This window comes from Sinohyriopsis cumingii, chromosome 1, assembly GCF_028554795.1.
Source record: "Sinohyriopsis cumingii isolate HCF-2022 chromosome 1, ASM2855479v2, whole genome shotgun sequence".
Classification (NCBI taxonomy): domain Eukaryota; kingdom Metazoa; phylum Mollusca; class Bivalvia; order Unionida; family Unionidae; genus Sinohyriopsis; species Sinohyriopsis cumingii.
Window position 1 is genome coordinate 162,148,038 of NC_142961.1, and position 144,179 is coordinate 162,292,216.

The window sequence follows — 144,179 nt, forward strand, 5'->3', positions numbered from 1 at the left end:
CTGGGACAGACAGAAGATGACACGCTTGTCTGGGACAAATAATAGATGATACTCTTGTCTGATACAAACAGTAGATGACACGTGTATCTGGGACAAACAATGCAAGTGATGGTTATCAGAGAAATGGCGATGACAAAATATTTGAAGTTAGGAAAAGGGAAAGAATGATAAATACTACTTTTGTACACTCAGAAGGCAAGCAGAGAATACATCAATGTACAAAAGAGATAATAATTATTATATACATACATACATACATACATACATACTTACATACATACACACACACACGCATGCATGCATGCATACATACATATATGCATACATACATACATACATACATATATACATACATACATACATACATACATACATACATACTCATACATACATACATACATACATCATATATACATACATACATACATACATACATACATACATACATACATACATACATACATACATACATACTGGAACGAAAGGATAAAAAGAGATAATAATTATTACATACACACATACATGCATACATACATACATACATACAGACACACACATACATCATAAATACATACATACATACATACAGACACACACATACATCATAAATACATACAGACAGACAGACAGACAGACAGACACACACACACACACACATACATACATACATACATACATACATACATACATACATACATACATACATACATACTGGAACGAAAAGATAAAAAGAGAAAACAATGAATTGTCATTCTTAACAACATTTATTTAAAAATACAGCAAATCATGCGTAAAACAAAAGCCTATTTCATGCATCAGTTATTTTATTAAATTACAATCTCATTTATGGTGATAACTGGATCTGAAGATAACTTGGTTTGAGACTAATCCTTGATAGAAAATAAACTTTTTCAATACTTTTGAGTCAAATGATTCTCGAGTCATATTAATCACTTAAATACGAAGGTCATGAAAGACAACAACACGATATATATATTGTTATGTATATTTGATTTAATTATGTCTGATTTAATATATATTTATTTCAATTTAATTGTTTGTCAGTTGTTTGTTTTTTATTACATGATTTTTAATGTAAATTTATTCACTAGAGATGATACTTTTCAGAAAATAATTTGACCTTCACTGTTAGTTTATAAGCACCAGGTGTTTATCTAAATCCTGACCTTGTTTCAAAATTTTTAGCAACCACGTAAACAAGTTATATCTTTGTTTTAAAATGATTGGTTGCTGTCGAGTCATGATGGGACTTCGTGATTAAGATGTAAACAATCGTTTGTTATTTCTTAGAGTAAAAGGATTGGTTTTCGTCAGGGCCACACTGGGTGGACGTGATCTTTAACAAGTTCCTGATTTCTATAGGCTTCTAGAACATGATCACGTTATAACCTATGTTTTGGAGAATTATTCACAGTAGAAGCTGGGCTGTTACACTGGAAGTTGTATGTTGTGCTCTTTGGAGTTATTTCAAATTATTTGGATTCAATAGATTCAATATTTTTTTCCTGGAAAATGCATGTGCTCATGTGAGATTCTTAATTAAAGACAGTTCTTATAAGAAATTTATTTAAATTTCCAAAACCCGGAGTAATAATTCTTAAGTACTACAAATTGCAGCATACGTCATCGTCTTCCATTTTGGATTCTCCGTCGGGATTCGAACTTGAAATCATTTTGTTACTAGGACTACTAAAATTTTATTCTTGGATTATTCTTGGATTATTTTTGGATTAGATTCTATAAAACCGTAAGTTCATATTTTTCCATTTTTACAGAATTTTTTCCAGGGAAATAAATTAGTGTATTTTTTCAAAGCTTTTTGTTTTCACTTTTTCTTGTGTTAGTGTTTGTTCGAGCCTAAACACGTGAGATAAGAATATTATTTTTCAAGAAATCAGTTATGTCAAAAATAAAGGCCTTCGGAATGACCACTTTAGATTCCTTCATATGAAAACGTCTGATACAAATGCTTTTCACACTTACTTAATATATTGTCCTTTATTTTAAGTGTCGTGTTTAACAAGGAGTTCATTTTTCACATAACACATTTATGTCGCATTGAATGTTCACCATGCAGGTAGTGTTACCTATGGGAGACAAAATATATAGAACACGCTAACTTTGTAATGATACCCATGCTAACTTTATGATGGTATTCATGCTAATTTTGTGATGGTATTCATGCTAACTTTATAATGGTATTCATGCTAACTTTGTGATGATATTCATGCTAACGTTGTGATGGTATTCATGCTAACTTTTATGATGGTATTCATTTCATGCTAACATTATGATGGTATTCATGCTAACTGTGTGATGATACCCATGCTAACTTTGTGATAGTACTCAGGGATGTAGAATATATCCTAAAACTTGTACGAATACAATGTGGAACATAGCTGGGGTTAATGTCCAAGCACGTGTAGATAAGGACACAAGACAGGTAAAAGTACTCGAAAACCTGTCCGAATCAAGAAAGCGAATAACTAACAAAAAATTACATGTTTTTTATCGATATATGGCCGACGGTAAATTGTCCATGTTCTATTTTATAGTAGGGTTCTTTTTCTTTTCTTCAGTTGATACTTTTTCATCAATAACGGAGTACATACTTGGCATATCGCTAATTAGTTATGATTTTCCATTAAGATATAATGACAGTTGTATCCGAATACCAGACAAGTGCCGTGTTAACATTGTACCTTAGACTGATCGCTGTTGGCCTCTAAATAAACAGCAAAGTAATGTATGCGAGTCTATATTTTCTTTGACTTCTGACTGTATACCTAATTAGATTGACGACAGAGTTATGTTCTGTGGAAAACCACAGGAATAAGAAAAACCAGCAGAAGCTATAAAATATTTAAACAAATTATATAGGTCTGGGTGATGAAATGTTTTGGTACATTTACCTTACCACTAAGATCTCTAAACAGCTGCAGGCCTCCAATATAGTTCCAAATTACTGCTAAAATAAGATGAGAAAGGTATCAGGGGTTGAAACTATCACTCTGTTTTATTGCAAAGACAAATTATCAGGTTTGTGGTCCTTTAAATAATGTATTCATTCAAGTAAATTTTCTGGGAAAGTATACATACCCTCTGACGTTGCACTTATCCACGTATTCTCTTTGATTTCTACTCCTCCGTCTTGCTGATTCTCTGTACCCGATGTCAAGCAGGAAGATTTTTACTAAATACTCATTTTGAGTTTATTAGTATGGACGATGTAGTATATCTGGGTATTCGCTTCGCTTTGGGTTTTGGTTTGATGTTTTATGACACAGAAACACAAATAGAAATCAAACCCTCGCTCTCTCGGTCGCGAGTCTGGTACGCGTAACAGCGATAGGCTGTGTCGCCTCTTCGTCTACGTGACACAAAATATAGATATACACGCGTATAATTTCAAAGAGGTCACCATTGAAGTTTAAACTAAATATTTCGAACGATCTTTTGTACAATATTTTAATTTTCATATAATTAGCGAATCCTCATAACTGAAATAATCATGTCAATCATGTTATTTATTTTGTAAAACAGACGAATTTCATTAAAATGTTGACTACGCAGGCAGATGTCGGTTGATACTGAAGATGTACAATTAATATAAAAGAATAAAATTATTATTAATTGATTGTATTCATGCTATATAATACAATTAATTGCCTATATATCTAACCACTAGATATGTGTGTTCGTCTGAAGAGCTCAGTACAGCGGGCATGATTTACGCGATGACCGGAAAACAGACTGGCTAGGGGCTCATTAGAATTTCAAATAAGCAATAATTGTCTGAGTTTGGGGATTCGTCAATTTGTAAATTCGCATACCCCAGACAGCATCATATGAAATTAATCGCACCTAAAACTACAAATGTCCGTTAAATACAAGCACAAATTCATCATAAAGACTAGGTGAAGCTCAGGGTAAATTAATTGATAGTTTGCAAATGTTCGCTTGATGTAGCTTTATAAGTCTCCGTTACTTACCTATGATTATCACCTGAAGCACCAAGGAAAGACGAGTTTTCATTGTCACTGTTGCTTGTTGACCATTAGTATCGTGTCAAAAGATATCTAACAGCTGTATGTCCCGCGAGTACACAGGGCAATGAACCTCACGAGAATATCTCTGACAGCTCGCAAACATTGTTTCTCTTGTCCAAATGTAGCCATATTTCTTGCCACAAATGGCTTTTGGCAAATAATGTACGCAGCAGTACATTATTGTATATAGGGAATTATAAAGAGTATGCAGATTTCGAAAACGTCCTCTTCGTTGGTGCATTGAAATAAAGAAAATGTACATTTGTGTCTAAAAGATTCGATATTCAAGAGGAAAAAAAGGCATTTTTATAACCGTTACGCGCAATCAAATATACAATTAAACTTGACTCCACACATGGCACCTTGTGGCAAATGAGGAATATAAGACAATACATAATAAATACATATGCATGTGTATAACAAGATAGTAATTATAGTCCTCCAATAAATGGATCAAATAGTGCACACAGAACCTATTGAGAGAAAAAAATTGTTCGAGGTACAAAGCGTGTTATTACAATATTAAAAGGCAATGCCTAAAAATCACAGTGTTGTATAACTTAAATTCATACCAGTTTATAATAAATATTTTCCATCAGCACATATTTTATTACCCAGAATAGTTCTACCCATCATCAGACTCTTCTGCGAACGATTTTCATTGAAAGAATTTAAGTCAAACGACATGTTCAGTGCTGTCAAACGACGTGATCAAGGCTGTCAAAAAGACGCAGTTTGTTATGCACATATACATGCCAAAAGTCATTTAGATCAATCTCTCGTCATAGTTGCCGATTATCTACTTAGATACGACACGTGTCTAATTTTAATGTTACGACGTCTATTTTTATATTTCAAGCAATAACAAAAGCATTAAGTTAATGGAGGTATGGAGGCCTTGAATTATCCCCCTTTCTCTAATGAAAGGCATATTGTTACAGGCTAACTAATAATGGCGTATGTTGTTTGGTAGCAGAAATAAATTTACTGACTCGAAATAAAATATCACAAAACACATACATTGACAGAATTTTCTCCAGCACGCCTTGTTGAAAATGGCAGTTTGGGTTGTCTTAGACAGAAGAAACAGCCAAACCGTCTAACATCCGGGCAACAGTGGCAGCAAATCGTCTGCAAGGTAGATTTATCGCAATGGGTCTTTTGGCAAACATTTCGTGCATCATAGCAGTATAACCTGATACACCTAAATGTGCTGTGTTCAGGGTAATCGGTATGGTATATCTGTATTTGTGCTTAGAAAACACACCTATTTAGGAAACCAAAACACCACAAAAAATCCGCTTACACAGAGATAACATGTAGGATATTGTTGCATAAATACAAGGTGGCAATGGTTTTCTTATCGTTACATCCCAAACAAATTACTATTATCTGTCTAGCCACAATCAGTGAAAAATGATGGTAAAATAATGGTAATTGTACAAAGAAGATTGCCTGTGTTTACTCCAGACAATCCATTAATAGCATGGGCATGAACGGCTTTTGGGGTGGCAAGTGGGACGACTGCCCCAGGCCCCGCTCTTGAGTGGGGCGCGCGTTTCAGGCCTAAGGTCGTCGTTATGAGTTTGTCAAGCAATTCGCGTCTTTATGTTATTTGAAAAAATGACAATAATAATCAGTTTATTAGGTAAAAGGCATTGTCGTCATGTTATTATTTCGATTTTTGAAAAAACGTTGTCCACAAACAGGAAATTTTGTTATGAATAATGAAAAAAACTAAATTCGTGCGCCAAATCGCGAAAGTTGATCTAGTCTAGACATAATCAGTGTTTGCAGTAGCATACCGATCGAGATACCGATACTCTGGCCACGCGCGGTCATGGTCGGTAATAGGCTCCGCGTACTCCTAACGCCGCCTCTAAGCATGGGGAACTTACATCTGTACCTTTTGATGCTAAATAGAAGTGAATAAGATAGTTTCAGGTTACGCATGTATTATTTTTTAACTTCAACATGTTATCTTACCAACATCTTCGCAAACCGCATGCGAAAATCCGCTACTATCAGTTCTCTCACCCGTGGCTGACTGCTATAATATATCCTCGTTTCTAATGGATATTCATAAACCTGCTTGACCAATCATTGCGAGCCGGAGTAAAATGTTATAGGAAAGTTGACCGAATATGACCTTTTAAGTTGATTTAATGAGTCTATAAAGTTTTATCTTCCAAGCACTTTCACTTACTGTTCGATACAAGCACATTGTTTACGTGTAAGAGCTTGTTTTATTGTATTGTTGATGCATTTGTGTTTATTTATGTTCGGGAGAAACGAACAAATCTTGTTGTGAGCAGTCACGGGTGAAAACGGAACTTAGCTGCTTTCGCCCGTGGATTTCGACTATGTCTGACCCAAAGATGCGGTGGTTTGTTTATTGAGATTTGAAGCTTTTATCGGTATTGTTACGAGATCTGTTAAGAACACGTACCTGCGAAATGAAGATTCTTTGTCTTTGCAGAGGCGGATTTTTATAAATCGCACCAATATACCATTCTAAAATATATTTTTGATGCCTCTGGTTTTTATTTAAAAAAATAATCTGTAAGGATGTGTTCATTACGCTTCTGAATGAAATTAAAAAAAGCAATTAATAATATGGTAACTAATTTTAATAGGATTCTCAAAGTTTCACTGAAAACGAAAATATTTGTGATATTTGAAAACCCAAAAGATAATTTAAACTCAGACAAGAACGGTTATCTACATGCAAATCACTTTAAATCTCATGCGGCTAATTTGACTTGTTTATATTTTCATTTACTCCATTGTCTTATATTGAGAAGAAAATCGTTTTAATTCCTTCTATTCTATTGGTGCGTTTCTGAGCAAAAGCCAGCCTCGAGCATTCATAAGTCAAACTTTGTTAAGATATGATCTCCGAAAACATCTGATAATGTACTTTTAACCGGGAAGGGGGTGGAGATGCTATGCAATATTTTTGACAGGGTTATGAAGCCGTGGATCTCTGAAAAGTCACCCTGGTCACATACCACAGTCAATTTAATTTCCAATAATAGTGCATATTCATGTACTTGTTAGTAGACAAGATACCGATATAAAAAATTACATCAGGAAATTGTTGTCAATATAATGTTGTTATATATGTCTTACGTTGTATATCCAATCAATGTCTGTGTGGATCCAATTAATTTATTTAAATAAGATATGTCTTGAAAGTATAATCATAACTGTGCAATATAATAAAGTTTCAAAGATTAGGACTCAGTCATTTATCTAGGGACACAGTTGTGTACTTAGAATGTATTGTAAAAATACTTTTTGATCTACTGCTAAGCGTCAAAGTTTGATCCAATCCCAAGATACCAGATTTTAAAAAGTTCTTCTCCCCACCCCCGCTTTTATTCCTTCGCTAGCAAAACGGTAAAGTGAAAGATAAGTTCATTAATTAAGAAACTTATTTAAACTATAGTCCCCAAAGTGATGTTGTTCATGTTGTAGTTGTTGCTCTTATTGTTGAATAAATAAAGGGCAATGAAATAAATTGTCTTCTCTTTCCGTCTTTCTATAAGATTTTTTGTACAAATTTGAAAATTGAATTGCGGTAGTTATATTAATCTGACAATAAAGAGAATATCTTTATTTAATTTAGCCTAATGTCAAATACATTTGGTAAAACGGAGTTGAATGTGTTTTACATCTTTTGGTGTTTTAATTTTTAACAATATTTATCGTTATAGTTTAAAATATACATATATTTCAACATATACTTCTATGCATCAATTACTATTAGAAGGTTATTTGAAAAGTGTGTTTCAAAAACATCTTGCATTTCTTGACCATTAGTATTATTCCATGTTCCCAACAATCTTGTTTTAGACGGGGACACTCAACGGGGTTCCAATTGACTGATGTTTGATGTATACAAAGTCCGGTCTTTCAATGTCATGCGCATCTTGGATTATCTTTTGATAGTAAAGGACAGTAAGCCGTACATTCATATAACAGAGATAACCAATAAGAAAGGCAAAATAGTACTGTCAGCCAAAGATTTAAATTTAAATGAGAAAATATTCGGAAATAATCTTTTTTGGGTTAAGTGGACCTGATTTACAATACGCTGACACTTTCTGACAATTTTAAGCAGAATTTTACTTTTAAAATGTAAGAAACAGAAAATGCAAATTGTAGCAAGGCGTTTTTGTTAATTGTGCCACAAAATTTGCCTCAGCTAAAATATGTCTCGAAGGAACTCGATGGGAAACTTTAGCTAGCATACGCTATCAAGCATGAAATAGTAACTTTCTTCCAAATGATTAACAATATTGCCCAGTGACATTTCCCTGTAGTAGCTCATAACAGTTTTGGAAGCGAAATAACCCATTGTCCATCAGTAAATATCAATAAATTGCAGGTTCCACTTTGTAGAACATATCTGAACCAGCGTACCTTAATACCAATCGCTGTGAGAGAATGACATCTACTCTCTGACAAGATTAGATCGTGTTCTTTCCCAAGCATGATCAATCGTTATTTAAATATAGAATTAAACAAGGTTTGTACAAGTGTATAAAAAAATACCCTCGCTAAACCCACATCCTTCATTGTAGACTCACAATGGGACGGATTTCACATGGTTATAATCTTTATTCGAATGAATTTTAAAAAAAATCATTTGTCACATGATTAATGTGTTATTTACTTTAATATACACATATCATAATTGTCCTTTGTGTAATACGTATAACACTTCATGATGCCACTAATAACGCCATGACATTATAGAAGGCAAAGGCCGAGGCATCCGAACGTATTTTAAATTCATTTAACCTCGCTATTCTGCGTACTAGTTAAATAAAATAAAAACAATATTTAAAAAAATCAAGTAATAAAAAGAATCTTCTATTTATGATGACTGTAAATTAAATTTATGAAAATCGTTAAATAATTTCACTTTACAAGGTTCGCGAAACAATAGAAAGTATGCATCTCATTTCATGAATTTTTTTTTAGACGAGCACTCATGTAAGATGCCCTGATGTTTTACATGAATTTGTGATCCGTCTGAGACCCTACTTCATTATACTTTTTCTTCAACAAGTATACTGCTTTGGGAATTAATACAGTTAATGCAATAGACCATAATGGTAATTTGCACTACTGTCTACAGAGAAAAACAAGGCAATTGATCGATGCAACATAAGTATTAAGAAATGCCTTGTTTAATCTGATGATAACAAGAGAACTCGTATTCTGATAGCATTCTTCTTATCGATTATTGACTTTAATATTTTGTATTGTATCCATTTAAGGTAATTTTTTAAAATTTTGTCAAAAATATATTTCTGTGTAACAATAGGTATGTATATTTATATGTAGATACAGTTTAATATGATAATATTCTTTATCTGGCTAGATTTCAGTGATGATTTGATTATTTTTGTGCATAATACCGTTTACATTTCTTACAATAAATATTGTTTAAAGAAACTTATTGTTAGGTATCTTGCAGCATGAAAGAATTACTGGTAGATAGATAGATAGATAAATATTGTCTCTGACTTGAAGTATAGTGCTGGAATAAAAGAAACTTTAGAAGAGGCATAATCACGACAATCAGGAGGGAGGTTTACTGGAGCTCTTTGACATCACCGAACAGCAAAGGTAGGTGTGTGTGTGTGTGTGTGTGTGTGTGTGAGAGAGAGAGAGAGAGAGAGAGAGAGGGATTCACAATTCAGTCATAAAACCATCCAACCTTACACATGATAATACAGGATGATACAACATTTCTCCATGTTCACCAATCAAATCAAATGTCTCATTTTTGTGTTGTGTAGATAATATTCTTTCCTCATTCAGTTTAAATAATTCCAGTAGCAAAACAATCACTGAAAGATAAAATATATCAAAACATCATTATTGGAATTCCTGAGATTTGGGTATATGTTGTTTTTTCTACTGAATACTCATAAAAATACATATATCCAGATAAGCGGGCGCATTATGCGACGGCAAAAATTGGGCATGTGCGGTTAACAGTTGGTCTCTTATAAGCGTGTTCATACAGTAATGAAAAATTATGTATTTGGTTGTATTCAGGTGATGTGGTTCTACTCGCTGTCTGTGAGACTCGTCTGTAAATTAAGAATAATAATTGATATTTTTGTCGTGATTGATAATAAAAACAAAACGACTAAGGTAGTTCATTTTAGACATGCAACGAGGCGTTCAGCGTTTTCTTTTTTAAGTGTGATGTTCTTAGTATTGACATTATTAGGAAATATGTTTATATACACCAACTGAATTTGAACTGCATAAGGTAATGGCAGAGACTGCTTTATAGTCAGCAAATATGGTTCGTTGACTTCTTATTGTCAAATTTAACTCTTTTGGAGGTAAGCAATATAATCTATGTGATAATTTTGTGTCTGTGTGTGTGTGATATTTGGATTTTTAGCGTAGCTTTAACAATTTTTGAGTCATATCGCTACGATGTCTGCAGTATGGCAGTTTATAGTGATGTCTAGCACATGTAGCATCATGCCTCACATTATCCTGACATCAGGCCGAGCGTCAAGCGAGGCAGCTGTTAGTACGATTTTTGTAAGTCTTTGGTATGACTCGGCCGGGGATCGAACCCACGACCTCTCGCATCTGAGGCGGACGCTCTGAACACTAGATCACCGGAGCGGTCGTGATAATTTTGTTTGGCTGGTCTAAATAGTTTGTTCTGCCATACGATTCGATACTTTTTCTTACTCATGGTCTAAAAATTTTGATCTGCCATACGATTCCATGCTTTTTCGTATTCTTGGTCTAAATAGTGTGATCTGTCATATGATTAGTACTCATGGTCTAAAATGTTTGATCTGTCATACGATTAGTACTCATGGTCTAAATAGTGTGATCTGTCATATGATTAGTACTCATGGTCTAAAAAGTTTGATCTGTCATACGATTAGTACTCATGGTCTAAATAGTGTGATCTGTCATATGATTAGTACTCATGGTCTAAATAGTGTGATCTGTCATACGATTCGTACTCATGGTCTAAAAGGTTTGATCTGTCATATGATTAGTACTCATGGTCTAAAAGGTTTGATCTGTCATATGATTAGTACTCATGGTCTAAAAAGTTTGATCTGTCATATGATTAGTACTCATGGTCTAATCTTTTAAAATCTGTAAAATCAAGTGAAGAAATTAATCTCATATCCAGAACAAAAAGAAGTTATTGTCAGAGAGAAGGGGAGTAATTCATTCCTTACGGTAGATTACCTTCCTTTCCTAACCTTTTCTTTGCTCAAAATTGTTCTAAACTTTGTGATTCTAAAATGTTATTCTATATTTCTTAACTATTTGGTCACCTTTTACAAGAACTGAAAGTTTTTTTTCACATCGGAGAAGTTCCATTTTTCAAATGTATGAAAATCTAGGCCTCATTTGCTGCATATTTTCTTATAAGACTTAATTTTCAGTAGTACGTGATAATTTTAAATGAACAAAATAAACCTGAACTACAAGAAAAAGCAAAGCAAGAAAGAGGAAATGATTGATTTAAAGGAAGAGTATTGGGGGTGGGGTAGGACGATAGGTGTCGAACCACATTTTCCAGTTATTACAATAAATATTCTGTGACAAACTTAGAAAACCGTCAATTTTGATCAGAATAAGCCTTTCCAGATCAAAATTCAAATTTAAAAAAAATCCAGTAGTAAAATTCCTGGACCGACCCATTATGTAATAAGATAAGAAAAATATTTACATTCACTTTACTATCTCACAAATAGCTGAGTACTATTTGTTAAAGATATTTTGAAAAGTGTCATGATTTAAGTTCTTTTTAAACTCTAGCGTGACGAGTTTGACTCTCAAAAATAAAAGTAAAAAATATTTACATTGAATTTATGACATTTGAAATACTTCTTTTTGAATCCAATTATAATAATACCCCTTTCACGGAAAGTTTTTCATGCAACTATATTTCAGTTGCATGTCACGCCAGCGTGAAAGGTACCTGAATATAATAAATCATTTTCGCAAAATATAAAATTGAGCTGAACATTGAATAAATCTATGAAATGTCTGTATTAATTTTCACTATAACCTTCCTTCGGGATTCATTTCATAGGGTATTGCTAGTAGAAATTTGGATTCTATATTTTAAAAAATTGTAGCCTAAAGGCATAGTTACAGTTATAATAAAATGTACATGATTCTATTGATAACAAATCACCTGAATTAACAAAACTCACGATACGAGGGATTTGTTCGCATCGGCTGATTACCTCAGAACACAGCTTTATGTTACTGAAACCACTACCAAACACGTGACTAGGCCCTACTGTCACATCTCAACTCTGAGTAAAATGTCAGCTGAAAATGTTGCATGCTGGTCATTTCGAAATAACGAATACATTATTGTATCGAACTTAGGTTTTGAAACAACCTGCTCAATACAAAGCCCAACTCACACATAATTTCAGCTTACAAAAGTTTCACAGAATGTCGATTGTTAGTTATCATTTATACTTGCTTATAAGTTGGATCAAATTTCGTAAGCAAAGATCCTGGTCTGCCGTAGCATAATGCGTCTGCAGATCAGGGTCTATATTGTTTGTTCTACTAATTACTCCTAACAAACTGCACAGAGACAGATTCGACGGCGCATTATGCGCCGGTATATCTAGCTATGTGCAGTTTGCAATTGACTCGTCTTATAAGCGAGTACAGAGACATATCTACTCAAGTTGAGGTGTTTTATGAAAGCTGAGTAGGTGATCAGCACATATAAAAGGGCAGCGCCTCTCTGATATCACTCACTGACTACTGGAGTACACCTAATTCTCGCATGCGATTTACCTGTGGCCAGCCTGTAAGTTACCTGTTGATATACGCCATGGTGATTATGACTGACGATATGAAAATTGTCCAGTGCTGTATTGTTGGAGATGGCATGGTAGGGAAAACTTGCCTTGCTTTGAACATTATGCACCAAAATTCACCCAAGGATTATACCGCAACTGTCTTGGATCATTATGCTAGTAAGTCAACACTCAAAATTATATAACTGCATTGCATGATGTACTAAAGGCAAAAATCTTTTTAGTTAATATCTATAATTTTTATTCTAAATTCGTCCGCATTCATCAGTTACAAAAGGTAAAATCCAAACTTTATGTAGAAGGAAACATTTTGATGACGAGAGTTTTCTTGTTGTTCATTCTCTATATACAAAGCTATGTACACTAGATTTTCAGTCTGAATAATAAATCATATGTGCAGTGAATTAATAAGGACTTAAGCGGCTTAAAAGATTTACTAAATCAAAATTTACTTTATTGTGATTATCTCAGTTCCGGTGCGTCTAACGACCAGATTCACGTATATTATAAAGATGTTGTTAGCCAAGAAATATTCAGTATTTCATGTCCTGATCAACTACTAAATGCTGAAAATGTGATATTCTAAATATATTTTATTTGCTAATATTTTTAAATTATACTTATGTCCGTCCATTCTTGAAAGTCAATTGTATTTATTTTCGAATGAAAGATTCCCATTTAATGATAGCAAATATCGAGTAAGCTTGGCAAACTATGTGGAATGGAAAGTCCACAAACCTAGATCGGTGTCCCTTACACAGAAATCGTAGAATTGGGCTGGTTTTGTGCTGATCACGTGTATATGTCACATGCCTGACTCCCGAAGCCAGGGGTAACCGCGACCAGGATACTTACTCTTCAGTGTCCACTGAAAGTGAACAAATTCTTGTCGAGTGTATCGACTTCCACCCAGTCGGACAGAATTCATAAAAAGAAAAACATAAATGTGTAGGATCAGAGAAAATATTGGACTTTTCGAAGGAATTCAGTTTGCCAAATTTGAATATTCATTGCGTATTTAATCTCTTGTGCATCGACATTGCACATAAATTCCAAATTTAACCATTCCTTGACGAGTTGTAAAAGAAATTAAAAATCCTTGTTAACACATTAACCCCTAGCGACGAGTTAACGTGGCAGGAGGTAGTAGCCTACTGCCGAGCTCTGTAGCATCATGGTCATGCATGATACACTAAAGTGGGTGGTATTATAGAAAGGTAAACAGATGTAGCTCTACAATGATACCAAATAATCTGGAATTTCTAGTTGCACTACAAAATAGAGAGGGAAAAAACCTCATATTTTAGACCTGATTTTTTTCTACCCAAAATTCGCCCGTCGTCGGAATCCGATTTTCTGTCCGGATTTTATACTTTTTGGTCTCAGATCTAAGGCAAACGGGTATGAACTGCAAACAGACAGACAAACCTTTGCAAAAAGTAGGATAAGATGGGGATTTGGAATAAAGAGTGGTCTCGATACAAAAATAATTGCTCCGTTTAGCAACAAAAAACACAACAAAAAAACTCCCACTTTTACCCTTCTACTCATGCGCGAGCCAAATAGCCAATGAAAAACGATGTTTCTAACACAACTAGGCAATATGCTATTGAAAGATCACCTGGGATTTGGTGTTTTCGGATCTTTTCAGAAAAAGCTTTCAAAATATGTTTACTACTCGAATTTCAGGCGAAAACGACAAAAACCTCCAGGGGTTAACGTGTTCATCGGCATTATATTCAATATTGTGCTAACGTTCCGTTAAACACTAACAAGCATATTCCTCCACGCTTAGCTGTAAAGTTAGTTTTGGAGGCTTCTTTAATACAAAATGAATTAACTTCACACAAAATACACTTAGTTGTCATTCTATCAATATGCCATGGTAACTTGTATTGCTTTCCCTTTACGTTTACAGGCAGCATAAAAGTGTCGGGCGACGAGTACCGCCTCCACATCTATGATTCGGCTGGTCAGCACGACTACGAGCGTCTGAGAGCATGCACTTACAAGGACAGCGAGATATATGTCGTCTGCTACTCTGTGGTTGACCGCGAATCTTTAGAATCAGTCAAACAGTTCTGGATTCCTGAAATCAAGAGGCACATGGACTGGAAAAAGCCGATCATCCTTATTGGTACTCAAACGGACCTGAGACAGACTTCGGATTCTGAGATATTCACGACTGTATCTACAGAGGAGGGAAGTATTCTTGCCAAGGATATTGGTGCCGTACTTTTCATGGAATGCACGTGCCAAAACCAAAATTCTGTGAAAAGAGTATTTGAAAGCGTAGTTACGTCCGCATTGAAATTCAGGAAGAAGAATAAATCTGCTCTTGTTAATAAAATATTTCGAAGGTTAACTTGACTTCATGATGTTGTTTCGGAACTTGACGTTTTTATCATCTCAAAGGATCCATATGCCTCACATTTGCTCTGGATGAGACAGTGCCCAGCCCGGGCCCCTCTGAGCCAGTATGAAGTTTTGGCAATGAGGCATCATTGTTTCTGTATCCAGTACAAATAAGCCGTGGAGGAACATTTTGTGTGTACATTGAAAGCGATTGACAGCTAGCATTGTTCTACACTAAAAGTTCTTTTTATTTAGTACAACAATGAATGAATAACTGATGTACTTTAACACATCCAGAAATAGCTCAGTTTAGTAAACAGTAGTTTCTAGACTCTAAATCAGATGACTAGCTTACATGACAGGTAGGAAACACGTTTCATAAGCCTTCTTTTTTTTTCTCCTTTTTGTTTGTACACCACAACTGACGCCGAATAGAACCCGGACCGTCGTTATTGCCGTATTTGCAGAATATGGCTTGTTCACATAGACAAGACTAGTGAAAATATACAGTATCGTGTTTAAGTGGTTAGTGTGCTAAATTAGCGAACTGAAGGACGTCGGTTGTAATCTTACTATCGCATCAGCTCCAGTCAGCTGCTATTGCGTATCTCTGAAAAAATGCACTTAATTACTGTATCTTAATTACTGTGTATTGCAATATTGTAAAACAAAACAAAAAAAACTTTGCTCATAAACAAACTATGACCACGCCATGTAAGTTTAAAGGTGACCAAGGAAATTTTTTCATGTGATTGGAAATAATTGTATGTGTAAGCTGTGACTATATGTACATGGTTATACAGACATGACTTGGGATACAGCCAATGTTAATCACGAGAAACAGGAAGGCATGTTTCCAAGTCAAATAGTTTGTTTTATGAGTGTGTGTTATTTGGATTTATAATGTAGCTTCAACAATTTTTTTAGTCATATCGCTACGATGTCTGCAGTGTGGCAGTTTATAGCGATGTCTAGCACTGGGGCATCATGCCGCAGACATGCAGCGCGATGTCTCACCCAGTCACATCCTGACACCAGGCCGACCAGTCCTAACACTAACCTCTTAATCCTGGGCGCCAAGCGAAGCAGCTGTAAATACCATTTTTGTAAGTTTTTGGTATGACTCGGCCTGGGATCGAACCCACGACCTCCCGCATCCGAGGCGGACGCTCTAACCACTAGGCCACCGGAACGGTTTTGCTATATGAATGTTGGCGGATGAAGACTTATGGCTGGCTTAAAATCGTCGTATTCACGAATGAAATAAAAAAATGTAGATTCGATATTCTTATATAGGTTTGTCATTCAGGGTTTGATGAAAACATTATTCCATATGTTGCAAACGTTTTGTACATTGTAAAATTAACAATTATACATTTATTGATTGTATAAGTTTACACTAAATTTGCTTTTCGTGTAGCCTGTCTTAATTTTCGAAATATAAATGTGTATGCGAACTTAAGAATGGTTTAGATTTCATTGCAATATTTTGCTCTCTCTCTCTCTCTCTCTCTCTCTCTCTCTCTCTCTCATACACACACACACACAGCGATATTCTTTACGCAAATTTGCATAATCGTCAGTATATATTGCAAATATTGAATGATATACAGATGAGATGGAACAGCTCGCTATCTGGCATATTTCTGGTGAATACAACTGGGATCTTACAGATTTGTTTGCTTTATCTTTCGTTCTTATCTGGTCTTTTTTATTTATGTTTTGTTTCTAAAGCTATGAAGTATGCATTGACGATCACCGTTTGACATGTATGATGCACGCTAACACACAAAGCTTTCTTTTCTCAAATTATCCATGACCTTAGTTGACTAAAGAAATTACATTAACTCAATGTGATAACATTAAAGGATGAAATAGAACCCTCAAGGATAGCTAGATTAGGAGAGGACACGGTTAGAAATGGTTTGGAGTTGTTAATCTTTTCTAAATGCTTTCAACAACCCAACACACCACGAACAGCAAATCCTTCACAGTACATTGTACGTTTTCAAACAAAATGTTTCGTAATAAAAAGGTGTTGCTATAACGAAGTACTTATTTCTTAGTGCTCTACACAAAAGATCATCTCATAGACGATAAACTTGAATATTTCCGGATATTAAGTTGGATCGCTATAAGCCGTATTCAAATTAAACAGAGCATTCATTCTTTATGAACAGAAATTAGAATGTGTTCGTTGCTAGTGTACTCCACGTTATTTACATATGCTTGGGGCCCCGATAGAGCGTTCACCATTCGCGAAATTCTAAATTAAAATCTGGGATTGTTATGGTTGGAAAACGGTGTATTAACCAAGTATACGTGTACGTAATTTGATCAAAGGTTGCGTCATAATATAACTGTATATCTATTTTCATAGCTATTAACCAATCAAAGTATACAAAGTATAGTCTTCTTTAAAGCGTAGTTAATATATTGTCAAGGACAATCTTATTCGAGTTAATGTGTTGTTCGAGTTAATGTGTTGTCAAAGACAAGCCTATTCGAGTTAACGTATGGTCAAAGACAAGCCTATTCGAGTTTTAGCCGTTTCTTGTTTAAATTCCCCGTTTATTAGTTTTTCATCTAGGCAAAGTATTTCTTGCATTTATTGCATTGTTTAACTTGGTATTAAATGTATTTCCTGGTACCCATACAAGAAAAGTTCCAGTGATTTACATAGCGTTAACTTTTGTTATGCATTGTAACTTCATCTGAATCGTTTAAATTTCATGAGAAATATATATACACAGCATAAGAATGCCCTTTTGAATGTAAGAAATATGCATTATTTTATTGAAAATGAGAATTTTCTATTTGTTAGTAAAATGTACAGTTTCAAAAAGGAACGGTCTCAGCAAACGCGGGGCCCGATTTGGGTCATTTTGGCTGGGTTATGCGCGGGGCCCCCTTTTGAGTACGGCATTGGAAATAAACTTTTAAACAAGTTTTATATGACAGTGAACTTAAAATTTTATTCCATCGCTTTAAAATTACTCTCTCTCTCTCTCTCTCTCTCTCTCTCTCTCTCTCTCTTCGTGCAGGCTTGTTGTATATATATATATATATATATATATATATATATATATATATATATATATATATAGCGCGGGGCCTGATTGAGACAAATCGGTCCAGTCGGCTAAGGCCGGCCCTAGTTTAAAATGTACCTTTAATCAAAACGATGGTTTGTTCATAAATAATTTGTTTTGAACAAGATGGATGCTGGTCGCATTACGTCGTTCTTATCCTCTCACGTCAGTCTTGTTTTATTCAAAACTTAAATACGATTCTAAATTGGTTGTACACACCTGTTATACCCCCCTCTCTCTCTCTCTCTCAAACACACACACACCACACACGTACACACACAGTCGCATACGCAGAAACCCAACCGACGTGGAGCAGCACAATCTACACAAACTACTGACGATATATATATATATATATATATATATATATATATATATATATATATATATATATATATATATATATATATATATATATATATATATATATATATATATATATATATATATATATATATATATATATATATATATATATATATATATATATATATATATATATATATATATATACATATGACTAGACGATTCAACTTCCTATGACTAATGGAAGGGTAAACTAAGGTTCACTGAATCTCATGCCCCTCTGGCCATACTCCCACACATTTTTGTATGCTAAACTGATATTGTGTCCGTGAATTTACGCCCAACTTTTATATTTCCTCTCGAACAGAGGCCAATGGTGTTTACAAAGTAGAATACAATAGGGACTTTCGTAGCATTAGAGGTCGTTCACCTTCATCATACCACTTATTCCATATTATTTGGGAATAAAACGTGTCAACATCTGTTATCAGCAATGGCGTACTTGAATCTAACAGCTTATAAAGATTTTTAGAACTAAACATTTACCACTGACGTTTGAAAATAAATTTTTGCCCCCAACTCCATCTCTCTCTCTCTCTCTCTCTCTCTCTCTCTCTCTCTCTCTCTCTCTCTCACACACACACACACACACACACACACACACACGCACACACACACACACACACGCACACATATACAGAGAGGGCGATGCAATTAATCTTCAGCATCACGGGCAAACATTGTCATACGCATATAATTAGGGGCCCCGAAAGGATGTTTACCTCTCGCGAAATTCTAAATTAAAATCGGGGTTTGTTATGGTTGGAAAGCAGTGTACTAACCAAATAGACGTGTACGTATATCTATTTTCATAGCTATTAACCAGTCAAAGTATACAAAGTATAGTCTTCGTCAAAGCGTAGTTAATGTATTGTCAAGGACAAGCCTATTCGAGTTAATGTATTGTCAAGGACAAGCCTATTCGAGTTAATGTATTCTCGAGGACAAGTCTATTCGAGTTAATGTATTGTCAAGGACAAGCCTATTCGAGTTAAAGTATTGTCAAGGACAAGCCTATTCGAGTTAATGTATTGTCAAGGACAAGCCTATTCGAATTTTTGCCGTTTCTTGTTTAAATTCCCAGATTATTAATTTTTTCATCTAGGCAAAGTTTTCTTTGCTTTTAAACATGATATTAAATGTATTTCATGTTACCCATACAAGTGAAGTTCCGGTGATATACACATTGTTAGCTTTTTTCAGCATTGTAGCATCGTCTGAATCGTTTAAATTTCAAGCGAAATGTATATATTTACCTAATACTGACGCAGCATTAAGAAAACCATATGAACATAACAATCATACATTTTTTTAAATGAGCAGTTTCAAAGGTTAGTAAAATGTACTGTTTAAAATGTACCTTTAATTCAAATCAACGGTTTGTACACAAATAATTAGTTTGAAAAAGATGTTTGCTGAGCACAGTACATCATTCTAACGCCCTCGTGTCATTCTTGTTTGTGTGCAACAAAATTACGATTCTAAATTGGCTGTGTACACGCCGAGGAGCACAATTTACACAAACTACTGAAGAAACATAAATATTTTTATTGTATGACTAGACGTTTCAACTTCCTATGATTAATGGAGGGGTGAACTAAGGCTCACAGAATCTCCTGCCCCTCCGGATCCCCCCCCCCCCCATTTGTGTATGGTTAGCTGATATTGTGCCGGTGAATTTAAGAGCCAACTTTTATATTTCCTCTCTATACACAGATGGCCAAGGTTGTTTACAAAGTAGAATACCCATGTAGCATTAGAGGCCCTTCATCTTCAGCACACCACTTATTCCATATTATTTGCCAATAAAACGTTTCCACAGCTGTTTTCAGCAGTGGCGTACTTGAACACAACAGCTTATATAGATTTTTAAAGCTAAACATTTACGACTGACATTTGCAAATAAATCTCTGCGTCCTCTCTCTTTCTCGTTTTGTACATTGTAAAATTAACAATTATACATTTATTGATTGTACAAGTTTACACTAAATTTGCTTTTTGTGAAGCCTGTCTAAAATATCTAACAATGTTTTTCGATCCCGTTCACTTAAGTAGACAAACGTGATTCATGCTGGAACATAACGCATAACCTTAATATCATATCAAAACTAATTTAATAGCAACCATAAATAAGGCACCTGCTAGTACAAGTCATTGGTATGATTCGGCTGGGGTTCGAACCTGCGACTTCCTGCATCTGAGGCGGACGCAATAATCACTAGTCCATCGGAGAGGTCGCATTTAACTTTCATATACGAAAAATATTGTCAGAATGCAAAATACCATTATGTGATGAACAATCTTTACCACAACCAATCCTGATTTTAAGCAAAATAACATAATCTGCCATAATTTAAATTTTACCCCTAAAAATGATTTTAGATATCTTAATGGGGATAATAAGTACTTGATTGATAATGGCTAGAAGAGCATATTACTGTATGTCAGAACGTTATATAATCTATACCAGATACTAACGTTGTAGAACCTATACCAGCTACTAACGTCGTAGAACCTAAACAAGATACTAACGTTGTAGAACCTATCCCAGCTACAAACATTATAGAATCTATACCGGATCACGTAAATGATACTTTAAAAAGTAAGTATACTAACGGAGCTGAAGTAGTTGAATGCTGCAGACAAAATGATCACCTGAAGAAATATACTCAATGATAAGACTGATTTAAAAAAAATAGAATGGACTCACGATTTCTATAAGATTTACATAAGACGGAAAGTCTATATTAAATCAAAATGCATTGTATTTATGTAATATGTATTTTAGGTTCGAAAGTACAAGTCTATTTGCACTGTATTAAGGCATTGTAAAAGAGGTAGAGAATTAAATCGATGTTATTAACATTTTATATAAAATTATTGTGTAAATTTGTTGAATGTTCAATAGTGTGCGGTCCATTAATTTGATAAGTTTCAAAATATCTCCTTTCCTTTGCCTTAGTTTTGGCATCTCTGCATTACTGATATAATTTGGTTTTATTTATCTCTTTGTCATACGTTTTAAAGCCGATTTAATTTCTTCTATTTTTTAAATTTGCAAAACATTTTAGTTGTTTATCTTATTGTTTATTTAATAATATTTTATATAATAATCTGTTTACATTTCCTTCTTGAGAAAAATCTTCTAAATTTCTTTTCAGTTTATAGGTTTTATTATTAAGATAGATAATTTAATCGTTGACATCATCATGTGTGTCTCGTACCTGTTGTATCATTATACTTTTGTATCGGTTGACTAATTGCAAATGTTGGCTCTAATGGTTCATTTGTTTTAAAATATTTGCATCTCTACATTTTCGGGAACTTTTAATTTCACGGTTTGCAAACAATTATATCCTTCATTCAATGTAAGGACCTTAAGTTATCACTTCCTCATTTTGTGTAACTATATAGTTAGGTGCTTACATTTTATTTTGTTGTCATTCCTTTAGAAAATGTTATTATTTTTTCCTTTATTCATGCCAATACGATGTTCTGTCTCTGATGCGTACGTGAGGCCCAATTAATCTAGATTTTTACTCACAAGAATTTGGAAAGTGAACATAACCGAATCAAGAAAACATACATTTTTTAAATGTAGGATCAGCTAACATATCAAAGCCATTGTCAGGTGAAATTATACCATGAGTGACTTTCCTGATGAGTCCATTCTTCCAGTTTAAAGGAATTGTAGACATTATTTTAAAAATAGCACATAACAACACACGAGAGAAGTTAACTTCCTAGATTTAAATCATTTAGTTTTTTTATTATTTCTTTCTGCACTGAGTACAAGTTTAATAATATCGAATCATGTTCATTTCTAAACAAATATGAAAGGAGAGTGAGCTAAGGGGAGAAAAGTGCGCCAACCGCTAGTTATTGAACAAGTTCTTGAAGAATAAAACAAAGACATCTTAAAGAATGCTTACTATACGTGTACTAGATGTTATGCACTCGACACATTTGCCCCTTTAACGATTGGTGTAAGAACTGTCGTTATAACTATTATGTATATATATTTTATAATTTTCAGACCTACTTTTATTGGATATCATATGTCTTGTATTTGACCAGTGAAACTCTGTTTTTCCTTGTGTTTGTATCAACAAAACAAAAACCGAATGCACAAGGGACATAACCTATGTCTAGATTAATTCTATGGAGAGAGCAGAGCGTTTATCTGATTTAATGTTTATCACATAGTCTATATAATTACAAACATGTGTGCAGTTTAATATTTTTGATATTACAACTCGTTATCAAATCACTTTATGTGATTCTGGATGCTCCAAATAGGCCCAAAATATTCTTCTGCATTGTTCTCTTTACTGGTTAGCTGCGATTGCAGAAACATTTGCTTTGCCTTGTCTTATGGGACGTTTTCTTTTTACTAATACTGTGAACATTCTGGCGGTCATTATTCGAATCGATTACTAAAAAGGAATTGGGAGTAAAAGCTCATGTCTTTTTGAATATGGCGAACTTGCCCCCTCAGGTGCTCGTTACGCCTAGTATAGCATATATTGCACTGAAAAATGGCGTAAAATCCCAAGACAAGAACAACAACAAGAAGTAAAGCTAAGGGTGTTGTTGAGATGAAGCGGGTGTGGGGGTGGGTGAGTTATATATCTGTAACACGGAGTCGACTCAATATACAAGCGTGGTTTAAATATTGTCTTGTAGAAATAAATAAACTCACCTTTGTTCACAGCAGAATATGGGACATAAACCGGCCTCCCAACTGACAGAACTTCATCCAACCACTACATATTTACGCAGTATATATGTGAAACAGTTCCGACTAAATATCAAATTTTTTTATGTCTTCTGTAGTCTATTGTTCCAAATCAAATAATGCAGATATTCGGTCACAAATAAATTACAGTAAATTTCTTCATCCAGTAATCCTCCTTTCACATGCATATCACAACGATGTAATAACTATATATATATATATATATATATATATATATATATATATATATATATATATATATATATATATATATATATATATATATATATATATATATATATATATATATATATATATATATATATATATATATATATATATATATATATATATATATATATATATATATATATATATATATATATATATATATATATATGACGTATGATATGAATGTTGGATCATCAATGCTATCGTTCTTGAGGCACAACCTCTAGACCTTGACTTTGACCTTGAGGATTCAATGGCATTCATCATAATCCGACAAAGAACTAAATTTAAAGACCTAAGTTCGTTATTGGTCTATATTAATTTATTTTTCAGGTTTTTTTCCTTCTGTATATATGCATTTTTAGTGTCAATGTATTTTTATGCTTTGTTTTTCATCTGGGTTATGGTATGTGAAAATGAACCCAGTACGTAATCGGCTACCGTCAACGAAAGTTTTGATATGGATTGATACAAGTTTAAAAAGTGGGACAAAATTCCTCTCATCTTTAAATTAAAAACTGAAGTTATTTCATTTCGTTAAAATACCTCTTATCGTTTGTTTTTCCTCATTGCAACAAAATGACAATTACCAGCCAATTTTCTTTGTTTTCAGTTACATATTTTATTTATAAGGTCACCTATCCATAAAGGACAATATTGTCTGGCTCCTTGAGTGTCCCTTATACAGAGGTTTCATTTATGTACAGCCAGTAAGAATATAATTTGACCATTGTGGCATGTTTAGTGTCATAATGGGCACACAATACACGCACATGCATATATAGTAAAACTTATCAAATCCGACCCACTGAAGAATCTCCTCAAGGCCGAAAATGATTTGGATTCACTCATTTTTCCTTCTTTAATATCATCATTTTTGCCCAGAAACCCCCTCCCCCAACCCCTGACCTCTGAATACCGCAACGAATTTCGATCCCAAATGTCAACTTTACGCTAACAAATTTAACAGAAACACATTTGAACGATGGAAATGTATTTTAGCTGCTAATTACCTGACACACAATGAAACTTATTATGAAGGTTAGCAAGTACAGATCTATGAGACAAAGGCAAATGTCCCAAGGGATACGAGGTTAAAACAGTGCTTGACACGCGCTCCAAACAGATTACAGCTGACAATAGTCTAACTTGAAGTCTCTGTACTATAAAAGGAGCCATCATAGATAAGGTACTTAAGTGAGAATATGATAAAACGTATCTCATTACCAGGTACTTCAATGTTTCTTGTGATGAGAATTGTATTTCCATGTCGAACCATTGTACCTATTCACGTTACAGGATGTGATTTTCGCTGGGGATGTATGTTGGTCAGCTAATTATGCATTAAATACACGTATTTTAAAAAATAAAACTTAACAGAAACTAACAGTTTTCTTAATTTTGTGCATTCTTAAACACACATTCGTATGTTCTCTCCCTCCCTCTCTCTCTCTCTCTCTCTCTCTCTCTCTCTCTCTCTCTCTCTCTCTCTCTCTCATCACATAAGCGCTTGGAAAAGGCATTCTTCACTTTTTCACATCTGCGAAGACCTCGGTAATTAAAAACAGAAATTATTTTACGTCCTGAGGGTTTACAGATTTGAGGGCTTATGCTATCTATGGTTGTGAATTTATTTGTGTGTGTTATATGTGTGTGGATGTATTTGTGTGTGGGTTATTGTATGTGTGCGTGTGTTATATGTGTGTGGATATAAGTGTGTGTGTGTGTGTGTGTGTGTGTGTGTGTGTGTGTGTGTGTGTACAGGTCCGACAAGAGGGGGAGGGGGCAACCATGGATATATCCCAGGGGTCCGGTCCCGTAAGGAGGTTAGGGCCGAACAACACTTTAATTGTATAAAAGAATTTTTTTGTTTGAACAAGGACTATGCGAGGCCCGGGTGTTCCTTACCCCAGGGCTCGTGATCGCTCTCTACGGTCCTGTGTTGATGTATATGTGTGTGTATGTTTGTGGTTGTATATGTGGGTCTGTGTTTGTATGGATGTATCTCTGTGTATATGTATTTAATGCGGTATTCTATTTTATTGCTTTTATTTACAGCACATGAGACTGGGTTACAAGTTCTCACAATTTAGCAATAGCCTTTACCCATAGCATTTAAGTACACGAAATGTAGCGAGGAATAAATAGCATGTATTTCTACTTATGCTTAAGTCGGTAACATAGCGCACTGATGCAAATGAATAGCGATAGTGACAGATTTATCATACTAGAAAAGTTAATACATACTAAGTGTAAAGAAACTAATTTAAAGAAGAGAAATGAAAAGGGGGTGGGTGGAGATACAACGATTCCGTGACAGGTGTTGGACGTTGATTATGTGTAGTTTGTCTTCGACGATTATTGAAATTTTTTGTATCTTTAATATAAGTCTGGAAGATTTGAAAAGGCTGGTGTTTAGGTCTTTTGCATTGATGACAATTAGATTATCCTGGCGGCAACATTCATAATTAATTGAGGACTTACATCATTATGCAAAAGATTCAAAAGATTCAAAAAATCTTGAAGCTTAAAAATCAGTTACACGCTGCATGGACTGCAGCAGAAAAGAGAGGACCGTTCATGCAAAATGCATAATTGAATTGATTTCTGACCTTCTCATCTTCATGAGTCTTGCAAAATAAGAAGTTTGATTCATTGAATCAGTCTTTAAAAAGTATAACTAATTCTAAGAAATAAATTGCAAAGCTTTATTTTAACCATTGTTTACAAATATTTTCAAAGCAAAGAGTATGGTGAAAAGAATACACAAGTAGTTCGTTTCTGGTTAAATGGACAAAAGTTTTAGTTTTCTGTGTCATATAGTTTAACTAATCGAAATGCTTGCTACAATGGCTTGGTAAAAATGTCCAGTTATAAGCATCGTAACAAATCAAAGTCTGCACAAACACAGGAAGAACTCGCCTACAGCTACTACACAGATTAACACATCAAACTCTACACAAACACAGGAAGAACTCGTCTTTAGCTGCTACACACATTTACATCTTGGTATATTGTGAACAAAATTCATATGTTGCTTTGATCATCGAATATATCATCATTAACAGCAAAACGGCAGAAAAATACAATGACATATATTAAAATGTCATCTTTATAGTACAGTTATCAATTATACAATACTTATGATAGTCTTCCATGTATATATGTCGTGGGAACGTACTACAAAAAGAAGTTATCCAGGGTGGTGATAGGTAATTAGGAAGGTAGGTCAGTGGGCATGCTAACTAAACAGACATCGTTTGTGTACAGAAAGTGATGAACACTGTATGCCCATTTAGTATGATAACATCTTATTACATCAAAGAAGTTTACTTTTTCCGAAGTTAATATCATACTCCCGTGTCTTTGTGTTGTGGAACGTTGGTTTTCCTATAAATTTAAGGGCACTGACGAGTTCATCCGCCGAAAATACGTCCGAACCGTATTCCACTTCTCTATAACGATGACTGGTGGGGCGCTGGTATGAGAAGTTGACGGTTCTTGCGAATGAATCTCCTCGTGCGGGAACATAGGAACTCTCAAGTAGTTTCTGCCGAATGTACTGCGGATCTAGACTTTTCTGGAACAATGTTGACGTTGTGTCGTTACAAACATGTAAACTTATCTCGCTCCTACCTTTCACGTGATCTTCATATTTCTTCTTGGTCTGCACAGCTTGGATTGCTTTAGGTTTGAATATCATGCCTCTGTCTTCTTGACTACCTTTCTTTAATGCTTCAGGCGTGGATGTGCCGACAGGATCTTCAGGACGTTCGAGTCGAAGTCCAAACTTTCCATCGTAAAATTTTGGGACTCCTTGTACCAGAGGCATCATTGTGTATTCGTCTCGGGGGTAGTAGTCAACCATATTCGGAGTGTAAGGTGGGTCTGGAACTCTCGTCTGGAAGCTCCAACCCTGCGGTCGAGGAATTTTTGCTAGGGCCCGTTTAGTCTCCTCTTCATTCGACGTCTCAGTGCTGGAAGTCAATGCTGATTTTTCTTTTGTTTTAAAACGCACAAACCTCTTTCCTTTGACATTTCTCTCCTTCACTGACATTTTCTAAGGTCACGTTGAGAATAAAGATACTGAATACCACCATAATCTCAATCTGAGTCTGGTAAAATTCACTTCCACCTGGCGGCCATTTAGTTGTATCGTCTTTAAATTAAAGATCCATACACAGCCCTTGTAACAGATATCTATACTTTGGACAATAGAAGCAATGAAGATTACAAATCGGAACAGCGAATCTTCAGCGAATGAAATAATGGAGAACATTCTTTTGCATAAACAATATATATATATGACATCATAGCAAGAAAATAACTGTGTGAATTATATCGCAAATAGAAGTTTTAAAAAAAAGTCAAACGATAACTTATTTCTGAAGTAATTATATTTATTTTAGTCGGGTGAAGATACTGCTAGAAGTATCAAAGGGTAATTAGTATTTTATGTCCATTCAAAACAGGTGTCACTTTCGTCAGTCACTGTGAGTGTATCAAATAGCATAGCTGTATTACTTACCTCGTCCTGTTTTTAATGTTCAGACATAAGAAAGAGGCCGACTGGTCTAAGGAGCTCACATTAATAAATCACTCACTTCTCACCTCTGTTTGCATGAGATCGAGTCTCGTTCTCGGTCAGCATGGTTATGTGAGAAAGCTTGCCAGTAGCTTCTAACTCGGCAAATAATTGCAGACTTGCGACTTTTACATAATCATATACGGTATGAAGCCAGATATTCAAAAACAGCCATGTAATACCTTTACAGTAAGACAGTGTATTGCTAAAAAACGAAACATAGTCATGCTTATGGGATTTCTTGAACTGGCATCTACACTGTTCTCGTCACACATCTACACTGTTTCCCTCGCACATCTACACTGTGCTCGTGACACGTCTACACTGTAATTGTCACATATCTTCACTGTTTTTCTCGCACATCTACACTGTGTTCGTGACACGTCTACACTATTATTGTCACATATCTACACTGTTTTCATCGCACATCTACACTGTGCTCGTGACACGTCTACACTGTTATTGTCACATATCTACACTGTTATTGTCACATACTCACACTGTTATTGTCACATGTCTACAATGCGCGTATCACGCAAATATAAAGTACTATACTGTTTATGTTTTTGGAAAGAAGTTTGGGAGGGGGACTGAATGGAATTTAAAAGTGTGCATAAATTATTTACTCAGATCGTACTCTGCAATCAAAAAGTAGGGTCAGAAATACTGTTTGTACCAGATCATGAAAGAATTTCTGGATTTTTTTCACAACTTGCATATACACTACACCACGTAAATCTAATATTGTACAAACTGAGCTGTCTGCAACAGTTTGTTAAGGCTGAACCTTTTACGTATCAGATACGAGATGTTGAGTCTAATCGATCACTGATATCGATATAGAATAATTTTCATCCGTCCTTCCATCGATTCACACATATGAGTGTGCAATTTTCGTAAACCTATAACTTTGTTTCTACAATGTAACGTTTGACGGAGATTATTCCATATTTCACATCCATTGCTTAGTGTAATTATAAACACTTTTTAAATAACATTTTATGGATATAATTGAATTGAGTCCATATAAATGGATGCCCTTATATCTTAGAGCTTATAAGAGGAGTCTGTACTTTTTGGTATCAATCCCTAGTTCGATCAATTGGTGATCAGTTACCACTTATCATATTCCAGGATGACTTTCCGACAATGCATATGCCATTATTTTATCTCATAGTGTTAAGATCCCTGCTTGAGTTAAAGTTCTTGTCTTATTACTAAATATTATCACGCAAGATTTGTAATAATACTTTCATATTTCCATTGATGAGGTAGCAATGTACAATATAACTGACGAAACACTACATTTGTAGGAAACTAAGATCATCAGGAAACGTATCACAGCTACAGTTCAGTCAGCCAGTAAACTTTACAAATTTATTATGCATTCATCAGTGAATACAAAGTATAAAAATGTAGGTAGCTCTCCGCCCTGTCTTATCGTCACTTTATTTTTTTGTGGTAAAATTCTGCCCTGTCTTACCCCCACTTCATATTTTTTGTGGTACAATTCTACCCTGTTTTACCCTCACTTCATAATTTTTGTATTAAAATTCTGCCCTGTCTTACCCCTACTTCATATTTTTGTGGTACAATTCTGCCCTGCCTTACCCCACTTCATATTTGTTGTATTAAAAGTCTGCCCTGTCTTATCCCTCTTCATATTTCTTGTGGTACAATTCTGCCCTGTTATTACACCACTTGTTACGTGGCGGTGCTTTGCTTTGGTTATCGTTATCTAGATGATGATAGACCAGGGTGTTATTGTCCTCATCCAGTAACTAATAAGACAAAGTAAGAAAATAATGGCCGGAATAGCAAAGATCTGAACAGACATATATAACAGAACAACACGAGACTCCGCATGTAAAATATAACCATTTAATCAATTACATAAACAAAATGAAACTGAACATGGTATTTGAATGATACACCTTCTCATACTTTTCATACACCTTCTCTTAGAAATAAAGTTATTAAATTTATAAGAAATGCATAACATGGCTGATTCCTGCCAATTCAACGTTTGTGACAGGCTTCAGTCGCCGTATTTTTTTTCCCTTTCTCTCTATCTCTCCAGCATCCTTTCGAGTCATCAAACGTAGCTGGACTGTCTGCTCTCCCACTGCATGGCATATGCATGGAGCTATTGTTTCCTTTGTGCCTTCTCGAGACTCGCTCTTTTCTATGCAGCCGAATCTCTTTGTTCGTTGAAGTTCAGTGTCCTTCAACTTCCAAGCATCTGTCCCTTGTAAAATTCAACGAAACTATACTTGTTTTCTCCCGGAGTCAACTTCTTGCCTTCCCGCAGAAACTTAGACTGACTAAACATTTAATGGAGAATACTTAAAGCATTGAATTTCGTCTGGGAAACACAACCCCTTATTTAGCTTAGCCAATCACAATTACATTTTTCTAACAGCCGAAAACTAAGTCACGAATATCCAGGTTAAAGTAATACCTCATATTTCCACGCTTTCTTAATAACTATATCTGGAAAATCTCATTATTTCCAATGGGACAAATTTGTTGCAGGATTATTCCAACCCAGACATTTTCCCGCTACTTAACCCACATTAACCTGGCTTCGTCTATGTCTCTAACCGTTATCTCAATTAAACAATCAATCATGTCTCAGCAGGAGCATCAAACCCATCGTAGTCTAGCGATTATTGCTGGCCTGGCCCATATGTCAATGTTAAATGTCACGTGTCACACCAACCGCGACAAGATTCACTCAGTTATGATTTGCCATCTTTCGTAAAGTACTTTGTTACAGCTGTCATACCCTCAGTTTGTAATTGTTGCGATGCAGCTCTGCCCTATCTTACTCCAACTTCATATTAGATGTGACTCAACTCCACCCTATCTTACCCCCACCTCATATTTGTTGCGGGCATTGTAATGCTGAAATTTGCATAGCTTTTCAAGATTATTCCATATTTCATACCAATAGGTTAGTGTTGTTATCGTTACTTTTTATATTACATTTTAAAGATGTAATTGGCCAACTATAATAATGTCAATGCACTGAAAATGTTGTTTCCTACCTGTCTTTTAAAAAAATAATATCACATTTTGCAGCATGTTGAAGTCCTTGAATTGCTGCATTTTGAAAATAGTCTATACCTACAGCGAATTTTTTCCTGCGCGGCTTTATACTGGATATTAGAGGGATATTGACTGCTATAAGGTTCACTGTTGGGTATCAATCAGTCGATAGTAGGGGATAGAGTAGGAGGTACTGAATCTAACTGTATCAGACAAGATGTAATAAAACAACACTCATATGTATATTTCATGGAATAATGAATAATATGCTAATTAGTCTCATTGTAAAGCCAGTTAACACTGTCAGGTGGTCAATTAGGTGCTTATTATTATGCTTCACTTGTCAATAAAAACAGCAGGTAGTTTTTGTGTCGAACACCCAATGAGCTAACACTAAAGAGACTTTTCTAAACGAAACCCATATAGACTAAAGGAAAGGTACAGCTCCCCCTAACGTGAAAACGTCCTTTCTCTCCAACGTGGAAACGTCCTTTAAGTTTTGTGTGTCATATGACTGAATTTTTTCTGTATAGGTTTTGGTAAAAAATTAGCCGTGGAGTTAAGCAAGGAGAAGTTCACTCTCCAGGCCCTTTTTATGAAGATATTAAAATAAAATTGCATTGTAGTGGACAGACCAGATTAACCCTTGAACAGATATTCATTTTGCTTTTTCTTTCTGTATATGGTATAATTCTGTTTTCAAAAGCTGCAGAAACACTGCATAATCTTGAATAATATTACAACGAAAATAGGAATAGAGACTAAATATACCTAAAACAAAACGTTGTTGCACTTAGAAATGGAAGACTTTAATTACATTTCGAAAATGGTGGGACGGAGGATATTTATAGGTTACTGCATTTGTATGAGAAAATACGAACGAGTGGGAATGAAGTATCCATCCGATAAAACGAGTTTTCTCCATACAAATGAAGTAACCCATCTACCAAAGACTTAATTATAAAACATACACTACACGAAACAAAGTAATTGAATTTATGCTGTATTCCAAAAAAATACACGATCGTAGATTCATAATATACAATAACAATATTTATGCGCACATAGCACTTCCCAGCACTCGACATCAGTTTTAAACAGAAACATCGTGTTGGTCGACTTAAAATTGAATGGAGTCATATTCATATTGTGAACGAATGCGCATTTCAACAGCTTTTCCAGTTGGTCCAGAATGATTGTTTTTTTTTGTGTGTGTGTGGTAGATTCTACTAAGTTCCACTGATTATGGACTGGATTTTTTAGCTGTGTCAGTTCCATACAAAATACATTTGTCTGTGATTTGAGCAGGAAGGAATGTGTCTTGACTCAGCTGCATGTGTGTTTCTTTTCTGTCATTGAATGTTTGGAATCATAACGTGGGAGAAATATGAACCTTTTCAATTGTAGTTATCAAAACGATGCTAAAGAACATAACGTTCATTTCCGATTAAATGCAGTAAGGACAATATTATTGCAGTTGGAAATGTAGTCGAAATTAAAGTGCAAGCTTTAGAAGCCTTGATGTATCTCACGTAATTCGGATTTGCTGAACTAAGAAAGTATATTTTTGAGAAAATTCAAGATGCAAAAATTTAAGTATATTTTTGACATTCTTATTACCAGCTAAAGAAGACTTGTTTATGCTTGGTCACTTGCATGCTCTTTGCAGGAACCACAGTTATGTTATGACCTGACCTGTATGGTGTCTATCGCTAGCCTAAATCCAAAAACATTGTCTCAAGAAAGTTAACGTGGAAAATTTGCAAAGCAGCTGGTGTGTAGTAGTCCATTCAGTCAGCAGAAATAAGAATTTTTCGTCATCTTGGCTTATCGTATCTGATAGATATGCGATAGCCCTTGCGCTCAGTATGCCTGTCTATGCTATTTATGTAACCCGGAGATCACTGGTCATAGTCTGCACCATTCCATTAACGAAAAGATACCAACCGTTCTCCTAAATAACTGTTTAAATGATCAGAATGGTATATTCAGCACTGTGTCTCTCACGTTTGTTGAAGACTTCGCGAATATCGTGTTCATTCATTTGATTGTTTGAAAGTTTCATTTGTGACTCAGTAAACTCCTCCATTGTTCCCGTTATCATCTCTACTTTCAAATAGACGAAATAGATGCATTAGTTCATCCACAAATATAATACTCTAATATCTACAGCGCCTACTACATGATTGCACATTGTTTGTTTACATAGTTGTTTCTATTGTACTATGCTATTTGTAGGCACACGTGTCTTGCACGTGCGTGCGATATTAAGGTGTTCAGTGTCGTAAAATACTGGACGATTCTGGCAGTGTAAAGTTAACAGGGAAAAGTGGAGTAGTGTTGTTGTTGTTGTTGTTGTTCTAGGGTTTAACGCCATTTTTCAGCACAAGATAGGCTTTACATGGCGGCCAGTATAACTGGTGGAGGAAGGACCCTGGAAAACCCAAGGAAGAACCACCGATCCACGAGAAGCCACTGGCAGGCTTTCCCACGTAACCACGCTAGCCGGGCCTTGGACTCGAACCCACGCAGACGAAAAATGGAGTATATATATATATGCATAAGCTACTAGAAAAATATTTGCAAAACATTCAAGCAATTATTCTATAGCGGAGGAAAAATGCTAACTCATGCAATGATCAACGATAAAGATGATTTCAAAGAAATGAAAGAGAGTGGTGTTGGTAAGTCCATACAGATTACGCAGTAGGAAAGACGGCAGTTAGAATGACGTGATATGCACTTGGTAGCAGATTTCGAAATGTATCAAGTATTTAGCATTCTCTTGAAATAGCAAAGCTGAGTTATGATGCTTGAAGCATGCGACATTTTTATTACTATATGCAGGTCAGGGGCTTGTTGAATGCTTGCTTGAAAGAAAGATTTGCCGTCGCAGACATTTCTGCCACAGTAAAGGTTATCGAACAGTATAGATGCTTTCCGGTTGTTGCATCGTTCTAGTGTGGGTCACCGTTTGAAGTGGTGGTGGTGGTGTTGGGCCACATCTTTAGCCCTATTAAATAAGACATTTACCTTGTCATTAGTTTGCAAGACCTGTTCTATGCGACACAGTAACAGGAGCGTATTTCCGCGAGACTATTTTTTACAAATTGTTCTCAGTGCGTTTATTCGTTCTAACGACAAGAAAGTAATTCATTCAAAATTGTTCTCTTTAGTGTGCGCAACGGTAGCGAATGAGTACAACGATGGCGGAGTAAACAGAACAATAATATTTAGTATCATTGAGACATTTTGGCTATTTAAAAAACAACGACTGAGAACCTAATATAAAATATCCTATAAGAGTTTGTCGAAAAGCGACCCTGATGTTGAAATTTCCAAAACATCTCTCCACGAGACAAGCGCACCGCTATCAGAACAAAAATACCGCAATACATTTTTAAAACAGATATCTGGAAAATACCAAATTTGGTCAACGTATTCAATACTGTAAATGAAACAATTACACAATGATGCTGGTGTGTTGAAGATGAATTTGAACTCGTTCTTTTCATATCTGCTTATCACATTATCACATATACAGTGACTGATTCACGCCATTTTTGGAAGGAATGTACTATTAATATCCCTAGTTTTACTTGCACGTCAGAGCTGGGATTCAACCAATCATACATGGCTCCCTGACTCATTTGAATAGGTGCTGAGTCAGTTTTTACCCTTTTGGCCATTTACTTTGATAGTGAACAAAACCTTTCTCACCTGCTAAATATTTCTTGCTAATAACACGTTGAAATGTATTTACAAGATTTACAGAGATTAATTTTGAAAAGTTCTCTGATACATGAATTTTAGAATTTTGACTTTAAATTTAGGGTAGGACCCGAATAAACCAAATATGTTTACTGGCGAAAGCAAAGGTCTTGTCCTGTGTCAGCATGTAAAAAATATAGGTCATTTTTTTCATATTAATAAGTTCTGGGTCATTTTTTTTCTTCATATTAATAAGTTTTTTTCACGATGTTCACAGCCTGTTAAATAACCATTTATTAGGATAAGTTTTAATCAGAGATTATACGTAACCAACATTATCGTGTTAATTTAATTGCGGGGTTTTCTCGTGTGTGTTTTGATAACTGGGGCTCAGTTTTTCATTCAATAAAAATAAATCTTTCATTGATGAATATAGAAAGGTCCAAGAACCTCCAATAAAAAACAAAATGGATTTGAAATAGAAACAAAAAATTTTCACTGCTGTAATAACCGGTATTGTTTCGACTTTTACAAATATTCTGCAGAATAATTTTAGACACAATTCGATGCAACATTTTAATATTTTATGCCTGATATGATGAGTTGTTGTTGTAGGGTTTAACGCCATTTTTCAGCACACGATAGGCTATACATGGCGGCCAGTATTAATGGTGGAGGAAGAACCCGGGAAAACCCCGAAAGAACCACCGACCCACGAGAAGCTACTGGCAAGCTTTCTCACATACCCACATCGGCTGAATCTGAGACTCGAACCCACAGACAGAGGTGAGATGGCAGTGATTCGTAACGGAGAGCGCTTTAGACCACTCGGCCACTCGGGGCCCCCTTGATATGATGAGAGAGTGGGAGCAAAATTTATACAACATACGATATGACGTATGAATATTAGGGGTGAAGTGTTTAAGAGCTAAAAACAGAAGAGTTTCGAATATTTATTTATTTAGTTTAGTTTTATTTATTTATTACATAATTATTTATTTATTTTAAATTTGCTACTGACATTTGCCATATTTGCCAGGAACAGGGGTTCTACCGAATGCTGGGTGCCTTGAGCAATTGGGTTTCTAATTAAACCATGCCGTGTTTGATGAGTTTAATGTATAATTTAGATGAATTCTAATGTAAGGTCATCGTGATGATATGATGTCGAAGAACTATCTTTTTCTAAACGCCCGAACTTACCATGTTGGAAGTTCCTTTTACGATGTAAATATAATTTTGTCACAGCTTGTAACAATTTTGTTTTTAAAATGCTGATCTTAAATGTAATGTTCATACTGAAAGACAAACAATATTGCATGTACACATAATACACATGCACATTTGTGATACTGTTTGTAAGAGTTGCCTCCCATATTGCACTAACTTCTCTACGTAGCATTTGAAAAGAAAATCACGTATACAGCATAGGGGATTCGGTTATGAAACATCTTTAATATGTTATAACAAAATATAATAATAATGTTGTACTTTTTCTCTTGCTTCTTCTTACAGAATAGCAACAGTAGGGCTAATGCCTAAGACGTATGATATTTTTTAATCTGCTTTGTTTTAAGTTTTAAATTCAAGTACCAAACGGAACTGGTAAATTAAATCCCAAATATTCCCAAAATAATAAAAATGCTATAGTGTTGTTTCCTTCTCAAATTTGCTATGTTCAAAAATCAAACAAAAAAAAATATAAAAAGAACAATATTCCACCGTTTCATGCTATTCGGGGTAAACCTGTAAACACGAAACATGTAGCTTATGCAAAACATATAATGGATTATTTGGAGAAAAAAATCACAATACAAATGTTGAAAAAGAAATATAAAGAATACATCGTTAGTTACCATGATAAATTATTCTTTCAATTACATAGATATTTCTACTTTTTCATTTATTACCATTAAGGAATACAAATGTTTTGTTTCATCAAACGCTGAATAAGTCTATTTTGATACACCTATCATTGTAGTCATCATTGTTACACATTAAGCTTTTGACTGTGTCAGTATTTGTGAGTATCACGGTAGGAATGTATTCCTTCAATTGTGGGATTTTAAAAATGACGGCTTTTAGCATACAATAAAAAGAAAAGCACACAATGGCTATAGAAACACTAAGCTACTAGAAAAACTAAACTTGCTATTTCTTAAAAGCTAAGGAAAATTTTAACTCATGCAATTATCAATTTTTTAAATATTGTAAAAGTCAAAAGAACAACTTCCGGTTGGGGTGGGGAGCTGGTAAGTTGAAACGAACTACATGGCGAACATACAAACAGTTAAGAGTGAAAGACTACACGATGAAGAAGAGTACAGTTACGAGAGAACCAGTTTTGATTTTGATTTTGTGGGCTTTGATGCCAATTTTTAAGCACATGAGAGGCTGGCTATACATGGTGGCCAGACTAGTTGGTGGAGGAACAACACGGGAAGACCCCGGGAAGAACCACACACGGAAGCTTCTGGCAAGCTTTCCCATATACCCTCGTTGATCTAGCCGAGACTCGAACTCAAGACGACAGAGGTAAGATTTGTGAGTGATATATAACGGAGAGTGCATTAGACCACTCGGACACCCGATACCCCATTGGAATGAAACATATTACGTGGTGAACAATATCGACATGTATGAGTTATAATGAAATGACGTGTACCTGATATCAGATTCAATATGTATCCAGCGTATCGCATCATCTTGAAATTGGCAAATCCAGATTATGAAACTTGACGCATGTGTGCTTGATCGTTTTATTTCAATATCTAGATCAGTGTCTTTTAAATGTCCGTGCATGTAAACGAAATCTCCTGACCTGACATTTTCTGCTTCAGTCAGGATTATCGAACGGTTGTTCCATCATTTTAGTATGGGCCCACACTGTTAACACTCGAGTATCAGGTCACACATTTTACCTGATCAAACACTTTTACATGGTCGTGATTTGGCAGATCAGTCTCCTTGAGGTTCTGCAATTCACACTCAGGCGTTAACCCAATGTAAATATTACTATACATTCTTTTGACGATTAGGTGATTAAATTCGTGATCGGAGATGTTACCAACATTTCCACAGTTGGCGAGGTTTTTAGAAAATTGGGTTAATCCCTGGAGCATCTTTAAGTGTGACAATTCTCGGTTCGCGAACAAATTTTCACGGTGTATTTATTTGCCGTAAGAGAATAGCACAGTTTGCTAGTTCTGGGGCTAACGAATGTGCTGCGGTAGTGAATGTGAACAAAGATAGTGGAGCAAGCATATTTGTGTGAGTTTCACATCATTTTTCAGTACATGATAGGCTATATATAACGGTCGGTATATTCGGTGGAGAAGAGCTCTGGAAAACTCCGGGAAAGTCATCGACCGAACAAGAAACTACTAGCATGCTTTCACACACACACACACACACACACACACACACACACACACACACACACACACAGAGTCTACTCGAACACACCATGACTAATGTAAGGTGTGGGCAATCTCTAAAAGCGAGCGCCTTAGACCACTTGGCCACATGCCCCCACCCACCCCCCGGCAAAGCGAGCAGAACAAATAAAAAGCTGAGTAAACGAATTATGTCATAGTCCTATGTAACTCATATGTTAACATTATGAAGGTTGTTTTCCTCACATCTCTATTTTCTTTTTGCCTAAGTTCATAGTCAGTTAAATGAAATGAAGTCAGACATTTATTAAAATAAGTTTTATTCTGAAATCAAAAGTACCGTCTTAATTTAATAGCGGTGATGCCTCAACCGGACAACCGGACCCTACAATAACTGTTTTGAGAGATTTAGAAAAACCCGAAGACATCTTAAAAGATTCAACTTATTTGACATTTGAAAAGAAAAAGAAGAAAACAAACAAGTTTGACACTGTTTTTGCCCGCGTTTGTTTTTATATAACTTTTACAGCAAGCGGAAGGTCAAATATTGTGATAAAAGATGGGTTCTCATATATTTAAATGTGCTTCAATGAACACCAATCATGACTGAAATGCGTGTATTTATAATAATTCTAAAACTATTCTGGGCACCACTTTATCATTTTCTATATAATAGGATGAAAGAGCGGAAAAATTAAAACGACAGTATGATGTATTGTGCAAGAGAAATGACAGGAGTAAACAGATAGTAAAATTGAGAGGTTGGACTGTTTGGTTTTGTTGTTTTTCGTTTGCTTTTTTAAATACATTTTGTGCTAGTACCTACCCTCCGTGCCAGGAAGAGGCTCTACCGCACGCTGGGTACCCTGGTCTGTTATATTTGTATTTAAACAAAGCCATTTTTGATGACTTTAATGATTAATCGATTCTAATTTAAAGTCACAGCATGTTGATTATAGGACGCTGAAGATCGATCTTTTTAATATTTGTACAAAACCCGAACGAAATCCATGCTACCAGTCTCGTGCAATAACCTGTTATAACAAGAAGATTTATTTTTGAATTTTTAGTTTTTTAAAATTCTTAAATGTGATGTTCATCATGAAAGTCAGATATTATGAAAGTCAGATAATATTGTGTTTCATGTATTGTCTGAACACGTACAATTTTTTGAACTCTTGGTAAGAGTTGTCTCCCATGATTATTGTGCGAGATCTAGCAATAGAAATTTTTTCCATGTAATACATAAGCTATCTGACGTCTTTGTTATAAAATTTAATAATGGTGTTGTCTCCTCTCTCTCTCTCTCTCTCTCTCTCTCTCTCTCTCTCTCTCTCTCTCCTCGTGCAGGCTTGTCGAGGGATATAATGTTTAAAAATTGTATGAAAATATCGGGAACCAGTCTAGAAATGGGTGAACCCAAAATAGAGTATATATCGGTCTGGAGAGCCATGATTTGTTAATGATGAAAAGTAACATTTTAGTATAAAAAATCTTTTGAGAGATTATCCTATTTGTAAGAAGAAGAAAAAAAAAGCTAATGTTCCAGTGATGGAATTTCTGTCCTTTAACAGACTTGACTTTGGAACACTCCTTGCTGAAATTAGCGACTGATTGTCTAGGTGCAGAATCGATAATACACTTTAAAAAAAATAGACTTAAAATGCCGCGAGTCATGTGGTTTTCTTTTCAGAGAAACCTGCAGCAAGGATGGGTCTATACTGACAAATGTAGGTTTGATCATGAGCATTTAGAAATGTAAAGTTATTGAAGTTTTAATATCACGGTGTTTCCATATGTTTACTATGGGAGCTTAGTTAGTGGTTCTTTCTCGCATATCCGACGAGACTATAACATCCCTTCCACTATACTTTTTTATATAAGGAATTCCATTAAATGTTTCCAGCAAGATTTAGTTCCCTTGAGTTCTCTTGTTTTTAAAAGAGGAATACCGTTCTTACATAACACCAGATTCTGTTTAAAAATTGTTTGTTTTATTGCTGTGAAAAGATTTTCCTCCTCATTTTATTGAACTTTGATAATAGTGATTTAATTTATTTATGTTTGAGCAAATTTTAAAGTCGATCACTGTTGTGCTTTTTAGTATTTTTATTTTAGGGGTGTGGGTTTTTTTCTTCATAGGCTTTTCCATTTAAAGCTCTTTGTATGAAGTACTTTGTTACTCTAGTGTGCTTGACGCAGTTTTCAGCACATGATGGGTTATTATGCATGGTATCCATTATAACTGGTGGAGGAAGAATCCGGGAAAACCACCGACCCATGGGAATCTACTGGAAAGCTTTCTTAGATACCTACATAGGCCGAGCCCGAGACTCGAACTCACGTGAACATAGACGAGGCGGTAGTGATCGGTAAAAACGATATGACACCACAAACGAAAACAATGTTTTTGCCCACATTAAAATTAGAGCAAATATTTCATATATACGTAACGGACATGTTGAGTCCGTCCAGTTCTGCAGAATAGACATTCAAAATAAGTTGGAAGATATGTTGCCATGCTCATTTTGTCGTAAGATTCTACAATCCAAAGTACTTACTTAATTTAGTAACTAATTATTAAATTAATTAACTAATACAATTGAGGATGAATTGTGAGATCTAAGGCATCTTCTTCCATCAAACATGAATGGAGCCAAATCTACTTAGTAAAGTTGGTAACATTATTTTAGGCATATTTGTCAACTGATATATGAAAGGCATTTTTTGTTTAAAAATTTGCCAAAGTGATGAAAAGAAATATATAGCTACGCAACTGAGATTGATGCAGTTGGTTCTCAAGGTAGATCAATTCTCCCTTATAGGATGCTACAGAAATTGACGCAGGTGGCTCTCAGGGTAGATCTATTCTCCCTTATAGGATGCTACAGAAATTGACGCAGGTGGCTCTCAGGGTAGATCTATTCTCCCTTATAGGATGCTGCAGAAATTGACCCAGGTGGCTCTCAGGTCGATATATTCTCCCTTATAGAATGCTACAGAAATTGACGCAGGTGGCTCTCAAGGTAGCTCTATTTTCCCTTTCAGGATGCAATAGAAATCGACGCAGTTGGCTCTCAGGCTAAATCTATTCTCCCTTATAGGATGCAACAAAACTTGACGCAGGTGGCTCACTATGCAAATGTTCTCTAACAGAACGAACATATATCAGCTAATTTCACGAAGATCCCAGATTTTACTTGAAACCTGAAATGAACATAAACCTAGATACAACTTCAGGCTGATAAGCCATATCTTTTGCGTACATATTTGTATTTTAATTAACTTTAATTAATTTTCTGTATCTTATACTATATTTTGTTTCTTTTCACTTTATTTCCGTTGTACGCAATTTTGACCATGATTTTTGAATTAATTTGTTAATGTTGTTCTTATTTGTTCATATGTTATAAGTCGTCAAACATTATATCTACAGTTTTAAAGCATAGGACGGATACACCAGTTTTATTTTGGCTATTATATTCTTTTTGTGAGAGATAAACTGACTGATATTGAATAAACTTCACCACATGTTGTCTATAAAAGAGATATTGTTAGACTTTATTGTGTTTACTGCCTGCTGTCTCACAAAAATAGCGATACGTATTTACCTTGCATTGAATTTTCTGTTCATGTTACAAACAACAACCTCAAGTTTATACAATTATGGCGACGCTGGGCATGTGCTTTTGACCTCAATGCATCGGCAATACAGTTTTATATATATATATATATATATATATATATATATATATATATATATATATATATATATATATATATATATATATATATATATATATATATATATATATATATATATATATATATATATATATATATATATATATTGCCGATCTTATCGATATCTAACTTTGGCTATATTCTGCCTATCTGATATTCTTTTTTCTATTTTAACAGTCTTCTTTTACTGAAATTAACCCAGTTTACTTCACTAGGAAAGAAAATAGACGTACAACACAACTAAACATACTCCAAGAAGAAAACTGATACTGTTATTTTGGAAATATTCATCTCTTCTCAGTGGTTTAGAACAGAAGGTACAATATTTTCGAGACAGAACATATCTTCAGCCTTGTTATCGGGCGATCTGAACTTGTTCCTCTTGTATCTACTTTTTCATCCGGAAAGGTATCAGGCACTCGTATCTACGTCATAAAGCTGTTAATTGTTTGTCTTAGGGGTTTGGGGTAAGGTCTGCTCTGTGCCAGAGAAAATGTTTATTAACTATGTTATTGTTACTGACATGATTATAATATTCGTCATTTGACTGGAACATATTTACTTCTAGTCATATGACTACGTGCATTTAGATTACTTATTCGTGTTGCCAATGATATTTTTGTATATTTAATGGCGATGCTGGACATACACGATATAGCCTTGAGAAACATGTTGCTCTCTCAATGCAAGGTCCACTGTTGACGGCCCTGAAAAGGATTGAAACCTATACGAACTTAATCCTACGTGACATGGCGTAGTATATTTGCGTCAGTAAAGAAGAAGACCTTTTTGTAAATAACATTATATTGTTTTTCAATCTTTACTCATAAAAGATGAATAGAATCAGCATACATATTTAATCATATAGCACAGTAAACGAAGCTCATTATTTTGTTCATTGAAGGAATTAGAGACGTCCTGGTTTCTACACATCTGAGAATGCAAACATATATCATTTCAAGAAAAATCAACATCGGAATGGCAGGAAACCGGGATTGTCAACTTTTTGACAAATAAGTGCAAAAGTGAATCCAAGTTCTTAATTTTGCATCACCTAGCAATTTTCTAGACTGTATAGACAAAAAAGACAAAAAAAAATATCATACCTATTAACTATAATAGAAGAACTTGCTTTCCGCTTTTTTCTTGTCATAATTTCATTATTTTAAATAAAAATCGCAGAATTTTTTTTTTTAATTAATGATACAATTTAATTAACTCAGAATGCATAACACTTTGTTAAAACTGAATAAAAATAATATCTATTTCAAGTTTTATTGATTATTTTGCTTGTATTAAATATTTCCAGTGCGCATGACTTCTTTTTTCCTTTTCTTTTTGTTGTTTTTATTTATTTATTTGTTTGCATTAAATCTTGGTCATTTTGAACGTAAAACTTTCTCGCTTAACGTTTACTCTCTTATACTGCTCTATTAGAAAATGATTTGCATCCATTGTGGTGATTTCTTCAATAAACATGGATTATATCCCTTCCGAAATGGGGGCCCCGAGTGGCCGAGTGGTCTAAAGCGCTCTTCGTTACGGATCACTGCCATCTCACCTCTGTCTGCGGCGGTTCGAGTCTAAGATTCAGCCAATGTGGGTATGTGAGAAAGCTTGCCAGTAGCTTCTCGTGGGTCGGTGGTTCTTTCTGGGGTTTTCTCTGGTTCTTCCTCCACCATTAATACTGGCCGCCATGTATAGCCTATCATGTGCTGCAAAATGGCGTTAAACCCCACAACAACAACAACAACAACTTCCGAAATGACAGTCTACAAAAAGTCCATGTTTGCGTCGTATGACCATTGGTATCAATATTTACTTATCTTAAGAAATTTGATAGAGTAAACGGAAAGATGCTGCCACGAGAGAGAGAGAGAGAGAGAAGAGAGAGAGAGAGAGAGAGAGAGAGAGAGACTATATGTGTACGGTGTGTGTGTTAAGTGTATTGTCAGAATGTTAACACATCAACATTTTTTTTTAAACTGGTCATATGAAGGATGTGCGGGACCTGTGTTACATTTGGCTCTGTGCACTCACATGATAAATTAGCTTTTCAAACCTGTTATATCCTTTAATTATGTGTTGATTTTGTTTCTTTTTTTCTTAATTATAATCACACACACACACACACACACACACACACACACACACACACTTCGGTGTGGAGGAAATCATACTATGAATACACTTATTAGTTTCAATAAACACATGGCACATGCACTCTACAATGTGACTGTTATCTAAGAATGATTGTGAAAGGAAAGAACTTTGTTATATAACAAATTCTGATTTCCTTACGTTAATTCATAACACGAATTAATGGAAATTTTAATTTTAAAGATACAAACTTATTAATTTCTGTGCATGAGTGTCATCGTTCGGGTCTTTATAACAGCTTGACACAGACATCACTGCAGGGCTGTTCTAATGAGTACCGGTGAAAAACATATTCTTTCGTCAACATGATTGTATAGATGTTTCAGAGGTTTTCCTTTGTATACGCTCTCTTATTTCTTTGCGATGTAATAACGAATTAGCTGGATATTGTGACACAAAAAATTAATATGATCCAGAAAAAAGAGACTGAATCTTTCAAAGAAACAAGAGTTAATACCTAGATAACATTTGCATTATTCAGTAATATTTATCCAAAAATTGAAAGCAATAAATATATCTATATGATAATGTAAATAAGCCATCTGTACTCGATTGTAGGACGATACCAACTGAAATCAAAAAGATACTGATCTGTGGTAGCATAATGCGCATGTAGATCAAGGTCTATGTTGTTTGTTTTACTGATTACTCTTAATAAACTGAACATGTCCAAATCTGGGTCTGCGCAGTGAGCAGTAGAGCTCGTGTTAAAAGTGAGTACATACGGTTCTCACATGTGTCACAATTCCAACTGTAAAATGCAGACTCAGATCTGCCGTTGTATATTACAGGTTGTTAGGAGTAATCAGTACAACCGTCGTATTATTCAATAAACGATCATGGTCCGTTTTGTGTGCAGCTGAACCCTACTTACAATCTTGCACATTATATCAGAGGCCAATCGTAGAATTTTTTCTGATTTTCTCACTTTCAGGTAGACGGATTCTTTCTTGGTATTTTGTTTGCTTTTGGCGCATAGCATCACAGGAAAGTTATATTGTTTCAGTGCATTTAGAGTGAGATGCTTGCAGAGATACATACCAAGGTAGCCGAAATGTGCTTAGCTGAAGGTAAGATTAGACTTCACATCCATCAGGTGGAGAGTCAGGTACGCTAATCACTGACCCAGATAGTAACAAGAATGCACGCGACAAAACTTGTTAATGAGGACGAGAAAAAAAATCTTTTAAGTTGAACGAGACAATAGTTAATAAATAAGAAAGTTTTTTGTCGCCTTTTGAATGCAGAGAACGTCACGTACTTAAAAATGATGTTCTCCATGTGACCAGCATGTCTTGAAGTTTGGCAAAGTTAATTCGTACCTAACTTAGATTTCTCCTTTTTGATATTAATATTTTATTGGTGGAAAAAGACCAAACCATCAGAATTTACTTGATTATTTTCTCGTGTGTCACCTACAATATTTGCCGTCACTGAAACTTTACTGTGTATATTAATGAAATTACAAAATCATTTGCCAACCAGTGAGAATCGTCCCATAATTAGACTCACATTAACGATTCGTTTTCTTTGCAAGTGATGCATTGTTAATGCACATACATAGCTTGCAATGAAAGGACTACATGCAATGAAAGGAATAAATGCAATGAAAGGAATAAATGCAATGAAAGAATAATAGGAGGAGGAAGTGGAGGGATACCATCCTAATTTGCATGCATAGGTAATTGTCATGAGTTTATCACTTGTTAAGAATGACTAACTTTTTGCTTCTTCAATTTATTTACAAATTCAAATGACACAGAGATGAATAAATATGTATTTTATAAGAGCTTTAAGATAAAGCTATGCATAATTTATCACACACACACACACCCCTTAAAAACAATAGATCATTTTAAGATTTATAACTTTTGATGCGGAAATGCAGTCAAGAATGTTCTATAGAGGGCAAATGTTCCTCTGAAATTTCTAAAAAAAACTTTATGAAGTGTTCTAAGGACGGGTTCCGTTAATTCTTTCTAAGTGAAGAACACTTTTGTATCAGAGTACACGCCCATCCCTTACTAGGTCACATATGACCGGGTGCATAACAGTAGCTGGTCTTTAACGTGTCTGTTCACGCTGTTATAGACCCAATGCCAGTGAAGCATAAACTAATCTCTAAATTATTACCTAGCTAAATTTTAATTTGCACGAAAAAGAGGGAGAAATGAGAGATTTTTGAAAATTGAATGTAAATCCATCTTTAGTCATCAGGAGCAGAAGAAAAGCTAAGATTAATTAAGAGACTTGATGATTCATTCTTCCGCTCTGTTTGTCATCCAGCTGAGTTAATGAGAATGGTCCTGGATGTTTTAGAAAGTTATTGCTCAAAAATGTCGTTTGTATCGTTTGAACCGTTGGAACAAATCGCATCAGATACTCTCAAGGGTTATAGATTCCTGTTATTTGGAATGCGGTAACCGTTGTACCTGTGAACATTAGCTGCCCTAAGACCTGCAAAAATGACACCTGATACGGTACTTGGAACCGTGTGCATATATAATGCCATGATAACACGCTTGCTATGTAACTCTATGGTCAAGGGTTGGAAGAGAGTAGTACAAAGGTTCGTGATGGCTCACCCACGGTCAACGGCAACTTTTGTGTTCTGCGCATTAAGAAACAGCAAACTAGCAAGTAAGCAGATAAGGACGCTTTGAGTCGTTACACTTTGTTGCCATTGTTCTTCAACATTACTGTATTGAATAGTGTTTAACAGTTTAAATAAATATACATAGCGATAGATAGTTAAATAGAATTAGATGAGTCGTCCCCGACAAGAAACGTGCCGGATTCGCATACGAAGGACAATCGTATTTTATTGGTCCAGGGAGAAAGTGCAGTTTTGTACCATTTCAACAAGACGATATGATTACGGTCGTATTGGTATGGGCGGCGAAGAGAGTTTTGCAGCTGGATAGGATTGATGGGTGGAGACTGGTACTATATAAAACGATAGATAGGATTGTACTGGGAGGGCAGATGTGTAGGTTCCAAAGCATGCCCGTTGGTTGAATCCTAGTTTGAATCCTTGTTTGTTGATTCGTTCGTTGGCCACAAAGTAGACATTTTACACAACAAATTGTCTATGTAAAGAAACAGACAAGCCTCGAATGATTCATATTTTATTTCCTTCTTTTCCATCTCTCTTCATTATAGGTCAATATGGTGTATTGTGATTCAAAACAATTCAAATAAACATCATGAAGGAACAATTTGGAAATTTACAGAATATTTTTAGAAGTACGTAAGCATTTAGAACCATAAGCAAACTGAGGTTCAATATCATATATATATATATATATATATATATATATATATATATATATATATATATATATATATATATATATATATATATATATATATATATATATATATATACGAGAGAAAGTCATTTCAAATCTGATTTACTTCGAAGGTGGTTGCCTGAAATCGACACTATGTAAAATTCTTCATTTGAACCTAATATATCAAAACGTCGCTACAGCTGTTTTATAGCAGGCATTTTCAGTTAAAACAACGACCTTATTTAACTGTAACATCTAAATATCTAAAGTGTCTAAACTGCATGCAATTCTTTGAACCTACGAAATAATAACATGATAAATTTAGGAAAAGGTGTAAATATCCCAAAATTAAAATCTTTCAGGTCTAAGCATAAAAATCTGATAGAACGCTTGAACTTAAAAATCTCAAAGATAGTTACACGAACTGCATTAACTTGACAAAACTAATGATTATACCCATCAGATATATTTTGAGGAATTTTTCGTACTTTTCGGTTGTGTGCGCTTTTGATTTCAAAAAACTTACGTTGATTTAAATAATAATTTAGGATCATTTAGTCTTTATTTATATGTATTACAATATTTTGAGGAACATGATGTTTGTCCGGCGAAAGCAAAAGTTTTGGTCAATCAGGGTTCAAATAACATTGAGGCTATACAGTATTTCATTTAAGACCATCTCTAAATATAAAAAGTAAAATAAACCTTGAATATTTCAAAAATCTGCTTGAAATCTGTTTTATGGTACGTTAGAAATCAAAGAAATACGTCTTCCGTTCGAATTCTATTCACAAAACATGTGACATCTTTAATATATATATATATATATATATATATATATATATATATATATATATATATATATATATATATATATATATATATATATATAAAGCAGTTAAGGCAGTTAAGTTCACCTTGCGTCGATGTTCTTCTGCTGTACATGTTTCCATACAAAGCCTGAAAAAAAAAGAAATCTAATAATAATGATGATGAAATACACTCTCACAAGCAAAGAACTGTCTGTAAATATCGGGGGGGGGGGCTTCGTTCCTCCTACACCAACAACAAGGTGCAGATCAAGAACTGTGCATAAGTAACAGAAGAAGAAGAAGAACGCTAATAAAATGAAAAGAAAAGAAAGCACTTAGTCCGTGGATCCGCGGAAGTTCTTGACTGATTCATAATTTTAAAATGGTAAGGAAGATACGGAGGTTGTTTTTTATTTCGACATATGCAAATCCTTTTTCTGTTAAGTCATAATCAGAATCTAGTAAAAGTCCATTTATAAAAGCAGATTCATGATGGCAGCATGTGGAAACAATAACCGGAAATCATTTGCATCGACCAAATGTCAAATCTAACTGGCGCAGCACACAGCACAGTATCGAAAGTTTTGCATATGGCGAAGGATACTTATTTTCAAAATAACAGCAATCCCGTGAACATATGAAAACCGTCTGACATCAACTTTACAAACTGTACAAAGCTTTTAGATTTCAAACTTAATATATATTCTCAGTGGTATCAGCTCCTTGTCAAGATGATCGGAAATATTGACCACGGTTTTCCAGATTTACGGATTGGCCTAGACACTATAAACCAGTGCTGTCCATCCTTTTTGACACCATGGGCCACTGAAAAATGTTTTTCGTGAAGCAGAGGGCCGCAGCAGAAAACTGAAAAGCAACGACTATATAGCTGCTCGAGCTCTGGCGGGCCATTTAAAATCAGACAGCGGGCATCATGCGGCCGGCAGGCCGCTGGTTGGACAGCACTGCTGTAAACGATGGCCTTCCGTGTGCTCAAAACAACGTAACATCTTTAATGCAAAGACTTTCAATGCACAATATCAGAAATGAGATCAAGCCTCTTGATTTTCTTAGAAAATGTCGAAAACTGTTACTAATGCCTGCAGTGACATTGTTTCCAAACGAGTCTTGAGACATAATCAGCGAACGTTTATGCAGTCTCTAGTACACTCCGAGTCATTGTGTAATGAATATGCAAAGTCTTATAGTCTATGTTTTCAACCTTCTACCCCAACATAATGGTATGTTCAATTTACGAATTCTAATGAATTCTCTACACCGCTGAAAAGACAACGAAGATTTATATCCAAGGATTAATCTGATGAGGACGTTTGATGCAGTGCCACTGAAAACTGATGGCATGCATTTCTAGGATCTAATAATTTCAAACGTCCTGAACGAATGTAGAACAATAATAATTTTTTATAAAAAAAAAATTGAAAACCCCGATTCGCGGCCATAGTAACCATGCGCAGGGTTATTGATCTATCTGGCATTACACCACCGTTGAGTTTTACAATGTATCATCGATTTTATCTTATTCACCAGTGATATAAGGGACAATAAAATTCCAAGCATTTTCATCGGTTTGTTTGAAAATATTACCTCTAGTTTAAAATCACTGGACAAAATATTTGCTTACTGGTCGTCCAGTAATTTTAGACACTTTTGGACTTACAAAAAGTTACCTACTCCACTTTTAATTATCTGGTAGGCTGGATCAAAAATCAATCTCAGTTCATACTGAAACAAATTCCCTTCTCCAGCTCTCGAGCTACAGAACTAAGTTAAACGATCTAAGGAAGCTTAAAAGTGCCATTTTTTGTTCAAATACACGGTCACTAATAACTACAACTGTCCTATATACATTAACTGGTTTGAGAAGATACCGTTTTGGCTCGTGTTTAATTCGAGTCCCATTGTAAATAACATATTATTTATTCGAATAATTACTCCTATCAACTTCTGAGACCCATATCTGGCAGCGCATTATGTGATGACAAATCTGGGTATCTATGGCTTGAAGTTGGTCTGGTTATATAAGCTAGTATATATGGTAAATTTCGATGCTCAGGAAACCGCATCTACTCTCTAAATGAATGATAGCCACGAAGAGAACTAAGACCTGATAATTGCTTCAACAGCGGCCAAAGATACCATACTGGTATTCATCGAAGAGAGAAGCTATTTTCATAGGAACTAACAGCTTTTTCTTTGAGATATAATCATTATTGAATCAATGACAAGTTCTTTGCCAAACGGTTAGGAAAAATGTAAACGTACGATTAATTGAACAAATCTTTCAAAACTGATTACCCATCGTAGGCACAGACTACAGTGAATAAGGTGTCATGACTTGATGTAGTCACAACCCATTAGGAAAATAATCATTTATTTTATTAGTTTTTAACGCAAATGCAATACAGTATCAATAAATTCAAACGTTGCGCAATTGTATTGAGCTTTCCCTACTTGTATATATATATATATATATATATATATATATATATATATATATATATATATATATATATATATATATATATATATATATATATATATATATATATATTGTTGTTGTTGTTGTATGGTTTAACGCCATTTCTCAGCACTAGAGAGGCTATACATGGCGGCCAGTATAACTGGTGGAGGAGGAACCCTGGAAAACCCAGAGAAGAACCACCGACCCACGAGAAGCTACTGGCAGGCTTTCCCACTTACCCACGCTAGACGAGCCTTGGACTCGAACCCACGCAGACATATATATATATAAGTTATGACACAGCAAATGTTTATTTTGCTAGCAAGTTAAAAATTTGCTTCATACAATCAACGTCAGACAAGGACATCATAAACTCATAAACCAAGTCCTGGTTCATTCTATTGTCAAATATAAATAGCCAGTGTCTGTACAGAATACTGTTTTTATTGCCTCCGCGGAATACGTTGTTGTCCAGTTGTCTGAAATGTCACCCGAGAAACCATAACGTTACTTGAAAAATACCAGATCAACGTCTTGAAGAGACAGCGATGATTTGTTAGTGTAAGCATGCTTTGACATGATGTAAACATCGCACATTCCTTTTCTCAGTGTCTGTCTCCGTCTGTCTCTCCATTTCGATGTAGAATAGCTACAGAATTGTCAGTGTCAACGATCGGTGTATATCGAATACAAAAATTCATGCTTAAATATCACGTGAGATGAATTGTATATTTGTAATACCCTTCCACCTGGCGGGTTTTCTGCTCAAAGGTGGTGCTTAGCTAGACCATTTGTTTTGGCAATTATATATTGACCTATCATTCCCCTCGTCGCGTATACAACAACAAAGAATATGGTTACGTATATTCAATAAAAACACTCGTCATGAAATAATGGAGTGATTTTTTCCCATATCAAGGTTGCCTGAAATACTAACAAATCATTAAAATAATTGGTTTGAAATGCACGATTTCTTTTCTTGTCAAAAATGTCGTACACTCCTGTGTATCCGCGTATAGGCAGCTACGCGCCTGCAAATAGTTAATCGAAGTACCATGCTTATATTAATCAACCACCAATTTTAAGGGGGCAAGTACCTATCCAAAAACAACAATTTTATGGGGAAATGTCCTATGCAAAGGCACCAATTTTATGGTGCATGGTCCTATCCAAAAACACCAATTTTATGGGGCAGAGTCCTATGTAAAAACACAAATTTTATGAGGCAGGGACCTATCCAAGAATACCAATTTTATGGGGCATGGTCCTATCCAAAAACACCAATTTTATGGGACATAGTCCTATCCAAAAACACTAATTTTATGGGGTATGTTCCTATCCAAAAATATCAATTTTATGGGAAATGGTCTTATTCAAAAACATCAATTTTATGGGGCATGGTCCTATCCAAAAACATCAATTTCATGGGCATGGTCCTATCAAAAACATATCCTCGTAATGCAGACTGACAGTCCTGTTCTCGATATTAAAATGTAGGATGGGATCAAATTATAGTAAAAGAAGTAGTTTTAATATCAAAAACTAAAATCTCTCTCTCTCTCTCTCTCTCTCTCTCTCTCTCTCTCTCCCATTGACATGTATGACTCCTAAGGAATTTGTGTAACTGTCTAAGGAATTAAATGTGAATGTGGGGTCATAGGGATGAAACAAATTTATAGCTGTATATACACAACTTACAAGGTCAATTTCCATGTTGCTGTCACTCAGTGTCCAACAGATAATAGAACTGAACACAAATATGTTGTCCTTGGCCCGAAACATATAAGCTTCAGAATGTGTTATAAATATCTGTGTTTGGGTATCACTCACAAGCCATACACAGACACGTTCTCATCCGCAATAAGCTTTAGAAGACGTTTTCGTTTTAAAACATAAATTAGTTTATGTTTCCTTTTTGTAAACAATCCAAGACCTCAACTACCTTAAATAATTTTTTCTCTCCGCTTTTTAAATGAGCCTATGCATGTAAGAACGCCAAGCATTGTGAGGATGGTCACAACTGGTAAAGATGCATACATAGGAGACTAGAAAGTGACGTAATACAAAAAAGACGTCGTTACATACCAAAAAAGATACCAAAACAGAGCTTAATTGACCCAAAATTGGGGAATATGGAATGATGATCTAACGCAGAGTAAACAAGAAAACATATTACTTGATGAGGTTACCGAAAAGCACCACAAAAAAATCAGAATCAACTCAAATAGTTCACTAAAATAAAATCTCCTGAGCACAGAAGAGAGTGTACGCAGTCAGTTTTATAGGAACAATACTCTGATCTATTATGATTTTAAAAACATTATTTTGATATCTCTAAAGGAAATTATGTTTTCCTACAATATCTTGTATAAGATTCGTTTTCCTAGCAGAATTTTCTGGAGGGTAATAAACACAATGTGGATGAAATTTTGTGAATGCTAACGTTCCTGATCTCCAAGATGGGTAGCGGTGGAACTGAGTCTGTGTTAGAGACTAATGCAACAACAGTTAACAGTAGCCACTTAGCCCATTAGCCTAAGGAGAAAACAAAATTCTTAAAGTCAAAGGGTATACTTTAAAAGTACAGCAATAATATTCAGACCTCTTGCTGAGAATATAAAGTTTCAAAACACAGATAAATACTATAGATGAGCTATCTGTCCGGATTCCATCGAGGAGATACGTCATGTCATTGTCCTGATCAAAGCAGGGGATCTTTTAACTTGACGTAACAATAGATCTAGTCAAAGACAATACCGCCGAGGAGGTCCTAAACAGCGACGTATCTCCTGTTGTTTTAAATGGTGTTACCTTCGTGTCAAAATGTACTCTGGTAGAATGGAGACTACTCTCATAAAGCTCATCATGTCGACTTTATAATTATCCCAGGTCATTATACGACTGAATCAAGACGAGCATTATGTCATCGGTATTTGGCTTTCTGATAGTGATTTTATCATAATGACTCTTAACCTGCTGTGAATTAAAGAAAGAAACAAATACACAGGGTATAAATAAAAGAAAGAAACAAAACCACCTATGTAAACCAAACAATTCTTACCGTGTCATTTGTGATGGTTTTCTTGTATTTATACTTATTTCGCAGTCATGAGATGTTATTTTATTTTAAGGATAAACATTTCAATATCAGCCTTGTTGTATGTTCTTTCTTTATTCCACACTTTAAGGGAGATTTTGCCAACTCATATTTATTTTTTATAGTTATCTCCAAGAATATTGAACCAAACGCTTACTGCCTGAACTCAAAACATTTTTCTTCTTTTCTTTGGTGAGGGTGAGATGTTGTATATATATAAAGAACCGATGAGAAATTATGAAAGCGGCCTTGATTTGACGGCAACCACCACAAGATCCAGGCGTCCAGGAATGAAAACATGTTGCTACCCCAACTCAGACTAAACCAAACACTTAATACATATATTTGAACAGTGTTATATTACTTACCATTAAAATGTCAGATGCTTTATTTCGGTCCGAGTTCGAGTGTTATATTTTTGTATGTTGTTTTTGGCCAGATCAAGAATAATTTTTGTTAGTATCTGAACAAATCATTACGTTCTTTTTCGTTATTTGGCTAATACAGGAGTTTTTTGTATTGCTGAAAGGAAAAATGCGAATTCTTTACAATAGCCAACCACAAAGCAGCTACGTGATACCAACTAGTGATCGCGGCAGGGGAGCTTCTCTGTTCTAATCAGGCATCGAAAACACAGCACTGCACAAAAACAAAAGCAATGAATGGGTCTGACAGTGCCAATTCTCTCCCTCGGTCTGATAAATTTATATGCTGATCAAACGCAACTAATTAGTTGGCAAATAATTGTACAGCTCTGAGACATATCCTGCCGTTGATATATGGGTAACCCAAACACGATTATTTTGCTAAAGACCGAATACACAGAAAAAATTAGAAATGCCGAAACAAGAACCAGCAGTAAATATGCCATAAAACACGCATTATCCAGAATGCTTTAGAAACTCTGCCATTTGTACGATAAGATCCATGCACTCATGTCTAAATCATGAATTGCGGACATCGTCATGTAGTAAGCCAAATTAAGACTACGGATATGACCAGTAACATATCATTCTTCCTCCACTGAAATATCAAAGGATATAGGTTTTGCAAAAGATTAACTAGATCCATATCGTTTATGGCAAGGGAGAAAAAAAACTTACAAGATATCTCTCTTCTTATCTATTTATATATTACCACACGGAAGAAGCAATATCCTCTAGAGTGACCTACATTACTTGGGCAGATTTCTTGCTGCCATTAGGACACGAGAAGTGGCTATATTTGCAGGTGTCGCACAGCAGAGAGTGCAGCTTTAGAAATTTAATAATTTAAGTTATATTTTTATGCATTTGCAGATAGATGCCTCCCGAAAAAGTCTAGCGGTCGATATTCTACCCATTTTACCTGGACGATGGGCAACCTAGCAGTTTCTTTTATATTCTACCACCAAAACTGGCCATTCTGAATAAGGCACACTGAAGTAAAATCAGCTTATACGTTACAAATATAGATACTAACAGAAAGCCTGGTTTGCGTTCTGTTTATGTGTGAATCTTTTGAAACAGTATCTTGAGATTCGATGAATTTATTTCAACTTCCAAACACCATATAAACTCAACGGTAAATATGTCAGCATTCCATAAATATGGCCGCTGATTACGTTATACGGGAACTACAATTGAGAATGCAATGCGTTTCTAGGCACATTTTGATTAAACAATTAAATTATGCCCAATTTAGAGTCCTACGACAGATTCAGTCACAGAAAAAATACATGAGCACAGGCTTCAAAATTTAAGAATGGGGCAGAGTATATCGGGGTTGTTGTTGTTGTTGTAGGGTTTAACGCCATTTTTCAGCACACAATAGGCTATACATGGCGGCCAGTATTAATAGCGGAGGAAGAACCCGGGAAATCCCCGGAAAGAACCACCGACCCTCGAGAAGCTACTGGCAAGCTTTCCCGCATACCCACATTGGCCGAATCCGAGACTCGAACCCATGCAGACAGAGGTGAGATGGCAGTGATCCGTAACGGAGAGCGCTTTAGACCACTCGGCTACTCGGGGCCCCTTATATCAGGGTATGCAAGCTATGGTGTGGCGGTCAAGTGGACGCATTGAAACCACTTTCCCTCTATACACTAGGGTATAGGCCTGCTCTGAAGTCATCCATAGACATTTAATTAATTAAGTCTTACTCGCGTGCTGCTCTAATATTTTATTGATCAATCAGTCTTATTAGACAGACATAAGCATTACGTGATTTGAGAGAAAAAAAAACAACAAAATCTACCTTTTAAATCTAACGCAGACATTTAGAACCTGACAGATGTTGTGTTGCATCTGACACCAGCAATATATTGGGCAGGAATATCGATCTATTATCCATGTTTAGTGGAATGATGCACGCTGTGTCATCTAACTTGAATAATATATAAACGTACTAACAAAGCAGATGCATTTATATTAAAAAAAGAGCTGTATTTGTGATTGGTTACTGTAAAGTCCACACGAAAAATACATATACAACCAAAATTGAATAGACTTGGGTATAATGCACCTAGTGTCACCTTGACTTTCAGATGTCTGATACAAAGCTACTATATTAAATATGTAACTAGATTTTTAAAACAACTGACCACGGCGTTTGACAACAGTAGATATTCTCTAAAATTGCTCTGTTTCTATGGTCACGTGTTCTGGATTCCTGCATCAAAACCATGGTTTCATCCATGTGAAAAGTATTTCATTGCAATCGGATCGATCAGTATTCATCGGATCCGAACCTACAATTTAGCACCAACACGACCGAGAGCCTCGATCGATGCTGCTTTTGTATCTAACTTTATTATTGAAAGTGACAGCAACAAATTTTTTCATGCACTTTATAATTGTAAGTATTACCTTGAACATAAAAGCAATCATAGAAAGGGACTGATCCGGTGACCTAGTGGTTAGAGCGTCCGCCTCGGTTGTGGGAGGTCGTGGGTTCGAACACCGGCCACGTCATACCAAAGCTAAAAATGGCGCTAATAGCTGCCTCGCTTGACGTTAAGCATTAAGAGGTTAGTGCTAGGACTGGTCGGCCTGGTGTCAGGATAATGTGACTGGGTCGGACATCATACTACATGTATGAGGCATGACGCCCCAGTGCTAGACATCACTATAAACTGCCACACTGCTGACATCGTAACGATATGACGGAAAAATTGTTAAAGCTACGTTAAAATCCAAATCACTCATACACACTCCATCAAAGGAGTTTGATTGGAGGCGAAGAGATAATTCATAAATATAAACTAAACTAAACCGGGCGGATGTAGCCCAGTATGTGATGTGTTCAGACACCCCAAACTTCATATGGGGTTGGTGGATTTTCTTGAAGCAGACATTTGCTTTGGATGAGAATGAACATATGAACATGCTTTCATCTGTATTGGTGCTTCCGTACTATTTATGTATAATGTCTCTCTGTCTCTCTGTCTCTCTCTCTCTATATATATATATGCAATAAACTGACAGCGAATAGTGCGTAACTAGTATCTGGCTAGCCTGAGCGCTTTCGATTATTTAATGAATCTTTTTCAAAGGCAAATACAAAGACATAGACTAGATAAAGAAATAAAAGAGAAAAACGGTTATGTTTGCGAATTTTTATATTGCTGTTTTTACAGGAATTCAACTTTTTAACTCTATTGTCTGTCAGCTAGTTTATTTCAGATTGTTGCTGATACTGGAAAATATTTGTATTGAACTAGAAATTGATGAGCCATAACGACATCTGTTATTTTATGTAAATTTATGTAAGTGCAGATTATATTCCAGATATTTCATTGTTATAGTAGTCATAGGCTATTGTGTAGCTTTTCAGGTTCTCTGATTACGAAGGCAACGCAAAGCGCTAAACAATCAAAACGCGATGACCTACTAAAATATGGAAAGAAGGCAATGCTAATAGGATACCGTTTATCCTGACCTACCATCCAGACAACCACAAAGTAAGTAAAATCATCCGGAAACACTGGCTCATCGTGGAATCGTCGGACGCACAAAAGTTAATCCTCCCTAACAAACCTTTAGTAGCCTACCGGAGACCAAAAAACCTCAAGGACATCCTAGTCAGGGCGAAGCTAATGCTAATCACTAATCAAGACCACCCTAGTCAATCTGGCCAAAGTGGTGATAAAAGGTCCAAAACCTGTCAACATATGATATAGACCAGGACATTTTCTAGCACAGTGACTAGAGAAAAATTAAACCTACATGGTTCAAACAAAGCGTGCAAAACAGAGAATGTCATTTATCTCATCACATGTAAGATCTGTAGCCTTTAGTATGTCGGAGAAACTGAAAAGCCACACAAAAGGACCAACCTTCATAGATTTGATTGGATGACAAAGTAGCTGTACAGAAGCCCGGTCGCAGATCACTTCATCTCCCCTGGCCACACGTTAAGTGATATAACACTTATTGCAATTGCTCACAACCCCAACTGGAGTCCCCAAACCAGGAAAGAAAAGGAGTCTTACTGGATACGCCTCCTTGGAACATTGAACCAAGCGGTTTTAACCAAGAAGACTAGAAAAAGACAACCATGCACAAATAAAATTATCATTTGCATCCGACACATTTTCTTTTAAATAATTCTCTAAATTTGCTTAATAGTCTATGACTACTATAACAATAAAAAATCCGGAATATAATCTGCAATTACATACATTTACATAAAATAACAGATGTCGTTATGGTTCATCAATTTCAAAGTCAATACAAATATTTTCCAGTATCAGCAACAAGCTGAAATAAACTAGCTGACACATAATACAGTTAAAAGGTTGAATTCCTGTTTTTAAAAAACAGCCATGTAAAGTTTCGCAAACATAGCCGTTTTTCTGTTTTATTTGTTTTTGTATTTGCCTTTGAAAAAGACTCATTAAAGAGTCGAAAGCGCTCAGGCTAGCTAGATACTAGTTTTGCACTGTTCGTTGTCAGTTTATTGCATTTATCTTAATAAATCACTGACACACGTGATCCCTTGCTGGATCCAGTGCACTTGAAAAGATTTTTATTCGCCATATGATTTGCATTCTTTATATATATATATATATATATATATATATATATATATATATATATATATATATATATATATATATATATATATATATATATATATATATATATATATATATATATATATATATATATATATATATATATATATTGTAATAGGGATTTTCACATCTTTGGAGCACTGCTATCCCGCAATATCGTTGCTTCACTCTCAAGACAACCGTTGCAGCACTTTTCTTTATTTGAACTGATGTAACAGGTAGTTTTCCTTTTTTAATGGATATAAACAATTATTGTATCTTGCGGGCGATTACAGAGGTATTTTCGTGTGTGGAAAAAAATATTTAAGTCTTGTTTGTAGTTGATATCAAGATGTAACACTATGATATAATTGATCATAACTATATGGATGTTGAAGTCAAATGTACAAGACTTAACAAAGAACGATCGGCTGGCATTTTGACTGACTTTTTTCAAGGTAATAAATGCAGGTATTAATCTTTTCATTTCTTTATTTTCCTATAATGCAGTAATATTCAAACAGTAAACAGCACCTTATCGATTTTTTTCTTAACTCTAAAGTGGGACTCGGAGTACAAACAGTCAAAATATTTAAAGAGACACGAGACTTTACATTTCGTCCAACATCACGAAGAAAACAAACCTTTTGCCTCCCATTAGTCGCTAAAAATGTTCTGCAAATATTTACCTACTTAATCTTCCTAGGTAGCAAATATTTAATATTCTTTAATCTAAGTTGTTCTTGAACATGAAACAAAAGAAGCAAAATAAAACAACATTCCTGATGAACAGTTCTGTAATACTTATATGAAAATATATACTCATCTCTTCTCACACATGCATTCTTAATCAACAACGATGTGAATTTAGACCCATAATAGTTTTAACATAACATTTCAGAGCCAAGAAAAAATACTGAGTTAACCATACTGACATTATTACAAGACGCTTTACAGTCATAAGCAATTACAGATTTCCATTCAGTTAAAATAAAAAGATGTAGAACACGATATTTTAAAAATACCAACCTGACATGTAACTTAGAGTCAATGATAAATCCAGCTCGAAAATTACAAACCTGAATACTGTAAACAAATATGCATAAATTATTTACATTCTTCTGAAGCTGAGTAAGATTCCGGATTAGATCTTCCAAATTGTTTTTTAAAATACATATTAAACACGACATATGGCGTCAAAATTGCACCCCACATGCTAATCATTATCTAGCGAGCAGGGACAACTGAATGAAAATGTCTTGGCGATGTTTTTTTTTTTTTTTAAATGCTGGAGTGGAAACCTACACAACTCCCACCTCTCGTAAGATTCGGCCGTGTAAACAATAATTCAGTCACAACCATTATACATAAGATGTCAGAAGATTCACCAAGGGTATATATCGCTTCATACACGCGTTGTTCTTCATATGGGTTTTTTTCTGCATGTTTCCGTTTTGTCTTCAACAATGTCAGTGTCAATGAGCAAAAACAAAGGCTCGCAAGAGGTCCAAGAGATATCTATATGTGCCGATTTGGGGGATCTGAGGCGACGGAGCAGAAAGTGACTTTATTGTCCCGAAATATATCTCTTCCACTGCAAGACCACCACCGATTTGTTGCACGTTGTGCGAAAAGGTTCCTCCAGAAGGGCATAGACAATAATAGTTAAACCAATTAATATTCCTCAATGGGTCTCAAAAATATTTCTTGAAACTGGAAATGCTACAACACTGTTTGAAAATATCATCTGAAATCTGCTATTGTTGGTGTCGGTTTAGCTGGACATAGACCACGTACCTTTAACGGAAGTGGTATAATGTATGGGATTTTTTAAAATCTAACTAAACATTATTATTATTATTATTATTATTGGGAATACGTCGAAGTATTACCTTGATCCTGAAATGGAATATCCTACAAAGGAATTAGTCTGAACAAGCCAGGAAGGCAAGGTGATAATTCATGAATATAAACTAAACTAAACTAATTGTAACTCGAAAAACAATGCATAATGAAGCTAGGTAAAAGTAGATATATATATTGCAATGGCGATTTTGAGAACATTGGAACACTACTATCTCGCACTACCATTGCGCCACTCATATCTCGCACTACCATTGCGCCACTCACATGACACCCGTCGCAACACTTGTCTTTATTTGAACGCATGTGCTGGGTAATTTTCTTTTACAGTGGATATAAAATAAATGTTGTATTTTTCGAAGAGAATACAGAGATCTTTTCTTGTGTGGAAAAAAGCCTTCAAGTTTCGTGTTTAGTAGGTATTAATATACAAACACTATGGAACAATTGATAAAATATATGGATGTTGAAGTCAAATGTACAAGACTTTAACAAAGAACGATCGGCTTGCATTTTGATTGACTTTTTTTTCAAGTCAATAAATGAAAGGATAAATTCTTTCATTCATTTATTTTTCTATAATACAGTAATATTCAAACAGTGAACAACACCTTATCGATTTTGTTTTTAACACTAAAGTGAGACTTTAGAGTAGAAACAGTCGAAATATTTACAGACACATGAGACTAGGTTTCGTTCATTAACACGAAGAAAACAAAACTTTTACGCTGTTCGTTCGCTAAAATGTTATATAAATAGTATTGACCCACTCAATCTTTCTCGTTAGCAATTATTTCGCATCATTTATTCTAAGTTGTTCTTGAACATGAAACTAAAGAATCCAGATAAATAGTTGTGTAATGCATGCATGAAAAGACATAATCATCTTGTATCACGCATGCGTTCTTAATAAGAACGATGTGCATTTAGACCCTTAATTGTTTTAGCATCAAATATCAGGACCAAGAAAAATTACTGAGTTAACCATACTGACATTATTACAAGATGCTTTAGAGTCATAAGCATATGCAGATTTCCATTCAATTAAAATAAAAAGATGTTGAACACGATATTTTAAAAATACCCACCTTACATGTAACTTAGAGTCAATGATATATCCAACTTGAAAATTACACACTTGAACACTGTAAACAAATTTGTATAAATTATTCACAATTTTGGGGAAAAGAGTAAAATTCCGGAATCGATTTTCCATTTTTTTTATAAAAAAAACAATACATAGATAACACAGCACTTGGGGTAAACAACTGTACCACACATGCGAATCCATGTCTAGCAAGCACGTAAAACTGAATGAAGAAGTCTTGGTGATGTTTCTTTTTGAATGCTGGAGTGGATACCCCCCGTAAGATTTGGCCCTGGAAATATAAATTTAGTCACGATAACTGAGCACAAAAATATCAGAAGATTCACCCAGGGTATATCTCATTTCATACACGCGTTGTTCTTCACATGGGTTCTCTATGTATATTTTTGTTTGTCTTCGACAACGTCAGTGTGAATGAGCAAAAACAAAGGCTCACAAGAGGTCCGGGAGATAACTATGCATAGTGTGTGTATTCGGTTTGGGGGATCTGAGGCGACGGAGCAGAAAGTGACTTTATTGTCCTGAAATATATCTCTTCCACTGCTAGACCACCAGATATTTGTTGCAAGTTGTGGGAAAAGATACCTCCAGGCGGGCATTGGAAACAATAGCGAAAATAAATAATATTCTACAAAGGGTCTCGAAAATGTTTCTTAACTCTGAAAATATTACGTTTCTTAAAAAAATGTAATCCGAATTATTCTGGTTTTTGTGTCTGGTTAATTGGACGATCTCCACCTATTTTTAAGCCAAAGTGGTATCATGTATGGGATTTTTTTTAATTTATTTTTTTTGTCAAACTGAACATTATTATTATTATTATTATTATTATTATTGAGAATCCTTCGAAATATCTTATATACTGTTTTAATACGGTATTTTCGCTAGATTATAATCTAAGTATATAGACCATCGCATTCCAAAAGAGAAGTTCGGTTGACTACTGGCATGGAATGTTCCTATATGATGCTTTTGATACAAGGTTTCATTTTCCTAACTAGTTTGATGTGTTTGAGAAACACATTCTTCCCCGGATGGGAACGCAATGTTTATATAAATAACAACAAGAAAGCAAAATAAAATGTTAGCATCATATTTTTACCTCTCCAAACGGGTGGCAAATTCGAAGAAACTGGACATAATTTATATGTTTGATGTAAATTTATATGTTTGATATAAATTTATATGTTTGATATACTGTGTGAGTAAACTTACCTGATTAGTTTATAGATTTTGTGTTTTGAAAACAGCATAAAACGCAAAGCAGTGGCTAAAGATTACACAGACTGAAGCAAACAATTAATAGAAACCTTAATTTGATGAAATTAGGACACATGCATGCTTCAAACGTGTACCTGTAAGATATTTTCAAAATTTGTTGTCTTCGGGTAATGTTTAAATAAGCAAAGAAATTAATAAATATAGAACGAGAGACAGCGTCCATTTTATTTGGTTAAGAAGTAAGAGAAGCAGGAAAGAAATGCATTTTATTCAAGAATTAAACCTATTACGAATATCTGACCTTTTTGAAAAACGTTTGCTTGAAACCATTAATGTTCGCGCATTTAATTTTGAATAAGGCATACATGACCATCTCTCTCTTGAATTACTGCTGAATGTGAAATCTGGTAAGAACAATAGTGATATTCAAAGCAACACAAATTTATCAAACTGACCATATGGCTCAAGGCCAAACATAGTTTGAGCTATGTTCTGCCCCTACCCTCTCAATTACCAAAAGAGGGAAAAAACATATCGGATCATTTCAGGACCAAGTGATGTGCAGCTCTCGAACACCCTCTGGTAAAGACCAGCAGTTTGTCACTTGAATTGCCCACTTGGGTCTGATGACGTCAATAGCGTCAAGAATAATGTAATTTATTTTTATCCGTTGTCAGCTGAGTCGTCGCTCTCCCCACTCTCATTTATCTTTGCTTGTTTACCTCATGTTAACTTTCGTGAGTTGTTTTGCCGGCTGTCGTTATTTTTACAGCGTAACATTTAGTGAAAAATGTATGCGAACTTTGTCTTTTTAGCTACCAATTTCTTGTCATGCGATCGTTGAAAATACAATAAAATAAACGAATTCCACCCTTCGATACTCCAAGTTTTCCAAAATGAATAAGACATTATCAGACTAAAGCTTCATATTTAAAAAAGTTAATATATGAAATCTTTTCAACTCTTCTTCAAATACCAAGAGTATTGTTGCAAGTTGTTGCCAATGCTACCTCCATAAAGGCATGGAAAAAATACTTATGCTAAGTAACTGTCCTGAAGAGGTCTCGAAAAAATTTCTTAAAATTGAAATGTTACAAAACGTTTTGAAACATATTAACTGAATTCTAATAGTTCTGGTTTCAGGTTAATTGGACGCAGTGCGGCTTCAGTTCCAAAGATAAATGCTAACAGAAAAGGGATTAAATGAAGGAGTGGATGGTCTATTCATTCACAAAGTTATTTAAACGCTAGATCAAGTCAAACCTTTCTGAAATATTTACTCGGAAAAGATTTCTGTACCCCAAATATTGTACAACTAAGTCAACGGGAAAACAATCGATACATTTTGAAACATTAGGATAGTAATGGGACATGAAATGAACTAAATGTCTTGTAAGTCCCTTGGTGGCTATCAGGTGAAAGTGCCAATAATCCTTATCCAAAATAAGTCACAAATACCCGATCTGGGAGATCAGAACTCGCAGTGGGGGCCCACTACAAAGAGAGATTAACTTCACACTCGTTGCTTTCTCTGCTTGTCTCCAAGACCATGACTATAAATACGAGAACCCACTCTCAGGTAAAATCAGTCATTTGTCGACTGCTACCTGAACGACACTTCAGCGCTATTAACGTTAAAGTCTGCCTAACTGCAACAATGGTTGTCAAAGTTGAGGAAAAGAAAAGTGTACAGTGTACTTTGGTTGGTGATGCCATGATTGGCAAGAGCACCATGGCTCAGTCCTTCATGGACGAACAGCATCCACAGGGATATGTAGCCACAGTCTTTGATAGCTATGCAGGTAATTATCTTTTTACTTTATTTGCATGTCTATCTTTTTACAACGAAAATATAGAAATAAAATGTTTTCCCACCTTTTGCTTACTCTGGAAGAAGCTTACTATTAAAAATACGCATTACAGGTAAATGTTTTAGCGACAATAAATTGGAAACGTAAAAGTTTTAGCACTCTATTTCAGTCTGTTGAATTCATTTTGATTCATCAACAAAACCTTATGTTATTTTATATTTGTCATTTCAGGAGCCCACGAATTGGCTGGAGACAAGTTTGGCATTACCATCATGGACTCTGCTGGTCAACATGATTATGAAAATATGCGAGCCGGAACATACAAAGAAAGCGAGGTCCTTGTTCTTTGCTACTCCTGCGTCGACCGGGATTCGTTTGACAGCATACAAGATTTCTGGGTGCCTGAGATGAAACATTACATGAAAAAGAGAAAACCAGTCATCCTTGTGGCAACTCAAACCGACCTGAGAGAGAATAGCAAAAGGACCTCTGATGTTTGTGTCAGCAACGAAGAGGGCGTTACCCTTGCCCATCAAATTGGCGCTGAGAGCTTCCTAGAGTGTACCTCCATGGATTCAAATACGGTTAAAGATGTGTTTGAGACTGTGATAACATCTGCTCTTAGATATCGCAAGAAGAAGAGCAACATTGTTCAAAGGATCTTTGGAAAATGAACTGACCTTGATTAGCTTACTCAATCGCCATTGAGTCTGGACACTATCCATGTTCATCATCCTTGATGAAAAAGAGCTTCGGTGAGCCATATGGTGGCCCTGTTGTTGAAGCAATTCCAGAAACTGGATGTGGCTGTTGGGAATAGATTTGGTTTGGTGACCGGACATCGACGGTGTTCTGGTGATGTTACCACGTTTACGATGTGATGGAGATATTGTTACCGTGATGATATCTCAAACAAATATGACTGTTATAGCCTCAATTTAATGTGAGATTGTAAAGTACTGGCAAATAACTAATATCCTTTCAGAGACTCATCAGACATTGTAGTAAATCTTTTGGATTTACATTACGTTCCTATGCCTATGATTTTCTTTTTATATATCTTAGAATAAATTATAGCGGCGATTTTATTAATAATTACACGATAAGCAATAATTTTCGATCTAAATCGGACAATGATGAAAATGTTGTTTTGATTACTTGGAATACATCTTTAAATCTTTAGTTTATTTTTAACCCATTCGAAGAAACCAATAAAAATGTGAAATAGAAATACCTTTTCTTTTCGTCAATTCTTTTATTTGTTATAAAATGGCCTTTCTTATGTAATTCATTGCCTAATATGACAAGGAGCCACACAGATTCAAATGCATCCAGCGCTTCACTGCATAATACGTTACGTTCAAATTAGGAGCCCCGAGTGGCCGAGTAGTCTAAAGCGCTCTCCTTTGAGGTTCACTGCCATCTCAACTCTGCGTGGGTTCGAGTCTCGGATTCGGCCAATATGCGAATGTGAGAAAGCTTGCCAGTAGCTTCTCGTTGGTCGATGGTTCTTTCCGGGGTTTTCCAGGGTTCTTTCTCCATATAGCCTATCGTGTGCTGCAAAATGGCGTTAAACCCTACAACAACAACAACTACGATCAAATTACATTTTAGAAAACCTTCTAAATCACATAGACCGATTCGATAACAACTCTCTGTATCTTGCTCTACGTTTCTCTCTCCCTCTGTTATCTCACTCATGCATACAAAAGTACCCACTTCACAATCATGTAGGAATCTCAACACAATATCCCCTGCTTTCTCTCTTCACAGCTCCAACTCTTTCGGCAAAGTCGAAACACGATGGTGGACAGAAATGCACACATACATACCCTACGCACGCACACGCACTTTATACCAACCTCACTTTCTGCCTACCGATCTAAGTACCTACCTGCATACATACATACATACATACATACATACATACATACATACATACATACATACATACATACATGCATGCATGCATGCATACATACATACATACATACATACATACATATATACATACATATATACATAGATACATACATCATACATACATACATACATACATACATACATGCATGCATGCATGCATACATACATACATACATACATACATGCATACATTCATGCATACATACATACATACATACATACATACATGCATGCATGCATACATACATACATACATACATACATACATACATACATACATACATACATATCCACTTTCGTGTGCATATGACTATCCGCATCCATTCTTTCCCTGGTACCATTTTTTTGTACCTGCTAAATGATTAAACATTATGAACGTATGGGTCGCTCTCGCAAGAAAATAAAAGAAACAAAATTTGTATATGTATATATATATATGTATGTATATATATAGATGTATATATATATATATATATATATATATATATATATATATATATATATATATATATATATATATATATATATATATATATATATATATATATATATATATGTATGTATGTATGTATGTATGTATGTATGTATGTATATATATATATATATATATATATATATATATATATATATATATATATATATATATATATATATATATATATATATATATATATATATATATATATATATATATATATATATATATATATGATTAATTCCAAAAATACTCCAAACAGTACGCAAAGTGCTATAACTAGATTCTACAGGAGAATGCTTGATAATACACTGTACTAACATAATTTTTGTAAATGGTATTAAATAGCATTATTATACAAGCTAAACAAAATTTGATTCGTATTTAACGGTGATTCGAACACGGGTCTTAGAAATCTGAAATGACTGTGTACAGATGAGAAAAAATTACTAGTTCGACATGCGGATGTGTCTGCTACGCACGGAGACCTATACCACTGACTCAGTGATATCATATTTGGGTGATGTGTGCATAGTCGAGATGATATAGGGATTGCTGCTTTCAGACAATTCGATGGGTGCCGTTTACCCACGGACCCCAGGATCGAATTTATGTACATCTAATTTGCATAGACAGCTTCTGTGATAATAAAGTTCTCTCTTTCTCTCTGTCTTTCACCCAGGCGCACATATTTTACCATCAAGAAGAAATCTCATCCCTAATGTCCGCTGCTTTCTGTCTTCACGCTTAATCTACTTCACCTTTTCTGCAAAGCGAAAGCAAAGTTTTGTTCAAAAATACACATACATACACATAATTTGCAAACTCAGCTACTGATAACAATGGGCATTTCTCCTTCATCTTAACGCGTTTTTAGTATTTGGTAATTTGTTTTCAATAGAATTATGAAGGAAAAAATGCCTTTATTTTTAACATGATTTTTCAAATTTTCTTTATTTAATACAAGAGTATGAAACATGTATCTTGCACACAAAAAATAGTCGATTCAGTTTCCATGGAAATAAAGAGCAATTAGAATTCCCAAGAATTACTTATAAAACACACCCAAGAAAAACTCCACAATATGTCCTTACTTGCTAAAATAAACTTTACACTTTGCGCGTCCTAAGTTTGTTTTGTATATTTAATAAAACATGTCAAACAAAACCTTTACAAAAAAAATGCAATGTTCTCCTAGCACTCTGAAAATAATACCTCACAAGGAGACTTATATTTCACAGCGGTGGCCCTCCACTACGATATACTTAGTTACACGCTCGCAGTTTTCTTGGACGAAATTCAACAACCTATGGAGTATAAATACAGGCACAACATGTAAGGGAAATCAGTCATTTCTCGACCACTAGCCGAACGACACTTCAGTACTAGGAACGTTGAAGCCTACCTATCTGTAACAATGGTTGTCAAAGTTGAGGAGAAGAAAAGTGTGCAGTGCACATTGGTTGGTGATGCCATGATTGGCAAAAGCACTATGGCCCAGTCCTTCATGGACGAACAGCACCCACAGGGATATGTAGCCACAGTCTTCGATAGCTATGCAGGTAATTATCTTTTACTTTATTTCCAAGTCTAAAGAGTTAAACAAATATACAGAAATGAAATCCGTCTTCATCTTTTACTTATTCTGGAGGAGGTTCACTTTCGAAAATATACAATAAATCTTTCTAGTAAAAAGTTATTTCAGTCTTTTAAATTGATTTTGATTCATCAACAAAAACTTATGCCATTTTGTCTTTGTCATTTCAGGAGCCCACGAATTGGCTGGAGACAAGTTTGGCATTACCATCATGGACTCTGCTGGTCAACATGATTATGAAAATATGCGAGCCGGAACATACAAAGAAAGCGAGGTCCTTGTTCTTTGCTACTCCTGCGTCGACCGGAATTCGTTTGACAGCATCCAAGATTTCTGGGTGCCCGAGATGAAGCATTACATGAGAAAAAGAAAACCTGTCATCCTTGTGGCAACTCAAACCGACCTGAGAGAGAATGACAAAAATATCTCTGATGCTTGTGTCAGCGACGAAGAGGGCGTTACCCTTGCCCATCAAATTGGCGCTGAGAGCTTCCTAGAGTGTACCTCCATGGATTCCAAAACAGTTACAGATGTTTTTGAGACTGTGATAACATCTGCTCTTAGATATCGCAAGAAGAAGAGCAACATTGTTCAAAGGATCTTTGGAAAATGAACTGACCTTGATTAGCTGACTCAATCGCCATTGAGTCTGGACACTATCCATGTTCATCATCATTGATGAAAAAGAGCTTCGGTGAGCCTTATGGTGGTCCTGTTGTTGGAGCAATTCCAGAAACTGGATGTGGCTGTTGGGAATAGATTTGGTTTGGTGACCGGACATCGACGGTGTACTGGTGATGTTGCCACGTTTACGATGTGGCGGAGATATTGTTACCGTGATGATATCTCAAACAAATATGACTGTTATAGCCTCAATTTAATGTGAGATTGTAAAGTACTGGCAAATAACTAATATACTGTCAGAGACTCGTCAGACATTGTAGTAAATCTTTTGGATTTATATTTCGTGCCTATGCATATGATTTCCTTTTTATATATGTTAGAATACATTATAGCAGCGATTTTACTAATAATTGAATGATAAGCAATAATTTCCGATCTAAATCGGACAATGATGAAAATGTTGTCCTTTAATTGTCTTTGTGTAGTTCTTGGCCTCCTTGGTTTATCTTTATTCGATTTGTAGGACAAAATAAAAATGTGAAATATAAATACCTTTGCGTTTCGCCGATTCTTTTATTGGTTACAAAATTGTCTTTGTTAAGTAATTGTCTACATTGAGAATCAAACATATGGAAATAAATGCATACAGTTCTTTACAGCATAATCCGTTGCGTTCAAATTGCTTTCAATGACAGCTAATTCGCTTTGACTGCTTCCGTGATAGTGCCGTTTCTAGCTCTATCTACCATATCGCTCTCCCTCTCTATCACACACACACACACACAGACACAAACACAGACACACACACAAAACACAGAGAGAGAGAGAAATAAAACACAGACATCATAATCATGCAGATATTTCAACACAATATTCCTTTCTTTCTGTCTGCCTTCATGTTTAAACCGACCCAACTCTTTCGGCCAAGTGGAAACACGATGGAAGACAGAAATACACACATAGATAGACCCATGCACACGCATCTACCTACCAACCTCTTTGCTTACTTACATACGTATCACCTACCTATCTACGTACCTACATACATACGTACCTACCTACGTACATACATACATACATACGCACGCACGCACGTACGTACGTATGCACTTGCATGCATGCATGCATACATACATACATACATACATACATACCCGCTTTCGTGTGCATATTACTATTCGCATCCATTCATTTTCTAGTGTCTTTTCTCCATTGCCGATTCATCATACAGTAAAAACGTATGAGCCGCTTTCGAATGAAAATAAAAGAAACAAAATTTCATTCCTGGTTAGGAAAAGTAAACAGAATAATATTATGTATTCATTCTGGGCACATTCGTCCAAACACTCTCCATTATATGCACAGGATTACAAATATACACAAAACTGAAAGGAAAGGGCTATATATGGATTCTATAGGAGAATGATTGACAATACTAACATAATTAATATAAATACCAATTAATTCAATTATCATACAACTTAGAGAATTTGAATTCTTACTCTATCGAGATTCGATCCCGGGTCTTTGGAATCCGGAATGACTGTGTACAGATGAGCATTAATTGCTAGGTCAAAATGTGATTGTTTCTGCTACGCATGAACGCATATAACTCCGACAATGTGACATCATATTTTGGTGATGTGGGCATGATCGAGATGGTATAGGGGTTGCTTCTTGCAGACACGGCGATGGTTGCCGTTTGCCCAAGGACCCCGGGTTTGAATCTCTGTAGAATACGACTGAAAATTTTCTAAACTGTAGTATGATAATATAAATATTCTTTTAATATCGTTTTGTCTAGAATCACGTATTTTGCCAATATCTTTTTGCTATCTCAACAACTGATAAAAACAAATGCTTCTACTTCATCCTAATGCGTTCTTAGTACTTGCGAATTTATTTCTTCGATAGAGTTATGAACGGAACGAAATTATTTTATTTTTCAAAAAACGATTTTTCATAATTTCTTTATATCTATAACGGTCTTGCTACAAAGTAAGATTACTAAAGTCTAGAGTAGGAAACTTTCATCTTGTATTCAATTAAACATTCGTTACAGTTTCTATTAGCCGAGAGATAATAGATTTTAAAATATAATTTGTGCTATACACCGTAAACGTTGCTTTGAAAGTCAAGAGCATCAGCCTTTATGAAACACACCAAATAAATATTCCACAATATGTCATTACTTCCTAAAATAAACTTTGCCATTTGCGTTTCCTAAGTTTATTTTGTATATTTAATAAAACATGTCAAACAAAACCTTTACAAAGAAATGCAATGTTCTCCTAGCATTCTGAAAATAATACCACACCAGGAGACCTATATTTCACAGCGGTGGCCCTCCACTACGATATATTTAGTTACACGCTCGCAATTTTCTTGGACGAAATTCAACAACCTATGGAGTATAAATACAGGCACAACATGTAGGGGAAAACAGTCATTTCTCGACTACTAGCCGAACGACACTTCAGTACTAAGAACGTTGAAGCCTACCTATCTGTAACAATGGTTGTCAAAGTTGAGGAGAAGAAAAGTGTGCAGTGCACATTGGTTGGTGATGCCATGATTGGCAAAAGCACTATGGCCCAGTCCTTCATGGACGAACAGCACCCACAGGGATATGTAGCCACAGTCTTCGATAGCTATGCAGGTAATTATCTTTTAGCTTTATTTCCAAGTCTAAAGAGTTAAACAAATATACAGAAATGAAATCTGTCTTCATCTATTACTTATTCTGGAGGAAGTTCACTTTCGAAAATACACAATAAATCTTTCTAGTTAAAAGTTATTTCAGTCTTTTAAATTGATTTTGATTCATCAACAAAAACTTATGCCATTTTGTCTTTATCATTTCAGGAGCCCACGAATTGGCTGGAGACAAGTTTGGCATTACCATCATGGACTCTGCTGGTCAACATGATTATGAAAATATGCGAGCCGGAACATACAAAGAAAGCGAGGTCCTTGTTCTTTGCTACTCCTGCGTCGACCGGAATTCGTTTGACAGCATCCAAGATTTCTGGGTGCCCGAGATGAAGCATTACATGAGAAAAAGAAAACCAGTCATCCTTGTGGCAACTCAAACCGACCTGAGAGAGAATAGCAAAAAGATCTCTGATGCTTGTGTCAGCAACGAAGAGGGCGTTACCCTTGCCCATCAAATTGGTGCTGAGAGCTTCCTAGAGTGTACCTCCATGGATTCCAAAACAGTTACAAATGTGTTTGAGACTGTGATAACATCTGCTCTTAGATATCGCAAGAGGAAGGGCAACATTGTTCAAAGGATCTTTGGAAAATGAACTGACCTTGATTAACTGACTCAATCGCCATTGAGTTTGGACTATATCCATTTTCATCATCATTGATGAAAAAGAGCCTCGGTGAGCCATATGGTGGCCCTGTTGTTGGAGCAATTCCAGAAACTGGATGTGGCTGTTGGGAATAGATTTGTTTTGGTGACCGGACATCGACGGTGTTCTGGTGATGTTGCCACGTTTACGATGTGGCGGAGATATTGTTACCGTGATGATATCTCAAACAAATATGACTGTTATAGTCTCAATTTAATGTGAGATTATAAAGCACTGGCAAAGAAAACTAATATACTGTCAGAGACTCGTCAGACATTGTAGTAAATCTTTTGGATTTACATTACGTGCCTATGCCTATGATTTTCTTTTCATATATGTTAGAATACATTATAGCAGCAATTTTACTAATAATTGAATGATAAGCAACAATGTTCGATTTAAATCGGACAATGATGAAAATGTTGTTCCTTTCATTGTCTTTGTGTAGTTCTTGGCCTCCTTGGTTTATCTTTAATCGATTAGTAGGACAAAATAAAAATGTGAAATAGAAATACCTTTGCGTTTCGTCGATTCTCTTATTGGTTACAAAATTGCCTTTCTTATTTAATTGCCTACATTGAGAAGCAAACATGTGGAAATAAATGCATACAGTTCTTTACAGCATATTACGTTACGCTCAAATTGCTTTCAATAACAGCTAATTCGTTTTGACAGCTTCCGTGATAGTACCGTTTCATGCTGTATCTGCCATATCGCTCTCCCTCTCTATCACACACACACACACACACAGGGACACACACAGACACACACACACACACACACACACACACACACACAGACAGACAGAGAAATAAAACACAGACATCATAATCATGTAGAAATTTAAACAAAATATTCCTTTCTTTCTGTCTGTCTTCATGTTTAAACCGCCCCAACTCTTTCGGCAAAGTGGAAAGACGATGGAAGACAGAAGTGCACACCTACGTGCACGCATGCATCCGCACCTACCTACCAACCTCTTTGCTTACGTACATATGTATCACCTGCCTACATACATACATACATACATGCATACATGTTGTTGTTGTTGTTGTGGAGTTTAACGCCATTTTTCAGCACACGATGGGCTATACATGGCGGCCAGTATTAACGGTAGAGGAAGAACCCGGGAAAACCCCGGAAAGAACCACCGACCCACGAGAAGCTACTGGCAAGCTTTCTCACATACCAACATTGGCTGAATCCGAGACTCGAACCGGCGTAGACAGAGGTGAGATGGCAGTGATCCGTAACGGAGAGCGCTTTAGACCACTCGGCCACTCGGGGCCCCACATACCTACCTACCTACCTACATACATAAATGCCCGCTTTCGTGTGCATATGACTATTCGCATCCATTCATTTTCTATTGTCTTTTTTCCATTGCTGATTCATTATACAGTAAAAACGTATGAATCGCTTTCGAATGAAAATAAAAGAAACAAAATTTCATTCCTGGTTGAGAAAAGTAAACAAAATAATATTATCTATTCATTCTGCGCTGACTCATCCAAACGCTGTCCATTATATGCACAGGATTACAAATATACACAAAACTGAACGGAAAGGGTAATATATGGATTCTACAGGAGAATGATTGATAATATTAACATAATCATTATAAATACCTATTAATAGAATTATCATACAACTTAGAGAATTTGAATTCCTACTCTATCGAGATTCCATCCCGGGTCTTATGAATCCGGAATGACTGTGTACAGATGATAATTAGTTAATAGGTCAACATGTGATTGTGTCTGCTATGCGTGAATGTATATAATTCTGACACTTTGACATCATATTTTAGTGATGTGGGCATGATCGAGATGGCACAGGGGTTTCTTCTTACAGACACGACGATGGTTGCCATTTACCCACGGACCCCCGGTTCCAATCTCTGTACAGTACGATTGAAAATTCTCTAAACTGTAGTATATATATATATATAATCTTTTAATATCGTTTGGTCTAGAATCATGTATTTTGCCAATATATATTTGCTATCTCAGCGACTGATAAAAGCAAATGTTTCTAATTCATCTTAATACGTTCTTAGTACTTGCAAATTTGTTTCTTCAACAGAGTTATGACGGGAACGAAATTATTTTATTTTTCAAAAAACGATTTTTCATAATTTCTTTATATCTATAACGGTATTGCTACAAAGTAAGATTACTACAGTCTAGAGTAGGAAACTTTCATCTTGTATTCAACTAAACAGTCGTTACAGCTTCTATTCGCCGAGAGATAATAGATTTTGAAATTTAATTTGTGCTATATACCGTAAACGCTGTTTTGTAAGTCAAGAACATCAGCCTTTATGAAGCACACCAAATAAACATTCCACAATATGTCATTACTTCCTAAAATAAACTTTGCCATTTGCGCGTCCTAAGTTTGTTTTGTATATTTAATTAAACATGTCAAGCAAAACCTTTACAAAGAAATGCAATGTTCTCCAAGCACTCTGAAAATAATACCTCACCAGGAGACCTATATTTCACAGCGGTGGCCCTCCACTACGATATATTTAGTCACACGCTCGCAGTTTTCTTGGACGAAATTCAACAACCTAAGGAGTATAAATACAGGCACAACATGTATGGGGAAATCAGTCATTTATCGACTACTAGCCGAACGACACTTCAGTACTAAGAACGTTTAAGCCTACCTGTCTGCAATAATGGTTGTCAAAGTTGAGGAGAAGAAAAGTGTGCAGTGCACATTGGTTGGTGATGCCATGATTGGCAAAAGCACTATGGCCCAGTCCTTCATGGACGAACAGCACCCACAGGGATATGTAGCCACAGTCTTCGATAGCTATGCAGGTAATTATCTTTTTGCTTTACTTGCATGTCTAAAGAGTTAAACAAATATATAGAAATAAATCTGTCTTCATCTTTTACTTATTCTGGAGGAAGTTCACTTTCAAAAATACACAATAAATCTTTCTAGTTAAAAGTTATTTCAGTCTTTTAAATTGATTTTGATTCATCAACAAAATCTTATGCCATTTTGTCTTTGTCATTTCAGGAGCCCACGAATTGGCTGGAGACAAGTTTGGCATTACCATCATGGACTCTGCTGGTCAACATGATTATGAAAATATGCGAGCCGGAACATACAAAGAAAGCGAGGTCCTTGTTCTTTGCTACTCCTGCGTCGACCGGAATTCGTTTGACAGCATCCAAGATTTCTGGGTGCCCGAGATGAAGCATTACATGAGAAAAAGAAAACCAGTCATCCTTGTGGCAACTCAAACCGACCTGAGAGAGAATAGCAAAAAGATCTCTGATGTTTGTGTCAGCGACGAAGAGGGCGTTACCCTTGCTCATCAAATTGGTGCTGAGAGCTTCCTAGAGTGTACCTCCATGGATTCCAAAACAGTTACAGATGTGTTTGAGACTGTGATAACATCTGCTCTTAGATATCGCAAGAGGAAGGGCAACATTGTTCAAAGGATCTTTGGAAAATGAACTGACCTTGATTAACTGACTCAATCGCCATTGAGTCTGGACACTATCCATGTTCATCATCATTGATGAAAAAGAGCTTCGGTGAGCCATATGGTGGTCCTGTTGTTGGAGCAATTCCAGAAACTGGATGTGGCTGTTGGGAATAGATTTGTTTTGGTGACCGGACATCAACGGTGTTCTGGTGATGTTGCCACGTTTACGATGTGATGGAGATATTGTTACCGTGATGATATCTCAAACAAATATGACTGTTATAGTCTCAATTTAATGTGAGATTATAAAGTACGGGCAAATAAACTAATATACTGTCAGAGACTCGTCAGACATTGTAGTAAATCTTTTGAATTTACATTTCGTACATATGCATATGATTTCCTTTTTATATATGTTAGAATACATTATAGCAGCGATTTTACTAATAATTGAATGATAAGCAATAATTTTCTATCTAAATCGGACAATGATGAAAATGTTGTCTTTTGATTGTTTTTGTGTAGTTCTTGGTCTCATTGGTTTATCTTTAACCTATTAGTAGGACAAAATAAAAATGTGAAATAGAAATACCTTTGCGTTTCGTCGATTCTCTTATTGGTTACAAAATTGCCTTTCTTATTTAATTGCCTACATTGAGAAGCAAACATGTGGAAATAAATGCATACAGTTCTTTACAGCATATTACGTTACGCTCAAATTGCTTTCAATAACAGCTAATTCGTTTTGACAGCTTCCGTGATAGTACCGTTTCATGCTGTATCTGCCATATCGCTCTCCCTCTCTATCACACACACACAGACACACACACACACACACACACACACACACAAAACAAAACACAGACATCATAATCATGTAGAAATTTCAACAAAATATTCCTTTCTTTCTGTCTTTCTTCATGTTTAAACCGCCCCAACTCTTTCGGCCAAGTGGAAACACGATGGAAAACAGAAATGCACACATTTGTCGACTCATGCACACGCATCTACCTACCAACCTCTTTGCTTACGTACATACGTATCACCTACCTACCTACGTACATACATGCATACATACATGCCTGCTTTCGTGTGCATATGACTATTCGCATCCATTCATTTTCGAGTGTCTTTTTTCCATTGCTGATTCATTATGCAGCGAAGACGTATGAGTCGCTTTCGAATGAAAACAACAGAAACAAAATTGCATTCGTGGTTGGGAAAAGTAAACAAAATAATATTATGTATTCATTCTGCGTTGACTCATCCAAACGCTGTCCATTATATGCACAGGATTACAAATATACACAAAACTGAACGGAAAGGGCTATATATGGATTCTACAGGAGAATGATTGATAATACTAACATAATTATTATAAATACCAATTAATAGAATTATCATACAACTTAGAGAATTCGAATTCGTCCTCCAAGGAGATTCGATCCCGGGTCTTAGGAGTCCGGAATGATTGTGTACAGATGAGAATTAATTACTAGGTTGATATGTGATTGTTTCTGCTACGCATGAATTCATATACCTCCGACACTGTGACCTCATATTTTGGTGATGTGGGCATGATCGAGATGGTATAGGGGTTGCTTCTTTCAGACACGGAGATGGTTGCCGTTTACCCACATACATCGGGTTCGAATCTCTGTAGAGTACGATTTAAAATTCTCTAACCTGTAGTATGATTATGTATTTTGCCAATATCTATTTGCTATCTCAGCAACTGATAAAAGCAAATGTTTATGCTTCTTCTTGGGATATGAAGTGGAGGAAATTATTTTATTTTTCAAAAAAACGATTTTTATTAAAATTTCTCTATTCCTATAAGGATATTTTTACAATGTAAAATTCCTACTGACTTGAGTAGGAAACTTTCATCTTGCATTCGATTAAACAGTCGTTACAGTTTCTATTCGCCGAGAGATAATAGATTTTAAAAAAAATTTTGTGCTGTATACCGTAATCGCTATTTTGAAAGTCAAAAGCATTAGCCCTTATGAAGCACACCAAATAAACATTTCGCAATTTGTCACTACTTCCTAAAAAATAAACTTTACCATTTGCGCGTCCTAAATATGTTTTGTAATTTCATTAAAACATTTCAAACAAAACCTTTACAAAGAATTACGAGGTTCTGCTTGCATTCTGAAAACAATACCTCACCAGGAGACCTACAATTCACAGCGGTGGCCCTCCACTACGATATATTTCGTTACACGCTCGAAGTTTTTTTTGGACGAAATTCAACAACTTAGGGAATATATATACAGGCACAGGGGAAATCACTATCACTAAGCGGTCACTGGTGCGGTACTATCTTTAAAAAAAATGGCACAGAATATATCTCCAAAAATCCGTCAAGACGACAATTCATTAACCTTTTGGGAAGGGAGTCAAAAAAAAAAATGTAAACTAAGGTGCCTTCCTAGTGAGCAGGCTTTTCCTTGACAGAACCTTCCTCCTAGCCACTGCCGGACATTACATTAATACACGTGCATAGCACATAATAAATACATGAATGGAGAGGCACTTTTACCTCTCTTCATGAACAATTAATTAACCTTCCACATGGAAATAAAAACCTAGGTGAGCCGATGTGACGTCATAGTGGCGACCAATCGCTACTGGCGTCACATACTGCTTGGTTGACACCAAGCGCAGTTAATGAAGACTGAATTGCTACCTTTAACTCGAGTGTGTGCTGGGTCTATCCCAACTCGAGTATAGCCTTACATTCAGGTCGCTAGGGTCTATGAAGCCATTGATATTGAACCAAGACCTGACGGCTCAAATTACGTAGTGCCTTTAATGCACAGTAATGCCTGGGGGATGAGGCTCTAATTCCTTCCCCATGGATCAATTAAATAGTCCGCTTATGGATATTAACCAGACTTACATGCCCGTATGGGCGAAAACGTCTATAATTTAAATGATGATGATAAAGGTAATCAGTCATTTCTCGACTACTAGCCGAACGAAACTTCAGTACTAAGAACGTTGAAGCCTACCTATCTGTAACAATGGTTGTCAAAGTTGAGGAGAAGAAAAGTGTGCAGTGCACATTGGTTGGTGGTGCCATGATTGGCAAAAGCACTATGGCCCAGTCCTTCATGGACAAACAGCACCCACAGGGATATGTAGCCACAGTTTTCGATAGCTATGCAGGTAATTATCTTTTTGCTTTATTTCCAAGTCTAAAGAGTTAAACAAATATACAGAAATGAAATCTGACTTCATCTATTACTTATTCTGGAAGAAGTTCACTTTCGAATATACACAATAAACTAGTTATTTCAGTCTGTTGAATTCATTCTGATTCATCAACAACACCTTATGTTATTTTATTTTTGTCATTTTAGGAGCCCACGAATTGGCTGGAGACAAGTTTGGCATTACCATCATGGACTCTGCTGGTCAACATGATTATGAAAATATGCGAGCCGGAACATACAAAGAAAGCGAGGTCCTTGTTCTTTGCTACTCCTGCGTCGACCGGAATTCGTTTGACAGCATCAAAAATTTCTGGGTGCCTGAGATGAAGCATTTCATGAGAAAAAGAAAACCAGTCATCCTTGTGGCAACTCAAACCGACCTGAGAGAGAATAACAAAAAGATCTCTGATGCTTGTGTCAACGACGAAGAGGGCGTTACCCTTGCCCATCAAATTGGTGCTGAGAGCTTCCAAGAGTGTACCTCCATGGATTCCAAAACAGTTACAGATGTCTTTGAGACTGTGATAACATCTGCTCTTAGATATCGCAAGCGGAAGGGCAACATTGTTCAAAGGATCTTTGGAAAATGAACTGACCTTGATTAACTGACTCAATCGCCATTGAGTCTGGACACTATCCATGTTCATCATCATTGATAAAAAAGAGCTTCGGTGAGCCATATGGTGGTCCTGTTGTTGGAGCAATTCCAGAAACTGGATGTGGCTGTTGGGAATAGATTTGGTTTGGTGACCGGACATCGACGGTGTTCTTTCGATGTTGCCACGTTTACGATGTGGCGGAGATATTGTTACCGTGATGAAATCTCAAACAAATATGACCTACATTCTACAAATAATATCAGACGGCGAAGTACTGGCAATAAAATATAGTTTTATATAGTTTTATAATTTACCATTAAACGTTTTCTATAGACAGCTTTCATTATGCTCTCTCTCTCTCTCTCTCTTACTTCCTCACGCCACACAATCGTATATGAATCTCAACACACTGACTTTCCTTTCTGCACTTCTTTACCTGCAAACCGCTCCACAGGGACCCACACAAAAATACATACATACATACACACATAAATACAACATACAAACACACACATACAAACATATACATACATACATTGGCAAGTGCGTAAGTAAAGTACTGCAGGCGCGAGAATGTTGAGTTAACCAGATATACACTACTGCATTTCGCATAATGCGACTAATGGCGGTGATTCAATAGTTAGCGTGTAGAACTCGCGATCAAAAGAGTGGGGGTTCGAATCCTACCGTCAAATGACTCCATGTCAGCTAATGTGGTGTGTCCTTGGCCAAGGAACTTTCCTCCAATTTCCTCGGCTCTAAGTAACACAATTGTACCGTAAACACAAAACCAGGCAAGTGCGTATATAAGTACATGGATACATATTTAGGTCCCAAAGATAAAACCATACATGAGAAAGAGAAATCCTGTCATCCTCGTTGCCCAACACAGTCTGGACCGACAGTTTGGTGTGCACCTCGATGGATCCAAATATCTGTGAAAAAAAGTTTTGAGACTGTAATAATATCTGCCTTCAAGTACCGGAAGAGAAAGGCGACTTTTGTTCAAAGGATGTTTGTAACATGAACTAGCTCTGGTGAACTGACTCATCGCTATTGGGTCTTGAGAGCGCCTGTATGTATCGTATGTGATACAATCAACTAACTGACTGCTGCTTTGAAGTAATGACTGAGGAGCTGCTTGAGGTCTCTGCACCAGCTGATGAGGCATTGTGGAATTAGCATACCTGAGATCCACAGTGTTCTGGCCATTTTGCCAGATGTGGGCTGGTATCATTGGTAGTATTTATCGCATCACTTGAAACAATTGCATATCTTGTAAAACAATTCCATCTGCAATACAAAATATAATAAAAACTTTGTTTAAAAACCATACTTATTCAAAGACAATTAAATCCTTTCACAATGTACATTAAAAACTGATTATGTTAAAGTTTGTCAACTGCCAGTCATATGTTCAATAATTAACAGTGACGAAACATCCCGATGATTGACTTCGTTTGATCTTTTTACGGTACAGCAATGCTGATACAATGGAGCAAATTTATTTGCTCAAGGACACACCAGATTACAATGTTAGTATTTGATCACACACATATTATGACTAATAAGTAAAAATCAGTAAAACGAAAAAACATCGATCTTGTAGCCACATTATGTGACGGTAAGTCACAGTCTGTGTTGTTTGCAGTTCGATTCGACTTGTACACGAGTATACATGCTAGGAGATACTTCTAATTTCAAGACCTCTGAACGGTTTGTAACAAGCAGTTATCAATCACGAATTGACCCTTTAGTACACATCTCTAAGAAATATCAAATTAAATATCAATAATGTGTATATTTTATATCTAACACAAAGATAACTCTAAACTAGACATCCAGCTACAACGAGAAAGTGCAACAAATTAAGAAGAGGACCTTTTGTGGAATATTGATATCATGTCACAATCTTGTCCTGTTTATTATGTCACAGAATTGTGTTTATCATGTCACAGTCTTCTGTTTATCATGTCACAGACTTGTGGTGTTTACCATGTCACAGTCTTTTAGTGTGTATCATGTCACAGTCTAGTGTTGTTTATTGCAAATTGTGCCGAAGTAGCCATCGAATTATTGGTTATACTGGTATTTTATAATTATGTCCTTTAATAAAACCAATTTGGCAGCCAGTCTATTAGTGTTCTTCTTGCTGGCAGCTAGAAGACAAATAAAACTGAATCAACACGAAAGGGTAGAACACACTCAGCTAACGATGTAGTGTAGTGTGCGTGCGTGCGTGCGTGCGTGTGTGTGTGTGTGTGTGTGTGTGTGTGTGTGTGTGTGTGTGTGTAAAAGAGAGAGAGCGATTAATTACGTCAGTTGAATAAAAGAGGTGGTCAATAATTATTTTAAAAAGTTTCTTTAGAAACGACTAAAGCTATAGCCAATCGCATAAGCTCATTCAGACCAGAGAAAGTGAATCAAATCGAGTAAAATTATTCCAAATAATAGAATCCTGAAGTGACACTTTGAAATTCTGCAATACAAGCCCATTTGAAATTTAAACACGCCTTTTATTCACCCTTATGCATCGTATGTGATACAATTAACTAACTGACTGCTGTGTTATGGTCAAGACCGAGGAGTTGTGTGATGTCTCAGCACCAGCTGATAAGACATGGTGGATTCTGAAGATCTGATATGGACGGTGTTCTGGCGATGTTGCCAGATGTTGGGCAGGCATCATTGCCGTAGTGACGTTTCAAAGTACAATGTCTCCTTGAACTGGTATCACTACGGTATCAAATGTTTTTCCATAGACCTCCGTGCTAATGTTTGTGAAATAAATTTACATTCTATCCTACCTCAGCATGTGTGTCACACACTGTCAATGAGAACAATGTTAGATTGTGAATTTGACCAGGACAAAACCAGGTACTCCACTGCATTTAAGAGAGATAACTCAGATGGAACTAAACACGGGTAAGAGTTATCCAGCTACAACATATACATTTCAATGATGTGTATGACGTTTTTTTTTAAATCATAAACAATACAAAATAAGATCTAGATATAAATTAACGTAATCTCATGTGTTGCCAAGAGACGCAGCATTTTTTCAAGCCTGATAGAAACATAATGTACTAATCACGGCTAAATATGTTGTTTATTTCTGAATATAATGTTCCCCACACCAACTAACTGTATATGTATCGCCTATCTTAAAACGCGAAATAGTGTGTGTGTGTGTGTGTGTGCGTGTGTGTGTGTGTGTTTTTTGGATTTTTAACGTAACTTTAACAATTTTTCAGTCATATCGCTACGATGTCTGCAGTGTGACAGGTTTATTATAGTGATGTCTAGCACTGTGGCATCATGCCGCAGACATTATCCTGACACCAGGTGGACCAGTCCTAACACTAACCTCTTAATGCTGAGCGCCATGCGAGAAAGCTGTTGGTACCATTTTTGTAAGTCTTTGGTATGACTCAGCCGGGGATCGAACCCACAACTTCCCGTATCCGAGGCGGACGTTCTAACCACTAAGCCACCGGAGCAGTCGAAGTATCTTGTGAAAATTCCATCTACGATAAACAGCGTAATATTAAGGCTTGTTTCAAAGCCAGAATTTACTGAAAGACAATAATATCCTATCAATAGAATTTGACTGTTCAAGATTGTCAACTGCCAGTCACATGTTCAACAATTAACAGTCACCTAATACTCCGATGATTGGTTTCGTTTGATGATTTACAGCACAGCAGCATGGGTACGTTATTTAGTGATAATGCAATGGAGTTAATTGTTTTAGTCCAAAGATATACTACAGTGTTAGGATTCGAATCCGCACACCTTTTTTTGCATGTCCAGCATGCAAACAAATGAGCTACCTCGGCTCATTGATATCTCAATGAACATGTACATTATAAGTGAACATGTACATTATAAGTGACAGACTACAAACAAACAACTGAGTAACGTTACACTTTATAAATTTAGAGTTAAAAGTATGTGACCAAAATATTCAGAAAATGTTATAAATACTGCTGCATGTATATTGATTTATTAATGGGCAATAAAGTTTGATTGATTTAGTCCACTGATCTTGCTCTTTTTCCATTTTTATCGTAAAGTCGTAGATCTCTCCTCTCTCTCCCTCTCTCTCTCAATTTAGTTAATTAAAGTTTAAGAAAATTTTTATTAGGCACGTTTTATACGAATTTTCCCACATTCCGTAATTTCAATTAAATACGCAAGTCTACTTTTCAAACAGATACACATGTTCAGGGCTCTCTCTCTCTCTCACACACACACGCACACGCACGCACACACACACACACACGCACACGCACACACACACACACACACTATACCAAAACTATGCATGCAACGAGGCTAACATGAATACCATAAACGAGACCAGCAAAAACGCCATGTCCACCACTATGTGCATTGTCTCTTAAACACTTCTACATGTCAGTGGCGTTGCAACAGCCCAAGCAACTGCTGCAACTTTATTGGGACGGGAACCCAGAATAACATTTTCCCGACAGGGGAGGGAGGGCAGAATATTGTGCAACATCACTGCTGTTAGTAATTACCATCACGGTTGCTTTATATTAAAATTTCCACAGCCCTGATTTAGGGGACGAAACGAAAGTGCTGTTCAGACAGATACATCGCAGGAATTTTAACATAACGTATTCGCTCTGCTTAAATAAATTCTTGTAGGCCTATATTTAGAAAATAAGAAGTAGGTTGCATCATTTGTAGTGAAACCAGTTCATGAAATACATCAAACATGCATATGCGACCATTGGTCTGAACTTCTCAAAGAATTAGGGTAAGTTTACAGAATAATCTCTACCGTCGAAAGTGTTCCCGACAACTTATGTTTCCCATGGTATGAATTGACGTCACCAAGTTGCAAAGCACTTGTTGCCCTCTGACCTTGCATATTACATGATGCAACATCCATTATGTTAAGCCAATGAAAGAAAAAAAAACTTATTTAATAAGAAAATGTGATGATAATGTTGTTGTTGTTGTACTGTTTAACGCAATTTTCAGCACACGATAGGCTATACATGGCGGCCAGTATTAATGGTGGAGGAAGAACCCTGGAAAACGCCGGAAAGAACCACCGACCCACGAGAAGCTACTGGCAAGCTTTCTCACATACCGACATTGGCTGAATCCGAGACTCGAACCCACGCAGGCAGAGGTGAGATGACAGTGATCCGTAACGGAGAGCGCTTTAGACCACTCGGCCACTCGGGGCCCCCGGTGATAATAATGACCATGACGATGATAATGTCAACAATGGATAGAGAGAGAAAAATTCAAGGAATAATTATAGGGTATGAAAAGACGAATAGTGATCGAGTGGGAAAAGTAAGGGACATAGATATTATTAGAGGACATTTAAATATTTTCTTCCAGTAGTTATATCAAAATCTTCATTTTAATATTTATTTTAGATACCTGTAAGGACTTCCATTGTATTCAGTACATTCCGCTCTGACACGTGTAATTCCTGCAATAAAATTCTAATAACATTTCGGCTGATAACGTTTAAATACTTTTATTTAAAGGAAAGAGTCTCCGTTACGTTGTAGTACTGATGCGGTAGGTTTGTAATAACCCCAAAAGGGATGAATGTATTAAATGTTGTCAGTGGACATTGTCCATTTTTCTCTTTCGTCCACCTTTAGACATGCTTGTTTTCGTTTTTGTCTGATTGTTTGCTGGTTTACAATGTCGCATATTTTGGATTTAAAAACAATCTTTCAATCTAGTGTACCATCTGTTCAAAGTGACATGTCTGTGTCAATAATGTTTAGAAATTAGAAAAATGAGTTAGAATGAAAACGTGTACAGAATATTGGAAGTATTTAATTACAATAATCTAATATAAATAAGCTTAATGAATGTTATTAGTTATACGAACGTTTTCTGCATGAGTTTGTTTAAAAACGTTTACTTATTGTTTGACACAGATCATTAGAGTTATGCATGAGACGGTCTCGTAAAAATTAGTAAACTAAATTTAAAAATATGTAGTTATTATTATTATTATTTTTAATTATTATTAGTGTGGTTGTTATTGTTCTTGTTGTTGCTCTTGCTGTTTTTGTCATTTGTGTTGGTGGTGTTGCTGCCACTACTCCTAATAATAACCATATTAATGAAAATGAAGATTTAATAATTATAAAAGCAGTTTAAATGTGTTAATATGTTAAAGGTATACAGTTATATTTGAATCACGTGAAGTTTTAAATGCACATGTTCACATGTTAACAATGCGTTTGTTTGTAGTATAAAAAAGAAGTAAACTCTTAAAATGAGTCTGTACGATAACAACTATTTCACTATAAACTTTGCTTAGATATGTCAGTCAAGTCGCGGCACTGAATTCTGCGTTGCTTACATCAAGAACAAACTAAGACTTTAATTTTGTTTACAGTTTGATGGAAGTTTCCAATAAGACGAAACTCATCCTGGTCCTCTTATTGTGACAGTAGTTTTTCTGTTAAGGTTGTTTATATTAGAATTACCCATACCTATCTTAATATCAGTCGTTAAAGGAATCTACTTTAGTTGTGTTAATAATTGAGAGGATTTATTTATTTAAATTATTCGCTGGAATTACAATGTGCTCAATAATACTTTCTGATTAAATCACTATTTGGAGATTACTGTTAATTCGTTTTTAATTCATTTAGAAACAGTTTGGATTATATTATTGTGATACATCAAGACTATTAGCATATCAGCAAGATTCCAGTCTACTGGTGCATCAGTACTTTCAGAATTGGAATTCATTCGGAACACCTCTAAAATCTATTCTGAATACTGTACACTTTTGGACATGTGACTGAACCTTTAAGACTATATGGAATTTGAAACTGTAAGTTATTTTTAAATTTTCACTTTCTATTCCAAGGAAATAAACTATTTGTTGAATGTTACAAAACGTTTTGGTTTTCGCTCTTTCCTGTTTCATGGTTTGAGACCATAGAGTGGAAATAGGAGTATGCGAGCCAAGGCAAGAGACGGAAATTTGAAAGATAGTAGTGAGGAAGGGAGAGGAAAGAATGATAGCGAAAGAGAAAACGCAGTTGAATTCGTATCGAAACTCGCCCTTGACCAGAGTGTGAATCTCACTATGGATGATAAAAATAAAAGCTATCGAATTTGAACCTTGCAACAGAACAATAGAGCGAGTCTGGTTCAATTTGTGAGCTATCATAAATACTAGAAAATGATGAAATCCGTGCATAAATTGAAATTCTTGAAGGTTTGGCAAGATCATCCACGTGGGTGAAGATACAAGTACTAGAATTAAAAAATGAACTGTAGATGAAGAAAGATGATTCAGTTTTTCCAGCATAAAGGCAAAGGCATCGATGAATCAGCTGGATAAGAAACCCTATCTGCTGACAAACGACACAACAACCGTCATAGCAACACAAAAGCATGGAGTTCCACCCAAGTATTACCTATATTAGTCCTAATGATAATGACGACAATTTGGAACATGATAACTTCTCCGTATCATTCGAAAATAAGTGAAGTAATAATTAGTTTTTTCTTCCTTTTGTCATATCACATGCGTACTCCTTACCATGTTTTGTAGGAAAAAAAATCGAAATCATAAAAGAAAGTCATGCAACCTTTATAGCAAAACGAAGGAACATAGACTTCTCAAAATATTTATTCTGAAAACAACGACCAGAACTCTGTCACGGTCGCAGCAATTTGCAGCAAGCCAGATTTGCCAAGCATAGAAGACATGTCAATGCGATAGTCACGCGATACCAACAAAAAACATCGCTGACACGTGTTCAATACATGATCAAGGGAAGCAAGGCAGTTACCTTCGGGGGCCACGCACTCCAATCAACAAAAACATAACTCCACCAGCCAAGACCCACTGACAGTGTGGCGCCTTGGGCATGTTCTTGTACACGTCATCAAAAAAATGGTTGTTTCATATCACTTGTATAGCTTGCGTGCTCGTGTACAGTTTTTCAGATTAATACAAACATCATAGCCACAAAAATGTATTCCATCAGTATTTTTTTTTCGTTAGATGATCTCTGCAACAATTACATATAGAATATTTGTAATTGTTAATATTTAACAATGTAGACATTCTATTTATATTTGTTTATAGTCTTCCTACTTTAGGCAAGTAGATTGTTGCAATTTCTCAGTACTAGGGTGGAGAGGCCGGCGTGGGTTCTAGTATCAATTTCGGCCAACTTGAGTATGTCAGAAAGCTTGCCAGTAGCTCACAGCTGGTCGGTGGTTCTTCCGGAATTGTTTACCGGATTATTCTTCCACCAGATATGCCGGCCACTATGTATGACCTATCTTGTGCTAAAATTGGCGTTAAACCCCACAACAACAAAACCGGCAGCTTTCTTTTGAATCCCCAGAAATTGTAATGTTATTATCATATGTATAGATGTCCTCTTAAATTGATACTGTTGACATAAAAGGAAATGAACGAGGAATGCAGGACATAACTGCAAAACACTGGGATAAGATACAGAGAAAGACTAATTTAAGGGCTGTCTATAATGCGAATAGGTTTATTAAAGTTGATGGATGTGGTTAAACACATATCGCGTACAGCACGTAAAAAGTGAAAAGTTATACATTCTTAACTTTAAAAAAAAAAACTGTTATTTTAAATGTGCAGATGTCATGCATTTTGTGTGTAATATATCACGGTATTCAGATAATATTGAGCTCTTGCATGGTAACTGTGGTGGTGCATAATGACTCAGCAAGATGTAATAAACGTTATATTTTTCATATACATTCGACATTATGTACAATGCATCTGGTAAACAACACGATGATATGTGATGAGGGCTGTCTCTGTATAGATGATATGTGATGAGGGCTGCCTCTGTATACTTGTACATATGAGATATGTGATCTTTTATGTTTGCAACTTTTTACTTTATATCTATAGTTTAATTTAGATGTATGGGCTATGTTGTCTGAAATAAAAAATTATCATGTTATTAGTCTTCTTCCAGTCAAACCAATCCCATGAGTCATATTACACGCATACCTATAACCGGATGGTTATTGTTATATTTATTTAATTTGTATTATTTGTTGAATTTTCTTAACGACTGTATGTTATGTATATCTGTATTTTGTACTTGACCTTGTCAAAGGTAAAGGTCATAATGTACCTGACCAGAGACATTTATTTTGTAAACAATATAATACGTAGCTAGTATTTCTCTATAAGTGTGGATTAAATATTCAGATCATTATTATTGTAAACATGTTTTTCCTGAATTTCTGTTACAAGATACAATCTTGCTTCTGACCTTAGAATATTCTACAATGGAAAATTCAGTTAAGAGACAGAATGTTTCCAAAACATGGTAATTGCGACCTGGGTCAAGTAGAGGGCATTATAATCTTGTTTATCTAACAATTACCCATTCTTGCCTTAACATCTTGATGCAGAATCAGTCTTGTTGGCACATTAGCATATTCGAGACTATAGGCACGTCAACGCGTTCAATATTGGAACTTATTTGGAATATCACCGGAATTTAATTAGAACTTCATACTTTTGGACTTGTGATAGAACTTTTAAGAATATCTGGGATTTATTTCTCAATGCAATAAATTTGTTTTTAAATTTCCACTTTGTGTTCTTGGGAAATAAATTATTTGTTGAATTTTAGAAACTTGTTGTTTTCGCTGTTGTCTGTTTACTTAGTTTTAAGTGACATAGTTAGAATATCTGAGCCTCAAAGCAAAACTTACAGATGGGCTCACCCTCTGTTTTTATTATTATCAAAGGCCAACGCCAAAAGCTATTTCGCTCGTCCAAAATTATAGTATTTGATGGGTGTTATCCTGCTTGTTCCTAGTTTATGTCTAAAGTGTAAAAACTAATTTGTTTGGAGGGGCTCGTGGGCCCCCTGTATTTGTGTGCCTCTATGTATTGCATATGCTTACTATATGGTAACTACATCCCCTGATAGAGGCGTAACACTCACAATCAAACACTTTATTGAAAGTACGTTTGTGATCAATACCGTTAACATTGATGATAATTCTTAAATATTCCTGAAATACATACTTTGATACTACTTGTTTGCTTATTTACATTTATTATTTTCCTCTCTTCTTTCATCGCTTGCAGTTCTGTAAATATCAGTCCGCGAAGTTTATATATTCGGGTATTATCAGCAGAGGCGGCGTTAGGAGTAAGCGGGCGCACGAATGTAGTTTTTTCATTATTCATATTTTAAAAAATCCTGTTTGTGGACAACGGGTTTTTTAATTGAAATAATAACATGACAATGCCTTTGGCCTAAAGCGCGGGGACACCTCAAGATCGGGGCCTGGGTCGGTCGCCCCACTTGCCACCCCCAAACGCCGTTCATGATTATCAGTCGTTCGTTGTAATACCCGTCTAAAATAATAAAAAGTACTTGATATCAGCTAATTTTCCTAAATAAACCTCACAGGCATGCATACATGGAACATAATTTGTTGTGAGGACGAGAACTAGTTTAGTCACGGTACGTGTTTCCGCTAATGTATGAGAGGGAACTTCCTCAAAGTAAAATTTATGAGCACTTGCATAGTGTAGAAGAGGATACGTCGTACATTTATTTAGAATGTTACGATTCTCACAAATTATGAATGTTAAACAAACTATTGCGTAACGGGCTTAGTGACGTTGAATATGACATATATAGCTGTATATGTCCATGTGGGTTTTATTTTTATTTTCATTTTTTATTTTTTACTGTGGATTCTACGGTGAGTCGTCTATGCAGCGTGTAAGGAAATAGTTGACGCTTATATGCACAATTACTTATATTCATATTACTGGTGATTTGGTGGCATTTTTCGGTATTTGTGATAAATAGTTCTTAATATTATTTTGTGTATAACATTTGAGCAGTAGATAAATTAATGTTTAATGTTGTCCAGTGTGATCATTTTCAAAACATGGGATAATATGGTTCTTCAGAAAACATGATATAAGTAAGGATGGGGTTTAATTTGGCTAGTTGTTTACGTAAGAGGGAAATATTAGACCAAATTCTTATAATTTGTTTTCATTTTGCCTTGAACCCATTGCAAGGACACCAAGAAAGCGGTCAGAAATTAAAACTCAAGATACTAATAAGGTATAGAAAATTAAACTTCAAAACTTGTAGCAGAATATATATATATATATATATATATATATATATATATATATATATATATATATATATATATATATATATATATATATATATATATATATATATATATATATATATATATATATATATATATATATATATATATATATATATATATATATAGAACATGTACAGAAAGACATCTTAGAAAAGAATATGAATATATACCACACTGTTCATTATAGGGATCACTATAATATTTATTACTGAATACTGTATCACTATTATTACCAAAATACATGTACAATTGTGTCATTGTCTTCATCATAAGCTGCTTTTTATGGCCAGTACAGGCCTCCGTACCTTTCTTGATGAATTACTGCGAAGGTTCTTCGGGACTCACAAAAATCCATTTTATTTACAAACAGTATGTGTGGAAAACATCTCATGTTCAGCTTCTGCACGTCTTTTGCAAAACCCACTTTTCCTTGCCAATAAATGAACTATTCATAAATGTAAGTGACATCTACTTTTCACTACATACAGTGTCCACGTTGTTGTACATTGCATCAAAGTTTGTGGATTAAAAGGTATATAATTTTAATATAAGTTATCCTTCCACACCCTTACTGTTATATCTCACATGATACTTAATTGAAAGAAATGGGACTTCCATATTGTTATCATTATTTTATGCCACCTTTATTTTCTTTTTAAACTTAGCACGTAAGAGTTCAAGGAATAGTTCTGAAAGATTATTTCAATATCGAGCAGTGCACAATATGCTCAAATGGATATAGGAATGATAAGGTTATAGAATGTGTCTTTCAAATTAACAATCAACAGAAACCCATTCTAAGTGTTAGTCAACCAATTAATCAGTCAACAAATCAGGTTGTTTTGATACAAACTGATGTAATGATCATCCACAAGGAAAGAAAAATAATGCTCTAGTTTTGGGCTTAATGCTTTACGGCACGGCAAGACAAGTAGGTTGTTTAGTGCAAAGGAAATCTAAGTAAAAGTGCATTGCCTAATGACACACAGTGATAGTTGACCTAGGCTGGTCTGATGGTAGGATTCCAACTGGAACCCTGTCGTTTGCGATTCCGGCACACCAACCACTCAGCCACCATGGCTCCCAATTATTAAATAGTAATTATCAAATACATCAATGGTAAGTTTTGTGACTTCTAAATTAATGAAAATTTTTCAGTAAACTGCAAGGTAATCATTTGTTTCCAATCTTTGGCATTTTCCATCGGCAGGCAGAATACTTGGGTGAAATATTTTTAAATGAATAATTTGTTTCCATCCATCCATCCATGCTTCCATACATACATACATACATACATACATACATACATACACGCACGCACGCACGCACGCACGCACGCACGCACACACACACACACACACACATACATACATACATACATACATACATACATACATACATACATACATACATACATACATACATACATACATACATACATACATACATTACTATCTTACCTTGAAAGACGCTGAAATTAAAAACAAACAGATACAGTATTAGTGACACCTTTGAGAGATTAGGGGTCCTCATGTACGTGGCTGGAATACAAGTCGTACAACATAAATAATTTAATTTTAGAAAATAATTTGTCATGCCAGTAATTACGAGACTATGTACTAACCGCTGAACTAATACAATATAGAAAAGTAATACGTCAACAGTTAAAGAATAACGTGGACGACTGCCAAGAATCATTTATGTAATTAGTGCGTACATTTTTCAAAATGGTTCTTTTGCATGGAAACAAAACCAAAATAACACAGTGTAATGACGCATGGATCCCCGTAGGGCGTTTTTAAACCCATTTTCAATAATGTGCAATGCATTACAAACATAATATTAAACCTTGATGACAATATGTTTCGAAACTACACATATTTCTAGGGGCCCCGAGTGGCCGAGTGGTCTAAAGCGCTCTCCGTTACGGATCACTGCCATCTTACCTCTGTCTGCGTGAGTTCGAGTCTCCGATTCGGCCAGTGTGAGTATGTGAGAAAGCATGCCAGTAGCTTCTCGTGGGTCGGTGGTTCTTTCTGGTATTTTCCCGGGTTCTTCCTCCACCATTAATACTGGCCGCCATGTATAGCCTACTGTGTGCTGAAAAATGGCGTTAAACCCTACAACAACAACAACACATATTTCTATTTTCAAGTCTCTTCCTGAGTGCTTAATCTGTTTTATCTTTAGAGGAGAAAATCGAAAAAAAGATGCTTACTCTTAATTCGAAATAAGGATGCTTACTCTTAATTCGATCATATCGTATTTGAAAACATGCTTTCAGATCTGCAATTAAACCTTCAGGCGAATTTTATTTGAGATAATCAGGTCTACCAATCTGCTCTCTGCTACTAATCTGACAGTGATAACCTTCCAGTCTCTATGTTTGTGTATCATTGATTGGTACGGAAAAAGCATACAAATAAATACATTCCTGGGTATAATAATAAAATACAAATAATAACAATATTGACATCATGAAAATCGGTGAATGTAACAACCTAGGAAACTCCATCTTTAATGGAAAAGTGTGAAGATAAATGCTTAATTTAGAAAGTATGGGCTAATTAATTGTCAGTAACTCCAGATGAATCTCTAAACAAACGTCATTTGGCGATCATTTGAAAGTACTCAAGCAAATTAATGGTACCTTAAAATATAAAAAATCAAATTTACTGCTTGGTTAAATTTCTAGAGAAAGTGTGCATGTCGAAGATTTTATAGTGTATTTTGTTACCCTTCAACACCTTTTTAAACGTCGTCAATAATTCCACATAGTTGCTTCAAAGTTTGCCCCTACATGGTGTAACGAAAGCCTCTGAGATAAAGATATCATCAAAACCTGGTATTTAATACCAGTGGGACGGTCCGTGTAGGGTATAATTCTGCTAAATTTAACGATTTCAATACATATGCTTTTTCTCCTTTATGGTAATTGATCAAAATAGTTTGTTATAAATTGCTTTCGGAATTCAACAGTCGCTGATATATATTTTAATTATACAGAATCTTGCGACAACTGAAATATAACATCCATGACTTTGCACACGTGATACTAGGAAATGTTTTGATATTGACTTCGATATGCTTCGATTTTGACCCTTCTGTAGGAAAGTGATACTGGCAGTTGTGACGAATTATGTTTACCTTAGGCTTAAAGCTGCAAAAATTTCAAGGTAAATGTTCTCTTAGAACATTCATTAGTTAAGTCCATAATTCACAGTTTCATGAAGCACGAGCATCAAAGTGTTTTAGATTCACATACCTTGGAAGCAAAGTGCCTACCGATGGAGACTCGGGAAGAGAAGCAGCTACCAAAGAAGGATCGGCCCAAAGAGACACGAAAAGAACCATAAAAAAGCAAGGAATATGACCTGACATGAATCACCATGACATGCATGGGTGCAGACCGTCAATGTGGCAGATAGGGCAACACGAGAAATAAGTGAATGAGTGAGTTTGGCACTAGAAATAATGTTGAACAAATAAAAAGTTTGTCTCAGATTTTTTTTTAAAAAATTGAACTTTTTACAGAGAAAATATGTCTTGAAAGTTTTATTTTCTCCCTGTCGCTGTTCATAAAGATAACAATATGATTCACACGATGTAAATCCCGAAAATCAACAGGGTTATCGTTTCTCTTTTGTCGTAAGATTGGAATAGTCATGTTTTTGCAAACTCTTTATCCGAAATTCTATTTTATTTTCACTTGCCCTGTCGACGGCTCATGGAAAGGGTTTTTCAGCAATTATGAATCTGAATAAGTAAGATTTGCACATTTTTAAATCACATCCCGTTCTTACCTGTCGATTTAATAACTCGAAAAGGGGCATAAAATATGAATATTCGGATAAACTTTTCCATGTGTGTGTGTGTGTGTGTGTGTGTGTGTGTGTGTGTGTGTGTGTGTGTGTGTGTTGAACAATTTTCTCCGGAGCAAATACATTTCTTCTCAATGACTGGTTGCTTGCACAATGAATAAACATATGTAATTGAGAAAGAAAACACAAACTTGCAACACACTTCCTCGGGGATGTTTTGCGTACGACCAGTAAGCATGACCAGTCTGTACAATTTTACAAATGTCCATTACAAAGGCAGTAATATTTAATTTTGACAGGGGAATATGGCGTATAAGGAAAATTTTGTTTTTCTGCTTCTCTGTTAAAAACAAACAAAAATATAAATGTTTTGATCGCTACTATCGATGTTAATACAATATGTGTACAAATTATTGTGTGTTTTATTAAATATTGCTTCTCCTATGATGCACATATTATTTTGTATTTTTGTTGTTGTTTGTTTTACTTGTCAAAAATATAGTGTCTCTGTGTCTTTATTTATGAAAGTTACAATAATGTCATGGTAAAGATGATGAAGGTTATTATTATTATTATTATTATTATTATTATTGGGTATTATAAATAAATTAGATACATTCTAAACAAAACGTAACTTTTGTGTTAGTCATATCATACACTTTCAAATGGATAAGATTAAAGTATTTGAGTAGTACTGAGTACAAATTACCACACTCAAAGTGATGTATTGTGCATTGTCCATAGTAATGAGTACAAATTACCACACTCAAAGTGATGCGTTGTACATTGTCCATAGTAATGAGTACAAATAACTACACTCAAAGTGATGTGTTGTGCATTGTTCATAGTAATGAGTACAAATTACCACACTCAAAGTGATGTGCTGTACATTGTCCATAGTAATGAGTACAAATTACCACACTCAAAGTGATGTACTGTCCATTGTCCATAGTAATGAGTACAAATTACCACACTCAGTGATGTGTTGTACATTGTCCATAGTAACCAGTACAAATTACCACACTCAAAGTGATGTGTTGTACATTGTCCATAGTAATTAGTAAAAATTACCACACTCAGTGATGTGTTGTTCATTGTCCATGGTAATGAGTACAAATAACCACACTCAAAGTGATGTGCTGTACATTGTTCATGTAATGAGTACACATTACCACACTCAAGGTGATGTGCTGTATATTGTCCATAGTAATGAGTACAAATTACCACAGTCAGTGATGTGTTGTACATTGTTCATGGTAATGAGTACAAATTACCACACTCAGTGATGTGTTGTACATTGTCCATGGTAATGAGTACAAATAACCACACTCAAAGTGATGTGTTGTACATTGTCCATGGTAATGACTACAAATTACCACACTCAAGGTGATGTGCTGTATATTGTCCATAGTAATGAGTACAAATTACCACACTCAAGGTGATGTGCTGTACATTGTCCATAGTAATGAGTACAAATTACCACACTCAGTGATGTGTTGTACATTGTCCATAGTAATGAGTACAAATAACCACACTCAAAGTGATGTGCTGTACATTGTCCATAGTAATGAGTACAAATTACCACACTCAAGGTGATGTGCTGTACATTGTCCATAGTAATGAGTACAAATTACCACACTCAGTGAAGTGTTGTACATTGTCCATAGTAATGAGTACAAATTACCACACTCAAGGTGATGTGCTGTACATTGTCCATAGTAATCAGTACAAATTACCATACTCAAGGTGATGTGTTGTACACTGTCCATAGTAATGAGTTCAAATTATCACACTCAGTGATGTGTTGTACATTGTTCATAGTACTGAGTACAAATAACCACACTCAAAGTGATGTGTTGTACATTGTCCATAGTAATGAGTACAAATTACCACACTCAAGGTGATGTGCTGTACATTGTCCATAGTAATCAGTACAAATTACCATACTCAAGGTGATGTGTTGTACACTGTCCATAGTAATGAGTTCAAATTATCACACTCAGTGATGTGTTGTACATTGTTCATAGTACTGAGTACAAATAACCACACTCAAAGTGATGTGTTGTACATTGTCCATAGTAATGAGTACAAATTACCACACTCAAAGTGATGTGGTGTACATTGTTCATAGTAATGAGTACAAATAACCACACTCAAAGTGATGTGTTGTATATTGTCCATAGTATTGAGTACAAATAACTACTCAGAGTGGTGAACTATGCATTGTACATACCATTTATGAATATTAATATATGCAACAGTGTGAATTTTTTTAACATGTGGTTTTTGCAGGGTCAGCGTGACACACAGCTAATTAAATTGACGAATGGGTCTGTGAGTGAGTGTGTGTGTAATTTAGATTTTTTACATAGATTTAACAATTTTCTATTCATATCGCTACGATGTCTGCATTGTGGCAGTTTAAAGTGATGTCTAGCAATGGGGCATCATGCCTCAGACATGTAGCATGATGTTCCACCCAGTCACGTTATTCTGACACCAGGCCGACCAGTCCTAACACTAACCTCTTAATGCTGAGCGCCTAGCGAGGCAGCTGTAAGTACCATTTTTAGATGTCTTTGGTATTACTCGGCCAGGGTTCAAACCCACGACCCCCGCATCTGGGGCGGACGCTCTAACCACTAAGCCATCGTAGCGGTCGACGAATGGGTCTAGGTACCGTGTTCAATCGATATATTTCGGTGGTTTAATATCCCTGTTTGTGACGTGATTGATTTTTAATTAGGATCTGTTCGGTAAAGGTCAGACGAGACAAGATGAATTTGGAGTTAAGCACCTGAAAAATGAGAGTTGACATGATGCAGAGACAAGTTTTGTACTAGCTGAAATAAAATGAAACTTTCCAGAAATCGGTTTATCAAAAAAGTGTGGAAATACGAGGAGTTACTCAGACCTGGATAGGTGTGTGTAAATTTTTGGCGGTTAGATAAATGTAATCCTGCTTGGCTAAACTAAATAATGGGTGTATATTTAACTCAGTTAGGGGTGCTGAATAGCCGTTAGCGAGATACAATAATCTTCTGTACTAGGGTTTGTGTATTAGTTGTAAGACTGCAAACTGATCCATATTAACCTTAGGTTCTGTTGAATTACAATATGACCATATCTGACGTAACAAGAGACGGAGTAATGTTCCATCACAGAAGTTAAAGCTTGACAAATATTTAGGTCGCATATATATTTATTTTAAAAGGGAAATAGCTCTATATATGCACCAATACAACGGGCAAAGAGAGGAGACAATCAAGTTACTGTTGAGGACCCGTAAAAGGACTGGAGAGAGAAATGATAGAGGGAGGAGGAGGGAAATGAAAACATCGATTCTGACCTGTTACCAACCTTGAATTTAGAGTGACTGCCAAGCAACCGTGTTATTCGTGAATGCAGAACAAATTAGTTCGATCGCTCTCTCAATTTCTTGATAAAATTTGTCTTATCGGTATAAAGAGAATGGATAATTCCAGTTTTATAAATATGGTAATTATTTCTAATAGAATTTTCTCTTTCAAATGTCATGTTCAATTTAATTTTGTTTATATAATTCATTAAAACCTTATATTCTGCATACGATGCTCGTGTTATTCTCTTGTATATATCTATTCAGGTCTCCATTTATTTCATCTATAAATTTCATACTTTTTTATTATTTACACAATCCGGACAAGAACACCGTGGTCTGTCATCCTCTAGATAACGATAACCAACCAAATCACCACGAAGTCATTGTCCTTATCGATTACAGATTCCCACACTCAAAGTGGTGTATTATGCATTGTCCATATCGATCACAAATTACCACACTCAAAGTAGTGTACTACATTGTCAATTTCGACCACACATTACTACACTCAAAGTAGTGTACCATAAATTGTTAATATCGATCACAAATTACCACACTCAGAGTGGTGTACTATTCATTATCCACATCGATAATAAATCAACACACTCAAAGTGGTGTACTATACATTGCCCATATCGATTACATATTACCACACTCAAAATAGTGTACTATGCATTGTCCATATCGACTGCAAATTACCACACTAAAAGTAGTGTATTAGAATTCGTCCATATCGATGGCAATTTACCACACTCAATGTAGCGTACTATAAATTCTCCATGCCGATAACAAATTATCACACTCAAAGTTGTGTACTATACATTGTCAATATCGATTACAAATCACCACAATCAAAGCAGAGTATTATGTATTGTCCATATCGAATACAAATTAACACACTCAAAGTTGTGTACTAAACATTGTACATATCGATTATCAATTACTACATTTAAAGTAGTGTAATATAAATTGTCGTTATCGATTACAAGTAACCACACTAAAAGTAGTGAACTATACACCGTCCATATCGATTACAAATTCACACACTCAAAGTGGTGTACCATATATTGTCCATATCGATCGTAAATTACCACATTCAGAGTAGTGTACAATACATTGTACATATCGATTACAAACTGCCACACTCCAACTGGTTAACTATAAAGTGTCCATATCGATCACAAATTACCACACTCAAAGTGGTGAACTAACTATACATTATCCATATTGATTACAAATTACCACACTAAAACTGGTGTACGATATAGTGTCCATATCGATCACAAATTACCACACTCAAGGTAGTGTATTATACATTCACCAGATCGATTACAAACTATCACACTCAAATTCGTGTGCTATACACTATCCATATCGATCACAAATTACCAAATTCAAAGTGATGAACAATACATTGTCCATATCGATTACAAATTACCAAACTCAGAGTGTTGTACTATACAATCTCAAATATCGCTCACAAATTACCACACTGAAAGTGGTTTCCTATACATTGTTAATATCGATCACAAATTACAACACTCAAGGTGGTCTAATATATATTAACCATATCGATCACAAATTAACACACTCAGAGTGGTGTACTACACATTGTCTATATAGATGACACATTACCATACTGAAAGTGGTGTGCCATAAATAGTCCACATCGATCACGAATTACCACACTCAAAGTGTTGTACGATACATTGTCCATATAGATTATAAATTACCATACTCAAAGTAGTGTACCATAATTTGTCCACACCGATCACAAATTATCACACTCAAAGTGGTGTACTATACATTGTCCATATCGATTACAAATTACCACACAGAAAGTAATGTAGTATACATTGTACATATCGATCACAAACTACCGCACTCAGAGTGGTGTATTATAAATTTTCAATATCAAATTTAAATTACCTTACTCAGACTGTTGTACTATGCACTGTCTATATCGATTACCAATTACCACATACAAAGTGGTTTATTATACAGTGTTTATATTGATAACACATTACCAAACTCAAAGTGGTCTACCACATACATTGTCCATATCCATCACAAACTAACACACTCAGAGTTGTGTACTATAAATTATCCATACCAATCACAAATTATCACACTCAAAGTAGTGTACTACACAGTGCACATACCGATAACAGATTACTATAATCAAAGTAGTGTACTATACATTGTCCATATCGATTACAAATTCCCACCATCAAGGTAGTGTACTATAAGTTGTCCATATCGATTACAATTACCACACTCAAAGTAGTGTACTATACATTATCAATATCGATTACAAATTATCACACTCAAAGTAGTGTACTATACATTATCCATATCGATTACAAAATATCACACGGAAGATAGTGTACTATACATGGTCAATATCGATCAGAAATTACCACACTCATTGTTGTACAATACATTGTCTATATCGATCACATGTTACCAGCTCACAGTGGTGTACTATACATTGTCCATATGGATAACAAATTACCACACTCAAACTGGTGTACTATACATTGTTTATGTCGATCACAAATTACCACACACGAATTGCTGTAATATACATTGTCTATATCGGTCACAAATTATCACTCTCAATGTAGTTTACCATACATTGTGCATATCTTTTAGAAAATACCACAATCAGGTAGAGTTCTATGCATTGTCCATATCAATAAAAATTACTACACTCAAAGTAGTGTACCCTAAACTGTCCATTTCGATAACAAATTACCACATAAATTACCACACTCAAAGTTGTTTATTACACATTGTCCATATCGATAACAAATTACCACACATAAACTAGTGTACTAATAAGTGTCCATATCGATCGATTACAAATCATCACACTCAAAGTAGTATGCGATAATTTGTACATATCGATTACAAACTACCACACTCAAAGTAGTGTACGATACATTGTCCGATTCGATTAGATATTACCACACTTAAATTATTATGCATTGCCCATATCGATTACAAATTATCACACTCAAATTAGTGAACTATACATTGTACATATATATTACAAATTACCACACTCAAAGTAATATAATATACATTATCCATATCGATTACAACTTATCACACTCAGAGAAGTGTACTATAAGTTGTCCATAACGATTACCAGTTACCACACTAAAAGAAGTGTACGATAAATTGTCCATATCGATTACAAATTACAACAAACCAAGCAGTGTAATATACATTACTAATATCGATTACAAATTACCTTACTCAAAGTTGAGTACTATATATTTTCTATATAAATCACAAATTACCACATTCATAGTGGTGTACTATACTATGTCTATATTGATCACAAATAACAACACTGAAAGTGGTGTACTATACAGTGTCCATAACGATCACAAATTACAATACTCAAAGTGGTCTACAATACATTGTCCATATCGATTACAAATTTCAACTCTTGTACTATACATCGTCTAAATCGATTACCAATTACCACACTCAAAGTGGTGCTATACACTGTCAATATCGATCGCAAATTAACACACTCAAACTGGTGAGATGTATATTGCCTATATCGATCACAAATTACCACACCGAAAGTGATGTACTATACACTTTCTATATCAATCAGAAATAACCACACTCAAAGCGGTGTACTATACATTGTCCATATCAGTCACAAATTACCATACGCAAAGTGGTGTACCATAAAATGTCCAAATTGATCACAAATTACCACACTCAAAGTGGTGTACAATACAGTGTCAAATATCCGTCACAAATTACCACACTCAGACTGGTGTAATACACAATATCAATATCAATTACAAATTACCACACTCAAAGTAGTGTACCATAAATTATCCATATCGATTACAAATTACCACACTCAAAGTAATGTACTATGCAAATGTCCATATCGATACAAATTACCACACTCAAAGTAGTGACCTATACATTGTCCATTTCCATTACAAACTACAACACTCAAGGTAGTATGCTATAAATTGTCCATATCGTGTTCAAATTACCGCACTCAAAGAAATGTGCTATACGTTGTCCATATTAATTACAAATTACACACTCATAGTAGTCTACTGTACATTGTCCATATCGATTACAATTTACCGCACTCAAAGTGGTGTACTATGCATTGCCCATATCGATTACAAATTACCACAATCAAAGTGTTGTACCATACGTTGTCTATATCGATCACAAATTACTACACTCAAAATAGTGTACTATACATTGTACATATCGATCACAAATTACTACACTCAAAGTAGTGTACTATGAATAGTCCATATCGATTACAAATTACCAAACTCAAAGTCATATAATAGACATTATCCATATCGATTACGATTTACCGCACTCAGAGAAGTGTACTATAATAAATTGTTCATATCGGGTCCAAATTACCACACTCAAAGAAGTGTACGATTAATTGTCCATATCGATTACAAATTACAACACTCCAAGCAGTGTAATATACATTATTAATATCGATTACAAATTACCACAATCAAAGTGTTGTACCATATTTTGTCCATATCGATCACAAATTACAACACTCAGTGAAGTACTATAGTCAAGGTGGTGTACTATACATTGCTATAGTAATGAGTACAAAGTATCACACTCAAAGTGGTGTACTATACCTCTTTATAGTAATGAGTATGAAGTACCATACTCGATGTGGTATACTATACAGTGCATAAAAATGACTACAAAATACCACACTCAAAGTAGTAAACTATACATTGTTCAAATCTAGTTTCCTAAGCCGAATCGACATTTTAAAAAATTGTTGGTTGTTTTTCAAGAGAATTTTTCACACGATCACAAAATAGAAATTCTTGCAAAATTACGTCAGGAACAAATCCACGGTATTTTTTTTAAGGTCAGCTCTTGACATTAACTGAAGATTAGATGGCAACACATATCCATCACTAACTATGTTAAAGAATTCTCAGTCAACATTGGGTAAGCGCCATTTAGTCTCGGATTTTGATCAAAACAATGTATTTGACACCTCTGCATACAATTGACAATTCTTTCCCATTACAATGATCATCACTTAGGCAGTCGTTCAGTCCGGTTTCATCATGCCAAAGTCTTCTGTACCATATTATACCTAAAATACGACTCATCAATTCACAAAGACTTTATAATAATGATTCAAGTACTTAACTTACCATATCCGTTCTCACCCTTTTAGCTACAGAGCGTGACAGTCCTTAAGCGACCCTTATATCAAGTGGAAAACATGTATCATTGGGGATATTTTATACTGTCATCCGGAGTTAAGATAAAATAAACGGTGTATTATTTTTTCACACAAATACAAAACACCAATTTTGCAGTATACCATTTCTCTCTCATACTCTGTCTCTCACTCTGTCTTTCTCACTATGTGTCTCTCTGTCTCACATGCGCACACACATACAAACAAACAATTTGTTGTGTATTCCTCACTAATGGTGTTGTGGTGGTGAAGGAGGAGAGGTAAGAGCAGTGATGTCGTTGATACCTATTGTACTGGTACTAGGATCACTAATACCTATAATACTAGTAATATGACCATAGATACATACAGTAATAGTACCAGGACCATTTATACCTTTAGCACTAGTTCTAGGATCATTGGTACATACAGTACTAGTACTATGATTATTGGTACATACAGTACTAGCACTATGACCATTTTGTATAACAAGAAGCGTGTTGATTTATCTCACTAATTCTCAACAAATGATCAAATTCGACCTCCTTTGTTCCGAACGACACCGTATCAAACATGAGTTCTGCCTTCCACAATTCAACGGTGAAACACGTTACCGATTGAAATAATAAGTAACCCATCCATTCAAAATTTTAAAACTTACCTGAATCGGGATATATATAAAATTTCTTCTTATTATATCGTTGGTGCTCGGGTGCATCAAGTTCAGCATATGCAAGTGACATCCAAATGCAGTAAGTTGTAACATGTGACACCTGGTAGTCAAACGGGAACTAGCATTATACCTTCGATTTTATGTAGTGGGGGAACTTGGGAGTCAAACGGGAATCAAGATTGAAAAGACATTTGGATGTCAAACAAGAAAACAACATTGTGAAGACACTTGGAAGTCAAAAATGTTGATAGTGTTAAAAGTAACACTTTGGGTCAAATGGATATTAACATGGAAATAACACTTAAGGGTCAAACGGGATTTAACACTAATAGTTCTATTGTATGTAGTATTTGGCACTTTGGGGTCAAACGGGAATTAACACTGGAATGACACTTGGGGTATTCTCTAAAGGGTCAAAAGTGTTCATAGGGTCAAAATGGTTCAAGGGGTAAAAGGGGAAGGGGAAGGGCAAAGGTGTTTTAACTCTGAATTGAAAACATAGTCATACACAAACAAACACTTACACACAAAAACGACTAGCACACCTATAGCAATGGTGGAATGGTATTTTTGTAGATCTGAGTGTCTCTGAAAAGGGTCGTTGGCTTTTGTGAACGAAAGGGAGTTAACATACGTCACATATCGCTGATCTTCTTCCCTTTCTCAAACTTCTCACGGGGTACTGAACAGCAAAGAACTTCTTCACACAGCCTGGCCTCTAGAAATATATTTTAGCTATGAAAACATCCACTGTCATGCTTCCAAAAGAGACTAATTTTAATTGGGATTAGCCGATTTTATTTCATCTTTGCAAGAATTTGTGACGGCACCAGTACCTTCACCGCCTTCTCCCTCGTTTCATCTTTAGTAGAGGATTTTCGACAGCGACAGAAGGAAGAACAAACAACAACAGAAGTAAGCAGAACACGCCTTTGTGATTCAACAACAGCATGAAGATGAAAGAAGAAGAAAACTAGAAGAAGAAGAAGAAGAGAAGACAAAGTGTCAAGATAGAAGAATGACGGAGAAAGTCAAACGTCGGGTGTTCTACAAGACATTTTGATAGAGTCAAGTTATCTGAGACAAATGTATCAGACTTCTTGTAACCGACCCAAGAGAAAGAAACCTTCCTGTGCCAAGCATTCCACCCCAACCATCACTACCTCTACGCTCACTACTAGGAGATGCCAGTAGCAACAGTTGCAAAAGCATCCTGAGTAGCCGGAGAGCAAGCAGGACTTTTATCATAGTAAGGGCTTGAGATCGTTAGAGCACACCATGTCTTGTCCATGAGTTTGTCCCAAAATATAATTATTCAACGGTCATTTTCAGGGCCTTTCAGTTCATCTAGAAAAAGTGATACTACTCAAAAGATTTCCAAATGAAGTAAAATTGTAAAACTTAAATCCCTTTTCCTATCATGTTTGAAAGGTGTGCGCGTGTGTTTATCCATAGTATAAAAATCAAGACAAGGAGACGATCACGTTTTCATTTGGTTATACTCCAAGTATAAAGCCATTTGAATTGGGTCATGCATTCTACTTGTCGAATTTCATATAGGTGCTTTTCCATTTTATATAAATTTTCTTGATACATGCTCTTCAAACATAATGTTAAAAAGAGGCCGCAATATATTTCGAAAATACATGCCTTGAGACTTTATGTTTAATCCTCTTCTTGGATCTGTGTGTGGATCGTGTGTGTGGATCGTGTGTGGATCTGTGTGTGTGGATCTGTGTGTGGATCGTGTGTGTGGATCGTTACATGAGGTATTCAAGATAAATATGTTTGCCATTTATTCAATGATATCTTCGTTTGAAAACTTGTTTTCAAATCTGCAATCAGACATTCAGACAGCAATTTTTTGATAAACAGGTCTACCAATCTGCGTTCAGCTAGTAATCTGACGTCTTAGTGAGTTATTTAATTTTGTTCTGATAGCGATAACCTTATAATCTCTTTGCAACATTGACAGTTTCAGCAAGATACTATACATAAATACAAAATTGAACGTTTGACAATTCTTAATGTATCAAAGTCAAAATTGAAATTTTAACACTCATTAAATATATCAAAGGAGAAAACTCTTTAATTCCAATATAATACCTCGGAATGCAGTGATTTGAGTATTTGATTTTGAAAGAGTTTCTGAAACAATTAACAATGTACAGGCTTGATCATCTAAAATGACTTAAACATGTATTATAATTCATTATACTATTAACTAAGAGCTTGTAAATATATTTTAAAGGTACACACACACACACACACACACACACACACACATACATACATACTTTAACTTTGTCGTTTGATAACTTCATTTTTTTTCTTAATTCAATAAATACACATTTCAAAGGAAGTTTTAACTTTTCTAACAAAGGTACTAGAGAAAAAAAGTACAAACATAATATCCTTCGGGGGTGTTTTGCGTGATGATCAGGGACAATGACCACTAAGTAAAGCTTACAGTTCACCAATTCCCATCCCAATATAATCAAGGCAGTGATACTCTGAGGTATATTTTGGACGCAGCTAAACGCGATAACATTACTCAATACAATGTAAATGTACCCCTGGAATGTTTCATTCACATGCTTGTGCAAAACTGGTACATTAAAATGCTACTATGTAAGAAATGAAAAGATCATTTGTTTCTTTGTGCAGAAATTAAACTTTTGATGTCAATAGCCGTTCAGTATGTTTTTGAGAGCCAAAACTTAAGCTATTTCCTGACATGTAAATGATACCAGCCATCATATTAGCAAAACCGTTGACTTCTGTAAACGACAGAATAGCCTAATAATAACGTCTCTGTTCTGGATGATCATATCTTGTAGTTCAGCATGCGTGTCACAACTGTCATAGACAGCAATGTTAGATTGTCTGTTTGACAAGGACAGGCCCATGTATTCCAATACACCTTACAGAGATAACTATTGGAATTTGATAGGGGCAATAATTATCCGGTCACAGCAGGTACATTTTCATTAATGTGCACCGCACTTACAAAACGTTATCTAGATATGAATTAACGTAATATCACATCCAGAAAAGAGGCTCAACTTTTTTTGAAGCCTGGCAGAAAGAGGAATTTTTACACGATGCACCAGTCATAATTAGTTTATTGTTAGATTTCCCCATCCCACGAATTTGTACAACTTGTACTGGTATATCAGTGAATGCGTACTGAGATGAGATTTTTTTACTTGGTTGACATGAGAGTATGTCTGCAACGCGCGAATGCATATATATATATATATATATATATATATATATATATATATATATATATATATATATATATATATATATATATATATATATATATATATATATATATATATATATATATATATATGGGGCCCCGAGTGGCAGAGTGGTCCAAAGCGCTCACCTCTGTCTGCGTGGGTTCGAGTCCCCGATTCGGCCAATGTGGGTATGTGAGAAAGCTTGCCAGTAGCTTCTCGTGGGTCGGTGGTTCTTTCCGGGGTTTTCCCGCGTTCTTCCTCCACCATTAATACTGGCCGCTATGTATAGCCTATCGTGTGCTGAAAAATGGCGTTAAACCCTACAACAAGAACAACAACAACAAATATATATATATATATATATATATATATATATATATATATATATATATATATATATATATATATATATATATATATATATATACGAATTGACCTCATGAAACCCTTCCAGTAATTAACATGGGGCTTAAAACAAACACGAGTGGGGGTGGGGGTGACTATGAAGTAGAAGGCAAATTCTGTTTAGCGCTTTTCTGTAAAAAGAAATATAAATATGAATAGTTTGACCCCAACAAGCGAAGATAAAACTTTCATTTCATATTGATAATAATACAGTATGCGCACCAATTAGTTCGTGTTGTATTTAACAGTGCTTCGCCTAATGGTGTACGTATAGTTTTATATATATATTATTGTTTTTTTTGTCGTTTTGTTTTGGTTTTTACGTAAAGTTATACAGAGGCAGCCAAACATAATACACTATTACTCTAAATGGGAATATGATATTGCAATTTTTTTAACGATCTGTGGCCAGTTTAGAGTCTTAAAGTACTGGGTCGAGAGATAATTGCAATGGAAAAATAGCCCTTCGTCTGTCTTCTATTCTTCTTGAATATTCACACTTAAAGATACCTTCATGTACAATTGCCTTTACGATCACCGTGCTATGCGATTTGACAATTTCAGTCTGCCACTGGAAATTTCAGGTAGATGGCGATTTTATTTCCTTTTACGAAGACGTTGTACCTTGGCTTCATTTGACTCGTTCCTCAACATCAATTCAGCAAAACAGTCAATCATTCCATTTATACAAATTAGTTACAAAATCTGTTATTAAATATCTATTGTGCAACTTACATGACTATGAGATCAGTACAAAAATATCTTATACATGCGACCCTGTGGGACATAAACTGACTGAAATCTCATCAAATTAGGTATTTCAGAGCACTAAGGTTCATGCTGTCTTATTCAAATATTGTTGTTGTTGTTGTAGTCCTGGTTTCCTCTGACCCTTGTAAATAGCGTACGATCTTTTACCGTTACGTCTATTTATGATCCTAATAAAAACGATTACGTTTTCCGGCATGACATAGTATCTTCTAAACATGAAACGCTCATTCTTTAGCCAAGGATCTTAATAGTGGAAAGTATATTAACATAATGAAAGGCCCAATACTAGGACTGGTTCAAACAAATGCTTTCAGGTCACCTATCTTGTAAACACAACTAAGTGATCGTTGTTTGAATAGGTTTTCAAACATTTTTGATATACTTTACCTGCTTGCTAATGAAATCGAAAATTACGCTGGATATGAGCTGAGCATGTAACTAAATTCGGTACAAGAAGAATAATTTAAGCTTTGGAGGACACCGTACTTGGGTCGATAGTTATATTGCCACACACTCCCGGGCATATTTCGTGAGAACGTTGTACGCATGCTCATCTTGGGTCTCACTGGACAGTTTATCTGTACATTTTCATCCGACAATACCTACTGCAGAAAACTGAGAATAATTTTACACTGTAGAAACAAATAAAAACAAACTAATGATTTTTGTAAAAAGCATGCATGTGAGATTTTGACTGCGGCAATTAGGTTAATTCCTTATACAAATGGTGGCTTTTAAACTGAACTAAAACTGCCACCAACTCCTCCTTTTTACATTCAATATTGACAGCAAAGAGTTATTTTGAATATGTTCCTATGACAAGGCAGCCAAAACAATCTGTTTGTGCCTTATGCATGAATAAAGTTCACTAGTACTATAACGAATTAGCATACTTTTCATCACCCAAAACCATCTCGATTTTTAAATATTTACATCTGTAGCAGACGTACATAAATACGTAAGTAGTTAATGGGGATCTTATAGGGTCAATGGGATTTATCATTACAAACACCCTTGGGAACATATAGGGTCTATGTAAATTTAACATGGAGAAAAATCGTGGGAACATATAGGGTCTATGGGAATTAACATGGCCAAAAACCCTGGGACAATATAGGGTCTATGTAAATTTAACATGGTCAAAAAACCCTTGGGACTGTATAGGGTCTATGTAAAATTGAAACAGGGAGGGTCTCTATTTTTTTTTTAAAAAATAAAAAAAATAAAATAAAAAAAGGGGTAGGCAATTCAAAGACTATCTCTTTTCGAGAAATATGGCTGGCCCTGAAAAGGGCCTTTGGGTTTTCTTCTTCTTCTTCTTCTAATTTCTTCTTTTCCTCCACCAAGTTCTTATTTTATCTCCTACACTCTTCTTCTCTTTCTTTTTTTTCTTCTCCTCCTCTTCTTTCTTCTTCTCTTCCTCCTCTTCTTTCTTCCTCTTTTCATTTTCTTCTTCTTTTTCAATCTTTTCGTTCCATTTGCGTATTCTTATTCTTTCCTCTTCATCCTCCTTCTCCTCCTTGATCTCTTTCATGACACCACTAATCTTGTCCTTTGCTTTCCTTAAGTTATTAATTTCCATCTTCACACGATGGGGACTATAGGAATAATGGTCTTCAACCAGTCTTAATAACATCTGTTCCATTATTCCTAAGTTGTCTAAAACGTCTTGCAAGGTTTGTATTTTGTCGATTTGGTTTGACGCCATCTTCTTTTTATTCTTTGCAGAATGGTTTGAACAACGAACACTGTGGGTTATTATAGTGAAAGCGCGGACGTGATGGAAAACATCCCCCTAAAAAACATAAAATGGATCTTACCTAGATCATGACCCAACAACGCGCGAACGTGAAGGAAAACATCCCCACTTTTCTCATTTCATATAATATAACCCAAACTATACTCTCCACATACGCTAAGAAACAATAAAGAAACCCATAATCTACTATTCACACAAACTTACTTTATTAGTTACTAACACACAATCACATACACTTCCACTATTAATAAAGAGTTAGTGTTTATTTTCACACTACTCTACCTACACACATTGGCAAATCGATCGTTATTTCTTTTCTAGAGTATTGGGTAGCCCTGAAAAGGGCTGTTTTGTTTGGAACTTCATGGACACCTGGTTAATGGTGGCACCTTCCAGGCCTGGCGCCACATACACATCTTATCCCCCAGTTACTTTTTACCTTTTGGGGGGAGAGAGCAGAGACAGGATATGTCGCTTCAGAATCCCAATTTTCGCTCTCTGGGATTTTGAAATTTTTTCTTCTCTCCTTTTCCTCCTCCTCTTCTTTGTTTCTTCTTTCCTCTTTATATCTTCTTTCTTCTTCTTCTTCTTTATATCTTCTCTCCTCCTCTTCTTTGTTTCTTCTTTCCTCCTCTCTTATCCTTCCCTCCTCGACAATGGCTTCCGCGGCCAGTTCATTTAATATGCGCCTGGCATATTCCAGATGCACATGAAGCTCCAACAGTTTCTCAAGTCTCGTGTTCATTTTTTGGTGTTGATCAATCAACAAGGGTAGCTGGACTGCCGAACGAGTTTCAATTTATACTGAAAGCGCGGACGTGAAGGAAAACATCCCCCTAATAACATAAAATTCATCTTACCTAGATCATGACCAAAAAAAAACAACAACGCGCGGACCTAAAAGAAACACTCACTCACTTTTTATGCTACCCATCACTATTTTAAAATTTTTTTATAAATCACTTCAATAGACTATCCACATACGCAAAGCAATTCAATCTAACTCCAAATATACACCTCAAACACTAAGAAAAGATATCATTTTAATCTACTATCCACACCAGCTTACTTGAGCTCTTACAAACACAAACACACCAACACATACACTTTCACTATCAATAAAGAGTTAGTGTTTATTTTCACACTACTCTACCTACACACACATTGGCAAATCGATCGTTACTTCTTTTCTAGAGTATTGGGGTAGCCCTAAAAAGGGCTGTTTTTTTGTTTGCTATGGCATTCTTTTTTAGTTTCTAAGAATGCGATGTCCTCTGAGGATAGACTTTCTGGCGATAGGTCTGCTTCTTCGGAAAGAGAAGAAGAACTCTTTGGTGTCGATACGACAATCGACAAAGCCTCTGTCAGCTTCAGGTTGTTGCTGCTGTTGCTGTTGTTGCTGCTGTTGCTGCTGTCTCTGAAGTCTGTACTTCTCCGTCCATTCTTCTTTTTCCCTGTTCACTTCTTCTCTGAAGAGCTCTTCTATCAGGTCTTCAGTGATTTTTAACATTCTCACATTCTCTATTTCTTCTGGCTTCGGTATCAGACTGTGTCTGACCCTATGCAAATTCACGTAGGCTTCGTTGAGCTTAGCTAGTTTGGAGCACATCTTCTTAGGAGGATGAGTCGACAATGGATGGCTCGACTGGAAACAACCCCGGTTATTATAGTGAAAGCGCGGACGTGAAGGAAAACATCCCCACACGATTTTCGATTCGCAACGTTCAGTGATTGTCATGAGAGGGATAGTAAGAAATGAAAGAGCATCAATTCAACATTCTTATAGCTAAACAAAAGACAAAAGCATTTTTTCAAAACACAACATTTTTTATTCAAAAATCACTTAACACTTAACAACAACTCTAACATTTTTAACAATAATCCAACACTATAACATCAAACAATTTTTTCAAATCACTAACATTTTTTTCTCAATGGACAATCTACTTTAAACAAGGCTGACAACGTTGTGAATGAAATTGTGATTTCCACTGTTGGAAATCATTAGGCCATTGATGGACACTACGTTTCCTAGCTTGAGACAAAAGATAAGCATAATGGTCACAAAACCATCGATCTACTTTCACATCGTTTCTAGCAGAAGAACGAGGATCGAAATGAGTCACTAAATGTTCTAAGGAATAGCCCAGGCTGCGATGATGCAGAAAATACACACAGTACTGTCCACACACCAAGGAATCTGTGCCTTGTAATTTCACATTATTGAACCGGGTGGTTTGAGCATTTCTTCTCATAAAGTCAATGATATCGTCTTCCAAAGGGGGCAATCCGTACGAATCGAAATATTCCACACATCCTTCTTGAGGAAAGTAGACGGCTACCCAGTGGGTTCCTGGGAGATGACTGTCGTCCGTGTTGATCACGTAAGCTTGATGGTCTTTAGGTTTGCGATGAGGGAGTTCATCTTTAGCACAGACGACAGGATTCCAAGAAGCCGTATACGAACTGTGGTTCAAAAGGTAATAAAGTTCCCAGGTATCCATTGATTTGTGTTTTTTTCTTCTTCACAGGTAATAATAAGTCGTCAATTCGATCCTGACTTTTTGCTTGAAAATGTCTGACGAATAAACGGTTATTCGTTCTGTTTCTTCACTCTGATTCAGGAGAGCTTCGATACGATGGATCTCTTGAGTGGTTAATGGTGGACAAGAATGTTCACGCAAGTCTTTATACCACTGGTGCAACACGTCTTTGTTCGAGATGAGACTCCAAGCTTCGTCCAGATACTCGTCCAATTTTTCTTCTTGACTTAACATCAGGCATTTATCGTGTTGAATTTGACTGGGATGATCGTTTTGACATCCATAGCAATTTTTCTTGATCAATTCCGTCATTTTATCGACCAAGTGTTTGGCAAAACAGGAGACTAAATGGGCTTCTTGTTCTGGCCATCTCGATTTCATTACGATCACTTCTTCTTCCACAGTCTCCTCACATTTCATGTCCAAAGTTTCTCCACTAGGTAAAGAGGGATAACAGTCTTCCATGGTTTCTAGTAATCTAGAATGACTTCTCTCAAACTGTTGATTTCTATCGTATTATCGAATTCTGCATACAGGATGACGTTCACCGTGTTTTCTGCGGGTAGTGGACTCGCAAACTGAATTTCCACACGAATCTGGCCAGATTTTATAGGGTGGAAATGTCCCTCGTCGCTGCCTTGGTCTGGAGTGAAATCAAAAGCCCACAAAGCATAGCCTCCTGCATAATCCTCGTACGTAATACCGTGACTGGTGTTGGTTCCTAACTGTCCCGTGGCTTCGTACAGGGACAAGTACGATCTCAAGTAATTCTTCTCGGGCTCAAATTTAGGCTCGAAAGGCCGGGTACACAAGGTCTTTCCGTCGCGACTGACTTCAATCTTGGACACTTTGTAATGTTGAAACTCAAAAGGATTTTCGTGGTAGGCTCCGTTGAAGGCTGAATTCTTGACGATACCAACAATCAAACGTTTGGGTAACTGTCCTTGGAACAGATGATCTTCGATCATGGATCGCTGTCCAGCAGGAATGGTGAAGGTTTTCACTTCTACGCGTCGGATCGGGTACTTGGCGGTCGTTCTGCTCAACGTCTGACTGATGTCGTTACCTACTTTAGGCAACACTTCTACGCGACGCACGTAAAGTCTGGCTTCTTGGATGATGGTTTTGTAAGGGGAATTTTCTGCAGCCATCAAATGGAAAGCGGCACTGCTGCGATTCAGTCTCAGGCGGACATCCACCCCGTTCAGCAAATACTTTTCTTGCAACCACATGTCCAAATGCAAGCGATCCATCAGTTCTAAACTACGACTTTCAGCAATTTTCTTTCGTCGTTCTACAAATCCCGTTGTATTTGGATTATCCCCCCCAGCAAGTGTAATTCTGCTGAACTTAGTCGCTTGGTCAGGTTTCCATACCACGCAAGCATCCAGATGAGTGTTCTTGGCTTCTTTTCCGTACGTCAAGAGATTTTCCAGGTACGCTCGATAAGGGTAAGTATCCATGTTGCTGCTGACCAGTTTGTTATTCAAGTACAAGTCCACTTCGCTAAACAAAGAATGCATGAAATTATTGACGGGAGCTACTGCTTCATCAGCGTCTAGGTTAGCGTTGGGTGGTTCGATTACTTTTACTTTCAAGTATAGGTAACTGCTATTCAGATCGATGTAATCTTCGGGCTGTCCCTTGATTTCAAACTCGATGGGAGCGGAATCGGCCAGTGAGGAGACGGGATGAAATTCCACCCATTGGGATTCTTGCATGGTCATCATGGTAGGGGGCATGGCAAACAGATCCAGTTCCGTCTTGGAACAGGCGCAAGACTCTCGGTGCATCATTTTGTTCTGTTCTTTCTCAATAATCGAAAACGTCTAAGTCTCGAACGGTTCTTCTTTTCTTGGCCTTTCTCGCTTGAAGTCTGGTGAAAGGGTGTTTTCTGCGTCGTCTCTTTCTGCCTTGTCCTTGCTGAATGCCTGATTCGGTAGCGTGCAGGGCATTTATAGGTGTGTCTCGTCGGCCTAAAATGTCTTTACCCGTTTGCAGCAAGACATTTTTGCCTGCCCTCATGAAGGCTTCTTTAGGGTTTTGTTTGTCGATGATGACATTTTGGAGAAATTCTTTGCCTTGCGTCAGTGCCGCATCTTTCAAGGCGTGCAATCCGCGTGTCACCATCGGTTTCAACACAGGGGCCACCGAACGAAAGGCTGATTTTAACATATCTCCTAAACCGTGTCCTCGCTGTCGTGCAACCCCTTGGTACACTGGATACATGACTTACGAATCGTGAGAGAACCGTTTTCGAAAATGGAGTTTCACCGTGACTTTTCCTTTGGTGAATGGAATATTTTGTCCCAAATCTCCTTTTATAGTAATGTTGACCGTGTCCAAATACGACTTGCTGACGGGTAAATAGTGAGGATGGACAAATTCGCGGTGGACGTGATAAGTGTTTCCACCTTCCTCGTCAGCGACCATGGCAGAATCCACTTTGAAAGGAATGACACGCAGTAACGGCACGGAGGTGTGTCCCACCACGTTGTATTCCACCACATCGGAATACACAAAGATCAAATTCAGTCCTTGGTTCAGTTCTACCGGGAAACGAAAATACTTGGCAAAAGAGTCGTTGTCAGAAATGACTGGTAATTCGGGGCTTTTTTTTTTTTCTCCTATCTTCCTCATCTCCGTGTCACCGCCCAATATGTCAAACAATTCAGGACAAAATAAGAAAGACATGAATTTTTTGGACCCCTCAGAAAATTTCATCAGAAAGCGACGAGCTATTTTGTGGTATTCCAGGGTGACACTTTTTTGGACATTCCCCAAAGCTTTATGGAACACGCCATTAAACTTGGAGGCTATGGCGCTGACCAAATGATGACCACTGAAATAATAGCCTGGGAGAATGGACAAGTTGTAGGTGGACGTTTTAGTGTTTGGATCATAGGTTTTATTGGTATATGTGCCAATCTTATCCAACTCATCTTGCAATGGTTTGTCATGAATTTCCACCTTAAAATAATTTTGATTGGGAAGGACATTGAGGACTTGGGTTGGGTGAATCATTTCCACTAAAGCCACTTCCCAATGGGCTTCGTGATCTAAGGGGATGGCCTGAGGTAATTTGGCTGTGTAACAGCACAACGTGTTCTTAGAAAACACCTCCATGGAACTGTCACTGGGTAAGGTTAAGTAAAATTGGTTTTGGTGACTCATAATTCCAGAGTTCTGTGGCTGTCCGAGGGGATATTACTGGACGTCAGAGGCGTGTCTCCGCCCAAAATGGGGTTCTGATTGTGGTTGGACTGGTGACTGGCACTGGCACTGGCACTGGACACAACGTTCCCGTTCGAGGAGAATTTCAGGGAGGGATTGGGAAGCAGGTAACCGATGCAACTGCTCAATAAAATGGTCCACAATTGTTTGTCTCCTTGTTGCAAACTCAAATTGGCAATGGCTGCCCCGATGACACAATACACCACGAAGATTTGGCAGAAAAAGACGATTTGCGTTTTAGGCACACGTTCTCCACACCACACCCACAAGGGTTGTTTTTGTAAATCTTGCACAGAAGAACTGGGTGAAGAAGGAGTGGTCGACGTAGCTGCGTCTGATGTGTGAAAGGGCATGATGGTCACTTCTTTTTATAGTCGATGACTTGCGAAGCGTCGATCCAAGAATCGAAACTGGGTGGATATCCTTTCCAACGTACTTTGACTTCTTTGACACGTCGTTTGCCCACTTTACGGGTTCTGCGTTCGAGAATGCTTTCGATGTCGTACACGTCGTCTTCTTTTTTGGTGACACGTTGTAACTCGGGCAAATAAAACGTTCCTTTGAGTACTTCTCCGTTCATGTCTTCCAATTTATAGACGGCAGGATGACGGCCATGCACTCGTCCAGTGACGCGAAACAATTCGGTCGTCCAGTTAGGTAAGTAACCTTTGTCGAAAGTGCGTTTGGTTTTGCCAATGCGCACCCAATCTCCTACGGCCAACTCTCCACTTTTCTTGGGGACAGCCCTCGTCGGGGACGTACCGAACAGGCGCTCAAACACCAGCACTTCGTTGTCGAGAGTCACGTCTTGCGGGGCACGTCCGATGCTTCGATGGTAAGATTGGTTGTACGCTTGCACCAGATGCGGTAAGATGTCGATGTACTTCAGAGTGTGGTGATGCGTAAAATATTTCCACATGCGTTCTTTCAAAGTGCGTTGAAAACGTTCCACGATGCTGGCTTTGGTTTCGGGATTCTCGGTGGTAAAAAAATGAATGTCACGTTTCTTTAATTCTTTTTGGAAAGCTTGGTTCAGAAATTCGGTGCCTTTGTCCGTTTGCCATCGAAGAGGGTGACGACCGCTTTGTTTCAACACCCGTTGCAGGGCTCGCACTAACTCGCTGCTCGATTTGGAAGTCAAGGGCACGACCCAAGCAAATTTGGAAAAGACGTCGATGACACAGAACAAATATTTGTAGCCACGATTGTAGCTGGCCAAATGAGAGACATCGGCTAAATCGGCTTGCCATTGATGATCGATGCCTTCCACTCGGGTGCGACTTCTGGCAAACTTGCGTCGAATGGGTTTGTGCAAAGTGTAGGTAGCTTGTTCTTGTAACCATCGTTGCACTTGAGGTAAACGGAGACTTTTCAGTCGCGTTTTGGCAGCACGATACAATTTTTGAACTCCTGCGTAACCTGCAGGATGCGAGGGATCGTAGTAAATGCTGGCTAAGACTTTTTCCATTTTTTTTGTGTGTTAATAAGTCACCCACTCTTCGGTGATGCTACTTTGGGTGGGACGAAAGGGTGGTTTGGAAACGGATTTACGTGTCCGATGGGCTACGGGGGTAGAAGTCGAAGGTAGTGGTGATGGAGGTGGAGGTGGCAATGGAATGGCTTTGGTTTTCTTTTCTTTTTTCGCTTCTGGTTTCCCTTCTTTCTTTTCCACTTCTGTCGAAGGAGGCGTGGACATCATCTTTTTAACCCAAGCTTTCATTTCTTCTCGTTGGGGTGTGGGGGACGGGGTCAACAAGGATGCTGAAATCTTACTCGAAATGGGAGCTGCTGACGGTGTTTGAAACACTTCGCGCATCTCTTCTTCCTCAGGTCTTTGTGGGGTAGCATCTCTGGTGACCCTTGGGGATGGTAGTGGTGGTGGGGGTAATGATGATGATGGTGCTGGACTTTTCATCAAGGTCTTAAAATCTTTCAGAGTGGGTAAAGCTGTTTCGTCTAAAGCTTTCTGGTGAAAGAGTTGCAGTCTTTGCAAGAGTTGACCGTACTTTTGCGATTTTTCTGTTTCGGACAAATCTTGGCGATCCATCAAGGATTGCAATTCGTGTTGTAACTGGGACATCTCGCTCAAATGGGGATTGGGAGGTAAATGCGGGGTGCGTTGTTCTTGCCACCGATGGTATTCCATCCATCGTTTGTAAGGCACTAAAGCTAGTTTTCGTCCTTCCATGGGGTTGTCAGGGGTCGATTCTGAGATCTTGGAACTTCCGAGGCCTTTTTATCTTGCTCCCACCAGTCCTCCCAACATGGTTCCCAAGACTCCTTTCAGTATGGGGCCTAACAAGAGAGGTAAAATGCCTCCACGTTGGACCAACATCTTCTTTTTTTGACGAATGGGAATTTTCTTTTGAACCATTTGGCGAAGAACGTGACGATGTTTGCCTAAGCATTGTTTCTGGTGTTTGGACAAAGGGATCGTGCCTTTCAAAACGTTCAAACAACATTCGCACACGGTATCGATGACCTCTTTGGAGGCCGTTTGAATGAGTTTTTTTCGTAGGGGTGAAGAAGCTTTGGACAGGACAGATAACAGGTCCCCATGTTTAGCTAAACGTGGTGGCAGTCCTTTCCTTTTCTTTCCTTGGGGTTTTCTGGAGGGTGACATTTTTTGCTTGTGGGTTCCGGGACATTCACCGAACAGACACTAACGTCGATGACTTAACGCACGCCCTTTTATCTTTTTTTTGGGACTATCGCTTTGTCATAAAGGTGACAATGTTTTTCCCAAAATCACCAAGGAATCCTCCCCTTTGTTGACGCCTCTTTTTCTTGGAACGACTGTGTCTTTTCTTAGGGTAATGTCGATGCTTGGCTAAGCGCTTTGTCGGATGACGCGTCTGCCTTTGTCTCTTTCTTTTGTGGCTTCTTGGAGGTGACATCTTTTTTACAAGTTCACTGATACCCCGACTTGGTCACAGGCTCTTTTTATACTGGAACGCGTCGCCACTGATTGTCTTTACGTTTTATCAGTTTGAGGACAGGCATGACACGTCGTGCAGGGGTACGCAACGGACTAAATCGAGCCAGTTCTTGCTTGGACAAATCCAGTAAACTTTGTAACATGCCCGATCTTTCTTGGACTTTGATTTTGGGAGAAGGTACTTTGTGAGCAGCAGCCACTGCCACTAAATTGGAGGGTCCTGCCACTGGGGAAGTTCTTTTGGGGGTCATCAACGGAGATGTTCTTGGTGTGATCAACGTCTCCAAGTACTCTTCAGTTCTGGGCGTCATCAACGGAGAAGTGGATGAACGTGAGGATGCCGGAGACGCAGTCACTGCCGTGGCAGGTCGTGGTTTGCGAGTGTAAGGTTGCGTCCTGGCCGAAGTGCCTCTCTTGCGACTAGTTTTCTTCTGTGGACTTTTCTTTTTCTGGGGACTTTTTCTCTGTTTCTTTTTCTGGGGGCTTCTTTTCTTTTTCCGGGGTGGTGGTGTCTGGTAAGAGGAGGGTCCTGCCACTGGAGAAGTTATTCTTCTTGGGGACCTGGTCTTTTTCTTTTTCTTCTTGGGGCTTCGTTGGACTTTTGTCTTGGGGATAACTTTGGGGGCATTAGGATCCCATCTTAAGAGTGAGCGAATGATGACCCCTCCTAGAGTACCGCTCCCTCCAGGTTTCAAAATGATTTGTTTTTTGGTTTGAGTGTCGATGCGGGGATCGGCCAGTTGGACCAAACCGACTTTGTTTCGATCGAAAAAGCGTTGGGTTTGATGAGGAATCTGAATGATTCCTTGGAGTAATTGACGTGCCGTCACCGTGAACCATCGTAAGACTTCTTTGAGACTAGCTTCTAAGACACGAGCTCGTGTTTGTGGATCTTTTTCTCGACTGATGCCATACAAGGCACGAATCAATTTGACGGGAAGATGCGACTGAAGGGACGTCATGTTCACACTGTGTGAGACAGACGAAAAAGGGTCTGAGGTTTTTATAGATTTTTTGATGGGGAGTGAAATGAAGTCGAGGACGGAGACGTGTACAGGACAGGCCCTCCGTCTTGGCACCAGTGGTGAAACAAGTGGGTACGAAATCGCAAATCCTCGGGGGTCGTAGGTTTCAAATCGACGAGTAAATAGGCGTGTGGCGTTTGAGTGGCATCGTCGTACGCCTGAGTCAGCCAAGGCGTTCCTAACTGTTTGGCTAAGACTTGCACTTGCGATTTATCTCGAGGGCTTTTAAACAAGACCACGTAATGCGCATTGAGACTGATCGTGCGATGGGCTTTACTTTGTTGAAACAAATTTTGGGTGATGTAAATGACACTGGCATTACGGTGATGCCCTTTGCGCGTGAACCACAATTTAATTTCTTCTTCGTCTTCTCCTAACATGTCGTCGAAAATGACCAAATGGGTTTGACGGGAGTCAGAGACGATGCCGTCGTCTTCTTTAGGAATGCCTTCCACAAACACGATGGAATCGCCTTGACTTTCTCGCAAGAGGCTGTACGCCGATTGCCACTCTTTGTAACACCACACGATCCGTTGAGGTGGCCGATCGATCAAATGATGTTTATGTTCGATCAAACGTTTGACGAATTCGGTTTTGCCTGAACCGCTAGGTCCAGCAATGAGCATGTTAAAGGGATGGCGAAGATACAAAGCCTCCCAACTGGCACGATCTAAGTGTTCGTCGATGACTTTGACAGTAGAGGAAGAGGGAGCAGAGACAGCAGAGGTAGCCATGGTGTGAGAAATGTCACTTGTGACACGAAAACGAACAAGACAAGAGTTTATATACTTTTTCAGAACACGTTTATTGAATGTTTTTTTATCAAACATGAATACGAAAGACAAAAATACATAAAAGCCAAAGGCTTAAGTACAAGGATAAAAGGCACATGATAACGATGAACGTGGAATAAACACAAGTGTCTGTACAACAATCACATCTTTTGGGTAATGTTCTAACCAGTTCAACAGGGGGTAAGGTCACACAAGTGTCCTCCCGAAAGGGCCTTTCAGGTCTGTCCACGACAGTCCTGTCCTGGGTGACGGGTTCTTCTGGCACTGTCACTAACACGGGTTGAAAAGTAACTTTTTTCCTTGAACAACTCTCGTGCATACTGGGCCACTTCTTGGGTCCAAGCCTCAAAATCCCATTCTTTCCAGGCACGGACATCTGTCCAATGGGGATGTAAGTCACAAGCTACACACACATCGTCATACACGTCTTGGGTAGCTAAAAGTTGACGAATCTTTTTTTCCCGTAGAGGTCGAGAAGTATCCAGATGAAAACGCAAGGCTTTGAGCAAAAGGAGTTTTTCGTGACCATTTAAGGCCATGGAGGTGGTAAGTACTGATCGTAAAGAGTCCACAAAGAATCGGCTGGTAAACGAAATCCCAAAAAACAAGTCACTAAGACACACACCACTTGTCGTCCCAAATTGAATGGATACAGTTCTTGTAATAATCGATGGTAATGATCCACGGTTTGAATATGGTCATTGAGTTCCTTCCACGGAATCTGTTGGATGACATGTGACATAAGTCGTGGCATGGCAGCCTGTTTTTATAGTCTCTTTGTTTCGGAAACAATACACGTACTTTCTAGCCAGAGATCTTCGTTCTCCAGTAGGGAATCTAAATCTTGCATACTGTAACCGAAACTTCAGAGTTCGTTTAGAAGTTTCCTCTTCCTCTAAGTAGATTCCACGTAAAATATGTTGATAATCCTTTAACTTGTCTTCCTCAATGTATTGCTGTAGGTGAATCTCGAAGTAACCAAAATAATGAACATTTCGATCATTCACTAACTCAAAGTGTTGAACAAGGTCTGACCACTGAAACAATTTCTGACGAATCAGTTCTCTTATACCATTCAGGTACCAATGGTTAAAGATCTGGTGACGTAACGGATGCAATTGTTCTTTACGTTTGACTTGTATTTTCACCAGCTCTCGGTAAATGCGTTCTCTCAACTCCACAGGCAAGCCACGAATGTTCTCTAGCAAAGTATCCATGAATAGGTCATTCTAAATCCTCTTTGGTCTGACACAAGAAATGTACTGTTTGCACAAACATGGTTTCACTTCAGTGTCAAATTTAAATCGTTGAGTCACTAATCTACACATTACAATTCGTTCAGAAGTTTCCTCTTTCACTAAGTTGACATTGTGTTCAAGATGTTGGTAATTCGTTAACTCTTCCTCTGGAATTCGATGCAGTACGTTTACAATGATGTAGGTAGAATCGTCCATACCAAACCAATCCTTTTTAAAACTAGAGGATCGTTGATCAATGTCTGTCCGATGGAACACTTTCAATTGAATCAATCCTTGTATAGCCTTCAGGTACCAGTGGTTCAAACACCGGTGACGTAACGGATGCAATTGTTCTTTACGTTTCACTTGTATTTTGACCAGCTCTCGGTAAATGCGTTCTCTCAACTCCACAGGCAAAGCACGAATGTTCTCTTGTAAAGTATCCATGAACAGATTATTATGGTAAGAAGTTACTTCAATGTCTCGGTCCCACTAAGGGTAAGTAATGACAATTCGGTGACCATCGAGCATGTTCTACGTAGGCCGAATCTTGCGGTTCCCAGTGGTGAAGTGTCACATCGCAACTGAAGCACCTGACTTTATCTCCTTCGCCCAAGTAGAAAAATCCGGCTCTGGCTAATTCTTCGGGGGTCGGTCCTCCCAGATACTTTGGCCATTTTCCTTTGAACGATTGAAGACGATTTTCAAAGTCGCAGTATTCCGACAAACGCACAGGAAACGAATATTCGTTTTTCACAGGTTCGTTTCGATGAGGGTTGAGTGACATGGGTAGGAGTTTGCTCAAGGCTGGATGACATCCGTAGGGGGGTAGACGTGAAGGTGAACATTCCCCTTTAAAACGAAACCCAGTAAAATGTCCAAGAGGACGAGCGGCATCACTTTCGCATCCGACAGGTTTGACACGCACAGCATCACTTTCCATGATAGGGGTAGGGGCACTAAAGTTCCCATGATGCTTTACGGCATCGCTCAGGTCACAACGTACAGCATCGTATCCATCGCAAGGCTCACAATCGCACTCGTCTGCAAACTCCGTTACGCAATTACAATGGTAACCACATGGACAATCGCAGTTTCCTTCCGGACATTTTCCGTCGCAATGCCTGGGTCTTATCCATCCAATATTAGTCACACTAGAGGAAGATACAACTTTTTTACAATCCCCAAACTGGAACGATGTCTCTTTCAAAGTATTCATCTTGTTTGCTCGGTCTTGGTAGTCACAATGAACTATCGATCTTGCCTAGGGTTCCTTTTTATATACAGACCAATACCGACGTGACCGTACGGTAAGGTGAAATGATTGGGAAGTCGAACTCGCTTCTGGTACACGATTTGATAAAGTTTTTCCAAAGGTCGACTGACGATGTGGTGAGTGGGTAAACGTACAATCTTGTTCGGTTGGTAAGTGGTCACTTTAAAGTTTCCATCCTCTCCCGATTGCAAGGCTTCTTTCAATACCTCAAAGTTGACCACACGACTGGTACGATGATTCAGAGTCAGTCCTTTCACTTTGCACGTCGTGTGCACTTCTCCTTGTTTGTCCCGGTATTCGTAGCCGTAATTTTTGGGACCGCCACTGACGAAACTTAGAATCTTGTCGTCGGGATGCTCGTCTGTCCAGGCTCCTAAACGGTCTCCTTCGATGTCAGGGTGATGTTGAATCGGGTGATGGATGTAAATGCAACTGTCCGTGTCAAAGTACAGGACGCGTTCTTCTAACAGTTCTAAAGCTTCGTACAATTTTAAGCGAGCATGGGCTGTCACGTAAGCCGCAATGATGACATTTCCAAAGGGGTCGTCTTGTACAAAGTCCAGATCTTCTTCGTAATTGACTAAGATCAAATCCTCGCGAACGACGTCCACGTGTTTCATGAATTTGGTTTTGTCGTGAATCATCTGAAAGTAGCGGGAAGGTTCTGTCAAATATTCCGTCTTGGGTAAACACGGGCGTTGTGCCATTTTACCCCACAAGCAATTTAACATCACTTTGGCAAACGATCGCCTGCCTTCGTTTTTCTCGATGTGGTCTAAAGTGATGCCTTCTTGTTCGTAGTATTTCTCTTTGAATTGTATTTGGTCTTCGGGAGTGTGACACCAGGAAGGATAGCCGCTGGCTTCTTGCTTCAGTTTCAAAAAGGCATCCACGTAGTCTGCGAAAATGCTTTTCTGAGTAGGGTCACCCTTGTGGTATTGTTGTGTCTTGGGAAAGTGGCAAATTTCGTACACTTCTAACAGTTGGTATCCCATGTCCATAGCTTTGAACAATTCTACGCTGACCCAGGTTCCCGTCAAGGCCCGTTCTTCCTGGCTGTGATGACAAGGCTGGTCTTGGTTGCACGTTTCGGCACAAGTACGGCACAAAGGAAACATCAGTTTGCCTTGACAATGGTGAGGTAAGACGGGATGGTATAGGTTCGTGGGAGGCAAAACTTTACACTTGATCAAGCCTTCGTATTGTCGAATGTTGACCAGGTCGATGTGTTCCGTGAACAATTGCGGGTGCCCTACAGGAAAGCGACAATATTTGCACACGTAGGGATACAGCGAACACACGTACAAGTATTTGATTTCTTCTCCGTTCTCTTCGTCGGCTTGGTACAGCAAACAGGTGGCATTGGTCCTTCCTCCGTACAAACTATCCCTCGGGTTCAGCGGGTCCATGAACTGGTAACTTTCCACGAGGCGTTTAAACTCGGGATCGGTTTTCATACGGTGATCGTACTCGTGTTCCCACATTTCCACCACTTGGTATCCTTGCTGTTCTAACTTTAGGCGTCGCTGACAAGTGTCCTGGTACAAGTCTTCCATGGTTCGTTGCAAAAACTGATTTTTAGTGCCACGGTCAGGGTAACAGACGGGACATCCGTGAAATAAGCAACCGTTAAACTCGTACACGATCTTGGGGTTTTCTAAGTCCCAGCCATCGACCGAATACGTTCCGATGGTCTTTTCGCCCCCTCCGTTGCGGGCATGCTGAATCCACTTGTCTTCCTTGTCGCACAAGTAATGTAACCAACGTAGGGCTTTGACCGAGTATTGACGCTTGACATAGTGGGTCGTTTGAGGACTGATGACAGCCACGGTGTTTTCAGGCATGAATCGTTGTCGATACACTAATGAACACGCTTTGGCAATGGTGCAAGCTTCTTTCAAAGGATCGACCCCTCCGTGTTCCATGAACAGTTCTCGAAATTTTCCACAGCAACGCCGTAAAATGTCCACGTCGGAACGACAATACTTTAGCATTTCTTCCTGAAAGTCGAAGGGGTCAGAGGCATGAGCCTGGTACCAAGCGTAGAAAGCTTCTCGTTGTTCGGTACGCATGTTGTCGGGGTCGTAATAGTGAGCCTCAGGTAAATGGGGTAGAACGGCGTGTTGATTGGCTTCCGTATTGAAAAAGTGTGGAAAGTACCCTTTAGCCATTTCTGTCATTCCAAACGTTTTAGGCATTCGACTCAAAGGCATGGCCAAATAGCTCATCGAATCTTTAAACTGTACTTGTCCCACTTGCATGAAAATGATTTTGGCTCCGTTCAAAGTCACTTTAGGACGTTCGGTGCCATGTTCCGTATAGTATCTGAGAAGAAACTGTCCATCGTATCCGGAGAAATTGTGAGCCATCACCGTGGCATGACGATGACAATCTCCGTAAAGTCCGATGTCCTCTTGGCTCCACGTCTTGTCGATGGGGTCTAAGACCCATTGGGCAAAATCGGCTAACGTGTTTGGCCCCCGAAAGATTTTTTCACGCCCTCCAGGAATCTTGCTGCAGTGAGGGCAATGACTGAAGATAGGTTCTTGAATGCACTTCTCGCACGCTCGATGAGCCACGCAGAAATTAGGAATGTGAATGCCAGTCTCTTGCATGCATTCGAAATCGAAAAAGATGAAATTGCCTTTCTTCTTGTGACCGTCCTCTTTCTCTGGTGGGGGTTGGTATTTTTGCACGTAACATTGGTGTTCCAAGTCCACGATGTGGTGACAAATGTGACATTTCTTTTTTCCTGAACATACGTGTGCCTTGGTACTATTGGTACGTATGCCTTGTCCACACGTAGGGCACAATCTCAGGAGTTGACAAGCACATTTCTTCTGTGAACCTTGCGTTTTCAGATGTTGTTGGTAACAGGTAGGGCTGACAAACGTGCGCAGACAAGTTGAACAAGGCACTGGTTCTTCGCTCAGACAGGGTGAAGAGGCCAAACATCCTGAGCATTTCGATCCACAATGCTTGTGTTGCTCTCGATTATTATAACCATGGTCACATTTCTCACAGTAATAACCGTATCCCAGGAATCCGGTGATACTGGTAATGGTATCGAAATGGTCATCGTGATGATAAACATGAATGTATTTTCCGTCCTTAAAATCTTGCCCTCGAAACAACAGAGACCCGCGCACTTCTTGAGGGTGCACTTTCAAAGTGTATCGTGGAGCTAGGGCATCTTGCAATTTTTGCATCTCAGGAATGCCACAGGGTGTGTCTTTGGACATGCCAGCTTTTCGTAACAGGAGTTCTGCTTCACTTCGTTGTTTGGCTCGGTCCGATTGTCGAATGTTCTCCCAGTCTCTTTTCCATTCTACCGTGTCGTTCTTGTTGGCATAGGTTCGTCCCACCACGATGGCACGGGCTAAACACATCTGGTCATGAGGATTGTGAATTTGGACAAGGCTACGCTTAATGCTGCGAAGGTCGTTCACCAATAACATCTTTTTGCGTCCGGTCCCTTGAGGAGGAGAGACGTGGGTCATGTCCAATGTGGCTTTTCCATCGGTGATGTCAAACTGGTCATTAGATTGTTGCACGTGTTGAATCTTGTCCATGACTTTGGAAGCGGTCAATTCTGCAGGGGTGCTAAACTCGATCCAAACAGGGGATTTCAAACCGTCGTGTTGTATGGAAAGTCTCAAGCGATCGTCTTCTTTGGGTTGACATTGTCGCTTGAGTGCAGTGATCAGAGAATCCCACACTCCGGTGATGAACCCTTCTGCTTTCTCTAACGGTACTTCGGACTTGAAATCTTTAAACTTCACCGTGTATTTGTAAGCCGTGGTTCTAAATTTTCTAGAGGAGCGCTTTTCCGTCTCTCGAATGGAATAGTACTTTTCAGGGTTGACAAAGGGTGGTGAACTTGGTTTAGAGGGTTCGGATTCTGGTTCACTCATGTCCTCTTCAAAATCACTGGCATGAATTTGTGCCAATATTTCAGCCCTGGTACGAGGCGATAGATCACGTTTCTGCCTCTTACTTTCTTCTTCTTTCTTCTCGAATGAATGGGATCGTTTCATCTTGAAAGCAAAAAGTCAAATGACTCAAGTTCAAACACCATGAACTACTTTATAGTCATAGCAGACCAGCGTATATAAAAGGGTGTGTGTCTTGTCCTTTCACTATTCATTTCACTCTCCAGCCGAGCACAACGATGGAAGAGACTAACCAGATGGAACGTTTCGTCAGAGCTTTGCGAGGGGTCATTAGAAAATTCTCTTCAGACCAGCCTACGGACTACTCTCCTTCCTTTCGAGATAAAAGTCAAGATACTTGCTATATCTGTCAGAAGAAAGGGCATTGGTCTTCAGAGTGTCCAGACCGTCAAAAAACAGGAGCTAAAAAAGACAAAAGTAAAGATACCTGTTATTATTGTAAAGAAAAAGGACATTGGTCTCCAGATTACCCAAAAAAGAAACAAGAGGAGTCAGAAGAAAAGAAGGATTCTTCAGAAGAAGAGAGGGATTCTTCAGAGGAAGAGAGGGATTCTTCTGAGGAAGAAAGAAGACAGGTGAAGAAAAAGAAACAGGAGAAAAAAAGAAGAAGGGAAGAAAGCGAGGAGGAAGAAGAGGAAAAGAGTGTGACGGTGAAGAAATTCAAAAAACAGAGAGACTAAACAAGGAGAAAAGAAGAAATCAATGAACTTTTTATTAAAGTGTTGTGTTGTGAATTGTGAATTGGATTGTAAAAAATGGAGAAAAGAATAAATGAATGATATAAGGTAAGAGTCTTTGAGTTTTGATTTTAAAATAAGAAGCTACACTCACGCACTCATACACAGACACGTACTATAAGGGTAAAAATGGGTGGGGTTTATTTTTGAGTTATTGGCAAATTGAAATTGTATTTCTTTTCGAGAAATGTGGGTGGCCCTGAAAAGGGCCTTTTTTCTTTATGGTGCAGGGGTGAGTTTAAGCAATCAATTTTAACTGCCTTAAGCCTTTGCCACGGCCAAGGCCTACTTCTGGACTGCGTAATGATGATAATGATTGGGTTGAAATCACTAAGGGTGGTACGGTAGGCTTAGTCACAGGGTTGACGTGTTTAGCTCGGGAAGGTCGTATTCTCTTCGGTCGTGATAAAGAAGTCTGATACATTTGTTTCAGACTTCTTAACTCCGCTAAAATGTCCAACAGTACCGTGACCGTTTGATTTTCACCCTCTTGTTTCTTTGCTGCTACTTCTTCTTGCTGTTGTTTTTTTCTTACCTCTTCTTCTTGTTGCTGTTGCTGTAAGAGAAAAGCCTGTTCCGCTTCCTTTTGTCGTTGTATAAATTTCTCCAATTCTTCTTTCTGTCTCTGTCTAAAATTCTCCACTTGCGGTAATGAAGAAGGTAACGAAGGTTCCGGAACAAATTCTTGCGAGGAGAGAAAATCGACAAAATCCCAATTCACCTCTTCTGAAAGTAAGTCCGGGTTCCCTTGGGCGGTCTCCCCTGCTGGTGCACCCCATTGGATCGTTTTCTGAGTTTCCGTCATGTTGAATCACTGTCGCATAGATTGACTGCACACAAGCGCTAGCGAATCTATATAGACTACGTGACGTCACAGACTGCTCTCTTCGGATTGGATGCGGGCTGACTGAATTCTGTAACGCGTGTTCGGATTGGTGAATGAACTCAATCCGTTTCAATCCTTTCTGTCCCTATAAATAAGCGCAGTTCACTGCATTGATTCACCTATTGTAGGAGCCTCAACATGTGGACCGACGTTGAATCTTCAACCCTTGTGTCAACAATGATGTTCAGGACGGACATGCTCATGTATGTCCGATCCAAGTGGACCGTTGTCCACAGGACCAGCAGCAGCCTGTGGATAAGAAGAGTCTATATAGAGAGACAAGGTTGCCTCAAGAGGACTCTGATGTATGGCCCTGCTGTAAGACGAAGTTTGAGGACAAGAAGATGTCGCAAATGCCCTTTATGTTAAGGGCATATTAACATAAACCAAAGGCCCTTTTCAGGGCCAGCCATATTTCTCGAAAAGAGATAGTCTTTGAATTGCCTACCCCTTTTTTTATTTTATTTTTTTTATTTTTTTTAAAAAAAATAGAGACCCTCCCTGTTTCAATTTTACATAGACCCTATACAGTCCCAAGGGTTTTTTGACCATGTTAAATTTACATAGACCCTATATTGTCCCAGGGTTTTTGGCCATGTTAATTCCCATAGACCCTATATGTTCCCACGATTTTTCTCCATGTTAAATTTACATAGACCCTATATGTTCCCAAGGGTGTTTGTAATGATAAATCCCATTGACCCTATAAGATCCCCATTAACTACTTACGTAAGCCAAGTTGGCTGTTCATTTACAGCCCAAGTTACGCATTTGATCTCCAGGCAGTCACCAAAGAAGCCAATCCATTTTCAAGCCTAACTCAAAGTAAATCTAAACCACATTACAGATTTAGCTTTTGTGTGAATTTATAAATGTTATAAGCTTATGATAATTAGGTTCATGCCTTCTACCTTAAAAATTAGGGAAGTGTCAAAATATGAAACTATCCAGTGAGACATAAAGTCAGCTTCGAGGCTGGCAAGCGGATAAACTATATTTCATTTAATTTGATCGTCTGTACCCAAGATTTATAGGTCATGTAGGCATATTTCTTGTGAAATTCGTTTTTTATTATTTGTGACCCCAAACAGAAAGACTAATTCAGTTTGTTTTTCATTGAGAATCCATAAAAATGTTTTGCATAATTTGTCCAAAATATCCAAAAGATCAAGATCATGATCATCCCTCCATGCCATGAGTGATCGATTTTCAATCTTCCTGATTTCATCAATCCTGTAAAATAAAATATTCATTTCTTGTAAAACCTAAATAGAAAAGAGTACATGTTAACTTTGCTTCCTCAAATGTCATCGCCTCTTTATGAAATGTGACACCGATGTCTTGCTATCAGCTCTCGCAGGCGACACAAAAATAGTTCCGCATCATAGAAGCCAAATTCAGTTAAGCAGAATTCCTGCTGTTAAATTCTATAGATGTTGTTTCTTTGTTTTCTTATCATTCAAGTATCGATATTCTTTAACAGGAAGTTGTTTTCCAGATTATATGTCTAGAATTAGCAATAAATCTATATCCCGTTGGCCTCTTGTGTAAATTATTGATTTCTTTTCTAAAATGGTAGAACTCATGGCTACCATATGCCAGATAAAAGCATGAATTTTGTTGACAGGGATCATAACTCTACGCTGAATGGATACATTCTACCTCTTGTGTCTTTAAACAGTATTTGCTGTGTGAACGACGTGTTGGATTTCACTCAACCAAACTCATAGCAATACCTCAGTCTCCGTATTTGAGTAATTTACTTTTATGCAACGGTTTCCGGGTGTCGGGTGGCGTAATCAACTATCGTTAATACATAAGGAATTTCACATTCCGACGCAAAAATTATCTGCATATCAGAGCTATAGCCGCCCTCGAGATAGGCTCATCAATCATTGAATTAGTTCCTAGGTCAATATTTAGGACCAGGAGCGAATCTTTAGTGTTGTTAGCAAATTGGATTTTCTCCGTTTCGCCTGCGAAATATCCTGGCTTGACATATTCGCTACCTATCAAAGTCGGATAACTACAGCCCAGTTGCCGACGAGCCATTTGCCGTAGTTACCGCAGTGTTCTTGAACTCTACAGTTTTTTGCTTCTTAAGAGTACGAGGAGTTACTCCATTAATCGTTGTCGGAGGACACTTTCTACCCGCATTAACGACATGACCTGGTTTGTTGCAGCCGTAGCATATAATACATTCTTCATGCCCGACGACACTCTTATATGGCCCCGGGTCTTCCCTGTCCCACGGAAATGGTCACAGCTGAGATTACTGGACCCTGGCCTCCTATTGTTCTCACCGTTTCGTCCTTGGGGTGCCCCATCGATGAATTTCCTCGGTCTGTTAATGCCTGGTCGTCTAGTCCACCCAATGCGGATGGACACGAGTGCGCACTCTCTTAACGCTCGGATATGACGCTGATATCTTCCAAGGTCGGGAATTCACGCTTCGTTGGGAACACGACTAAGTCATTCCGATACGTATTTAAAACGTGCTCTTGCAACATCTCTTCGCGTATGCCTTCGTACGTTAACGCAGTACCCATCGTTTTGATCCATTTATCAAAACGTACGCGTACGCGTGCATGAATCTGCGAGTATGTTTCTGCAGTTATTTTTGACGACTCTTTGAAGAATTTTCGGAAACTTTCAGCCGACATCTCATAGTTCTGTAGCAGCGATTTCTTCAGGTATTCGTAGTTGTCTACCTTATTCGGCGTCACATTATGAAGGACGTCTTTTGCGGTTCGATGCAATAATGCCAAGACGTTGATAGCCCATTGGTCTTTGGCTATATAATGAACCAGTGCCAACTTTTCGAATTGCTTCAAAAAGTTGTCAATGATTTCTTCCTTGTCATTGAAGATGGGCATGGTGATCTGTATTTGTGGGCTGTCTTTAGATCCTCTCTTTGTGGGTCTTGAACATTCATTTAGGTCTTCATCCGTTCTGTACTCGGCTTCGATCCACAGCCTGTCTTTTGCTAACGTATGTTTGCGTACCCTAGCTCTTTCCTCATCAGGTTTGCAATCTGGACAACTCGAGCTCTTTCTCATTTCCACTGCTTGTCGTTAATGGGACTGTGTAGGACATGATGCCACACGTCTGCGGCAATTTTTCAGGTCACTCCAATCGATATTTCTTAACAAGCAATACAAAAATTTCACTTTTTTATAGTAAATTACGTTTTATTCTATGTTTAATCAGACTTTTTTTTTTACTCGAATATGATGTTCAAATCCAGGAACGAGAGACCCACTTTGTCAGAGGTGGTATGATGTAAGATCCCCTCTCCTTATGCTGTTTTGGATATCATTATCAAGGAGATGATCGACCACGGTGTTGATGCCGTATCAAGTAATTAATAAAATAAAATATGAAATTAATAGATGGAATAACAAGGATCAGAACAGAGATATAGTATAGCACAACAACAGCCTGGATACATAAAATATAACAATTTCATCAATTACATAAACAAAATGAAATTGAACATGACATTTTGAATGATTCACTTTCTCTTAAAAAAGAATTGCAAAATTGAATTGGCCGTTCTGTTACACAGATAAAACAAAACTCATCATATAATTGAGTGGCTGATGGAACGCAAATTGCTGGCATGTTAGCATCACCTGGTTGCTTCCGGTCTTTTCCAAATCACTCTTGGTGATAGGTTGGCTTTGCCATATTTCTGTTCCTTCTATCTCTCTCTTCCTCTAGCCTCTTCGGATCATCAACCGTCTTGGTTGTATACCGCGCTCTTTTCCACTATGTAGTACAGGTATGGAGCTATTTTCCTTCAAAATATGATACCCCAACCTAAATAGATGTCAGGGTATTTTTCCTTCTGGGATCTAAGAATATTCCAACTTTTTTACATCAGATATTATCTTTAAATAATTCAAGATAACAAGGCTATGATCAGTTCGTAACCTGAAACCGATAAACAAATAACCTATTAACGTGAATTTACGTCTTTTCTAGCGGCTACCAGCATTCCTACTGAATCACGATACAATTAGACCTCTTAGATAAACCATTACGCCCCATTGTGGTCTGTAAATTAGACGGCTGAACTATGGCAGTCGACACAAGTTTCTAATGCTGACACCATCGATTCTCGTTTGGAAAGAATTCACAGCTTAATTGCATTATACAAATGAATTAATGGACTTCACTCATTGTCCTAACTCCGTTCCTTGCTAATTATCGATTCATTGACATACACTTTCAGACATAGAAAATTCAATTTCCAGCATACATGATGCAAATCATTTAAGACAGATAATTTACTTCTCACAGTTCTTTTCAGAAGAATTGCCAGAAATCCTTTGCATACGTGATTCCTATAATATTTAAAATATTAAATTAATTGTGACAATGTATATCAGTGTAATGCATGAAATTCCTAAACTACATGATTTTTATTATTTTCAAGACAGATGAATGCACGATTATTTTCTGAACTCGAGGAAAAGTGAAGTATGAATGCAAAACGAATAAATTTAAAAAAAAAAACATAATTACAAATTTACATCAATCAACATATCATATGCAATTTAAACTAACCATGTGTTCTATTGTGATTCGCTCTTATTGTGCAGACGAATCCCTCTCTCTCTCTCTTTTCGTGTCCTCAACTTTCCGACACATGTTCATTGGATAATCTAATGATAAAAATTTGTATTATTTCCTGCAGCTAAAATTCTGTTACCCCTCAGACATTAGACTGACTAATTTCGCGAGGGAGATTACTTAAACCTTGAATTTACTTATACCTTGAATTTCGTCTGGGAAACACCCACTTCTTTAACTTAGCCAATCAAGATTACTTTCTCTAACCCTCAAAACCTTTTAACACTCATATCAAAATCTGAATAATTCTCTCTAGACCGCTTTTATTAATAACTATTCTGAAAAATATCATTTTATGACACCTGTTTCAAATTGCCCAAGATTTCCCAAAATTTTGGCTCTGGTTTATCTTAGCTTTGTCATTAACCGCTACATGACCTTGCGTTGGCATGTCTGTCTCACTGTTATCGAACGGACTGTAATTACAATTATATTCTCTCCTACCAAACAAGACAGGTTAACCATTACAAGCTGCCAAGTTACTGCATGCTTGGCCCATGTTCCAATTTTAATGGTTACGTGTCTCGCTGACCACGTCAGAATGTACTGCGAAAAATATCTGCAAAATTTTGTACTATACAGCCCATTAAATTCAACTATTCCTAAAATCATCTCGCCCTTTCTTTCATGCATTCGTCTTATATTCAAAATGACTTCTTTATTTTGAATTCAGTAACCTAAGACTTCAAAGCGTGTTTACCAAGCTTATATCAAACGTCAGGAAAAGACCTTTACAATTAACTTAACATCAAATTACTGCTACCGATTTCATACTGGAATTGTAAATTTTATGTTGCACTCTCCTTCCTTTCAATAATTGTTTCTTACATACGCTGTCGTGACTTACTAAGATTGTATTTGAAAAAATCTCAACAAGAACAAACGAAGCTATTTATTGAAACATTGATCTTTATTCTTTGTCTTTTGGTGACAATTTTCTACAGCATATTTAACACCTTTATACGTGTTATTTCACCAACAAATTATCTGAATTGCACCTTCATATCCAAAAGCATTTCTTTTACGTGAAAACGTTAGACAAAGTTTTTTTCAAAGTATACTGCTTTATAGTCTCACCTTTCTACCGGGCACGCATGTAGATTTTTCTCAGTGTCTTCTAAAATTGGATAAATGATTTCACGCATGGATGTCGTTGTAATAATGTTTCTGTTTTCTTTACTCTCAGTTTTGCTAGCAAAATAAAAAATACTCAGCGTACAACCCTGGACAAATTTGACAAAAACACCCTTTTATAGTTCCTTCTGAAGTACTTTTACGGATAGGCATTCAAGTTGTCAAACTATAAGGATTCCGAATTTTACTTGCTAAAAAGAAATTAGAAAATAGTTACATTTTACTGATTTTTAAAAACACCTATTTAAAAAAATAAAGAAAACAAAACTTGTGGAACAGTTCTCGTACAACTTATCATTACATTCACAAAGCACCTGAATTAAATTTTTTTATTAGATGCCCAATTCATTTAACAATCTCATCAATTCCAGTAATTGTTTTGATTTGACGCCCAACACACGTTTAACAATCGCACCAATTGCAGTAATTGTTTTGATTCGATGCCCAACACACATTTAACAATCTCATCAATTGCAGTAATTGTTTTGATTCGATGCTGAACACACATTTAACAATCTCCTCAATTGCAGTAATTGTTTTGATTCGAAGCCCAACACATTTAACAATCTCATCAATTGCAGTAATTGTTTTGATTCGATGACCAACACACATTTAACAATCTCATTAGCTGCAGTAATTGTTTTGATTCCATTCCCAACACACATTCAACAATTTCATCAATTGCAGTAATTGTTTTGATTCGATTCCCAACACACATTTAACAATCTCATCAACTGCAGTAATTGTTTTGATTCGATTCCCAACATACATTCAACAATTTCATTAATTGCATTAATTGGTTTGATTCGGTGACCAACACACATTTAGCAATCTCATCAATTGCAGTAATTGTTTTGATTCGATGACCAACACACATTTAATAATCTCATTAGCTGCAGTAATTGTTTTGATTCCATTCCCAACACACATTCAACAATTTCATCAATTGCAGTAATTGTTTTGATTCGATTCCCAACACACATTTAACAATCTCATCAACTGCAGTAATTGTTTTGATTCGATTCCCAACATACATTCAACAATTTCATCAATTGCATTAATTGGTTTGATTCGGTGACCAACACACATTTAGCAATCTCATCAATTGCAGTAATTGTTTTGATTCGATGACTAACACACATTTAACAATCTCATCAACTGCAGTAATTGTTTTGATTCGATTCCCAACATACATTCAACAATTTCATCAACTGCAGCAATTGTTTTGATTCGATGACCAACACACATTCAACAATTTCATCAATTGCAGTAATTGATTTGATTCGATGACCAACACACATTCAACAATTTCATCAATTGCAGTAATTGTTTTGATTCGATGACCAACACACATTCAACAATGTCATCAATTGCAGTAATTGTATTGATTCGATTCCCAACACACATTCAACAATCTCATCAATTGCAGTAATTGTTTTGATTCGATGACTAACACACATTCAACAATGTCATCAATTGCAGTAATTGTATTGATTCGATTCCCAACACACATTCAACAATCTCATCAATTGCAGTAATTGTTTTGACTGGATACCCTATGTATTCAATAATCTCATCAAATCAGTGCGTGAAAAAGCCAACTCTGACGTCAGTACGTACATAAATATTCACGCAATATTTTTTTATTTTAAAGTATATTTTGTAACAACATTGCCAAATAATAAAAATCAGTAAATCGCTAAGAGTTTGACATGATGGAAATTTAGAAAGTATTGGTATCTCTGCTAAACGATACAAATATTGAATCTAAAGGTGGCCATGAATGAACGGTCTTCAATTAAACTGAACTGGATACAATCATGAAAGCAAGTGCTCTACAAATTGATGCCCTATGCAATTAGGAGTAGTAAATAATCACTTAACTGCATTTTTTAAAAGCAAATGCTGTTGACTGAAAGTAAGGAAGGGCAGATCATTGTAATGTTTATCGAAGCAAAACAAAATCATATGATTAATAATGTTATATATATCTGGATCAAGGTTGTATATTTTCTTGCTGGTGAAAAAGGTTCGTTAATAATAATAATAATAATAAAAATAATAATAATAATAATAATAATAATAATAATAATAATAATAATAAACATATGGTTATTTATGACATATTACGATAACTGAATTGGTATGTTATTGATGACGATAGCGTACATAATGACATAACTTCATCATTTTTTATGTATACATCATTGCTCAACAAAGTCAAGAAATTCTGGTATACTGTAGCTAAGTCTCCGTTGGATCTTCCTCTGTGTGTGTGTGTGTGTGTGTGTGTGTGTGTGTGTGTGTACAGAGTGTGTACACTATCCATTTGAGACTGCATACAATTAAAGGAAAACATAACCCCCAAAAGACTAACATTTCTGCTAATTTGGAAAAGAGGGCTGCAAAATAGGTCTGACTGAAATCCTACAATAAGTCTACACAATAACCGCGCCCTCATCCACCAAACAACCCCCAGTGATATATGATTTAACAAATTGTAATGACACTCCAATGCCATAGTTCAACGATATCGCATCAAATCGATGGTTTGTACTTTCAACCATAACGTTGTCGTCGTTATCGTCATTTTTATCGATGACAAATCTCATGATTTCTTATTTCCTGATTGAAGGTCAACAACCTCGACCAAATATTTCCTATATTGACGTTGCTAACTGATTCAATTCAGTTTAAATGTTCAACTGCTGAGAAATCTCAGCATATCCGTGATACTTTATCACATTTGCCATGCGCTGATATTGGCTCAGAGGTGACGAAAGGACATTTGAGCGTGGCAGTTTGAATGATGTTTATTTCCTGTTAAATCTCACGGAAATGTAACTGTCAATATTCCAAATCTGGATTTAACAAAAACCTTGGTGTGAATGAGCCCCCAAACGGAAGTAGCGTGCACTAAAACCCCAAGTACCTAACCATTAATCTGGATTTGGATTAAGGTAATATATTTAGATATCCTACCTCAAGTTTATATCACTTATCTCTGGTTAATTTTTGTCATTCATGTTGAGGTGATCATTGAGACATTTTGGGATCGGGGTTGTGTAGGGTATTTTTTAAATTACTTAAATGCAAGATTTCTTGTTGATGATGAAATGTTTATAAAAGTTGATAGTATCCTCATCTAGTTGTCACGTGACCCGTGTATTTAAGTGTATGACCTAAATAGTTAGGCATGCACGAAAGAAATTAACATTTAAATAAAAGAAAATCAGTTAATCGCAGTCGTCTATATGATTATACTGAACTTTACTACAGCATTCATGCTTCCAGATCGTTTGACGTACTGGCTTAAAGATCGTACGCATGCGTTATGATATCTGAAAGTGTAATGAGTCAGTATTAATTTTTAACTTTATTGGACATCACCCAAGTGTATCTCCTCGTGAGGCACTCCTCATTGTCAGCACGAAATACTCTACACTACTTCAGTGGACCTACAAACTTTGCAGGCAGAGAAGAACGTTATTTTAAATCTGATGTCCTACTCTCGCAGAGAAAGTAACCATAAAACATATCTTTAGATTTTATAAAATTATCAACAATCGGTCTCTCGATCATATAAATGATTAACCCCAAACCTATTCACGTTACACAGTGCCTTATAATCTGAGACGCTCGAGGAACATAATTCAATATAGACGCAGAATCCCTATGTTAGAAAATCATGTATACAAACGCTTACCCTTTCATGGAATCATTTCCACAATCCACAAAAGAAACTGTTCATCTGTATTTACCATCAAGAAAGAACTTACCCAGTGCAAAAAGTCTGCTCCCAGTTACCTAGCATTTGGAAATAGGCAAGCTTCTGTGCTATTAGGCCGATTAAGACAAACATGCAATTCACTCAAGTATGATTTAATTAGATGTAATCATTTCGCTCATCCTTCCTGTCTGGTGGATTTCCAATATAAAAAAGAAGCATCATTTTATCTGAGTGCAGACTGATTAATAATGCAAAAAATCATCTGTATCACAGATCGTCAGTAACGAATATTAATATTGATTCTGATAAAATTTTATGTGGCAACCAACTTTACACAAAAATACATTTTGCAACAAAACGAAATGTAGACAGTTGTACGTAACAGAAAGATTACAAACAAATGATTGCGTTTTGTTTTCTTGTATCTACAGTTTAAAATATTACCTACCAGACAAAACCAAACACTATCATTCCGCTTTTGTCTTCCATTTATCTCTCTCACTCCATTATATGGCTGTACGTCAGCAGTCTTGATTTCTTCTCCAACTCTTGCTGCATGTTCAATAATTACTAAATAAAGTTTATAATGGAGGAACTTGTTTCCAGTCTTGTGCCATGTATACGTCTTGGCGATAAAACATGTTTGAAATTAAACTAATTTATCGAGTATCTAATGTTGACCGGTACTACTGACACTTTTACGTGACAGGAACGAGAAAGCTCATCCCATTATGGACGAGAATGTGATATTTTAGCTTTTAGGATTATTTTGGATCATAGCACACATTCGTTAGCAAACAACTACAGACTGTTTTTTTTAAAAAAAGTTTTCTTTACACAAAATATCAAACAAAAAAAAAATAAACAGAATTGCTTCAGCACGTTCTGGCAAATACTTCTGGGTCGCCCACCTTACAAACATAAGTGATTCGCAGTATTCAAAATATGAATGCAAGTACTTTTCTCTTGTCTCTAATTGATTGATGACGGAATGAAAACTTACGCAGGACATGAACTGGGCACATGACTAAGTTAATTAAACAGTAAAATGGGTATAACCGTCAGTGTATTTTTCAAAATATCGAAAAGCCGATATTTACGTTACGATCAGAATCCGGTCTAATGAGAGCACATTTGACACATGTAGAAAAACTGGACGCAGCATGTGCTTATATCTAAATTAAGATTAACGTATACCATCCATAACAAAAAGACCCAATAATAATAATAATAATAGTCTTTTTCTCTTAATAATTATTTCTTTCCTTGCAGCCACCAGTGTGTACTGCTTTGACCCTATATGTGAAAAATATTTGTTCGTGTACGTGTTCAGGTTAATGCGCCAAGGAGTTATTCTAATTTGGTTTGTTCGGTCCGCCACCCGATCCGATTTTTGTGTTTATGTACATATTCCTATCTATAGTGGCAATTCATGTTGCTTAACCACAGACATGTTGATCTGGTACTACAGTCTATCATACGTGTATATTTCAATTGGACATCTGGAGTGCAAGTCCGTTGTTTATCCGGCACGCCTCGATGAAAGAAAAATAACAACTCAGTTGGGGGTGAGGATGGAGGTAGCTTTAGGATCATAAATTTAGAAATTTGACCACTCTACTAACCTACTGCAAGTCAGTGTCATATTATCATCGTTCTAAACAGCGAATGTCGTCTGCGGTATTGTAACGATTAGAGCAAGGAGGTCTGTAAAACAATATCCACTAGGAAAGATTTTTGTTCAAGAAGCATGTCACTAATTTAACACGATACACTTGCAGGAACGTCCATTGTTTTCTGGCAGATTAAATATAGGAACGCTGTCGCCGTTCTTTCTTTCCTTAGTTCAAACAATTTTTACTCAGTTTAATAGGGAGAAAAATCTTAGCAATCTGTCGTATCTGGTCAACTGACTTTCAATGGTTCCAGTATTACAAATGTTCATCGACTGGACGGCATTATATACGATCATAAAGTATTCACTTTTACGAAAGTAAATGCATCAAGCGAACAAAATAGAGAAAAGTTGAAGAAACAGTAATCTTTTGTCACAGATTAAGCTATCGTTGTTTCTATTGTGCGTTTCTTCTGTATGTAATCGCTATTGATTTCAATCTGAAACCAATAATACGGAAGTAGTGGCAACATTAGTGATAGTATCAGTAGTAGCTGTGGACGTAGTCGTACTGGTAGTCTATTTATGGTGATTCTTTTGTCATCGTTATCATTGAAGGATGAAGGTGAACAATTCACATCTCCGGTCAATATTCAATCATGCCATTCACACACCTACATAAATAACTAACACAAACACACACTCATAGATAGATAGATAGATAGATAGACAAAGGAAACAAAATCAAACATTTCAGAGAGTCATAATTCGTTCCAAACCAGAATCGAACAGACATATACATGCACCCTAACCCACTTAGCAATGTGCAGAACGAGAATTCACTTACTAGGCAAGCGTAGTCAATACTCAGCTCTCTGCACAAACACGTTGGATTTTCTGTTTAGAAATGCACAATATATACATAAAATTATAAATTGACACCTATAAAATAAACAGAAATGAAAGCGCTTATTCATGTTTAGATTCATGATGATATTAAGGAAGTTTATAAATGTAAATTGCCTGCATGAACGAATTATGACACTCTTTAATCTGTATCAATATGTTGGTTTGTCACACACACATTAAGTACGATTTGTGTTTCTTTTTCATCTAGTACATGCATTTGAATGTCAACCTTGCTCTGAATTCATGACGAAAGATAAAGATTTTCTATTGGGAAAAAGAAACCATCTTGTGCTAATTGTAATATTTTATTTCATGTAATGATATCATTAAGAATAAATGCAAGTTTACTAATCTAGCATATTAGGAAGAGTGAAAATTGCGTGAAAGATCTAAATAAACAACTTTTTAATCAAACATCATTGCTTTATGTAGTGTCCTATGATAACTAAAAATGGAAATAAGCATGTACTGGGTATTGGTTGAATTTTATTCTAAATTTTACACTACATGCAACAGCCATTCACAAATTTAAGAAAAACATCAGTCGTTCATTCATGCTCCCATTCCCATTATTATGCACTTGTGAGAGAGTTCAGATACCGTGCGAAATATTTATATTCAGAGACTGACGGCTACGCTGCCTCAAAAGAATGTACGTAAGAAATATTATCCATAAGTTTTCCGTATGTTCTTAACACAACTCAGTCGTCAGTTCTACTCGTGGGGTGAAAAAGTGTATCACATAAGATATAGCTCTATTGTTTATACTTGTACTTATCTAGTCACACGATAACGTCCTTGGTGAGATCTGATACTATCTTATCAGCAAAAATGTACTAGTGTACCTACTCCGTGTGGGGTCATTCAGTAACAGCAATTGTGCAAATTAAAAAAAAAATTCTCCAGGTTCCCACACGTTTCGATTGGCTGAGTCTTCAGTAGCTGTCGAACCGCCTTTATAAGCGAGAGCTGACATAAACTGTAGTATATTGCTAATACAAGGCAGAGAGAAGATATATACAAGATATATAGTTGAACACAGCTAATTCACTCAAACAACGAACATGGGAATAAAAGTGGAAACTAAAATTATCACCTGTACTCTCGTTGGAGATGGAATGGTTGGCAAGACCAGTCTAGCTCTAACGTTTATGAAGGAAAAACTACCCGAGAAATACGTGGCTACAGTCTTTGATAATTTTGCCAGTAAGTTTAATTTTAATTTTATTGCATTCAACCAATGTATAGTATCACTTATTCAAACTTTATTCTTTAAATTCATTATGTCTCATGTTTTGACTAACTTTAATATTAATACCTGAAAAACATGCATGTATATTACCGAAACATGATATGTTAGTAAGAAAAATCTGTTGGTAGTAGTAGTATAAACCGTTGATCACCAAATAATTTATTTTACTTTTCTTTTAGCAGGCAGTCAGTCGATTACAGGGGACATCTACACTGTAAACATGTTCGATACAGCGGGACAGCAGGACTACGAGGGACTCCGAGTTTTCACGTACAAAGAGAGTGAAGTAATTGTCGTCTGCTACTGTGTGGTGGACCGAGAGTCCTTCTGCAGTGTACAAAACCACTGGATCCCCGAAATCCAAAGATTCTTGGGAAGTGCCAACAAAAAGCCGGTCATCCTTGTGGCCACTCAGGTCGACCTGAGAAACACAACCGACTACGATATGGATACCCCCGTGTCCACCTCGGAGGGGGAACGGTTAGCCAAGGACATTGGAGCTGAAAAGTTCATTGAGTGCTCCGCGGTCACCAAAGAAGGTGTTTCAGAAGTATTGCAGAATGTAATCCTGTGCGCCGTCAAGAAAAGGAAGAAGAAATCAAACATTTTGAAGAAAATGTTCAAAAAACTTACCGAGTGACTTTCATTCAGTGCTATGTGGATTTAATCTTTAGTAGATTCCCAATCTACCAAAATAATAACCCTATTTCCTCTTATTACAAGGGTTTCAACAGGGTCCAATTTGTATAACCGTGCTGCAGGATAATATTTGGTCTTGTGTAGCATCTGCACTCCATCATCTGTTCCAGGATAGATGTGTTCTCAAATGAAATAAATTTGCATCTGTCGTATGTAAGATATAGACATATCGGTCTCCTTGGGGAAATGTTGGTACTCCGTTTCAACACTTGCTGAAAATGTTTGAAGGTTCAACGTAAGTGTTTAATGCATCATGAACAGGATGAAACATGAGACATGGATTAATGTGTTGAGTATGACGGATTATGATGACTGATAAGAGTTGTTTGGTGTCTTTTAATTCGCATCACAAAGACATTAAGTTGGTTCCATACTTACGACCCTTGACCCTTTGTCTGAAAAAATACGAGTTAAGCGGTTGTAAAAATGTTAGAGGGTTGACATATCATTTGTCATTTATTTATCAATATGACGCTCATTTCTGTCTTTCATTCCATATTTTTTAATCTCAATCGTTTTCAGTTTTTCTAACACTTTGTTCGTATTAAATGTCACTTATTTGTGCAATTTTAGTATCTGTGTCTTCGAAGAAACATGCCAGTGCGAATATTTATGTGTATGTGTCTTGCATTTAATCGTTGTACCTATGTTCAGTAAAATTCTAGGCTTATTTAGTTCATTATTTATTGCTAAATATGGTTACTGTATACACCATGCCGCTGGTCGGCTATGTACAATTTAGTATTTTACCTTAATAAAATATGATAAAAATATG

At 36.6% G+C, this 144,179-nt stretch overlaps 8 protein-coding genes and 1 long non-coding RNA gene across 10 annotated transcripts in view; 7 read left to right on the top strand and 2 right to left on the bottom strand.

Annotated features, from left to right (window-relative positions):
- Positions 1 to 12,884: 12,884 nt before the first annotated feature.
- LOC149808265 (cdc42 homolog) lies at positions 12,885 to 16,959 on the top strand. The gene is made up of 2 exons (XM_089950299.1): positions 12,885 to 13,093; positions 14,853 to 16,959. Exons 1-2 carry the CDS (start codon positions 12,901 to 12,903, stop codon positions 15,302 to 15,304), a joined length of 645 nt encoding a protein of 214 aa, XP_089806425.1. The 5' UTR covers positions 12,885 to 12,900; the 3' UTR covers positions 15,305 to 16,959.
- A 9,451-nt stretch (positions 16,960 to 26,410) lies between these two features.
- Positions 26,411 to 27,865, bottom strand: LOC149808266 (uncharacterized). Its single transcript, XM_089950307.1, has one exon. It carries the CDS (start codon positions 27,771 to 27,773, stop codon positions 27,036 to 27,038), a length of 738 nt encoding a protein of 245 aa, XP_089806433.1. The 5' UTR covers positions 27,774 to 27,865; the 3' UTR covers positions 26,411 to 27,035.
- Positions 27,866 to 47,477: 19,612 nt separating this feature from the next.
- Positions 47,478 to 62,305, bottom strand: LOC149808267 (uncharacterized). Its single transcript, XR_016424350.1, has 2 exons — positions 62,036 to 62,305; positions 47,478 to 48,615 (listed from the first exon to the last, which is right to left on the bottom strand). It is a non-coding gene; the product is annotated as an uncharacterized LOC149808267 (long non-coding RNA).
- Positions 62,306 to 64,878: 2,573 nt separating this feature from the next.
- LOC149808268 (rho-related protein racD-like) lies at positions 64,879 to 66,318 on the top strand. Its single transcript, XM_089950319.1, has 2 exons — positions 64,879 to 65,078; positions 65,319 to 66,318. Exons 1-2 carry the CDS (start codon positions 64,934 to 64,936, stop codon positions 65,759 to 65,761), a joined length of 588 nt encoding a protein of 195 aa, XP_089806445.1. The 5' UTR covers positions 64,879 to 64,933; the 3' UTR covers positions 65,762 to 66,318.
- A 2,507-nt stretch (positions 66,319 to 68,825) lies between these two features.
- LOC149808269 (rho-related GTP-binding protein RhoJ-like) lies at positions 68,826 to 70,370 on the top strand. Its single transcript, XM_089950324.1, has 2 exons — positions 68,826 to 69,047; positions 69,253 to 70,370. The coding sequence occupies exons 1-2, from the start codon at positions 68,903 to 68,905 to the stop codon at positions 69,693 to 69,695; spliced, it is 588 nt and encodes a 195-aa protein (XP_089806450.1). The 5' UTR covers positions 68,826 to 68,902; the 3' UTR covers positions 69,696 to 70,370.
- Positions 70,371 to 72,156: 1,786 nt separating this feature from the next.
- Positions 72,157 to 73,577, top strand: LOC149808270 (rho-related GTP-binding protein RhoJ-like). Its single transcript, XM_089950336.1, has 2 exons — positions 72,157 to 72,365; positions 72,572 to 73,577. The coding sequence occupies exons 1-2, from the start codon at positions 72,221 to 72,223 to the stop codon at positions 73,012 to 73,014; spliced, it is 588 nt and encodes a 195-aa protein (XP_089806462.1). The 5' UTR covers positions 72,157 to 72,220; the 3' UTR covers positions 73,015 to 73,577.
- A 2,080-nt stretch (positions 73,578 to 75,657) lies between these two features.
- On the top strand, positions 75,658 to 77,105 carry LOC149808271 (rho-related GTP-binding protein RhoJ-like). The gene is made up of 2 exons (XM_089950349.1): positions 75,658 to 75,896; positions 76,102 to 77,105. Exons 1-2 carry the CDS (start codon positions 75,752 to 75,754, stop codon positions 76,542 to 76,544), a joined length of 588 nt encoding a protein of 195 aa, XP_089806475.1. The 5' UTR covers positions 75,658 to 75,751; the 3' UTR covers positions 76,545 to 77,105.
- A 2,404-nt stretch (positions 77,106 to 79,509) lies between these two features.
- Positions 79,510 to 80,548, top strand: LOC149808272 (cdc42 homolog). Its single transcript, XM_089950353.1, has 2 exons — positions 79,510 to 79,693; positions 79,888 to 80,548. The coding sequence occupies exons 1-2, from the start codon at positions 79,549 to 79,551 to the stop codon at positions 80,328 to 80,330; spliced, it is 588 nt and encodes a 195-aa protein (XP_089806479.1). The 5' UTR covers positions 79,510 to 79,548; the 3' UTR covers positions 80,331 to 80,548.
- Positions 80,549 to 142,403: 61,855 nt separating this feature from the next.
- LOC149808273 (cell division control protein 42 homolog) overlaps positions 142,404 to 144,179 on the top strand; it is a 1,778-nt gene continuing 2 nt past the window's right edge. The window contains exons 1-2 of one of the 2 annotated variants that reach the window (XM_089950377.1): positions 142,404 to 142,659; positions 142,888 to 144,179. The exon at positions 142,888 to 144,179 is cut by the window's right edge and continues 2 nt beyond it. In XM_089950377.1, coding sequence (XP_089806503.1) covers positions 142,518 to 142,659; positions 142,888 to 143,345 — 600 coding nt within the window. In that variant the 5' untranslated portion in view covers positions 142,404 to 142,517 and the 3' untranslated portion in view covers positions 143,346 to 144,179. Of the gene's footprint in view, positions 142,660 to 142,884 lie in introns of both variants that reach the window. The other variant, XM_089950368.1, reaches the window with a different exon arrangement.

What these genes read in the sequence shown, in the direction of transcription:
- LOC149808270 (XM_089950336.1), top strand. Translation starts at nt 72,221, where the DNA reads ATGGTTGTCAAAGTTGAGGAGAAGAAAAGTGTGCAGTGCACATTGGTT. An exon ending in AGTCTTCGATAGCTATGCAG is followed by an intron (nt 72,366 to 72,571) that starts GTAATTATCTTT and finishes TTATCATTTCAG; the next exon opens with GAGCCCACGAATTGGCTGGA.
- LOC149808269 (XM_089950324.1), top strand. Translation starts at nt 68,903, where the DNA reads ATGGTTGTCAAAGTTGAGGAGAAGAAAAGTGTGCAGTGCACATTGGTT. An exon ending in AGTCTTCGATAGCTATGCAG is followed by an intron (nt 69,048 to 69,252) that starts GTAATTATCTTT and finishes TTGTCATTTCAG; the next exon opens with GAGCCCACGAATTGGCTGGA.
- LOC149808272 (XM_089950353.1), top strand. Translation starts at nt 79,549, where the DNA reads ATGGTTGTCAAAGTTGAGGAGAAGAAAAGTGTGCAGTGCACATTGGTT. An exon ending in AGTTTTCGATAGCTATGCAG is followed by an intron (nt 79,694 to 79,887) that starts GTAATTATCTTT and finishes TTGTCATTTTAG; the next exon opens with GAGCCCACGAATTGGCTGGA.
- LOC149808271 (XM_089950349.1), top strand. Translation starts at nt 75,752, where the DNA reads ATGGTTGTCAAAGTTGAGGAGAAGAAAAGTGTGCAGTGCACATTGGTT. An exon ending in AGTCTTCGATAGCTATGCAG is followed by an intron (nt 75,897 to 76,101) that starts GTAATTATCTTT and finishes TTGTCATTTCAG; the next exon opens with GAGCCCACGAATTGGCTGGA.
- LOC149808268 (XM_089950319.1), top strand. Translation starts at nt 64,934, where the DNA reads ATGGTTGTCAAAGTTGAGGAAAAGAAAAGTGTACAGTGTACTTTGGTT. An exon ending in AGTCTTTGATAGCTATGCAG is followed by an intron (nt 65,079 to 65,318) that starts GTAATTATCTTT and finishes TTGTCATTTCAG; the next exon opens with GAGCCCACGAATTGGCTGGA.
- LOC149808266 (XM_089950307.1), bottom strand. Translation starts at nt 27,773, where the DNA reads ATGTCAGTGAAGGAGAGAAATGTCAAAGGAAAGAGGTTTGTGCGTTTT.
- LOC149808265 (XM_089950299.1), top strand. Translation starts at nt 12,901, where the DNA reads ATGCGATTTACCTGTGGCCAGCCTGTAAGTTACCTGTTGATATACGCC. An exon ending in TGTCTTGGATCATTATGCTA is followed by an intron (nt 13,094 to 14,852) that starts GTAAGTCAACAC and finishes TTACGTTTACAG; the next exon opens with GCAGCATAAAAGTGTCGGGC.